This window comes from Pseudonaja textilis, chromosome 2, assembly GCF_049901715.1.
Source record: "Pseudonaja textilis isolate UNSWEBS1 chromosome 2, rPseTex1.2, whole genome shotgun sequence".
NCBI classification, from domain to species: domain Eukaryota; kingdom Metazoa; phylum Chordata; class Lepidosauria; order Squamata; family Elapidae; genus Pseudonaja; species Pseudonaja textilis.
In genome coordinates, this window is record NC_141991.1 from 34,025,479 (window position 1) to 34,169,657 (window position 144,179).

Below are 144,179 nucleotides of genomic sequence, written 5' to 3' on the forward strand. Positions count from 1 at the left end.
AAAAGCCTGAGGCTAATCAGGAGAAGGAGGAGGGCATATCGGAGCAGCCTCTGACAGAGAATCAAGTAGACGAATGCTGGCTTGATGCTAGACAACGTCTGCCTATATTTTGTCAGAGTTGTGGACTTTCCATCCTCATTGGAAAGGTGAGACATTATATATATATATATATATATATATATATATATGTTTTCTGAGGTTCTCGGGTATTTGTATGTGGATCTTTGGTTGTTCGGGTTTTCTCCGCGTAAGATTCAAGTATCTAGGCAACGTTTCGATGAAGTCTCATTCATCATCTTCAGGCTTCTGTCTCCGGCTCTGTGCTTCTCAGAGTAATGGAGATTGCAGCTGCTTCCTCCTTTTAACTGCCAGTGGGGTGGGACTTGATTGGGTGGGGGCTTGGCTGTGTTCTGATTGGGTGGGGGTGTGTTCTCATTGGTAGGGGGTTTGGCTGTGTTCTGATTGGTTGGGGGTTAGCCGTGTTCTGATTGGTTGGAGGCGTGTTCTGTTCAGGTGGGGGCTTGGTTGTGCTCAGGTTAGTCTTAGTTGCTGGGGATTTGAGCTGGAGAGTTGTGATCTTGCTGTTTGGCTTCTAGTTCGTGGTCCTGCTGCATCTTCATAGTGGGTGTCGGTTTGCTTCATGTATGGCTCAGAGGGGTTTGAAGTGGGTAGTGATGCAGCTGCAGTGCAGCTTCTGGTCCATGGTCGTTTCTCATTTTCTGAATGGGTGGGAGTCTGTTTTCTACATGGAAGTGTGGTGGTGGCATCTTGTGTGGCTCTCATGGGTGTGGGTCCGTGTCCTTCTTCATGTTAGGTACTGTCTGTTCATGAGGGCGGGTTTCCAAATGGCTGGAAGGCGGGAGGTGTCATCTCATTTGTTCATGCTGTGTGGGCGTTTTTCTATCTCTATGGCTTCTCTGATTATTCTGCTGTTGAAGTGTTCGGTTTTGGCGATAGTTCTGGTATTTTTAAAATCAATTTCATGTCCTGTGGCTTTGAGGTGTTGGACCAGGGAAGAGGTCGTTTTTTCTTTTTTGATTGAGTTCTTATGTTCTTCAATGCGTGCACTTATTCTTCTGTTAGTTTGTCCAATGTATGTGGTAGGGCAGGCAGTGCAGGGGATTTCGTATACTCCTTGGTTTTCTAATTCGATTTTGTCTTTGGGGTTTCTTAGGATGGTGGATATTTTTCTGTTTGTGCAGAATGCTGTTTTGATGTTGTGTTTTTGGAGGATCTTGCTAATTTTGTCTGTAGTGCCTTTTATATATGGGAGGAGGGCTTTGCCGTTTTCTTGTTCTCTGTCTTGGATTTTGGTTGGGGTTTCTTTTTGGATTAGGTGGGTAATCTTCTTTCTTTGGAATCCATTGGCTGTAAGTACGTTGGTGAGAGTGTGTAGTTCGGTTTTTTGGTGTTGTTCATCAGCTAAGCATTTTGTTCTGGAGATGAGTGTCTTGGCTACGGAATTGATCTGTGCTGGGTGGTGGTGTGAGAGTGCATGTAGATAGCGGTTAGTATGTGTTTTCTTCTGGTAGATGGTGTGTCCTAGGGAGCCATTGGATCTTTTGTATACCAAGACATCTAGGAAGGGAAGTTGATTGTTGGCTTCTGTTTCCATGGTGAATTGTATTTTGGGGTGTAGGCTGTTGAGGTATGTGAGGAAGTTGTTCAGTTTTTCTTTCCCGTGTGGCCAGATTATGAAGGTGTCATCTACGTATCTGAGCCAGAGTTTGGGTTTGTGGTCGTATTTTTCTAGAGCTTGTGTTTCAAAGTGTTCCATGTAGAGGTTTGCGATGACAGGTGAGAGGGTGATCCCATGGGTGCTCCTTCTATTTGTTTGTATTTTTGTCCATTGTAGGTGAAGTAAGTATTGGATAGGCAGTGGTTGGTTAGATCTAGGATGTGCTTGGGGGTTGTATTTGTTTTGGATGGCTGTCAAGGCTTCTTTTATTGGCACTTGGGTGAAGAGGGATATGACATCAAGCTTACTAGTAGGTCGCTAGGTTGTAAGTTTTGTTTCTTTATGATCTCGATGAACTGGAATGAGTTTCTTACGTGTGAGTTGATGGATTCTGCATAGGGTTGTAGTTGTTTGGCAAGAAATTTGGCCAGGTTTTGTAGAGGTGAGCCTATGGAGCTGACTATTGGTCTGAGGGGTTCCTTCTTTGTGTATTTTGGGGAGACCATAAAGCTTGGGGCATCTGGATGATTTTTCTCTGGGTATGATTCCTTGCTGGATTTCTTCACTGATGGGGGAGGCTTTATTTTGGATTTGGTAGTTTTTTCTAGGTAGGTGGTGGGGTCTGTCTTTAGGGGTTTGTATGTGGGGTCTTGGAGTAGGTTGGTTAACTTGGTTTGGTAGTCAGATGTGTTCATTACCACTGTCGCGTTGCCCTTGTCTGCTGGTAGGATTATTATGCTATAATAATATATATATGTATATATGTATATATGTATATATGTATATGTATATGTATATGTATATGTATATGTATATGTATATGTATATATGTATAGAGTGATGCTCTGTGAGAAGCACAGAACCGAAGACAGAAGCCTGAAGATGATGAATGAGACTTCATCGAAACGTTGCCTAGATACTTCGAATCTTACGCGGGAGAAAACCCTAACAACCAAAGATCCACACACACACACACACACACACACACACACACACACACACTTTAAGGGAATGTACCAAGCAGAATTCGGTTGATAATAGTTATGTGTTATAAAATAGAGGTTAGAAAATAAATGTTATAACTGTAAAGGCATAATTTAAACTTTAAACAAGATTTTAATGGATAATAATTAAAAGATACAAAGGTGTTACACTCCAGTCTAGTAATTACAGGGATTTTTTTTTATGAGAAAAGAAAATATGAAATTGTAAACAGGACAAAAGTATTAAAATATTGATTAGAAAAAAAAACATGTTGTAAAAATTCATCATTCAGTTTTAATTAGCACAAATCCATTACTAAAAATAGTAACATATGTTGCAGGATCCAATTTGGGTCAGTCATTGGAGCTAGAGGTTCAATTTAAAAACCGGTGACTGACCCAGACTGAATCCTGCAACGTTATCGTGGTACGTGTATGTTTGCCTTAATTTGTGAATATGTATTTTAATTTTAAATAATTTTGTATTCAGATTTACCACTTTCTTTGAAAAATAAAGCAAAAGAGATTTCCCCCCATTTATAAACAAATCTTCAAAACCTCATCATTCAGTCCTGGTTTAGAAATAAAACCTATCAGAAACCACAACAATTGTATTTTAACCTTGGTTGAATAAATTGATTTTACATTCCTTCCATTTATTTTTACAAAGCTTAATCTTTAATCTAGTCAAAAAATGTCCCACAAGCTGGTTTCTTAATATTTTCTCTTTGCTTCCTCTAAGGACAACTTCAGTTGTTAACACATCCTTTTTGTAAATCCAAGATAAGAAAACTTTCTAAGACACTCTTGTGATTTATTATTTGTATGTCCCCTTTAGTTATGAATGCATCAGCCTGTGTTAGCTGTAAATCCATTGTACCATCTTTTTCAATGTCACTTTGGTAGTCTAGCATTTTCAAATCCATTTTCAAATCCACGACACCTTTTTTCTTGTCACTCTTGCAGTCTGGCATTTTTTCAAAATCCATTTTCAAATCCACATGTGCTTCAATCTCTATTTTATCCAGTAAATCTGTTCCTCTTCTATAGTCTCTTTAAACACATTATTTCAGAGATTCTTGAAAATAATTTCTGAGTACATTGTTCCCAAACAGCCTTAATTTCCACTGTAGCCAAATAATATTGCCCCATTATGTTAACAGGTGTCTCCTCCTTTAATTGTAATCTTTTGTTGTCTTTGGTTCTCTCTAGTCAACCTTCAAAGTACCTTCTTATTCTGTTTATTTTTCAATCAATAAAACTTTTCCAAGGCAAAATTTCTTATAATTTCAAAATATTCATATATGCTTTTATAAAATTTTAAACCACCCAGAGAAATTATTCCTTCAATTTCACCTGACCTCTTAGCTTACCAAAATCTACGTTCTATTCTTCTTTTCTAATTTCCAAAGATAGAACTCTCTTTTTATCATTAAAGCTTACATGAAACTTCTTTCATCCAGGGTAGAATATCATCAAGACAGATGATATTTGCTTTTCAGGAGGTTCTCAACATCCAAAGAATCAATAACAAGCAATTCCTAAGTGAACTGGGATGAAATTCCTCAGGATCCCAACTGTCAAACCAGTTGGAAGATTTATGATCTCTTCATGAGTAGCCTCTGTATTGAGCAAACCTGTAGGTAATCCTAATCGTCTCTTTGATCTGGAGAGGAGATCCAAAAGGTCCATCCATTCAATAGTTCTTTTTTCCACCACAGTTGTCAGCTCTGGGAAAGAGGCATCTTCAATTTGCCATTGCTTCTCCCGAAGACCCATTTCATATTTTTTTATTATCAGTATTATGAGTTTGCTGCTCTTTTTAACCAAAGATTCTCTTGTTGCCCCATAAGGAACCACCACATAGCAATAGCAAGTAGACTTATATACTGCTTCACAGTGCTTTACAGCTCTAAATGGATTCCAGAGTCAGCATATTGCCTCCAACAATCTGAATCTTCATTTTACCAACCTCGGAAGGATGGAAGGCTGACTTAACCTTGAACCGGTGAGACTCAGACCGCCAGCAGTTCAGCAGTTTGAGTCTCACCCGTCGGCAGAATTAGCCAGTAATACTGCATTCTAACCACTGCACCACATACTATTCATTCAGGATTAAAACTTATAACGTTCATATGAATCTCATTCGTTTCTTTACCAGTGGTTGCTCAAGGGAAATTTATATTCAGTGGTCTCTGATAAAATATATTTTGTATCATTTATTAAATGGCAATTTAGATAATTTAGACAACTTGTTTTCCTCCCTCATGCTTATGCTTGTGTCACCTTGATTGTTTCATGCATACTTTTTCACACTATCCTTAGTGAATAACAAATATTTTAGAGTTTTTATGTTTACATTCCTGCTTTTTCATTCTTTCCAATTACACTTGAGTTACTTACATTTCAGCATCATCTTTTTTCCTACACTATTTAATTTCAAGTTAGCTTTGTTCACTAATTTATCTAAAAACATAGCTAGTCAATTTGACTTTGTCAGCTTTATTCATATTTTATCATTCATCTGACAGACATCATTATAAACTTTTAAATTGGGCATTTATTTCTTTACTAGATTTGTGTGCTACCCATCTCATCTAAATTATTTGCAAGCTATAAAATTTATATCTGAGAAAACTAGCAATAGGGCTAAACAGCCTCCCATTATATCAAGTTTCTAGGCATTAAAAAAGTATTCATCATATTTGAAGGTATTGAACTGTAAGCATCCCAAAAAGAAAAGAAAATGCACAACTCTCCTTAATGCGAACATTGAAAATCTGGTGGCTTTTGCTTCAGCTCACACCATATCCAGATTTCTTGCTTCATAAAATAATACCCATTTATAAATATAGTTGACACTAATTTTAATGTAAACTATGGGTTGTGAAAGAGCAATCAAGCATTGCATGGTGTAAAAATATTAATTTGGAAAATATTGTTCTTGGGAAGGGAAGGGAGGCTACATAGGAGAGAATATCTGTAACTCAGGTTAAACAGATTAACAGATAACAGATAATCAGAGTTGTAAGGTACCTTGTAGGTCATCTAATCCAACCCCCTGCCCAAGCAGGAGACCCTAACCATTTCTAACAGATGGTAGTCCATTCTCTTCTTGAAAGTCTCAAATGATGACGCTCCCACAACTTCCGAGGGCAAACTGTTCCATGGGTTGATTGTTCTCACTGTCAGAAAGTTTCTCAGTTTTAGGTTAAATCTCTCCTTGTTCAGTTTCCATCCATTATTCCTTGTCTAGCCTTTGGGTGCTTTAGAAAATAGCTTGACCCCTTCCTCTCTGTAGCAGTCCCTCAAATATTGGAAGACAGCTATAATGTCCCCCCTGGTCCTTTTCTTCACTAGACTAGCCAGGCCCAGTTCCTGCAAACGTTCATGTTTTAGTCTCCAGTCCCCTAATCATCCTGGTTGCTCTTCTCTGCACTTTTTCTAGAGTCTCAACATCTTTTTTTTAGTGTGGTGACCAAAACTGGATGCAATACTCTTGGTGTGGTCTTACTAAGGCGTTATAGAGTGGTATTAGTACTTCCCTTGATCCCTCTATTAATGCAACTTAGGATTGCATTAGCTTTTGGGGCTGCTCTTTGAGCGTAGTTATTTGCTGGCAGAATTGTGTTACATGACCAGATAACACTTTCAGTGCTATCGGTAGAAATGAATGGATTTGTTCGCAGTTTATATATTATGGTGGCTTGCCCTAGTCAGTGTAGGTTGCCAGTGTTGGTGGGGGTATTGTTTTTTCCTTGGTGGTTCCTTCATTAGGCTGTTGTTTACTATTAGTCTGGTGTAAAATGTGGTGCTAACTCTGCTTACCTGGATGTTGAATGCTTGCAAGTTTTTTTTTTTTAGTTTTTTTATTGTATCTTTTGAATCTATGTATCTCATGATGGTTGATATGCCTGAGTGCCAAGCTTCCAGGAATTCCCTAGCATTTTTGGATTTAGCTTGCTCACACTTTCTTAGTTGAAACTATGATTAAACCTATTCATCTTATGAAGGTGCACTGTGGTAACCCAAGAAACAAACCGCCTATACAATGTCAACAAAACAAATACTCACACAACTTTATATATAAAGAAGCCTGACCAGTCAACACAGTCAATGTAAGTTATAAAAAACAACATTAGGGGCCTTGAGGATGGTGCTCACCGTTGGAAGTGGCTGACTGGCTAAGAGGATCTCATCCCCATACTGTCCATTTCTAGTTTTTATATAGCTTTTAAAATTTTAATTGGTTTTTTATTCTTTTTAGCCACCCAGTCACCTTATCAAAGAGATGAATGGCAGTATCAAAGAGATGAGTAGCATTATCAATTTGATAAATAAACAGTTCCATCTACCAAAATATTTCAGAAACAACCAATAGATAATTACAACCACATAGCAACATGGTAGTGCATAAACCATATATAGCATTGCCTCAATAGATAAACCAGCTGAAAACCTCTAGAACATCTTAAGTAAATCAAAAGACCAAGAAGAAAAAAAACAGGAGTCATCTACAATAGGGGACACCAACCTTTTGGACTTCAGGGACCACCAAACTCATAATTTTAAATCCCGGGGACCACTAATAGGAATTTTCACTGACGGTGGCTTGCTGACAATGGTGGGAGAGAGAAAATAGGTCTGATCTAACCCCCCACCCCAAAACACACAGAGGCAGAGGTGGGATTCAAATTTCTTAACAACCAGTTCTGTGACTGGCTGGGCATGGCTTGTATGTAAATATTACAAATATTTATATAAATATTGATTATTTTTTTTATAAAAAAGAGCAACTTTTACCCCAAATCAGATAAAGCAGGCAGGCAGATTGAGTTGCTCACAGAATCAAGATTCATTCAGATCTGCCATCGGCTAGTTGAGTCTGCACTGCTTCAGTCCTAAGGAAGGTTTGGCTCTGCTTAAAAGGAGAGCCAGAGATCTAAAGATTAGCTAGAAAGCAAGAAATCCAATCATTTCCAGCTTTCTAGTTAATCTAAATCTCCTGGCACAGCTGAACAGCTGATGGTCGGAAAAAGGAAAAATAGCAACTTGCAGGAAAGTTTGCCAGGTAAGGAGTAGACAGGGAGGGCGGGCCATGTGAGCGGCACAGCCTTGTGTTCCAGCACAGCCTGGATTAATTGCTTTGGGGGGTGCTCTGGGGGATAACATTTCTCTATGGACCATCAAAGTTTTCTTGCGGATCACCAGTAGGGCCGTAGCCCACTGGTTGGCGACCATTGATCTACAACATGCAGTATAAGGGGCTGTTACAGCCACTATATAGGACAGACAGACTGTACCCAGGAACACCAACTAGCAGTGAGAAAACTCAATGGAAACACCTTAATTTTGCAACACATGAATAGACTTAACCATAATTTCAACTAGGAAACCATAAGCATCCTATACTAAGAGAAATAAAAAAAAAACTAGGGAATTCCTGAAAGCTTGGAACTGAAACAAATCAGCCATCAAATAGGCAAATAGGGATAAACCACCTTTACCCATCATTCAAGAGTCACACACACATGCACAAAAGAGAAACTAAAAAAACCCTCCAAAACACCAGATTGCTGCCTCTACAGTCATCAACACCAAAATAAACAGGGATTAACACCAGATAAGCAGTAAACAATGTTCTCATCGAGGAAAACCAACTCAACCAAGCAGTAAACAATAACCTAATCAAAGAACCAATATGGAAGCAACATCCCCACCAACAACGTCAGGGCAGGGTTCTATATATAATCAGAAACAAATCCCACTATTTTTTGATACTCAATATGTCAGGTAACAAAATTTCTGCAAGCAAACAACCAAGCTCAGGATTACATAAAATTTCCAAATTACTTTAATATCTGAAAACCATCACGCACATTGGAACAGTTCAACAGAAACCAACCTTAGATTCCCAATGATGCTTCTACATGATAAACTGATTGTGTTTAATGATGTATACTTTATATAATTCGGCCCCTGTAAAAAGAGTAATTCCCTGAGAGTTGAATGAAAAGTCTGAATTGGCATCTTTGACAGGATATATGATAGAAACAGTGGTCAAATCAATCTAAACCACAGGCGTCAAACTTGCAGTATCACATTGCCATCATGTGACATATCATGACATTTTTCCCCTTCACAGGCAGGGGGCATGGCCTGTACGTGAGGCATCTGGTCCATGGGCCGCCAGTTTGACATCCCTGATCTAGACTGTCTATAGCTTTGTTCTTATAGTCTCTATGCTATTTGAATTAACTAGATACAACATAGCCAAAAAAACAGTGTTTCAGAGAACAAATATTTACATTTATCAGTGTTCCTCAAGTATATTTGAACATGTAAGTGCCTCATGACCTTTTCATTCTAGGTACAGAGTTTCACAAATCTTTTATACAGTAATGATTTTTTTTTAATACAACTTGAGAAGGGTATCCACTTCAATAGAAACTTATGGCTATTAATAATCTGGTAAAACATAAGATCCAACAACAAACATGTTCTGTTAATATATATTCCCAATATATTAATATTAGCAAAGGATATTCTTTTGCTGGAAAGAATGAAAAGATACACATTTCCAAGCTTGGCAGATCATGGATATGATCAAGTGCAAGAAACAAAAGTGTTAATATAAATGGCTTATCTGGATCATCAGTAACCTAAAACATGCATGTTCATATATAAATGTCATGTTAAACATGTAAAATAAAATCAAAAGTTAACCTAGAAAGATACTAGCATAGCAAACTGATTTGGTCCTTCCCTCAACACCAAAGAATAGAAAATCAGATTTAATTAAATGTTACTATTTTATTTGTGAAAAAAACTACAAGCAGAATTCATAAATAGACATTTCTATTTAAAGCAAGAAAATGATAAAGTGGCTTCTAATAACAGTCGTGCACATGCCGGTAACAGGAATATATTAACATCTTTTATTTGCTAGACAAAGAGCAGTGTCCAATATAAATTTCCAGAAAACATTTAAGACCTGTGAATTTTTCTGACCAGTTCACAAAATCACCATTGACACTTTTAGCATGAAGATTAAAAACAAACCTAACAGGACTGTCAGCTCTAAAGACTTTACAGAGCAGAAAACTTCCAAAGCGTTATACAAGCTGTCTTTCTGGGCAAATGAAAAATATAGCTCGTATAATACATTAACATAAAAATTCACAAGATAAAATTATGTTTTGACATACTTAAACAAGCATTCTCTATTTGTCTCCAAACAAACAAAGCTAAAGAAATAATGTAACCATCTTTACACAGTAAATTAAGGTTACAAGTCATACACAAGAACAGAACTGCTTGCGCATTAAAAACTGTTCAGCTCCATTGTCGTATTGTAAATGTTGGCTCTCAAATCATTTTTTTCAGTTACATACAAGCAAAGGTTATATAGTCAGCAAGTAATAACTTCAATAATTTATGGTAACAGTTTTTAAAAAGTAGACTGGAAATGGTACTGGTCAGGCAGGTGTATTTCTATGAATATAGCCACTGTCCAGCTTTAAAATAGAAACTGATTTTGAATAAGCAAAATGCTTTCAATTAAAACTGCCCATCTTAAACATTTTTGCTTTTCATTGTTCTTTTTGCATGACATATTTAAAATATTCAAACAGAGGAAGTCAAGCAACCTGTTGTGTGTAAGGGTGTGCATGTGTGTGTATAAGTGTAAAAAATTAATTTTGAAAATGTAACACTGTGCTTTTTCCTTACCTGCTTTCTGTGCCACTGGCTACTAAGCGTTTGTGGCCCTTTTTATACACTAATATTTTAAAGCATGCTCTCCAACTACTGAATAGTTAAATGAAATGCAGGAAGTTAAGCTAATCCAATTTTTAAATCTCATGCTTTTTTTAAAAAAAGGGTGTTTGCTTGGTTACAACACAACGGTAAAAAATGCGGCCCAAGAAAGTTTGAATGCTTAGCTGACAATTTCAGCCAAATGCAGTTTCAATCACTCCACTTGTGCCGAAGATAGATTTGCATACTTTACTTTAACAAGATAATATAGCACAGAGGCACACATAGGGGGAAAAAAAGGAAAAGAAAACCCAAAGAGGATTTACTGAATTGGTAAGCCAATGAGCAGCTCATTACGGTTAAAGCTTTTATTCCCTAACCTAAGGAACAGGTTTCATAAGGAAGAACTCATCAAGCCCTGCTGCTTACCCATTGGAATGACAGCCCACAAGAAGCCACCTTAGAAATGAATGGAGCAGCAATGATTGGAGGGTGATATCTGCTGTAACTGGTTTTCTTAACACGCACAATGCTCCCACCCTCCAACCAAGGCCGTATTCTAGCAAGTCACAGAAGGAAACACACCATTTGTATATACTGGTGAACTTCCAGCAGACATGTTCAGAGATTGGGTCTTTGCTGGGAAGGAGCTAAATGCATACAGGCCTAATTCATTTAGATGTAATTTTCTTTTTAAAAAATCTGTGCAAATCATACACATCTGGGATTCAGTTGAAAACTTCTCTAAAAATTATTTTTTTCTCAAAAAATAAATTATGGCTGACCAATTTACCCTCCCTGAGATCCTTTAAAGGAATAGTCAAACTTGTAAAAGGAATGTTTACCAATGTTAAAATGTGGATTGATGTGGACTATTAAAAACTACGATAATATTGAATTATCAGAGCTTAAGAAACATCTGTTTTTCCTTTGGTTTTTTTTATTTTTCAATAAATACTTTAAAAATAAATTTTTAAAAAAAGAATAGATATAAGAACAACTGAATGAGAAACCCATTAAAATGGATGCAGCTGCAAAGGCACTGCTCTGCTACTCTATCTCTTTGAGCAGAATTACTTTATTCAGTTAAGCATAGGTTTAAAATTTTCAGACTGATATAAAAGAAGTTTGTATTTGTGGATTTAAACTGATAAAACACAACCATTACATGCCTCTCTAGAACAGAAATAATTTATATTATTCAAACAAGAAATGAGTATGGTAATTGTCTAGCACCAAGTTCTGCTGAGTGGCCCTTTGGGAATACCTACATGTAAATCATTCTGATAAAAACTAAAGAATGGCTACTGAAATTACAGCAAAGCACTCTGGGTCGCCTAAAAAGCACACAATAAGAATTTGAAGATTTTTTTAAAGTGTTCCATCTTCTTTCTAGTGTTTTAAGCAGAAAAACATACCGCTAGATAAAACTGCAATAGAGTTTGGATCTGTAAGTAAACATTCTCAGAATAGCTTTCAAAGCAAGAATTGAAGTTATTTGCCATTCTGGTGCTCCCTTATTAGTATAAAATGTCTTCACAACTTTTGCTCTCATACCAAGTTATGGTAGAGAGATATGTCTAAGCACTGATAATCCTAAGGAAATGGAATTAAATGAATTAAATTACTAACAAAAAAGCAGTCGTATATAGAAGATTTGCACTGAAAACAAGTCATGTGACAATAGATCTTGGTTCATGTTATTATTAGGGGAGCACTTATTATTATTAAGGCTTTGGACTGCCTTCTATTAGAAAAGCTGTCTGACATTTCCCCACTGATATTGAACTTTTTTCCCCCATCACCAATATAAATCTGGACAAGAAGAGAATGAGATTTGTTATTCAAAATAGGCAGTGTTAATGTGCAGCCATCAGGTACATTAATACTAAGCATTTTGAAATTGGTGTTGTTCATTGTTTTTAAAAATTGTACACTGTGGTAGGAAAGGGCTAGAAATTTATTGTTTTCTGATATTCTAACTGGAAATGCAATGACTTGGAGCACCTTTTGGATTTCAAAAAGAACAGAAAATAAGAAAATAGATATCTATTTTTGTCCAGTACTCTTCAGCCAAAGCACAAGAGAAAAACCAGGTCCTGTTTCTGTTAGAACCTCTGGGAACACTTTGTTGCTCTGGTTCCGGCTGGGTTTCAGCACTTGCCAAAAGGCACTCACTGTCCCAGATCTTAAATTGCTTAGCTTCACAGTGTTTCAAGCACCAGCGTTTCCATGTATTGGTTTCAAATAACCCTATATATACTTTATTTATATATATATTTATATATTTATATATATATATAATTTATATCAAAACTGATAGTACACAGTATAACTGGAAGAGGGAGATTTGAACTCAAAAAAATATGCTGAAAAAACAAGAGAATGAAGTTTGTGAATACAATAAATAAAAAACCCTCCTATAAGCCCGCCCTTCCCCTTACATCACATTCCCCCACCCCCCCAAAAAAACTGGTGGTAAGATTCATGGAAAAACTGTGCACAGCAGATTTATAAAAAAGTAGAGTCAGAAGCACATCCAATTATAAATGATTGTTAGGAAAATCATATAAAACAATGGAATACATAAACATCAGAAAGTAATTCTCAGGGTGCGAAATTCCTTGGTAGCCAGATGCCCACAGTCAGACCAAAGCGTCCAGGTGTCATCAATTAAAGGAAGGATATCCAAAAAGCATGTTGAAGCACAAGGAGAAAAGGAAGAAAAAGTGGCACTGGCAGCTTTCTTAGGTTGTCCTGGTGGACAGGTGGAATATTTGAATTTCATACCCTGATTTCGTAAGTTTCCCACAATTCCATGTGCAATTCTTAGAAAGATTCATCGTTGACTGCTGACATGTCGCCCTTTGGCGTAGAAGAGCGGGATGAGCCTTTGTCTGTGCTCTCGGAGCCCGAGCTACTCTGATTTTGCTGTTCAGATCCAGCACTGGAGGTCACTGTGGATGAAGATGTGGAGGAAGAGCGAGTCTTTTCTTTAAAGTCTGTGATAATTACTGTGACATTCCCTACTGTGACTGCCAGCTGCTGAGCGGTACTTCTGTCCACATTTTTCAGTCTGGGTCTACAACAACAACAGTAAAAGAGCAGTAATAGCAGCACTAACAATGATAACAACAGCAATAACACAGAATATAAATAATAGATGAGCCTTCTGCTAAGACACTTTTATTCAGCTTATACATAAGAATTCTAAAAACTGCAAATGTTCTATATTAAAAAAAGAAAAGAAAGAAGCACTGTTTACCCCTCCCAATCCCTGAAGCATCTGATGTTTTGCTGTCTTTAAATGCTTAGCCTAAAAAATCTGTAGTAGCAGCATTTTCATTTCCCAGTGAGTAAATGTAGTATGGGAATCAATTTTTGAGCTCTGGAGTCCTAGGAAATTATTCTCTGTTGCATTCAGCCAGAAGTATAGTAATATGCGAAAGATACAAAGGTATCAAAGTTTTTGAGAGTCCCTTTTGGAATACAAAAAATCTGCGCTTGGAATCTTTCATCCTCTTACATTCCTGAAAAGCTGCAGTTTTGTAGGACAAAAAAAGCATCTGCACGTTACACTGTAAAGGGTCAGGATCTAAACTCTTGTCAATGTATGAATGCCAGTAAAATCTGGCGTCTTTCCCAACTGCTGGAATGAATAGGAGAAAACCCCCACATAATCTTATAAAAATGGGTTATAAAGTCTTTCCACTGCTGAACACAACTACAGAATATAAATATTGCCCAACAGAACAGCACAATTTTTAAAAAGGGCCTTAGAATTGAGTAAGTCTTACTATAATCTTAGATTTGTGCCATGATGTTAAGTAATTAAACCAATTAATAAAGCATTGGCTAGCATTCACATATGGTAAAATGTTCAGTTCACAACTTTAATAGAAATATTGTTCATTATTTGAGAAACTAAACAAGATCTCCATTATCATGTCAGAAAGGAGAAAAAAAAAACAAGGAAGGTTTTGAGCAAACATGAAAGGCTCTTTTTTTTAACCGCCAAAATAAGAGACAGCAAAGGTTTATTTCAGAAACAAAGCTTTAAAAATTAAAATGCTCAAAGTAACTATTATTTATTCAGATAGTTGCAAAAGTTTTTGCAGCATTTTTACAGCATTGCCAGAATGCGATACAACTCATTGTCCACTTGAGCTAGCGCAGGGCCAAGCTCAATATTTTTTTTGCCAGAAAGCAAGGAATGTGGACACTACTTCTCATTATTCACATTAATGAAGTAACATGTCAACTCATAAAACATTTTGTATACACATTTTATAGTTGTCAACAGAAAGAAGGGGGAGGGGAGTTTCAAAGAGCAGGAAGCAGTGTGGAATCGAAAGTATGTTTTATTCATATTTTCCTCAGAGACAGATTAGATGACTGAAGCTTCTGCTGTGCAAAAATCTAATTGGAGAGCATGACTGATGACTCTTGGCTATGGACATGTTTCATTGGATGATACACCCAGAGGGGTTGGGGAACAATCAGGATCAAGGGTGACAGTGAATTATATATCTCAGAATTGGCTACACCCGGGCTAATGCTGGAATGTTAACTTCTAAGAAATCCTTTTTAGTTTTGGTAGTGTGGCTCGAGGCTCATGATTTAATTGGAGTAACTGCCGGAATCCTGACAGATAGCCAACTCTCATAATTAATCACCGGGGTGCCTGTGTCTGGCCTCTTCCATTGCTCCATGACATCTGGGGTGCATGGAGAGAAACTCAGGTAGCCATGGCAGAGGCTATCAGGAGAAAACTTGGCTTCTAGCCAGAAGCAAACAGCAACTGATAGCATAATTACAGAAGGAGGACAGCTCCTCAAGCCTGCTTCTTTGGAAGGGAGAAAACCAGGTAAGTACCTGATGGAATCCCTGGGGAGATCCATAGAGCAGCTGAGGGAGGGATCTGAACAGGCCACCATTCGAGATGATGTCCTGTCCTGCCACCCCAAACAGAGGGGAATTTTTACAGGGCCTTTTGAAGTGGGGAGAAGCAGGCAAGACCACAGCCCTCCCTCTCTACATATCAGAAGAAAAAAGAGCCCAGCGGAAGCCAGTGCCTCCTCCACGCAGCAGGCAGTCCCTTCCTCCTGTGTGAACTAGAACTGGGAAGGAAGGTCAGCCACCTCAAGTGTAGGATTACAGAGGGTGACAGGGAGAGGAAGGAGCAGAGCCTAATGGAACTGCCCCAGTTCAGGGGAAATTTGATGGAAACCCAGACCAGCTAGCTTTATTTCTTGACTCAGCTGAGATTGACCTGGAATGCTATGGACACCTCTACCCCTCCTTAGAGCCATGGTGAATGCCATTTCTGAGGGGCTAGAGGGAGAAGCAAGAGGATAGCTAGCAACCCTCCACAAGAGAAAGGCCTCCCCAACTACATGACATAGATGACTTCCTACAACTGCTAGAGGTCAGATTTGAGGAGGCAGAGGAGGACACATACATAGAAGATGAGCTCATCAACCTAAAGCAGGGAGAGCGGCCCATCAAGGAACACATTTGTGAATTCAGGAGAATCAGTAGGAAGATACCCCTTTTGCCTGAGTGGATCCTGGTTCATTTTTTAAAAATCAGCCTGGACAAGCAAATTAGCAAAGTAGCTGCCTATCAGAACATCCCGAACCAACTCTCTGAGTGGTTCCCAATGGCCATAAAAGTTGATGGGGCATTATGTGCTAACGATACGAGAAAGCCATTGGGAGCCAAAGAGAGAGGGCACCCAGATCAGAGACCACCCAGCCGACGGGACACCGCAGCACCATGACCAGCCCCCAAACCAGCCCTCTCACAAAGTCCATTTAAATGTTACCGATGTGGGGGAGTAGGGCATATGACAAGGATGTGCACAACCCCAGACCTGAAACCAAGTCTTGAATCAACCCCCAGAGCACGACCAGAACAAGGCCCCAGACATGCTACCAAGGCATCCCAGATGGCCCTTCAGGTGGCAGAGGTCCCTCCCCACTCAGCCGAAGTGGGGGCAACCCCAGGCAACAGTGATCAATTGCCAGATTCTTATGATAGCGACGATGAGGGCAAAAATAACCCGATAGTGAGTGGACTGATTCCCCCTTTCATCTTCCCAATACAGCTCACAGCCCCAAAAACAGGAATTCAGGGTATTTTCCAAACCCTAAGAGATTCAGGCTGCACTAGGTGCCTGATCAACCTAACTACAGTCCTGAAACTGGGGATCGGAGCGAAAAAGCTGACCCACCCAATCCAGTTCAAACAAGTAGATGGCTCCCTGTTGTGGGGAGCCTATGCCACTCACTTAACCAAAGCAATGAGACGAGAGCTAGCAGATCACTGGGAAACCATTCGATTCGTAGTGGCTCCCAAAATGACAGATGCAGTTGTGCTCGGGCTTTCCTGGCTAGACAAGTAGGGCCCAACCAACTGGTGGCAAGGGGGTAGCCACAGACTGAAGATAGCGAAGGGACCCCAACCCCCTCCTCACCATCAAATAGAAGCACTACCCACACAGAAAACCCTTCCAAAGGGTTCACTAGAACAAACATCAGAACCCCAGAGGTCGGACAGATCCCAAGAGAATATCAAGACCTCGCTGAAGTATTCAGCAAATTAATTTATATAATTATATAATAAATTGTCAAGTGTATTTTGATATACACTTTATATGCTGCTGTCATCAAATATGCATGGTAACATTTAAAATTGTGATTCAAAAAAATTTCTGCAGGTCTATTGACTATTAGACCAATACAGCCAAAATGAAAGAACCAACAAAGGTAAATCTAGGGAGTACACAGAACCATGAGGCATTTATTTCATGGAAAACTTAACCCAACCCATAGCAAAACATTCACCAATGAAATCTGAGAATTATCTATGCAGCTGAAAGAGCAAAGATAATCAAAGAAATCAAAATCCTACAGTGCCTCTCGATAGTAAACAAATGGTTTCATTGTTAAAAATCAGCCTTCAATCTAGATTGAAAGTGGTTTATATTCCACCAATCAATCTGTCATATAACCTGGATCTCACCAGAAAGAAAAGTGCTTGAAAACAAAGTGAGATTCAAAGACCACTGTGAATTAATGCAGTTCCATCCTTATAGCCAAAGCAGAGACCCAAACATAAATTCATAATAGTCAACTGCAATATTAATGCATAAGGGGATATTATAATTTAGAAATGTTTTTATATAAGGCATAGACAGTATAGAAAGGGCTTCCTGTAAGGGAGGCATTCACCACTTAAGCAGAGGCTTATTAATATGATATTTAATGATTCTACAACTTTCTGGACCCACTTAATAAATCCCCTTTCATTAAGTGTCTATTCCATACTAAAAACATCAAGAGCACCTCCAAGGCACTATGATAAACTGTCCAGGAGGATGAAGCAATAACCTAGTAGCATACTTGAGGGGAAAAAAGATAATTCTGAACTGGGAAAATACTCATAAGTAGAAATAAAACTTACTCAACAGGAATGGGCCAAACAAAAGAAGAGTAGGAGTGACATTACGTATGAAAGAAACGCACACATGTACTGAGAGCCAGGAATTGGAGATAAGGTTCCTGACAAAAGCACTTGGGTAAGAACTGAAGGAAGGGGAAACAAAAAGTATTACTGTGACTACAGACTATCAAGGAAGAACATCAGGTTTATGCAAACCTGGGCAGGTTGCAGAATCTGAAAAGGAGACACACAATAATAATGGGAAATTTCAACTATCCAACAATCTGTTAGAAAAACAGCTGTGACGAGAAGAGGAAGACCTTGAAATTACTCTGTATAGTGCTGACTGTTTCATGTTCCAGAAAACTAAAGAGACAAGATTTTTCTAGTCCTGTTTGTAATCAATAGGGAAGAGCTGGTTGAAGAGATAAAAGCAGTTTGAGAAGAAGTCCCTTTGAGAAGAAGTCATGGCAACATCTTAAGGTTTAAGATACTATAGAAAGAGAAATTAAATTGGAAGAGAACTCTTGTGCACCGTAAATTTCAGACAAGCTAATTTCAGCAAGTTAGAGAAATATGATTTTTCAGGGAATACATGGACACTGAAAAGGAAATTAAATGTCTAGACAAGATTAATTACATCTGAGAGTCATCTCAGAACCCTCTTTTGTGATTTTTGAATAATCATGGAGGTAAGGCTAAGCGTCAGTGAACTGGAGAAGGGCAAATATTGTTACTATCTACACAAAAGGAAAAAATAAGAATTAGATTCTTCAATGCCAGTGATATTGGACAGTATATATAACATTTAGCTAGAACTGTTCATTTAACAATAATTTGAATGTATGACCATCTTGAAATAACTGCTTACAAACTTTACTTGCATCCTCTCCATGGTCATGTGATTACAATCCAGGGTCTTGGCAGTCAGCTTTTATTTAACTATGGTTGCAGTGCTCATGTGATTGCTATTTGTGATTTGGGGGAAAAAATTGGGGAAATTGGATATGCTTAACGATCACATGCTTTGCTTAATGGTCATCATAAAAATGGTCATAAAATCAGATTTAACCATGTAGTGATTCAACTTATGACTGAACTGATTTGCAACTGCAATTCCGATTTGAATACATAATACTCTTTCCTCCTATTCATCTCACAACAACAATCCAGTGTGGTAAGTTAAGTTGAGAGGAAGTGACTGGTTCAAAGTCATCCAGTTGGCTTTCATGCATAAGACAGGACTCCTGCTTTCTAGGCCAGGACCTTAACCACTACACTGAACTAGTTTTGGTTGGGTTGATCAAATTAATTTAAATAAAATTAAATCAAATTATTAAATTATGTGCAAAAAGTCACAGAATCAATGCATGAAGAATCATGGTGGCATAGTGGTTAGAATGCAGTATTGCAAGCTAATTCTGCCAGAGGTGGTATTCAGCAGGTTCTGACCAGTTCTGGAGAACCAGTAGTAGAAATTTTGAGTTTGGTGAACCAGCAAATGCCATCTCTGACTGGAGATTTTATAGCATCCTTCCCCCACCACGCCCACAGAATTAGGAGTAAAAATTTTTGAATCCCACCCCTGAATTCTGCCAATTGTCAGCAATTTGATTCTGACTGGCTCAAGGTTGAGTCAGCTTTCCATCTTTCTGAGGTCAGTAAAATGAGGACCTAGATTGTTGGGGGGCATATGCTGACTCTGTAAACCACTTAGAGAGGACTCTAAAGCACTGTGAAGAGGTATATAAATCTAAGTTTTATAAAGTGCTATTAATTGGAGACAACTAATTATTTGATTCAAAGGGTTAATCTGCCAAATCCCATCTTGCTCTACTGAACAATATCTAAGTGAATATTATTAGATGGTTCCTCCCAAATTATTCACTCAAACAAAACATTTCAAATTAACCAACCCCTTCGTATATAAACTGTGAATGAACAACATTTCATTTTAATCATTCTAGCAGTAACACTAGAGCAGACTACAAGTTGACAGGGCAATCTAAAACTATCCCCAGCCTATATATATATTTATGTTGTCATGATCTTTAACTGGGCAAAATGGTACATCATAGGGCAACCATTTTTGAACCAAAGCAGTTAAAATGGGCTAACTTATAAAATGCGTCCAAAACATGGGACCAATGACTACTGAAGAAATTACATTTGGAAAAGTTATGGCTGCTTTCAATGCTACCAGCTGATACTACATCTGTACTACACAGATCTTCATTTTCAACATTTTGTGACAATTTCCCAGCCACTCTTGCACTTTCTCATTCCCTTTCTTATACAGCAGTAGCCATTTACCTGCCCTGCTGGAATGGAATGGTATGGTATGGAATGGAAGGTCAGATTCCTACAAGGAAATACAAAGGGAAACTTGGAATGAAGTCAGAGATCTTTCCTGCTTCCACTACTTTTTTGCCTGCCTGTGGTCATTCTGTTTCTCTGTTTAGGTAAGGAAGTATCTCTGAAAGAATTACCCAACAAGGCCCAGGTTGTCTAGTAGCTTTTAACCAATTCTGCTTTTATTGTTCTAAACCTTTCTTGCCCTATATCTTTTATTTCAACTATGATGTCAGCATTCAAAGCAACAACCTCCAGGAAAAAAAAGAACTCTGAGAATATCATCTTCTCAAAGATCCATTTAATTAGAGATGTCATATTGGCACATCTGGGGAAAACCCAAGTCTGAGTGTTCTTGGTCTTCCCTCGCCCCGCAAAAAAATCCAAAATCCAACCCCGACACTCAATAGTCCATCACATGGTCCAATTATTACTTCGTTCCAACTGGAGACTATCCCCAGTCATCCCCCTCCATGTGCAGAGTAACATGTCCTTGACTTTCTGAGAAAGGAATGTTGTTGTGGCTAATCTTCCACCGCTCCTTCAAATACCCCTCCCAAATTTCCAGGCACTGAAGGTAGTAGCCCAGAAGCATAAAAAAAAAGGCTTCCAAGCTAACATACAATATCTTGCCAAAACATTTATGGCTTCTGTATTCTCAAATCTTCTATTATCCATCTTTGTTTTCAAAGCCATTACAACAGATAGTTTCAATCTAGTTGTAATGCTTCAGAAAAGCCAAATTGCTGTATCTTATTTGTTCTGATTTTGAGAAATTTAGACCTGATGGAAATGCAGAAGAAAGTTGGCTTTCATTTTATGGGTGAGATAGAATTTTAAGCCATGGCTTGAATAGCTCAGTATCAACCTCTCAACTGTCTAGGTAGTTTAGCAGCAGTCCTTAGCCCACAGGTAGAGCTAGAGGAGGGGTGCATTTACTGCAGGCTTGTTATAATAGCGTAAGTAGGTAGAATATTTAAAATTATGTCACAAAGGCAGAAAAATGACAGAGAAAGAATGCAAAGAAAGACCATTCAATTGCTTTAAACTGAGTAAAGCTTTGCATACTTGATGAGTTGCAGAAATGAATTAAACGATTATAAACAAAAGGAACATCCATTGCTGTATAATCCTAAAATATTTTTATTCTGTGACTGTACAATTGCCAGCATAGGGGTTTCCCATGAAAGGCAAATTGCAATGGCAGTTCCTCCTGAAGAAATTAGCTACTGGAAATTTTAGTTCAACTGAAAGAAGCCTTTAAATTAAGTTAGATGTTACCATTTTTGGTTGGTGTACTATATACTTGTTTCATAATGTATATAGTATTTAAATGACATTAATAGCTATTTCATATATAATTTTTGTAACATGTAGTTTATCGCTTATCTTCCAAATTAAATTATGATGCAATTGCCTTTATTTTCTTGGTCTATTTCCCATATAAGAACAATAAGAAAATGATTGCACTATTTTTTTTTGTAGTAAGCAAAAGTAATGTTTATATATACTCATATACAATTGAGCCCAAAATTTCTATTGTTAAGTGAGACATTTGTTAAGTGAGTTTTGCTTCACTTTCTTTGCCACAGTTGTTAAAGTGAATATTGCAATTGTTAAGTTAGTAACATGGTTGTTCAGTGAATCTGGCTTCCCCATTGACTTTGCTTGTCAGAAATTCACAAAAGGTGACCACATGACCCGGGACACTGCAACCATCAAAAATATGGGTCAGTTGCCAAGTATCTGAATTTTGATCATGTGGCCATGGGGATGCTGCAATGGTCATAGTTGTGAAAAACAACTGCAAGTCACTTTTTTCCAGTGTTGTAGCTTTGAATGGTCACTAAGTGAACCGTTGTAAGTTGAGGACTACCTGTGAATGGATGTCAGTATAATTACCTGAGAATGCCCTATCTACGCTGCAAGAGAGTCCAGGATGGGTATGACTCCTCCCTGTGATGTCATCAAGCTGAGTCTGCCACTATATAAAAAGCCAACCCCTAGCTGGCTCCCCAGCTTTTAGGCAAAGATTGCGTGAAAGACATAATGTACATCTGGAAGAAAAAAATGAAATCACTGTTTCTCTCCCACCCCCCGGGACCAGACGCCAAAGCGTGGGACTGGGCTCTCTTGCAGCGTAGATAGAAAGGGCGTTCTCAGGTAATTATACCAATGCCCATTCTTGCCATGCTGTGACAAGAGTCCAGGATGGAACATACCAAAGCTTGCATGTCCACGGGAAGAAGGAGGTCTGTAGTAAGGAGCGGGATTCTGACCTCTTCCCCACCGAAGAGAGAACCTTTCCCTTGTTCCTGGTTTCAACCAAGTATGGTTCCAGGGCATTGCCAAACAGCTTGTCACTGGTGCATGAAGTGGATGCCAGCTTCCACTTTCGGTGGGAATCAGATTGCCAATTACACAGCCAAAGGAGTGTCCTAGCTGCCATCGATGAGGTCATAGCCCTCGATGCAAATTTGGCCGAATTCAGCATGGTGTTAGCCGTGAATTCTGCTGCCGCAATGATTTTACTAAGGTTCTGATTTGACCTAAAATTGGTGGTAGGAAGCTGGTCTTGAAGTTGGCGCAGCTCTTACAGAGATGCCCTCATGAAAAAGGAGGCCGCTGTGGAAGCCTGGACCGCCCAAGCAGCCAACTGGTGGGTAAGCTTGAGTGTTTGCTCTGACCTTTTGTCCTCAGCCTTGAGGACATCCTCTGGCTCAGTGGGGGTGCCCGATGTTGAGAACGAGGTGACCACTGGGGCATCCACAGCTGGAACCAGGATAGCATTGTCCAAGGAAGGGTCCACGTTGTAAAAACGCCTGTTGTGTGATGAAGGCTGAGGCCCTGCCCCTGGAGAGGCACACTACTCCTTGATCAAATCCAGAAAAACAGAGGGAATGGGAGGACCTCTGTGTGGACCATTGGCTTTGAGAAAAGTGAATTCCCGTGGCTGGAAGAAGCCACCTGTGGTTCTGGAGCCACCTCCTCAGGACTTAATTGGGCCGTGACTAGGGCCTTTTGCCGAAACGGTTTGAATAGAGCAGAAACGCAGCTGATGGGTTTGGATCAGATCTAATCCCCTCATCAGATAAGTTGGGTTCCCTGATCTCTCCCTCCTCCTCCTCTGACATGGAGGAACAACTGTGTTCAGAGGGGTTAGTGTAATCCCTTTCCTCATACTCACCCCAATTTGATTGAGAAGATGGGTAAATGTACTGGTGCTGCCTGGGAAATCCCCTCTGAGCTGGGGGAACCCCTTGGGAGAAGCCGGGGCCAGATATTGACCGCCCGCTAAAGGACGGAGGAAATATTGAAACCCCTCAGCTAGGCCCTGCCAGATGGCTACCAAGACCATGTCTCTGATATCCCCAGGTCTGCCCTTGTGGGGGTGTAAGAAACCTCAGGCCTAGGCCCAGGGCCCCCTAGAGCAACCTGACTTGATGGGTAAGAGGGACCTGGGCCCCGGGAAGCCTGTCTGTGGATCAGACCTGCTTAAATCTTAAATCTTGGAGTAAAACAACTCTTCCGGTTTGGGCTTTTTCAGCGACGGACCAAAATCGTGATCGTCCGCAGTTTTGATCTGTGCTCACTGGAGCGCCCCGAGCTGCCCGGATTCGGGGCTGAAGCCACCCCGTAGAGGTGGTGAAGAAGGGGGAGCCGTCAGTGGGGTTGAGGAGAGCGGCATCTGTCCTCCTCGGCTGGCCATTTCTCCCTTTCCGAAAGGCGGTTGCAGCGGTGGTCAGAAATGGCCACCTCAAAGAAGAACCTGACCGGACAAGTTTGTGCAGGAGGAAGTTTAAAGGAGAAAGTTTGACTTGGTTGAATGGAGAACATCTATTTAAGGTATCTGGAACCTGGATTTTAAAGACTAATACTATTCCTAAAAAAGATTTTAAGCTGCGAAAAAGAAAGGGAAAGGAAATGGAATTGGCTTTTTATCCTCTAACATTGACAGTTTTAACTGACTTGGAACATTAAGAAGAAGAGATTCGAATAAGAAATTGATATTAATCCACTTTGACATAAGTAGGCTATTTCTAGCTGAAAATAAAGTGTCAAAGGGATAAAGATTCTTGGATAATTTAAAAATTTTCTTTTAAAAAAAGAAAGAAAGCAGCGGAGGGAAAAAGGAAAAAAGAGGGTGGAATCTGGAAAATGGAGGAGACCACCTGGAACTTAAAAAAAAAATTGATAGTGGAATTTTAACAAGGCTTGCAAAAGGTACAATTGTATCTGAAATTGTAGCTGAAACTTTGTTATAAGATAACAAAGCCCCTGGAAAGAGAAAGTGAGAAAAGAAGCAAGAAACAGTTTTGGATTATTGGAAGATTCCTGGAACTTTGGATGGAGGATCCTAATGAAATAAAATAGAATCAATTGGGGGTTGTTTAAAATTTTTAAAAATGGCATCACTCCTTGAAGAGTTAAAAATGAGACTTAAAGAACAAAAAGAAGAAGCACAAGATGGAAGAGGATCTTTTGGCTTCATATTTCAATTTTTAGAAATGGAGATCTTGAACTATGAAAAACAAGAAACGCTGGTAGAACAAAAAGGGTGACAACAAAGAAGTCATCTTTAATGACTAAGCAATTTTAAGTGGGGTAAAAAAGGGAAAGGGGGGAAAGGGAGTTAAAAACTTAAGCACTGAAGCAACAACAACAACAAAAAAATAGTAATTTGAAAAGCAATCATAATATCAGGAAGAAGCAGAAGGGAGGATCACAGAAGGGAGAATCAGATAGAAAAGGGAATTAAAAGGGGAACGAAAAAAGAAAGGGAAGAGGGAAAGGAAAAGAAGCTATAAAAGACAGAAACAAGATATAGAGGTACAGGAAAAAACGTACAAGAATTAAAGATATAAACCTATTTAAAAGACACAGAGACAATGGTTAAAATTTAACTTGAGAGGATTCTGCAAAGGTGCATGGGATAGCATTGTTATATTAGAAGTAGAAAAGGGTTAGAAAATTGTTTGGTTTTTTATTTAAAGACAGTAATAAGTAAAATATGAAATATAGATGATTCAAGTGAAAGACAACTGATATTACTAGGTACTGTTTGTTAGAAATAGAAATGTAAAAGATTGTTATTTATATTAATGGCAGAGCTGTACTTGAATAATTATTCCATTTACTATTGTTATACATATATACACAGATATATATATATTCACTCTGAGAAGCACAGAGCCGAAGACAGAAGCCTGAAGATGATGAATGAGACTTCATCGAAACGTTGCCTAGATACTTCCAATCTTACGAGGGAGAAAACCCGAATAACCAAAGATCCAGATATATATACATATATACTTTTTTCTTTTAAGAATTTAGTGTGTATTTTAAGGGAATGTACCAAGCAAAATTCGATTGAAAATAGGTATGTGTTATAAAATAGAGGTTAGAAAATAAATGTTATAACTGTAAAGATGTAACCTGAATTTTTAAATAAGATTTGAAAAAAGATACAAAGGTGTTACACTCCAGTCTAGTAATTACAGGGGAAAATTTGTTTTATGAGAAAAGATAATATGAAATTGTAAACAGGACAGGCGAAAGTATAAAAACATTGATTAGAAAGATTTTAAAAATTAGAAAAAGATATGTAATTGAATTAAGAAATGAGATAATTTAAAATAAGGCTATAGGAAGTAAAGAAAGGGAGAAGCTATTGAAAAAATTGCAAAAATAGTTATAAGATATGGATTAGAATGTGTACGATAAATATGTATTGAGTTTATATCTGTATAGAGAAGTGATAACCCGGGGCCATGCTGTTCTCAAAAAAAGATATTTTATTTGTATTTGTATGTTTTGTGACAACTTAAATAAAACTTATTTTTTTAAAAAAAAACTTGGAGTAAAACTTCCTCCTCCCACCCCTCTGGGAACTAAGTTAACAGACAGGTAGCTGATCTTGATTCAGTCTCTCCTGCCCTGATTGAAACCTCTGGACAAACCTGCACTTCCCCTGCCTGAGAAGCCTGTTGGATCTGGTTTCTCATCTGCTCCAGTGTTTTTGCAAACTGCTTTTCCAAAGCAGCATGCCTTCTCTTCTTAGCCCTGAGCTCAGATTTGGAAGTCTTTTTAGGAGCCAGGGCCTTGACCTTGATCTTTGCAGCAGCTTCTTTTGAGCTGAATGGCCTCTCTGTCTTCTTCTTTTTCTCCCTGGGGCTTGAGGGCCTTGGGCTTCTTTCAGAACAGAGAGGCCTTCTATCCTTGAAACAGACAGACACAAGGGGTGCTGCAGGGGTGGGATTCTACCAGTTTGCACCTATTTGCTAGAACTGGTTGTTAACACTCTAAGCAGTTCGGAGAACTGATTGTTAGAAGAAATTACTGCCCTAATCCTGTAAGGAAGGCAGGAAGGAAACATTCTGGTGTTGCTTACACAAACTGCCTCTCCGTTAACCCTTATTTTACATTCTTGGCAGGACTAGACTTCCTGACTCAGGAACTTCTCTGGAGTTTTTTTTTCCCCTCCTTTGCTGGTACTTTGCTTGTGTGGAGTGACCATTCAAAGTTACAATGGCACTGAAAAAAGTGACATGACCATTTTTCACACTTACCACTGTTGCAGCATCCCCACAGTCATGAGATGCCAGGCAAGGAGATGTGTGCCTTGATGTGAATGATACTGAGTTGGCCATGCCCAGCCAATAACATGACTACCAAGCCATGTCCACCAGTCACATGACCACCAAGCCACGCCCACCAACTAAGCCACACCCACAGAACCAGTTGTTAAAAAGTTTAAATCCCACCCCTGGGGTGCTGGAAGCTTCCCCTGAAAGGGTGCTGCCTGTTGCATGGGCCATGTGAGCTGTGATAGCTGTGAGGGTCGAAAATGGCTGGTCCTCCAATTCCAATTGCTTCCCAAAATGGCCACCTGCCACGTGCACTGGCCTTGGGTCAGCCTGGTCTACTCACTCACTCTTTAGGCTCTGAAAAGCCCTGAGCAAACAGCAATCAAGTGGAAACAGTTGTGAAGTGGCACACAGAGCTCCAGATACTGCCTGGGAGACTCAGCAGAACTCTCCCTGCAATTGCAGTTTCTTAAAGGGGCAGCGCTGCAAGAGAGTGGATCCCTGCTCTTCTCGAAGCACAGTTCCACCGGATCCCCGGGAGCTGTGCAGAAGTCTTCTTGCTTGTTTCTAGGCTTTTTAGAATAAATGGCTTTCTCACTAGCTTTTAACTCTTACAGTGCTTCCAGATGTAACTAGCTGTTAGACACCAAAGCTGAGTCAAAAAGCTGGGGAGCCAGCTAGGTTAGCTTTTTATATAGTGGCAGACTCAGCTTGATGATACCACAGGGAGGAATCATACCCATCCTAGACTCTTGTCACTATATGGATGAGAATAATGGATTTTGTTTCCTTATCAATGGATTTTGTTTCCTTATCAAAGATGTAATACTAGAATAAGAATCTTTAGCCACTTCAGCCTACAGTGAAGTAGCTCCTGCTCTAAGTTACTAAAGAACAGAATTAAACAAATAAATGAACTTTATTTGCATACCTTGTTTATATAAAGGCATTCAATCCAATTTAAAATATAGGGATTACCCTTTCACATTATGCTAAGAAACCAATAATATCCAATAGGATATGTATCAAAGAACTCATCAACATCTATAGGGTGGCTTTTGTAATAAAAGCAAAGTCATTAATCTGGCTAGCAATCTCTAAATCCCAGGAAATACAAATTAGGTATTAACTTAGACTTTGATGTGGATCAACAATCTAGACTTGGACAGGTCATCCAATTAATGCTCTAAAAGGTAATCTGGTATATTGCAACTGAAAGTTCAGGTCATCCCTTATGCAATAGCTACAAAATGCTCACTTACGATTTAGCACAAATTAATATTTCACATTTTAATTTATTACATATTCTAAGTGTGAATGAATGAAGCAGAATGAAACAGAAACATTGATAAGGTCTGAAGTATTATCGCAAATATTATCACAAGCCTCAAAGTGGTAAAATAAATGACGGGCTATAGGGAAAAAATACTAAAGAAAAGTTCCTGTACTTCCATAACCTTATAATTAGACAATTCTTTATATTAAAAAGTTACCTTGAGATGTGATTTGAGTCACTGGTCTTTGTTATATTTCCAGATTGTATACTGTTTGCTTCACTAGGAGGATCTTTCACAATATCTGACTTTGGCCTGACAAAAGGAATTCCAGAAGAAAAAGTTAACAACGCATTATAAATATACTGGTATTCTGGAAATATTCTTGAATCTGGGATAATTAGTAACCTAAAGGTAAACTTCCATATAAATATATATATACAGATATATCATTATATAATGAATGCAGGTTTTATGCATTATTTATCTAGGAAAACAATGAGAATTGCTCAATAAAGTCATATGGAGAAGAAAATATAATAAATTCATGCTAATATTTTTAACAATAATTATATTTCTTCCTATTGTAGGAAAATTTAAAATGGCATGTAACTATAAAATGAGGGCAGCATCCAGGAAAAAACTAACTTGAATTAAGTGGTAGAGATGACATAGGGAATGAGAGAATGACTATAGGATCACAATTTAGAAACCATTGCAAATTAGGATTAAGAATTCTTCAAAAAATATCAGGCTGGAATTTCAAAGCTGGGAAAACTGGTATGCATATATATAAAAGTTACAGATACAAATTAATTTGTCTGCATAATTTTAATGGATGATCCAGAAACATACTTAGTCTTCTTGTTGGTATTCTTCTTTATAACACTTTGACTAACTTCTTTTTCTTTGTCTGTTTTTTTCTCTTCTTGCTTTTCCACCTTTTCTTTCTTCTCCTTTTTAGGAGGTGGTGGGGTAGCATATTGCTGAGCAACTTGTTGTGCTACAAGCTGAGAATTTATCCTAGGTTTCCTATAAGATGGGAGGAAATAGAAAAGGAATACTCATTGTCAGTGACTTTATTAAAACAAATGGGCAACTGGTGAAAAAGTATCAATAAAAATGTTTTTATTAAAGTAAGTAATGCTTAATCTTAATTAGCAAAAGTCTAATGTCTAAAAATTTAAACATTACATTCACCAAAATATTGAACATCCCTTATATTAAAATAGAATTCTAGCCCATGCTTGTTTTGAAGAACACTCATACATTTCTCAAAAATATATGAATGTAATAATTTCATTTAAAATATGCAGATATGAAGATGTACTCTGTGGGCCACTGAAAGTCAAGATTCATACTCTGTACATCATGAAATTTTCAAAGCTATTTTATTATTTCATTACATGGACATTGCTGTTTTGTTGAACAACTAAGAATAGAATTAATAATGTCTCATTTAACTACAAATCTGAATAAATCCTTCTTCCTTACATTTAAAAGCTGAGAGTCTGCCAATCAGAGCAAAGTTAAAAACAAACAATACATTCAGAGTATCATAATTAGAAGTCATGCCTCTACCAGCCACCAACTGGTACTGATTCTGAACACTACTTTCTGTAATTTTTTATAATTATTATAACATATTGACACTTAAAGCTGAGAGCAACTAGAAAACTACAATTTGGAAAGGCTTCTCAGAAAGGCGTAACATTGGCCAGTCATCATCACTAAGAAGTAACTGCTATGTGGCAGCTAGTAACCTATAATCCAAGAGCAGGAAAACAAGGTTCATAAAGTCTGTGATTCAGGTCACGGTTTCTTTCTTAGCTACATTCTGGTCACCAGTTTTTTAAGGATATAACAGAATTTGAAAAGTGCAGAAATGTTCTATTAAAAGCCCTGAAGACTCAAAAATCTTCCTTTCAGGAAAATACTGTTTAGAACTTTTTTGTTTGGAAAAAAGATTTGACAGCAGATATTATTGAAGTGTATACAATCATACATGACTTCTGGAAGACTTGTAGAGAACTTACCAACTCATGTAACAGCTTGTTCTCCTGGTAGGCAGTTTGTACAGACAGGAGACTCTTCCTGATATCCCAGAAGTTCCTTCCTTTAGTTTTAACCCAATCTATTGCTCTCTGGAGCAATAGGGAATAAGTTAATTTCCTCTCCTATGTGATAGGTCTTTGGGTATTTTAAGATTACTATTGTATCAACTTTCTCTTCTGTGGGTTAAAAATACCTAGATCTTTTAATCATTCCTCACAGGGCTAGGTTTCAAACCTTCCACTATCTTATTAGTTTTCAGCTCCACTAGATATACCAGGCCATGAAATCAACCCCACAGGATGTCTACAGCAACTTTTATTTGAGACTGGCTATAACAGAGTCTTGTAAGTTTAATTTTGCTATACCTTCTGTGTCTTCATTTTATAGTTCAGTGCATTAGAGAAATATCTGTCTGAGCTGCTTCCAAACATTATCTGGAAATTCTGGACTAAAAAAATATATTGTAGCCCCATTGCTTTACCAACTATCAGCTTATCTCTGCAATGTCATCCTTCTTAATGCCTACATTAGTACTCCTCTGAATTTGCTGTTATTGTCCTTTTTGAATGTGGTGACCAGAACTGAGCACAGTACTTCTAACAGAATCTAACCAGGACAGGGTAGAATGGAACAATTACTTTCTGTGATCTGGACCGTATGCTCCTGTTGCTATTATCTTGTTGCATCCCAAGGTATTTGCCCTTTAACAACTGTGTTAGACTACTGACTTGCTTAATTTGTGGTCTACAAGGGCACCATGTACTTTCATAAAGGCTAAAGTTCCCCTGTCCAGTTATGCCTGACTCAAGGGGGCAGTACTCGTCTCTTGTTTCTTAGCCAGGGGAAACAGCATTGCCCGAAGACATTTCTGTGGTCACATGGCCAGAATGACTATATACCGAGGCGCATAGAATTCATATTTACTGTCAAACTAGAATACATCTGAAAGATCACATTGCTAACAGAAATCCCAATTCCTGTTCAAAACAATTCCTTACACAGACAGGTTTTTAATAAAATGAAGCAAAGATTTGTTAATCAACAATAGGTAGTCTTCAACTTACGACCAGTCACTTAGTGACTGTTTAAAGTTCTGACAGAGCTACATAGGGGAGTATTTACAACCTAGATTCAAAAGTCCAATGATCGTTGTTCATGACATGATCACACTTGGAGCACTCAGCAACCGAGCCACCATTTATGGCCATTTGTAGCACCCCACAGCCATGTGATCATGTTTTATGGTGGTTTTCCTGAAAATTTGCATTTACTTTCCATTTTCAACAAAACTACATCCATAGGAAACCACTGGTTCACTTAATGACTGCCACAAAAAAGTCATAAAACTGGGTTAGTTATATGACCAATTCACTTTATGATCATGATGGAGAGACTCCATTACAGTGGGAACTCAAAGGCTACTTGTAACTGTACTGACAGATGGGCAATAGAGGTATTTGCAGTTATTAATTGGGGGATAAAAAAATCACTATCCAAAAAAGCTTATTTTCTTCACAAACTAGATGAATATATGCCTCTTCACTTTTTACTTGTTATATAAACTATACTGCCAACAGTCCTTCCAAGGATAAGTTAAAAGTTTTAGGAGTAAAAAGTTTGAAATAGCATAATTGATACAGATTTTGAAATAAAAATAAGCTAAATGGAAGAGATTCTTTCAAGCGAAAGTACTGTTCCTAGGGGATTGAAACCAATGCGGGGGACAGATACAATCTACTTCACGAGCCTGATATAAATCACTGTAATATAATCTTTGCTTTTACTTTCAAACGACTTCACATTGATAGCAAGTGTCCACAGCAACTTCATTGTTGTCAGGTTAACTGCAACAAATAAGTAATTATAATAAAGGACTGTGTATGTGAGAGAAGCAATTCAAAAACTCAGGATTAATTGATGGGTTATCCATTAATTTCCCATGTACAGTCCACCTGATTAAAAATAAATTTAAATGAATAGAGTTATTGCTTTAAATTGAATTTTATTTCATAGGACGAAATGGCACTTTTCACTTTTTAAGATTCTTACTTTTTAAAATCCTTACTTTGCCTTAAATTGATAAGGGTATTGTTGAGAAAACACCTAACACTTGTTCTCTTCTCCTGATTCTTCATCCTCCAAATACTTTCTTCAATCTATTGCCTATTCCACATGTTTCATTTAATTTCCTTCAATTAAATGGGCTCTCTATCCCACTGCTTTAGAACAATCAGGATCTTTGTCTTGATTTAAATCACTTTGGTAGGACAAAGTCAGAACTTTGTTTTCCTTCACAAAAGCTGAACTGCAAAGTGTTTCACATGCTGAGCAAGTAAACATTTCGTGCTTTTATACTACTCATCAATCATTACCAAAGACTTCATACTTTCAAGTAAATAAAATATAGATGTCTTCAACAGAACTTCACAATTTGTGCAATTATAGACTAAGAATTAGATATATAACATTTTGCAGTACTATTATATTTATATCCAAAATATCAGTCACAATTTTAACTGAACAAATACAATTAAGAATGCTATCTGAATTAAAAGAAAGAAAATGTACATGGCACAATATCATTAAGCATGAGAGTACAAGAATTTTTAAAACACTTACTGCTTCAATATACAAAAGAAAACGTAAAAGAAATTTTGAAACAGAAAAAAAAGAAAACGTCTTTGTATTTCTGTGTTTTTAAAAATATAGAACACTTTTTAAATATGTAATTAAACTGTGGGAACCTTGGTTGTTTCAGAATTTCATTGCCCAACTAGGTAACGTCATCAGTGCTAGAAGGAAGTGTGGTTTGCTCAGACAAACAATCAAACAGCAAACAACCTAATCAAAGAACTCCCAAGAACACCCCGAACAACAGCGACAGGGAAGACACTTATATATAAACAAATAACAAATTTCACTCTCTTCTAATGTTACCTAAGGTCTTGCAGCAAATAACCAAGCTCAGAGAACTTCCAGCTCTGATGTTCTATCTTCTATTGATACATCATTAAACCTTCATTGGTTTAATACTGATCAGTGTTTCCATTAATTAATATAGGTGGGATACAAAGTTAATACCAACCATTAGAACAATTTGAACACATTTTGACAATCCATGTGCACTTGTCTTTCTAACAGTTAAAAGAAACAGTGCTGTCCCTCATCTAAAGTCATTGGTACCAAACTGGATCGTGCAATTAAGCAATAAGCCTATCCCTTTTAACATGTCACAAACATTGCACACATATGAAACGGGTGGTTTGCTTGGTCATGCATGTGGACCATGCATGCACTAAAGCTTGTGATTTTCACTGTAGGTGCTCTCATACAGTGACAAGTGTGTGAGATGGTATTTAGAACTCTATATCTTACCCATTTTAAATTTCCAAACAAAGCAAAATTGGCTACAAACTCTTTTTAAATACTCCCTTGCATGCCCAATAAATGTAAGGAAAAAAACTTCAGTTGATTAAGTTTCATCTTCATAAAAACCATACAATGCAGGCATCTGTAGAATGTTATATGAATACCTAGAGGAATATGCATGCATGTCATACATAAAGGGGATGGGGACTTGTATCATGATACTGCTGTTGTTACTTAATTTGGGATATTGTAATTCTTTAATTCAGGGGTTTTGCAAATAACTAATATCCATCTTAACAAATATAAGCTACTTAAGAGTAAAATCACCTGTAGGTGCCATGGGCAGCTTGTAAGTTTAGTAAATAAATAATATTCTTTGCTTTATTAAAATTACACTATAGTTGGAATAATCCAAATCTCATTTTAAAACTAAAATAATTTAGAAGTTTGGGACCTGGGCCAAACTGTAAAACCGAGGTATATTTAAATGAATACACTGCCATGTTGCAATTATAGACCATCCAAATTCCTCTGGTAATAACTAAATGCTTGGCAATTAGACTGATCTAAATACGCCAATCTGCCTTTGATTCAATCAATCAAAAAGTTTTACTGCAATTTTCAAATATGAATTATCCCAAGGTGTAACTCATATGAATAATGACTGAAATTATACTTTCATCCTAATAGCTCTAAATATCACGTGCAGCCTTTCATGAAGTAAATTCAAGAGTACTACTAGTAAAAATGAAACCAAGTCCCTGTCATTAAGTCTTAAGTAGTAATTCTGCTCCTACTGATTTATGACTTGGTTTCTTGTGTCCCATAGAGAAACTGAAGTCAAAATACATGTTAGTGATAAAACTGAAAGTTAGAAAATTACCAACCCCACCCCATCATAAACACAATTTGGAAGAAAGAAGAAAACTTAAGAGTGCTGTTTTTCACATTTTAAAAAAATAGCAGTGTGTTAAAAAATAACTTACAGGTATTAGTATATGAATCCTTTTAAGTCAATACATCAATCTGAAAATGATACTCATTTTAATATTTACTTTTCCCAATAAACCTGATAGGATTTTTAAATATCAATTTATGTTAATTTTTATCTGATATATTTCCACCCCAAAATAAAGAAAGTTTCCTTGGTGTCATTTTCCCAACTTATTTAAACTTTTACTATTACTAATATAGTTGTGTCGGGAGCATCTAAGAGCTTCCGGGTTGAAAAGACTGGACGATGACATCACCACTATCCAGAGGTTCGCTCCTTTCATGTCACCATTAAGTTGCCTATTTAAGTAGTACCCATTTATCTATTCGTGGTTGCCCACTTTCAAACTGTTGGGTCGGCAGGAACTGGAGAGTGTGATGGGAGTTCACCCCATCCTGATGCAGCAACCAGGTCTCAAACATGAGCCACTGCAGTATCCTAACCTCATAAGCCACCACACTCCTTTTATTTGAAACTACACCCCATTTTATAGTTATAAGTTGCATATGATGCTTACTCTAATTAACTGAATAACATTATAAATAAATTGTTGTACAATATCATTAATTTTGTATGAAATACATATTATGCATAGTTATATTCATATTTAGACAAAACTTGTTTCAAAAATGACTACTGTACCATATCAAATGCTTTTTTCATATCTGAAATCACTAATACAGGTCTTAATTTTTCTGAATGTACATCCAAAATATCAATTGGTACACTAACATCAGACACCAAGCAATTCATTATATTGTGCAGGATAAATAATCAAAACTAACATTCTCTATTATCTACATACAAGAGTTACTGTTAGTATTTCTACCTCAACATTTTATCAAGAAAATCAGATGGTAGATATCTATGGAGATTCTCAGTCATCTGGGTCATGGTTGCCCCAAAGATGCTTTTTTCAAGAGGCAACTAGACTTTCTGATTTTTCGTTCAAGACATTTTGATTCTCATTCTTCTTCAGCTGAAGAACCTTCTTGGATGAGAAAGAGTGTTGCCTTACCTGAACGCTTCTTCTCAGAACAGCGATGGAGAACCCACACATGGGTTGACACATGCCTTTCTGCCCAGAGACTGAGTCCTTAATCTTTTACCACGCCCCTCTGTCAACTGTCACTTTCCCAGTTCACGACGAAGGCACAGTCATCTGAAGGTCTCTTTGGTGGCATTGGCTCTTCATGCTCTTCCTGTGCTGGACGAGGGACCTGGACGGTCTCCGGGGGGGAGTGGATTCTCCATCGTTGTGCTGAGAAGCAGCATTCAGGTAAGACAACGCTCTTTCTCCAGCACTTCGATTGGAGAATCCACACATGGGACATACCAAAGCCTGGCTGTCCCTATGGGCGGGAATAGTTGTGGTCATGAGTCCCCCTAACTACATGCACTCACTGAAGCACCTTCCTGCTAAAGGCAGCCTTAGCCAAGACAAAAGTGTCCAACTTATAGTGGCGCACAAAGGGAGATGTTGAGGACCATGTTGCCACCCTGCAGATCTCTTCAATCGAAGCATGCATCGCCCAAGCGGCTGTAGTTGCAGCGCTTCAAGTAGAATAGGCAGTTAAACATCTGGGGACTGGAACAGACTTTATCTCGTAGGCCTTTGCTATACATGCTCTTATCCAGTGGCCTATGGTAGATGAAGTGACTTTTAATCCTAGAGAAGACGGTTGGAACAAGACAGACAGTGATTCGGATCTACGGTGAGGCAAAGTCTGTTTGATATATTTATGTAGTACCCTCCTTGTGTCCAGAGTGTGCCATTTCTGTTCCAGCGGGTGAGGAGGTCTTGGACAGAAGTTTGGCAGCACTATATCCTGGCCCCAGTGAAACCAGGAGTTGATCTTGGGGACAAAGGAGGGATCTAGACATAGAACCACCCTGTCTGCGTGGAAGGTGCAAAGTTCCTCTCTGATAAAGAGAGCAGCCAGTTCTGAAATTTGCCTGGCCAAGGTGATGGCCACTAAAAAGGTGACATTGAATGACAGATATCTCAGACTCGTGGACCTGAGAGGTTCAAAAGGTGGTAAGTTAAGGACTTATAAAACTTTATACAAGTCCTAAGTTGGATACCTGTGTACAACAGGTGGTTTTAAGTTAACCACCCCCCTTAGAAAGGAGCACACTACTGAATGGTCTGCTATGGATTCCAGGTCCCCATAAGTCAGCACTGAAGGCAAGGCAGCCACCTGTCTCCAGTGTTTGAGGCTAACCCCTTGTCTAGACCTTCTTGCAAAAAGTCCAGGATTTGAGGGATGGAGACAGACATAGGGTCCAGACCCAACCTAGAACACCAACTGCAGAATGCCTTCCAAATAGTTATAAATTCTGTTGGTGGAAGGTCTCCTGTATCGTTTGTATCACCTTTCTTGAAAAGTTGCCCCTTGTTAGGATCCACCTCTCAAGTGCCAGGCGGTCAGTTGGAGCCACTGAGGCTCTGGGTAGACCAAGACCCCCTGGCTGAGAGAGACCCTGTCCCGAGGGATTCTCCAAGGCTGGGACACAGAGAGGCTGACGAGGTCTGCATACCATGGCCATCTGGGTCAATGGGGAGCGATGAGTAATATCTCTGCCTGTTTCACTAGAAGTTTCCTGATCACTCCCGCTATGATGGGAAGAGGAGGTAATATATACAATAGGCCCTTGGGCCATGGGCACTGACTCCCTCTGCTCCCGGTGTCGGAAACCTCATGAGGTATTTGGGCAGTTGCAAGTTCATCGGGGTGGCGAATAAGTTCAGGGCCGGGTGGCCGAACCTCTTGCACATTTCCTGGAAGATGTTTGGGTGCAACTGCCACTCGGAGTGCTCCACCATGGTCCAGCTGAGAAAGTCTGCCTCAGTGTTTGTCACCCCCGAGATGTGTTCTGTCTTGATGGAACTCAGGTGAGCCTCTGCCCAGAGAAATAGTTGGTCCGCCCCGCATATGAGAGACCTTGAATTGATGCCTCAATTGGTGGTTGATGTGCGCTTTTGCGGCCACGTTGTCTGTCAAGATCAGTACGTGTTGTCCCTCTACAGTGGTCTGGAAGTGTCGGAGGGCGAGGTGGATCGCTCGGAGCTCCAGCCAGTTTATGTTGTTCTTGAGACCACTGTCCTTGAGCCAACTGTTGCCGGAGATGGGCACCCCATCCGAACAGGCTAGCATATGAAGTTAAGGTCAGGCAGCTGGGCTCCTTGAACCAGTGTTCCCTTGGCTATTTCTGGGGACACCCATCACCTGAGCAACCTGAGTGTCTCTAATGGTACCCTGACCTTGCAGGTGGAATTGCTGCCCCCTACTCTCTGGAATGGTAGCAGAAACCATTGCAGAGTTCTTAAGTGTGATCGGGCCCAAGGTACTATGGCTATGCAAGGAGCTATCTTTCCCAGGAGCTGAGAGAGTATGGCCAATGGAACGATACGTTCTGTCCTGATTTGGGCGACTAAGGGCTTGATTCTGTCCTGTCGCTCCTGGGAAAGATAGACCTTGCACAGCCTGGTGTCTATCACTTCTCCTAGATGGAACAGCCGAGTAGTTGGTACAAGATGACTTTTCTGAAAATTGATGGAAAATCCGTGTTCCTGAAGAACACGGATTGTCATTTCCAGATCCTTCTGAGCTAAATAGGACGAGGAAGATTGGATAAGGATGTCATCCAGGTAGCACTGGAAGCGCACTGGGATTGTCCTTAGGTGCGCAGCCAGTGCTGCTAGGACCTTTGTGAAGGACCTGGGGGCAGAGGCTAGGCTGAGAATTCTGTACTGGAAATGATGGCCCGAGTAACAGAACCTGAGATACCATCAGTGCTGGGGGAGGATGGAGATGTGATGGAGATATGCCTCCATCAAGTCGATGGAAGTCAGGAGGTTGCCAATCCTGATGCCATCCAAGATTGACTGCAGAGAATTCATTTTGAACCTCTTGTACATCAAATGGACGTTCAATCTTTTGAAATTCAGAATTGCTCTCCACCCCACCCCACTGAGGACTTCAGAACTAGGAATAGGATCAAGTAGAATCTGTGCCCCCATTGTTCTTCTGGAACTGGCTTGATGGCCTGGATGTCCAGGTGTTGAATTGCCATGTCCATGAGATCCCTCTTGGTGGAGTTCTTGGAGGTGGGCAACGGATGAAATGCCTCGGAGGAATGGAGAGAAATTCCAGAGTTAAGTTGAATCTTAAGGTATTCAGAACTCACAAATCTGTTTTGATTTTCTCCGACTGGGGGGGCAAATAGAGTTAAATCCCTGTCAATGGGAGAAAGGCTCTGACAGTCACTTGAAGTGGCGAAAGGGATGCCCCCCTGCTCCACAAAAGGACCGCTTGGCCTGAGGTTGTTGTTGCCTGTACCTATTCTTAAAGGTTGATCTGTCTGGTTGTCGGTCAGATCTAGGAGGGTAAGGATGTTAGAATTGAAGGTGGTCGGTAGCATTTTCCAGTAGATGAAAGGAAAACCGACATCCATAGGGCGAAGCCCACCTATCCACCCATCTAGTGACAGAGGACAGGACCTTGCATTTGTCCTTGTTCTCTGTGAGGAATGGGTTCAAGGCCTCTTTAAAGAGCAGAAGCCAATCTCCATTTAGTTTTGGCATCCGCCTGCCATTGGTGAAGCCATAGAGAGGTGATGTTGGAGGCGAGAGCATGCAGTGAGGAATTGGCCAAAAACTCGGCCACTGCCACCACCTTGTTGATATCCTGGTGAATCCAGGTCTCCTCTGGAGGAACTCTTGCCTGCAACTGTTTTAGCCAAAGTAAGGAGGTCCTGACAAAGAATGAGGTGACAGTGGCCACCTTAACTGTCCAGGCATGAGCTAGGTGTGTTCGATGAAAATTTAATTCTGTCTTTCTATCCTCAGCCTTCAAGGCTTCAGCGATGTCTCCAGGGATCGCTGAAGGTGAAACTAGAAAGGCTAGAGGGTCATCTACAGAAGGCAACTCTAAGGCTTCAGATAAGATGGGAGCCATGTTAAAGAATCTCCTGTCATTTCCTCCCAGTTTTTGGAAGGTGCCAGGTTGGTTCCACTGCCTCTGAACCACCTCAAGAAAAACTTCGGGGCAGGGGATGTTCTCCTACGTGCCAATAAGTTCTGAGAACCCAGCATTATCTGACACCTGAGGACCTGATGGTTCCACAGGTGCAGCTGGAATAGTCCGAATTTGGGCCATGGTCCTGGTCTTATGGAGGAGGGACTTAAATAATGCTGGGCTGGAGTCCAGTGAAAGGTGGGGTCAGGAGAAAGATCAAGGTCATTGTCCAAAAACCCTTGCTCCCACTGGTCGTCATCCTCTAATACTGATGCCCTGCTTCTATAGGAATGGGCTGGGGATGTAGACCTATGTGCCTGCCCCGCCTCCATAGGAAACATACTGATGGGACAGTTGCGGAGGAGGCTCGGAGATTACAGCGGCAGAGAGACCCCCAACTTGAAGAGTGGTGGCTACCCCCTGAGAAACAGCCTGTGAAATAAGGAATTTAAGCTCCTCAGATAGACCAGATTCCTGTCTACTGGGCGTCTATTGTCCAGTGGGCGTAAAAGTTGCCTCAGGAGTAAAGACCCTATCCCTACCAGAGGTTCAGCTATCTCTGTTGCTATGCAGGCAAAGGGACATTGTCCTGCCTCGTCCTGATTTTCTGTTGGAAAAACAGATAATTGTTCCCTATCGCTCTCTGGTGACCAGTTCATAGGAACTGCAATACTAGCTTGCAGAATTGGCTGGGGGGAGCGGGAATAACTGTCCTTGTCAAAAAAAGAGATGCAATACTTTCCCAATGAGCTTTCTTCTGCAATCTGGATATCTGCTTCTCCAGAGCCTGCTGTCTTCTGTTGGCTTCCTTCTCTTCAGCCCTTGATGGTTTTCTAGAGTATATAGTCTTAGCCTTGATTTTATCAGCTGCATCCTGGCTGGCTGATCTAGCTCTTCTGGAGCTTGTCTTTTTGCTGGAAGCAGATGAGGAGGCTTCTTGTCCTTCCGTGCGGTCAGCCAACAGAAACTGTTCAGCCATTTTGACAGCTTTCTTAGCCCAATTGAGAAGCTGCCCTGCCTGCAGCGAAATGTTGCTGCTCTGTTCTTCTGTGGATGACAGTTGCTCTCTTTTTAATATGGGGCTAAGTTGGGCTGGACTTTGTGGCGGCAAGACCAGCATGATGGGGTAGCCAGCACATACCTCCTGTGGCCATGTGTTTTTTTTTTTTTTTTTGAGGCTGCCTAAATCGGGGGAAGCTATTTGGTGAGGACTTTGACAGCTGAGGTCCCTAGGGACCTAAAAGGCTTCCAATTAGCCCACAGAGCTCAATCAGGATAATAAGAAGCCGCTAAAGCCGCGAGGTTGGGGAGTTAAAAAGCCCCCAAAACAACTGTTGAGCTGCTGCAGCGCTTAAAAACAGAGGCACCTGAGCTCGCGGCACCTCAGGCGAGCAGCGGCTTCCCTCGTCTGGGAGATTACTCCCTGCTGCTGCTGCAAGGCTGTAGTCGAAGTTAGGCTACAGTGAACGGCTGTTGTCGATATGAGGACAGAGAAAAAGCATCCGCAGCTCTTTGACAGTGCTGTGAGATCAAACCTGCCAACACAAACTGTTAATATGGAGACTCCAGCATTTCTGATCAAAGATTTGCGAGCCAATCTTTTGCCACGTCCTATGGGGCAAGACTGAGTCGTGAACTGGAAAGTGACAGCTGACAGAGGGGTGTGGTAAAAGATTAAGGACTCAGTCTCTGGGTAGCAGGGTCACTGGTTCTCTTTGGGTGGAGATAGCATTCAGGATTGGGTGATCAGTCTCCGCTTGCTGATTGGACTGAGTCTGTCAAATATTTGAGGACACTCCCTCTGTTGCTAGGGACCTCCCAGAAATTGGTGAAGGAATACTGACAGACTGACATGTTCTCCTATAACAATAACTTACATTCGGAACGGACCAGAAAAGGGTAGGACTGAATGCTATCTCCACCACAATGGAGAAAGGCATGTGTCAACCCATGTGTGGATTCTTCAATCGACGTGCTGGAGAAGCAAAACATCTTCAAAGAATAAACAGAAAGTCCAGTTGCTTCTTGAAAAAAGCATCTTTGTGACAGATGATAGATAGCATAGTCAGCAGACTTCAAATGTACATGAATATAATCTTAACTGAAGGAGCCTAGGATAACTATGAAAGGTCTATCATTATATGCCTCTGATAATATTAACAAAGAAATCAATATGACTTAGACCATTCAACAGATAAATCATTTGTTAGGAACTTTTTCTAAATTCTATTAATGGTATCTGTAATTTGAGGGGCGATAAACATTAATTAAGTTAAAAAGGCAACTTGATAACATGTAATCTTAGAATTATATTATACAGAAACTAATTAATTTCTTTGTCAGTAAAGCTAATTAAGTATTATTTTGAGTTAGAATCATAATTTTATATAGGACATTCTTAATAGAAGAAGCAATATTACACTGTTGCAACCTTTTCAATTGAGAAGCTGGTAAACACCAAGTATTTACAAATATTTTGGCTTTTTATATAGGTAATTCAATGAATATTCTGTTTCAAGTGCATAAAAGGAATTAAGATTCTATTTAGCCCTCCTAAAAGTTCTGCTTAATTCCTGTATAGATCTTACAGGCATGCTTATAAGTTCCTTAACATTTTTGTTCCCAAATGATTTTTTTTCTGAAATCATTTCTTTTCACGATGTTAGTATACTTTCTGGAACTGCACTGTTTCAAGCCTTGAAAATTCAAGCTAAAAGATAAGAGTTATAAGAGCTACAACATTGTGTATTCATGATCTTACAGGTTCTGGAGTTTTGTTAAAAAAACACTTTAGTCATTTATGCCAAAGAATTCCTTCCCATTTACAAATTAGAATATGGTACCTAAAGTTTCTTCAACAGTGTGACCGTGTATTCTAAGAGGCTCTGAAGGACCAAGAGTGGCCAGGAAGAAAATATAAAGCAGGAAGGAGGGGGTGGGTTCAGGGATAGTAGCATCTTGTCTTATTTATCATTTCTGTAAATGAACTCCCATGGCTACGGGTTAAGTGGTGAATAGCTGTTTCCAAGCCTCCTGGCTTCTCTCCATGAATTCACAGCTGCTTTAATACAGCCAATCTTGCATGTGCACAGCAGGCTCTGACAGCAGCCTGCCAAGCTTCTTCCCTCTGCTCCCTCAGCATTCATCACAGTCATCACAACACAGGCAACCCTGCCCAAACTACCACCAACACAAACACTGCCAGTTCCCTGCAATAGTACAGAAAGTGACTGTTTAAGATCTAGGGTAATATAAGCATAAGAAACAAGGGGGAGGGGGAAGCAGAATATTGCCATCTAGACCAGCGATGGGGTTCAATTTTTTTTACTACCGGTTCTGTGGGCATGGCTGGTGGACAGGGTGTGGCTTAGTGGACGGGGCTTGGTGGGCATGGCAAGAGAAGGATACTGTAAAATCTCCATTCCCTCCCCACTCCTGGGGGAAGGTTACTGCAAAATCCCATTCCCTCCCCACCCCACTAACCTGCTTTCCAGCTCGGTTCTCCTGTGCAGGGCAACCAAAGAAGACCCAGCTGATCAGCTGGGACTCAGGAGGCAAAGAATAGATGGGAGCAGGGCCAGTCAGAGGTGGTATTTGCTGGTTCTCCGAACTGCTCAAAATTTCCGCTACCGGTTCTCCAGAAGTGGTCAGAACCTGCCGAATACCATCTCTTTCAGGAGCAAGTTATGATTTCAGTTGACATTTTACAACTAATGAAAAAAAAAAAAAAAGCCTGGGCACATAATCTATTCATGTGAGAAGTGTAATGTCACAGCAATTAGTGATGTAAACTCGACTTAGTCTTATCCATAAACTCTGGCATTACACTGCTCATGTGAACAGACAGCTGGTGGCAGATGTTCAAGCACTTATTCTGTCTGGGTTGCTGAGATGTTCTGGGGCTAATCCTCTATAGCCAGTGATGATCAGAGCCTTGTAGTCCAGAAAACCTCAAATTTAATCATGCTGTATGTTGGAATTTGAGGTCTAACTGTTTTTGCAAAATGAGGAAATCAATGTTGTGCTTGCTTTACTTTTATGTGTGCTGATTTAGATCTAGTTTTACAGGGTCCCAAGTCCAGGTACACAGACACAGGCTATGCAAAAGGCCAACAGGGTCAGGACAGTGGTGGGATTCAGTTTTTTTTTTTACTACCGCTTCTGTGGGCGTAGCTTGGTGGGCATCGCAGGGGAAGGATACTGCAAAATCTCCATTCCCTCCCCACCCCACTAACCTGCTTTCCAGCTTGGTTCTCCTGTGCAGGGCAACAAAGGAAGACCCAGCCAATCAGCTGGGACTCGAGAGGCAAAGAATAGATGGGGGCAGGGCCAGTGAGAGGTGGTATTTCCTGGTTCTCCGAACTGCTCAAAATTTCTGCTACCGGTACTCCAGAAGTGGTCAGAACCTGCTGAATACCATCTCTGATCTAGACCAGGACATAGCAAGATGGTATCTTTTAAAGAAAGCACTTCTTTTATTTAACATTTTGTTCCTCAAATTCATTATTCTGAAGAACAGTACTTTGAATGTCTTTCTTACAGAAATGCTTAATGATGGAAGAGGTGTCAGGGGCTTCAAGACAGTCTTGACAATTAGCATTTGCCTAGACTAGTTCCTGCAGTTTTCTTGGCAAGATTTTCAGTGGTTTGTCACTGCTTTCTTCCTAGAGTGACTGGCCCAAAGTTACCCAGCTTGATTTGGATCTAAGGCAGGAGTTTTCCACTTTTAGAGCTTGTGCCTTAAATCACTATACCAGACTGACTCTTAATGAAATAATACAAACATAAGAGAACTCTGCACAAGTAACTTTTGAAGGTCTAAATTAAGAAGGTAATACGGGATTATGGTTCAATTGGAACATCCTCTTAAATTGAAATGCCAAAACTGTTCATAAACTGTTCATAAACTGCCATAAACTGTTTTATTTTATTGTTGCCAAAGGTCAGATGAGCAGGGGAGAGAATGCAGTACCTCAATATGGACAGTCTCAGCCTTTATTTGCCGGTTTAAGAAAAAACCATAACCAGGACAAAATTTCTTCATGAATCCATATCCTAAACTACCTTCCTTTTATAATTTATCCCTTTTAAAAACATGTACCTGGGACAAACCTGATCATGTCATCTAAACCACTAAATAATCAGATTCATTCTTCATTTTTGAAAGAAAGGTTTATGGTTCAAAATGACTGCTTTAAGCTTAATGTTATATTCGGAGCCAGTCTTATCACATATTCTTTAAGAGTACACTGGTTGCCAGCCACCCAACATTTCCATGTATATATTTGAACTTTTCCCACCAGGCTCACATTACCATTTCTATTCTTGCACATCTGGCATTCCTGCCCATTTTCTGGGTGTGGCTTAGCTCAACTGTTCTGTACTAAAGCTGCTTGGTGCTATGAAACTAAAACTGAAACATCTTTGCTTGTGTTTTGCATTTGGAATAGATTTCTTTTGGGGGGGGGGAGGGGAGAGTACAACTCCTTTGCATCAGAGCATGTTAATAATAATATAGGGAATTCTAATGCTCTGATGGTCATTTCAAAAAATTCTTTGTTAGTAAGCCAAGAGGAACATACACGCCAAATTTCAAGTTTGTAGGCTTTACGGTTCTGGAGATTTTGTGACTGCAGATTTTGTGATGAGTGAGTGGTATTTCGCTTATATATATATATATGAGTTTTGACACACATAAAATAGGTTCTGAGATGTGGGTCCCAGTGAGCCATTCATCTTCTATATGGTTCAAGATAATGATCTCTTTCTGTGTTCTATCACTGGCACTTAAATGATACATTAGCTATATCCTCAATCTCTGATTCACCAGAAATATATGTCTGTTCATGTACTATTTTTTAACGCTACCTAATTGCTAAAATATCGTGAGTAAACACCACTCCCCAAGATCTTGGGAATTTTTAGTAATGAACTAGTTGTTAAAAATTTAAAATTACATTTATAGTAATTCATCCATTTCAGGGTATCAGCCTTGCTGAGAGTTGCATTATCTTTTTGAGCTTCTATCTCAAGGATTCTTTGAGAAATAATTTTCTTAGCCTGTTGATCAGGTACTGCTAAAAAAAGATGCAGAACTCTCACAACTCCTCCAATGTAATTTGTAATCTCTCTAAGCATTTACACAAGCTTTATTTTTATGCAGTACTTAACAGCTTGTGATGCTTTTCTATCTTCAACAGAGGACAAGTGCAGAAATTAGTACGGAGACTGCATTGATTGTGCCCAATGATCTATTGCATTGTAGAGCTGGGGTAAATTGTTTTTAAGACAAAAAAACAATTGTCTTAAGTTTTTCTTGATTTCTCAGCAGTTTTTGATTCAATCTGGTGATCTTCCTAGAGAGCTATAGGGAACAGGGTTTGGGAAATATGCTGCTTCTTTCTCTGCAGGTGGTTCCATTCAGTGTCCATGGAGGCAAATATATAAGATAGGCAAACAACAACAAAATCTCTTTCATACCACAATTCTCAAACAATTCCTTTATTTAGTAATAAGCTTGCTACCCAGAGAAAGAAGACTATTTCTTCTCCAAAGGGGGTTCATAGAATTATAGGGTAGAATCTTCTAGTCCATTATGGCTGGCTCAGGAATTTTGGGAGTTGAAGTCCATAAATCATAAAGAGGCAATAATTCCCCACCCCTGTTCTAGTCCAACCACCTTATTAAAGCAGGAGTCCTCATACCATATCAAATGGTTCACCAATTGTTTCCTGAAAACCTCCAATGATGGAATACCCACAACTCGAGGAGGCAACTTGTTCCATTGCTTTAAGGTTCAGAAAAGAGAACACTTACCCACCTCCACATCATTCAATAACATTTGTTGTACTCCTAGTTTCCACAGCCACAAAATAATGAACAGAATTAGAAAGGAAAGACCAAGAATGACTCCTCTGATATCATTAGGAGAGAATTATCTACTTGCCGATGCCACAATGTGCCCACCTTCATTTTCCTAAATGGCATCCAGTCTAAATTTTATAAGCTTATTCAAGCTCAAACAACCCCTGGTGTTAGATGTTGCTATCCCACAACATCTAACAATGCAAAGTCTTCTATTAAAAATCAATGTGTGTATAGCTAGAGTGCTTCAAAAGAACTAAACTCTTTTGTCTATCCCTTTAAATAGGTTGTGTGCTAGGAATCTTACACATCAGAAAGCTGTAATAAATCTGCTATATGAGATCCTGAACTATCATCCCAAACATATAGATTTGTATACATACTACTTTTTGCTTAGTTATATAAGGTTTAAAACTATCTCTTTTCCCCATAGGCCACATAAACTTTAGGATGGCAAAAACTCAGATAAAAATATGGGGGTTTTCCTCCTAGAATTTTTAGAGAACCCCGAACCAACCTTTGATTTAGCCTCACTCTCTTCAATTGATCAAGGCTAGTGCCTTCTGCCAAAAGCAGAGGATAATCACTAGAGAAACCAGTGCTCCAAAGCAGAGAGAATGTAATCTCCCCAATAACTAATTAAGAGATCTTCAGATTAAAAAAAAACTTTGCCATTTATATCTCTTATTCCCCAGTCACACGGGTCAATAACTTAAAAGAGAGATAGTCCTCGATTTACAACAATTGATTTAGTGATGTTCGAAGTTACAACAGCACTGAAAAAAGTAGCTTATGATCATTTTTCGCACTTTCAACCATTGCAGCATCTCATGGTCACATGATCAAGATTCAGATGCTTGGCAAATGACTCATATTTATGACTGTTGCAGTGTCCCGGGGTCCTGTGATCTCTTTTTGTAAGCTTCTGATTAAAAAGAGTCAATGGGGAAGCCAGATCCACCTAACAACCATGTTATTAATTTAACAATGGCAATCATTCACTTAACAACTGTGACAAGGAAGGTTGCAAAATGGATCAAACCTCACATAACACCTGTCTTGCTTAGCAATAGAAATGTTTGGGCTCTGTATAATTTAGCAACTTACATGTTCAATATAGTACTAAGAGGGGGAAATTTTCCCTGTAGGCTGAGACATACAATAGGGTCCAAGCATTAGTGGTATATTCCTCAAAGGCAAAAACTTGTCTCATCACCAACAGACTCTGACATAGAAAACTAATTTGTTAAATAATAATGAAGTATTACCCTACCTACAGTATTTAGAGGAAGCTGCTAACTCACTCCAGACTACCCCAAAGGAACTGGGCAGCTGCTCTCCCAGGAGAGCAGGGCTCCCTCTCTCTTGCAGCGTTGGGAGCAGCGTTGCCAGAGTGCTGTTCAGGCAAGTTGGGTAGCGTCTGTAGACCTCCCCCATGCCTGTGGTTTGAGCGGTCGTAAAAAGCGATCGGAAAACCGATACCAGCGTCAGCCAGCTGATCGTGTGGCCAGAGGCTGCCTTTTCCTTTGCTGACTTCACTCGGGGCTCTTTATAGCCTAAGGAGCGATTCTTCGATCTCGGAGCCTGTTTCCCATAATCAGTGGCCATCTTGGATTGAAGCCTTCCACCACGAGGTGAGCAGCCATTTTGTAAGCCCAAGGGCCAATTTATACCCTAAGGGGCTTAATACAAAAAAATCACAGTTTCTTTTCATCGTAAGAGCCTTTATTCTTCAAATGGAGCAAGATAGGGGTCAGGCAGAGCTTTCCCCCACAGTGGAACGGTCTCTTAAGCCCAATAAGAGAAAAAGACGTAGGCAACACACCCAATCAGTCCAGAGGGAAGTGGCTGCTAAAATCAGAGCTAAGGCTCTAGCCCCTAAGAAGGCAACTCAGGCTGAGTTGAGGGCAGAGAAGCGCAGACATGCAGCCCTAGAGAGGCAGTTCAACAGAACTATTCAAGAGAAGAGAGTGCAACTACAGCATGTTTCAGGTGATACCCATGGGCCCCAGCCAAGCCCTCCCAGGGAAGGAGAAGTTATCTGTGAGCCTTTCCATCCTCCATCCTGGTCTCCTGAGGCTTTTGCAGTACAATATGATCCTCAGGATCTAAGCAGATCTGGGCCTTATTTCCAACAGGCTTCTGGGCCCTATGCTCCTCCCCCTCCCTCCAGGCCTCGAACCTCTTCTCAATCTAGGCCTGAAGCTATCTTCACTCCCACAGCAGCGGGCCTTCGGCCTTCTGCCTCTACCTTTGAGCATAGACCAGGGGATATCCAAGATGTTGTCTCACTGGCCATTAGGCAGGGATTGGCTGAAGGCTTCAAGCAAATCCTTCGACCTCTGGAAAGGGTTCAGGCCCTTCTCCCTTCTCAATCTATAAGTTCCTTGCCTCATCATCCTGATTTACACAGGCCTCAGGGTCCATTCTTCTCTACAAGAATGGGACGAGGTTGATGAGGAGGAAAGGGCTTCACCATCTGAACAGTTACTCCTCTCGTTCAGAACATGAAGAGGGCGAGACCTTTGACCGAAATCTTTCAGAGGAAGAGGATTCTCGCCCAGAGCAGACATCCTCTGCATTGGTCTTCAATCCTTCTCTCTTCAGGCCATTCTCAGCAAGGCCTTGGTCACTGCCAAGCGGTCGCCAGAGGAAGTGGCTTCCGTCACTCTAAGTAATCCCTTGTTCTCCCCACCCATCGGAGGTTGCCTAGCCTTCTTTGCCTCCAAATGAGAAGAGTCAACAGCAGATTCCTGTGTGCTCAGCACCATTAGGTCAGGATTACAATTGGACTTCCTAATGCCACCCCCCCACACAATTTTTTTTATCTGTCCTGTCTCTCAGGACATTTCAAGGCAAGACCTCATGAATCAGGCCATTCAACACCTTCTTGAGCTCCCGGCCCACCCCAGGAGAAGCACCCAGCTGCCGTCCCCACCTGGCACCAGGCAGAGAGTGAAGAACCTCACCTGGGGCGCCCCGTGCAGCTGACAGGTGGGCCCTCCTGCCCAGCGGCGGAGCTCTGGCCAAGGCAGCGGGCACCTCCCCGTTGGGCCCTCCACTCATTCCCCCCAGGGCCGCGCTGGAGCTGGGCGGGCTGGGCAGAGCTGGGGAAGTAAGCCACAGGTGCACACCCGCTTGCCAAGTGAAAGAGCGCCCACCTGTCCGCGGGCAGGAAAACAAGGTGACGGCCCATGTCCTCTGAGCCAAGCTCTGAGCGAGCACCTCTGCCTGACACCTGTGCCATTGCAGTGTTTGGAGCATTGCCGCTGCGTTTGGAGCTGCCAGTGCATTTGGAGATGCACAGGGATGGGGATGGGCTGGGCAAGGGGAGGAAAGGATGGGTGGCTGCAGGCTTCCTCCGCCGGACTTGCTGGCCAGGGGAACTGCGCTACTGTCGCTTTGCCTCCCTGTCCGCGGACGGGTGGGCGCTATCACTGTTTCAGGCGGCCTCTCCCGGTGGCCCCTTTGGGGTCAGGCTGGAGGGACTCAGGAAGCCAAGCTCAGGTCGGCCCAGCTCTTTCACTTGGTAGGCAGGCATGCACCCACGGCTCGCTTTCCCGGCTCTGCCTAAGCAGAATGAATGGAGGGCCTGGCAGGGAGGCGCCCTCTGCATTGGCCAGAGCTCTGCCGCTCAGCAGGAGGGCCCGCCTGTCAGCTGCATGGGGTGACCCAGGTGAGGCTCTTCACGCTCTGCCCGGCTCCAGGCAGGGACGGTGGCTGGGCACTTCTCCCAGAGTGGGCTGGTCCTGCGCTGCAGCCCCGGGAAAGTCACCTCCCCACGTGGGGTTGGGCTGCCCTCTCGGGTGGGGGAGGCTTTGTCATAGTAGGACGTCATTTTTAAAAGTATGGGCTTTGCCTTCGAACGATGCCCGGGAAGGCAGCAACAGGATCGCCTAAAGCTGAGTGTCTCCGGTTGCAGGGAGGAGCCCTGACCAGCCCCGCATGGCTGCACCAAATGCTGTGTCGATGCTCCAAACCCCGCGGCAGCATAGGCAGAAGGGAAAGCAATGGCAGCGGAAGTTCTTCCTATACAAAGTGCCCCACTAACTCTGAGGCCGAAACCCAAGCCTACGACGACCACCCGCCCGCCTGAGGATGCAAGGGGGGGAATTAAGTCACCCAAAAAAAGACAACCTAGCCATTTTTTCGGGGCTCAAAAAAAAAAAAAAAAAAAAAGACCCGGCCTTATTATATGAGAAACACAGTAGAACCTTGGTTTATTTGTCAAATTTATATGGCCGCCCATCTCTCAAGTGACTCTGGGTGATGTACAAGAAAACTAAAAACAATTAACATATAAAAAGCAATTCCCTCTTATAAAAAAATCTTGATTCCCACCAGAGCTGCGGTGGTTAGAATGCAGTACTGCAGGCTACTTCTGCTAATTGCTGGCTGACTGCAATTTGGCAGTTCAAATCTCACCAGCTCAGCCTTCCAGTCAGTAAAATGAGGTCCCAGATTGTTGGGGGCAGTACACTGAGAGAGGGCTGTAAAAGCACTGTGAAGTGGTATATAAGTGCTATTGCTATTTTGAGGGACTTCTGGAAAATCAACAGATACGGAACCAGCTTCTCTTTGGGGTAAGGATGCAGGAGAATGTTCCATAATATGGATGCCATGGCAGAAAAGGCCTGCTACCCAGAGCCCACCAAATGTAGTTCCCTGCATGACAGGTCCTGTGATATGCCTTTTTTGCTGGATCTGGTGGGATGGCAGATATAATCTGGAAGAAGTAGTCCAACAAATAACTTAGCCCTGTATCATGTAGGGCTTTAAAGGTTGAATACTCTGGCTGAACAGCAGGTTAACTTCATGAAAACACTGTTATGCTGTTGCTGTTTCCCAATAGGAATAAATTAAAATGAAAAATGGCATCATACTGTAGTTCTGGGAAAAGAGATTCAAAACAATGTGAGAGAGCTAGTACACTCTCCTAATACAAAAATGATGTTTAGGATACCAAAAGTGGAAAAGGCAATTATAGAAATGTAAGAATTAGGCAAAAATGTTGATCATTTTATGTTTCATAGTTTTAGATCCTAGAATTATTGAATGAAACTAAATAGCAGCATATTCAAGAAAGTATGAAAGGAAAGAATTATTCACATTACACAAACTTCAATTGTTATCACAAGATGTAATGAGGTTTACTACATACACATGGGCACTTTTAAAAAGAAGTGAGACAAATTCATTAAAGATAAGGCTAGTAATGGCTACTAGTATAATCACAATTATTACCTTCAATAACTGAGATGGTTATCTTTTTATATCAATTGGTGGTAAAGTATTAATATCATGTCTCATTGGCATCTAATTGAGAATTGTGGACAAGATGATTCAGCATGGCTTATTAGAAGTAAGTCTTTTTCATTTCTTTCTGCTTTACAAGGATGAAGTAATAATTTATTTTAAAGTTGTTAATGTACAACAAAAAGTATTGTCAAAATAATACATACTACAAATTATTTACATATTTTTCTTTGTTGCTCCCAATGAGAGTTAAAATGCCTCAGTAATAATACAAGAAAGCTAATATACTAGATTAGCATTTCCAGGCTTTTACCTTTTCTGCTAGTAATATGTTCTGAGTAAGTATCCCATTCAAGGCAAATGTATGTATTGATGGACTCCTAACACAGGGTTACTGTCTCCCAAAGTATTGCCTATTCTAGTGAACCTCTGGAAGAGAAAGTACTAACACAGAAATCAGTTTCTGAAGAGTGTTACATTGCACTTTAGTCAAGTTATATAAGCAACCAAAATAACCACAGAGAATATACATGCCTTTGATAGCTATGTGCAGAAGTCACAGGCAGTCAGTTAAGAATAAAATCTTTCCCCTTGGGCATTTACATTTTTTTCCTAGAAATACAACAGAACTTAATTTATACAGCAATATTTTTACATTTAACAATAAACCTTATATAATTAGTCCCTGCCTGTTTGGGAATAATTGACAAAAAAGCAGTTGTTCTCTTGGCATTTCTAAAAAGAAACACTTTCTATACATGTTCCAATTGATAATTAATCTGCAATCCTACATATATTTACTTCAGTTATACCTTACTCAAGGGAACTGATAGAGTTCTTTTTAAGACAATTTCACTCTAATTGTACAATATGTGTTCTTTTATCCAATTAAACCTTGAAAAATATGAGATGCCCATTGCCAAAGAATCAATCTAGATGTTCATTCCCGATATTGGAATGAGATCAAACAAGGAAGAAGCATAGCTCCAGAAAGAAGACAACCAAAAACACATTTGAATTGTGTATAATCATACAAGCAGCAGCAACAATAGTAAGAAATCACAAAATAAATGACAGAAACATGGCATTTGTAATGCTGAAGCAGCCACCCAGATCTTTACTCTCCATACAAAATTGCAAGATACTTCGGACATTTCTAAGAAGGAGCATTGGTAGACTTACCAGTGAACACCCTTTCTAAACACGCTGCAAGAGAGTCCAGCACTGGGATATGACTCCACCCTCTGGAGTACCCTTCGTCCAAATACTGCTTCTGCAGAGGCAAAGGAATCCATCCGCTAGTGCCGTATAAATGGAGAAGACGAAGTCCAGGTAGCCGCCTTATAAATCTCGATAGGTGCCTGGGTAATCCAGGCCGCCGAAGTCGCTGCGCTCTAAGTAGTGTGTGCTTTCAGTTTCTTGGGAATTGGCAGGCCCAAGGGCTCATAGGAGGTAGAAATACATGCCTTGATCTATTTGCTCAACATGGGAGAAGAAGCCTTAGACCCCAAGGAGACAGGTTGGAAGGACACAAACATTGCTTCCGTTTTGCGAAAGGGAGCAGTGTGTTTTATATAAATATGGACCCTTTGCACATCCAATGTGTGCCACTTATGTTCCAACACATGTTGAGGCCTGGGACAAAAGTCAGGAAGTACAATGTCTTGTGCCCTATAGAACCAAAAATTAATCTTTGGCACAAAGGAAGGGTCCAAATACAACACTATCTGGTTATCATGGAAAATACAGAGATCGTGCCTCACAGAGAGGGCCACCATCTCAGAAACCCTCCTGGCCGACGTGATCGCCACCAGGAAGGCCACCTTGAGGGTCAAGGGACGAAGGCCCACCATCCGTAAGGGTTCAAATGATGGACCCATCAGGGCCTGAAGCACTTTAGGGAGATCCCAAATGGAATACCTATGTACAACAGGATGATGCATATTAGCGGCTGCCTTCAAAAATCTATGGACTGAGAGGTGATGGGAGATGAATACTTATCCCATGACAGGACCAATGCTAAGGTCATCACCTGTCGGCGAAGAGTGTTTGGTGCAAGCCCCTTGTCCAACCCGTCCTGGAGAAACTGTAACATCTCTGGGACCGATGCTGAAGAAACTTTCTGGGACTTCTCAGAGCACTACCCACAAAATTTTTCCAGGTGGCATTGTAAAGTTGGTTGGTTGTTGGTTTACAAGATTCCTGGATGGTCTCAATGACCCTGTCAGAAAGATTGGATTCTCTCAATGATTGCCACTCAACCGTCATGCAGCCAGTTGGAACCACTGGGGTTCCGGATGTAGAAGGGCCACTTGGCTGAGTGAAATCCTGTTGACCGGGATTCTCCATGGTCTCTGAGTCGACAGATTCACCAGGTCGGCAAACCAGGGCCTCCTGGGCCAATGCAGCATCAGAAATACTAGCTCCGCTTCTCCTCCAACATCTGGCTGCATGGCGGAATTATCAGAAGGGGGGGAGACATAGAGGAGACTTGGAGGCCACTTGCTCTGAAGTGCATTGGTCCCCTCTGCTCCCTGTGTCGGAAACCTGGAGAAGAACCTTCCTACCTGTGTGTTCTGGGGAGTGGCGAATTGGTCCACCACTGGGGGTCCGAATATGAGGGACAACTCTTGGAACAGGGATGGATGGAGGCTCCACTCCAAGTGGTCGGCTTGAGTTCAGCTCAGCCAGTCGGCCTGGGAGTTGTTGACCCCAGAGATGTGGTCTGCCCTGAGGGACAGAAGGTTCTTCTCTGCCCACCTCCCCAGACCTTCGGCTTCCTATATCAGGGCCTGGATGTGGTCCCCCCTGCCTGCTGACATGGGTGTTGGTGGCCATATTGTCTGTCATAACCAACACATGGGACCCTGATACTCTGTCTTGGAAGCATCTCAAGGACAAGAATTGGGAGGTGCCCTGGTGTATTCTGTTGTATTTGTTGCATTCCTGCTTTTTAAGCTACAGTACAGACTGCTCTAGCTAACCCAGAGAAATCCAGAGACACCAGCTCTAATGTCGAAGAACTGAGTCAGAAAACTGGGGCTCTCAGCAGAGGTTGGCTTTTTATAGTGGCAGACTCAGCTCGATGACATCAGAGGGTGGAGTCATATCCCAGTGCTGGAATCTTGAAGCAGCATGGTGGTGAAGAGTCAAATCCCTATTCTAAAGACATAGCAATGAAAATTAAAATCTCACTACATCAAAACATATTTCCAAGTAAGGCCTGAGGACAATACTTCCATCAGTATTGGGTTCCCTATTTACACAACATTCAAGAAACATTAATCTGTTTACATAAATGCTACATGTTAAATTAAGCACTGTGACATATCATATATATGCCCTTCAAAATAAGCAATAGATTCTTTTAATAAAATCATCAAGCATGATAGCCTCAGAACACAATTATGTTAAAAATTGCTTTGGGCACACCAAATCTTGTATTTACCTATTAAGGAAAGTGACTTTTAAGATATGGAACATGATCACGTCTAGCCTGAAGCTTTCTTGCTGTGCCATTTATTCATTTAAAATTATACATGACATCTACCTTTTAACACCCTGAATGACTTACAAATATTTATACAAGTAACAAGCTATTAAAGCCCAATTAAGAGATTCCAAACAATTTTAAAAAATGTCTAAATAGCTTGACTAAGAATAACAGTTTAACTTTCCTTAAACTATTATTTGAGGTATGCAGCTTCAATTCCAATGGTAAACTGCTCTAGATCTAGAAAAAACAGAATTGACAGAAAAAACAGAATTGGTTTTCTTCCCAACAAAATGCTAAGTTTATAAATAAAATAGACAAAGTTCTTATATAGTAAAGTAGTGGCCCCCAATCTTTTGGCTACCAGGGACTGGTTCCATGGAGAGAGGTTTTTCTATGGACCGCAGGAGGCATGATCTCATGTGCTGCCTGCATCCCGCGGATAGGGCTCTGCTTGTTTGCACAGCCCAACTGCACGGACCAGGAGTTAGAAACCCCCGTAGTAAATATAGTTAATATTAGTAGTTAATAGCAGAAAAGTTCTAGTCTATCTTCAACACTACGTGACTCTGTGGACAATGTTTCTTTCTCAACTCAAACTATCTCATCAGTTTATGCGAGAGAAAAAATAGGAGAAGAGAGAACTATAGGTGCTACTTTGAACTCCTGAATAAAAGAAAGGACATAAATCAATAACTCTCCTCTCAGAAACCAAGGAAGGTCTAGAAAATCAAGGAAGAAAGAATTTTGATCTCTCTGTGGACATTAAAACTAAACTCATGACCATCGAAGGAATGGAAACATCAAAATAAAAATTGACAGGGAAGAGATAGAATGGGGGTGAGGAAATGACTTTTCTAGGATTGCAGATCACTCAAACCAGTGAATGCAGCTCAGAAATAAAATGCACTGGGTCAAACAGTAATGATAAACATGAACTAAATATGAAAAAGCAAGGACATCAGCCTGGCAACCAAATGTAGGTTAGTCCAGTCTTAGTGCTCCCTATAGCTACCTATGGTTGTGAACGTTGGATCTTAAAAAAGCAAGACAGGAAAAAAAACCCAATTCATTTGATCTGTGGTGCTGGAGAAGATTCCTGCGTATTCCTTGGATGTGAAAGTGACTAACAAGCAAGTTCTGGAGTGCATAGCATCAGACATGTCACTAGAAGGGAAAATCATGAAACTAAGTCTCACTTACTTTGGCCATATCATGCAGGGGAATTCACTGGAGAAAACAATTGTGTTTAGAAGAGTTAGTGATAAAAGGAAACCAGGCCACCAAAGAATACAATGGCTGGACATCATCAAAACTGACACTAGCCAGAGCACAGAACAACTGAAAGAAGTAGTGCAAGATCAGAAGACGCAGAAAAACCTGAAACCATAGAATCACCAAGTCGGACATGACTGAATGGGCAACAACATTGTCAAATTAATAACCAAAAAAGCTTGTATATATGCTGTATATTCACACTGAATAAAACTCAGAAAGTGGCCAGTAACCAATGCAATTGTTACAACAAAGGCTATTCAGTTAGTTTCTATTACCAATTTGTTTTCCAGAGCTACCACATGAATAATAATTGCAGTAGTCTATCCTTAGGATTGCAAGTAGAAAGTTTACAAATGTTAACTCTCTGCCTCCAGAAAATGAGGACCATCTGACTTTTCAAAGCTAATAAAAGGCCCTTCCTGTTATTAATGTGATGCTACCCGATGTCAATGCTCAAACCAGCACCAACAAGCTGAGAATCTATTACTCAGAGAAAAGCATAGCTCAGACCTAATAATGTATGTGTCCTAAATATTTTAAGTATTTAAATCCCTTGGAATATCCAATAAGTCATTTTTTTCCCCAAATCAGCTTATTGTCCTACTTTCTGGCTTTCTCTATTCCTCAATCCCAGTTTAATCCTTCATTCACTGAGAACTTTTGGGAGGTGGCAAAAGTGATGCCTGGATCTCTGCTAGAGAAAGACTTGAAACAAGCATGCACTAGCACATATATAAACTTAAATTTCAGCCTACATCATGGCAGTAGGAAAAGTGAAATGCTCTTATATTTTTCCCCTTATTGCACCAAAAGGCTGTCGGTTAACTTGTTTAGAATGGGGCAGAGTTATTGGTAGATTTCCTCCCTGGCAGCTCCAACCATTTTGCACAGAGCTTTGATAAAAAAGTAACTGAGATTCATCAGTGTCCGACTCTTCATGGTAGATTTCTTGATAGAAATTGGGACAATGTTTTGTCACGTCTTATGCAGTTCCTTTTGACCAGCAGACTCATGAAGCAATAGGGTACTTGCTACTATGTCTTCCAGCACTTGCGAACAATATCTATGCTCCTCTCACTTGTGGGAAACTGTGTGATGCAGTCAGCAGGACTGAGAAAATAATCAATGTGTTATTGTGGGTGGGGGTAATGCTCTGAAAGAGGTTGTATTATGTCTGCTCCTTAAAAGACATTCCTGGACCCTGCTGTGTTAGACAAATATTACCCTGTGAACAACTTTCCCCTTTTAAGGAATACAAATAGTCCTTGACTTATAATCACAGTTGAGACCCAGTCATTAGGCAAGACATCATGTGATTGCAATCTTGAAACTCCCAGTTGTGGTTGGTAAATGATCTCACAGGTTGTTAAGCAGATGAAATCCCAGGTAAAAAGTATGGGGTGCCTTAGTGGGGTAGGGAAAACCCTGGGAGGCCTGGCACAGGCCACACAATAGCACTTTTCTCCTCAGGAACTGAAAATTCTTCCTGACAAAATCCAAGGGGGAATCCCTCTGATCTCTGAAGGCTGGCTGAAAGTGCTCCCTGCCAAAGGATTACAGTTCTGTGCAATTAGGCATGAAGGATCTCAGTTCCATGCAAACAGGAACAGAACTAAAATCCTTTGGCACGGAACTATATCAATCAACCCACAGGGAGGATTCCCCTCAGCTGGTAGGAGCACCCTGCAACCTTGAGGGGCACTTGGCAATTAGTCGAAAGTATGAACAAACACCACAATCACATGACTGTTAGGGATGTGTGTGCATCCCTTTCATTCAAACCATTGTTAAATGAATGATTGTAAGTCAAGGATACTTGTACTGATGATGGAAGACAACTAAAAAGTATCCTAGAGGTTATCCGAATACTTTTTAATCAGGGTTCAGGTTTGTGCATTAAAGAGATGCAGCATCATGATAATAGATTGTGTCTGTCAAAACTTGGGAGATATATGTCCCTTTTGTTCTTTTCAGAACCCTTGGTAGCCTTTGTTATTATCAAACATGGAACTCTTCATGACACTTACAGAGGTAGGGGATTGGGGCACCGTGCTTCAGAGGTTTCACTCCTTCAAGTTAGTGGTTCCAGAAAATAATTATAGGACAGAAAAGATAGTTCAATGGCCTCCAATATGTTTCTCTATAGTTCAATTCTCTTTGCTCTATGTTAAAACATCTCCATATAGCCTCTGGGAGAGGACATCTGTAGATTCAGAGTACAGCATCATCAAAATACTCTTATGATCCCAGGATACTAGAGATACAGTCAAAACCTTTGTTCCAGGTGTGGAGACTATTAGGGTCTAGTTGCGAAGAAACAGGCTGAAACTGAACCCAAGCAAGATCAAGTTTTTATTTGTACACTGAGGTCTCACTGGTTCTTGAAGAGATAGCTAGCAAACAAATTAACAAATATTTTCCTGGACTTATGGCTATTGCCTGATAGGCAAGTGAAGGCCATGGCTGGAGAGTCTTTGCCTTTCCCCATCTTTATTGGTTTATTTGTATTTAAAGAATGTTCAACTCCACACAACTCTGGATGCTTTATATAAGAAAAGTATTTGCACTAATGAACTGTTTTCTAATATTCAAAGGAATGCTTTCTGAACAACTTTCTAGGGAGACTTTGTTGATTCATATCAGAATTTTCTTTTTACTCTAAAAAACTTACTTTGAAATATCACATATTATATATGAATGTATTTGCTAAGTAAGTTTGAGATAATATAGCAAGCACACAATCATATAATCAAGTTTCTATATTACAATTTCCCAGCCACATCAATTTTTTTTCTCAGCTATTCTGGTAAACATTAAATTTATAATTTTGTTTTTTATTCAGAAAAATTCAGGCCAATTGTTTTCTAAAATATGCCTTCTTTTAAAATTGGAATGGCTTTTATTTGTTGTATATTGCAAAACTGTTATCTAGTATAGGTGAGTGGAACCTGCATACCTAACCTATGACATTCTACCATAAATAAAAAAATCCTAGTTTGGAAGAAATATATACTTTTCCTATATTTTTCAAGAGACCCAATGACATATAGAACCACTATATAAGCTCATGAAGTAGATTATTGAGGTTCATCAATTGTAAGTGGGGAAAAAAAGACCTATAACAACTAAGCTTAAATAAAAACAAATAGTTTTCCAATCAAATGACGTAGTCTAAGACTACTGCTTTCAAGTCACATGGCTGGTTTCTTCTTCCTATTAAAAAAATCACTTGAAATTCTATTTAGATTTTCCAAAGATATAGTAACATATTGATAAACAATAGTTATATATCAAAAACATGGGGGGAAAGGGGGAGCTGAGAAGAGGAAGATTGAAAAGGGTATGGTTGAATGGAATCACACACACACACACACACACAGAGGGAGGAGGGAGGGGTATGAACAGATATGGTGGAAGCAAGGATGCAAAGATATTGGGAGATGTAAACTCAATGTAACTTTATTCTCTTTTCTGTTATTTTCTGCCTTTAATTTGCTTTTTCTCATTAGTTCTCACTCCTCTTCTCAATTGTATATTATACTGCTTATTCCAAAAAGCAATGGTGTAATAGTTATTTACCTATGCAATTCAGAGTAAATATAAGCATAGAAGAGAACAACTTCTAGGAACATTTTGAAATACTTGTATCATTATCTGAAGGAGACATTTTCAAAACCAACACTTTATACTATTAAGAGCATTGGGTAGGTTGTGCAGCACTTTTAGATGTTATAAAAATCTGAAAAAAAAATAGTATGTTTTCTTCCTCTTCAAAAATGTTCCCATAACAAATCATGATAAATAGTTAGGAAAAATATTTCTTATATAAAAGGCACTTTATGATTAAGACAAAGGGATAGCATCCAGGAGATGGAAGATTTTTGTTTTATTTAGGTTGTGGAAACATGCTCTCATGTGAAAGAAACATGAAGAAAATATGCTTATACTTTAGCTTGTTTTTTAAAAAATAAAAAAATTAAATCTACAAAGAATGCAACATAAATACCGTTTTTCCAACAATATGGCCTCCCCCAATAGGAAGTCCCAGCATGTTTTATAGGCATGAAATGAAATTAAGCCCCTCCCCCCAAATTAAGGCCTATATTAAAACATGCAAAATGGGGGGGAATGGTGGGGGGGCTTGCAGTTAGGAAGTACTTTTGTTGCACACCCGGATATGGTGCTGCCTGCGTTGACCCTGATATGAAGTGCCCCACCAATGCCAAGGTCAACATCCAAGCCATCACTGCCCGCCCACCCGAAGATGCAAGGGGGGGGGAATTAAGTCACCCCCGAAAAGACAGCCTAGCCATTTTTTCGGGGCTCAAAAAAAAATAAGACCCGGCCTTATTATATGAGAAACACGGTAGTCTTAATTTGTAGAAGAGCAGTTGGAGCTGGGGGAGGAATTAAGCACATCATCAGCTTAGAATTGTTGTGTTACTATAAATGGTCCAAGTTCAACCTCTTGAATTCCATTGACTCTTACTTAGAGCCAATTTAGTATTGAACTTTATTTGACTAGATGCTTGTGCATAGGCTTAAGCAATAAATCTTTCGAACTGCAACTTGATTTGTATAATCCTTTGTGCCTGATGAATTCTTGACTAAAGTTTACTTCTTAAAAATGCAAAATTTTAATTCACAGGCTTTTCCATTATGCTAATTTTAATTCCACTGAAAATTTATTTTCATGATTGCTATACTAAATATAGATTAGTTATCTATAACTAAATCTAAAAGTAATAAGTCCACTTAAAAAAAGAGCATGAAGGTTTCTTTGGGGTCAAGGACTACTAGTTTTTCTATGACAAATTGAAGACCACAATAAAAAAACAATAATATCAATATGGAAAAGCTTATATTTATATACTTATTTCTCCCATCTTTCTCAAACTTTTATTTTTTTAACCTATAAATAACACTACTTAATTTATCCCTCACCTGTAAAATATACCTGCCTTAAAATAAATTGTTCTCCTCTATAATAAATTGTAGATAATTATACAACAATCCTGTGACACATACTGAGTTGATGTTTCATTTTGAACAATGTCATCAGCTGCTGCTTTCTGAGTTATCAGTGGAGATTAGCTGAATGGCTTCAGGTGGATAGTTTCTTAACTCCTGAAGCTAAAGCATCTGCTGGGAAGCATTCTGCCTTCAAGATTCAGAGAACAAGAAGGAGGTATGTGATGAACAAATAGCCATTCAGTGTCTCCTTTTTTTCCTAGCCTGATCTCAATTAACGAATTTGTCCTCTAAGGTTCTGGAGAAGTGTCGCCATTGTTTCTTATACTACATAATGATGAAACTATCTAAATCAGCAGGATTATTAATTTTATCTTGTACTTTGAAACCAGCATATGGGACTTGTCAAAATACTATGCAATAGCCAATTAAAAATATACACTTTACACACATATCTCCAGGTATGCTACAATCAGTGCTAATAACGATTTTAATTCGCTGTGTTATACTGCTTATGCTCAAGGTTACATTTTCAAAGCATAATACAAGTATAAAAATACTGCATTAAAACAATTTATTCAAAACAAACTGCTATTAAATTTAGTATGTGTATAAACAAATACGTAAGTACAAAGAAAAAACATTTCCTAGTTGTAGCAGCATGATAGAAAAATATTATTTGCAAACAATAACTAAATCCAGCCAACTTAAATATTGTTAATTCAATGTTAGTTTGCAAGGAGAAATGTCTAGCAGTACAATATGGTTCAGCAGATGGAAGGGGAATCCAGAAACTATGATAGGAAGTGATAGGGGAAATGTATAACAAGTTTGTTTCCCCCCCCTCCCTATTTTTCCCAGCTTGGTCACTTATTGTTAGTCAACTCTCCACATTCCCCAAGTACTCTTATCTCTCTAGACATAGTTGAAATTAGTTAAGAACACTGAAACATACAAACTGTTAAAAGAGATAAACAAAACACAAGTTTTCATAATAAAAATGTTACTATTATCTACTCAAGTGCCAAACAATATTAACAGAAGTTATATCTAAAAGTCAAAACTAAGTAAGAGCTGTTCCTTGCACATACCACATTCTTTGCTATCTCACAAACACATGAACTAGATCATTCAGTATTACATAATATTTTTAAAATATAGAGCTTTAAAAATTGTTGGAAGTTTGAAAATCCAATATAGTTCTTAACTTATATTATACACATGCTAACTTCTAAAACTTCAGAAATTTCAAGTATTTTTACAATACTGTATTTTCAAGCTTCAAAAAACAAGGTGAAAGTCTAAAATAGTAAACCATAATGTCTCCAATGCTTTTCAACTCTTGTGTTTCCATTACCTTTTTCAATTTTTAACTTGCTCTAATTTTCTTTACATTCTTGATTGTGAAACCTAATACACTACTTATACTACAATGTAATGGAGTAACTTCTACTGCAATATTACTTAAAACAGTTATGAAACAAGGATGCTTTCCTTTTTCCACTTGCTAACAGATAATCCTCAATCACAACCATTCATTTAATGACAATTTGAGGTTATGGTGGCTCTGAAGAGGGATTTGGAATAGATCCCTGAAGCCTCCACGATCATGGGGTGAAAATTTGGGGTGGGGTACTTCAACTCTTCCCACTTGCCTATCTTTTCCCACATATATGATCCATTGGCTGCCCTGTGCTTGCTGATCTTGGAAGCCTGCATGTTCTGCATTCATGGGCTCTGTGGCCCTTGCAGGCCTTGCTGCTCTCAGCTGTCCTTTACCATTTTCTTCCTGGCACAGCTGACAAGACATGCCTGGCCTCCCTCTTTGTGAAGCAACTGCTGGTTTCCCGGGTCTTCTTCCTAAGACTGTGCCCAGCCCTTTTCTATATTGCAAGTGCCTTATTTAAATTCCATGTACCTTTCTCATCAGGTTTTGGAAAGCAGGTGCACAAAAGAAGGCCCTAGCTGCCAGCGTGAAAGAAGGGCCTGGCTAGAAGAATCTTTCTTTGGCACTGGCGCAGGTAAGGGTTTTTCTTTCATGCACCTTCCCTAAAAAGGGCAGGTACACAAAAGAAGGACCCATGTTGCTAGCATGAAAGAAGAAACCTGGCTAGAAGGGACATGAAAAAGGGACCTCTTCATATGAGGCTTTCTTAAGGTTGAACATGATTGTTTTTTGCAAGACCTGGAGAAGATGGCCCTTGTGAAGAGCCAGGGAAGGCATGCCTCATCAAGTTGCAGAAGCAAGAAGATATCAAAGGTCAGTTGGGGCAGTGAAGCCCAAGGCAGCAGAGACCTTGGTGTTCAGGGTGGCAAGGGCAACTGCAGTTAGTACTGGGCTAGGGCTTCCCAGGGCATTTGCTATTGGGGCATCCCAGAGTGTTGCAAATTTGCACCATACTGTGGAGGCTTCCCAGGTTGCAGCAGTTTTGTACTGTACTGTTGAAGCTTCCCAGGATACTGCTTTACACTCGACTGTTGGGGCAGCTAGGGCTTTGTGCCATACGGCTGGGATGGGCTAGGGTAGCTGAGGCTTCCAGGAGTGTGTGCGGCTTTGCTGCGCTTCAAGGCAGAATAGAGGATGGCCAAAGACAGAGATTGGGAGTTGATAGGTGGATGGGTGAACTGAAGAGGAGGAAGCCCCTTACTTATCAAGGCTTAGAACTAGGAGGGAACAAAGCTCAAAATGGCTTATACTGGGGTGGGTCCTCAAGTAATAACTGACAGAATTTGCTTAATAACAACAACAGGGAGTCTGGGATTGCCATCACTAAGCAATGCAGTCATGTGACATTGTGCTTTATGACTGCATCACTTAGTATAGATTACAAATTCCATTCACAATTATTCTCATAAAGACAAACACTAACATTTTGATATATCACTGCTGTTGTACTGTATATTTTAAAAATACAATGAAAATGTAAAATTTATCTTTGATTTTAGATTAATAACATGTTTACATATTTGAATGGAAGTATTTAAATGTTTTATATTTAAAGTGCATAAGATGATCAAAAACTTGTAGAGATGTAACTTATGATTATATTCCCTTCCCATATCAATAGAAATCCTTATTTTAATCCTTATTTTATCTTATTAGAACATTGCAGAATTTCCTAAGTTAAAAAAAACAAGCAACGCTTTCACTTTTACTCATAAATACCAACACATCAACATATCAAAAGTAACAGAAAACTAACTCTCATAACTCAGTTCAAAATCTATAAACATACAAAACTACATAAAACTATAGTAAACCAATACGTAACTGATCTGATTTACAATATGTGGCCTGCATTAATTCCTTATTGTTAAAGGAGTGTAAAACACAACAAAACATTACAGTGTAAGAAAGACTGCTCTAATTCATATATCCTGCTACTACCCGATACAAACAGTAACTCTAACTTCAATTCAGATTTAGGTACAAGCCATTTGTCCACCCCTTATTCACAAAATATCCTTGTACACCCCTCTTCCTCTAAATGCTATGCAATGCTACACAAGGCATCTTCTCAAAATAGCTCAATTAATGGACAATATCACTATCCAATCTTCAGGGATTTCTAAAATTCCAGCATAATCAACAAGTGGTGGTGGGGGGAGGGGCGTGTGTGGAGGCACAGGTGCAAGAAGGGAATTCTATGCATACTATTTGAGGTGTCTGTAAGAAAGACCGGTCACTAATCAAATACATAAAGTCATGTTAACTTGCCTGTATAATCTTGGGGGTGGGGGAAGGGGGGGAGGATAGAAAAGTCTGTCTGCATCAATCCAATTTCACAATTCTAAATTTCCTCTCTCTCAGTAATATCACTCAATTTGTTAAAGATTGCTATTAATACAAAGAGGCTGAATTAGATTTTAAATTATCTTAACAGGCAACTTTTCTGTATGAAAACATGCAAACCAACTGTTGCATTAGATGTAAATATTCTGAGTAATAATCAACAAGTGTGGCATTTTTGTACTTCAAGTGTCTATTAAAAAAAATTAAAAATTCCCCTAGAAAACAACTTGCGTCATATACAGTAACTCATCATTCCGAGCCACAACCAAAAACTCATATCTAAAGTTCAGATGTATACTGTTATTTAAACTGTTTGACATATTCAGTTTCACTCTATGATAGTTAAAATTATATAAAACATCATGAGTATCAATATAAATAATTATGTTATCTTAAAACTAATAAAGACACATAGAGGTCTTGGAATTTAGTTATACAGATGTGGTGATCAGCTTCTGCATTCTACAGGGAAACGTTTCATCATCTGTAATATGGGAGGGCTTGAAGTTTGTTTTACTTCATAAATGTAATTGCTCATGGGAATGAAATCTCCATAATAAAGTCTGCCCAGCCCTATAGAAAGGGCTTACAATTATTGCTCTCAAACACTATATATCTAATACACAGACAACTCATAATTGATTACCAACATAAAATAAACACAAAACAGTACATTCCAAAAAAACTATGGAGAAAGTTTAGACAGTAGTCCTATATGCTAAGCACACTGAAATAGGTCTTGGCATGAGGGGGTAAGTATTTCATATGAATTCTCTAACCTGAACAAATGATTCATTTAACTAATCCAAAGGGTGTTCGATATTGCCCCTAATAAACACTATCTTATTATAGATTGTATTTATCTGAATTATATTCATCTAGGTTACCTGAGGAACGGATTCTCCACAATTACATCTGCCTGTGCCAGTAGATTTGGCAGAGATGGTATGCTTTGTGTCCCATCTGCTAGGGACTTACATTTGATGGTCCCAGGAGGTGGGCTCTCTCTGTTGTAGGGTCTGCCTCTGAAATCTTCTCCCCACCATCCCCAAAGTAAGGTTAGCTTCATCCTGCTAATGTTCCCTAGTCCCTCAAGACCTGCCTTTGTCATCAGGATGGAGGTCCAGGGGGACTGGCGGTATTTTTAGATGGCTCTTTTATTCATTTATAATCTTTCCTATATCTGATGGTTTGCATTTTTAAGAATGATTTTTTAAGAATCATATTTTAATAATGATTATATGTTTTATTTTATTGTTGTATGTCATCCAAAATCCTCTGTTGTGAGATGAACAGCTATACATGGTAGATTTATTTTAAAAAAATATTCATTCCCTAGTCAATTGTTCTGTGTATCAAAAAACACACTCCTAATTACTGGGGAATTAGTTGACATGAGACAAACTCAACTAGACCAAACTTATGAAAACTCCTGTTCTTCTCAGTGAGCTCTTCCACAGCCCTGAAAGGAATGTGTGAAAGAGGCAGAAGAGGTGAGGGTGGCTAAGAATTTATCACGAAGAACCAAGTAATATCATATCACAACTGAAACAATATACCAAAGCAGGGTGGGAGTAGAGAATAAGAAAATAATTGTATTTGGAAGTAATAGCTTTCCAGCCTCCTTTATAGCAGCTAAAGCTAAAAGATAGACCCATACAACTTGTGACATGTGGTACAAAGGTGATTTTCTTGATTGGAAGAGAGATCTTGATCATGCTCAGTGCAAATACAAAAACAGACTATATCTATCCAAAAGCTGGTTGTCTGTCCCCAATAAATGCAGAGTAAAATCTAAAAAATATTTTAATAAAGGAACAAATGAGTATCAACAGGTTTGAAAACGAGCTACAGGTGGATTCAGACAGTATTGTCTCTTTACTATACTTACTCTCACAAGGTTAAATCAGTTCTGTTTAGAAAAGTATAAGACTTGCAAAGATAAAGTCGTTATCTACAGGAATGTATTCAGAAGACATCAAAAAAAGACCACGTGTCACAAAGTTTTCACACATGTAGAAGGATTTTGTTTGATTAAATATCCAAATATTGTGAACACATTCTGAACTGTTCCAAGTCACTTAACTCCACAAATAATCTACTGCCTAAAAGTTTAAACTTCACACAAACAACTATTTCTATAGAAATAATTAACATAAGTCTGCAACAACATATGCAAATACTTTCATCATAAAAAACCCTGTGAGTATACAGAATAGGTAACTTCTAAACTTAATTACCTGAAAGAAATATCAGTAACAGCTTTAGACTTTTCAAAGAATTTCCAACAATCTGGATAACAATCAGAATATGAGAAAGGATACCCCAAGTTCTCATAAATCTATTGTAATTTCTTCAGCACTGCTGAAAATATATACTTTTATCTTTTATCTAGTATTTATACTTTATACTATTCTGGACAACACAGGCTTTCTACTAAGCTCTGGTATTTCACATAGAACATCCAGTATACTTAAAATATACACAAATCTGAATGTTTTTGATTTATCACTTATAGCTTTTATGTACACTGAGAGCTTATGCACCAAAGACAAATTCCTTGTGTGTCCAATCACATTTGGCCAATAAAACATTCTATTCTATTCTATATTTATACTCTTCTTACTGTACCATACAATATCACATCCAAATATATTGATAAATTGAAGTTGTTAATGCTTCTTTCTCTTAGCATCTCTTATTTTATTCAGCAGCATTCCTGAAACCAAAATGTCACAGAAAAACCCAAGCTTCCAATTATATCTAAATGTCCCAAGAAATACTCAATAACTTTTGATGTATAAACAGGTCATATTATTAACAATATCAAATATTATACCTTTACAAATATTCAATTTTATTGAAAGGTCACAACACAAAATACCAAGTTTAAACACCTTTCTCTTCCAGTTATTTCATGCTGCTATCACTATGGTAAATCAACAAGTCAACTTTATTACAATTAAGAATGGAGATATTTCAATATGACTAATATACCTTGTAGAAGTGCCTTTCCTGACATCACATATGCTGCATTTGAAGGCTTCAGCACTGTTTCTAAAGGTGCAGACGCTACAATCCCAAAAACCTTCATCAGCTACAGGTTTAGCTTGCCTTTTGGGTCTTGAGAAGTATATATATATGAAGAGGGGTAAGGAAGGAAAGAAGAAATAAAACGTGTTAGAAACAAGATAATAAAACAAGGCTATTTCATGTTACATTCTGCTTGTCTGTTTCTTTTTTTTCCTCTGGCTAAAAAAGTAATCCCATTTTTATGGGAAAGAGGTAAAAGGGAGAGGGAGCAGGAAGAGGTGCAAAATATTGATAAACCTGAACCACACTGTGCCTCACTCTCACCAGATACATATTCTGCTTTCCCCCATTACTATATCCCTGAGTAAGAGAGGAAAGGATAACATTTCCTCTCAATCTTCAATCCCAAGACAATCGATTTTCACTCAACACAGAGTACCAGTGAATCTAGAAGGGAAGGGAAAAGGATGGTGAAAGGCATCTGAGAGGGCTTGAAACCCTCCCTCTTTTTTTGGTGGGGAGGGGGAGCTTAATTGTACTTTAAAGGATTGTAGGCGTGTCCCTCCATGCGCCCCCTCTGTCTGTCTGTCTGTCTGTCTCTTTTACCTTGTTAAATCTCCCTTTGTCTGGAAGAAGTCAGTGTGAGGAGATGTATGTGTGTGAAAAGAGAGTGAGGAGCCGCCATAGCTGCTCTAACACCAGATTAGCCCTGGCACCGACACACACACACACACACACACACACAGAGGAACACAAACATTTGCTCTCCGCTTTGCTTTTACACACTCCCTCCATCTTAAGAGCTACCCTGGCCACAGAATACAGCCTCCCCCCACGTCTTACCACACAAGGAACTTCAGCTTCCCCTCTTCTCCACCCAACACCATTGAGAAAAAAGGAGTTTTCCGTACCTGGCTGGGAGGGAGGCAGGCAGGCAGGCAAACAAACAAGGCTCTCTTCCTTACTCACTTCCTCCATCTTAAAAGCCCCCTCCTCTACCACTACTACTACTACCACCACCACCACCACCACTACTATCACTCTGTGGCCTAGTCCCCACACGCAGCGCCTCCCCAGAGCATAAAGCGGAGGTGGGTGCTCTAGCTGGCACCCGCGCATACTCCTTTCTATTCCCTTTCCACACTCCCTCCATCTTAGGAGAAGCCCTCTCTCTCTCTCTCTGTTTTAAGCCCGCTTCGCCAAAGCGCCCCGACTTCTTTCCCTCCTCCTCCTCCTCCTCCTCCTCCTCACCTGGTCGGGCTCTTCTTGTCGCCCATGGTCATGGATCGGTGGAGACGGGGCCCACTCTCCTTGCCTCGCGCACCCGGGGCGGAAGGCAACGGGGCTGACTCCTCCGACCAGCAGGCTCCGGCGGCTCCTTAGCAGCCGCCGCCGCCACCGCTCCTGCCGCTGCCAGGCTCCCGCTCCAGACTAGGGAGCGCAGCCCCGCTCTTCTTCCCCTCCCTCTCTCCAAGCCAGGCAAGCACGGCTACAGCGGGCGGAGCTCGCGGCCCTCCCCGGCCAATCCGGGCAGCTCGGCCTTGGGCTACCGCTGGCGCGAGGGAAGGGGAACGTGCAACACCCCCCCTTCCACCTCACACACGAGCACCCCCTTCAAGCCCGTCAGGCGCGGCGGCGGCACGGCTCCCTCAGCGACGAACGGAGGTCGCCCCGATTTCGTGCGAGAACCGAGAGGAGCGTGTCGTCGTCGTCGTCGTCGTTTGGGCGGCGCCTGGCCACCCACAAGGCCAGCATGTGACCCCGCCTCGGTTTAGCCGTCTGCCGCTGGGAGCTAAGAGGGTGGCCAGTGTGTGGGTCGGATCCGTCCCCCGGCCAAAGTGGGGCGGGGAGTGGGATGGGGGGGGGGAGTCGTGCGCTTCGCCCTCCCCTGTGTTGGTGTCTCTGCGCCTCAAAAGGGGATGGGAGGGGGGGGAACAAGTGTGTGGGGAGTCGGTCGGAAGAGGACGCGGAGGAGCACTCCGCGTCTCTGAAGTTGCTCGCCCCCTCGCGCGAAGGTGCTTTCAAACTGTCGCCCTCCTGTCACGCCCGCGTCGGCTACCCCGGATTTATCTCGTTCAAGCGTGTCACCTGGCTCGCGCCCTGGCTGTTGCCCTCTTTGACGCCCGCGTGTGCCAAGCGGGGGGAGGGGGGAGGGGGGGCGACGGGTTAGCTTTACCGTTAGCGAAGGAGACCACCTTTTTTTTATTATTATTTTCCTCTTTAGGAACATAAATTGGAGAGAAGACATGCCCACCACGCCTTGATCCTCCGGACTGTGTAATTACGCTTGGAAACTACATCCCCAAAAAGTAGGGGGGCGGGTGCGTGCCAATGCTCATACATTTAGTTTAGCCACCGGTGCCACTGCCTCTAGTCTGGAGTCTTCTTTTCAGTCATGTTTTCTGGGAATTGAGAAATGTGTCAACATTTGCTCTTCTTCCTGTGTCAGTACCTGCGAAGCTGCGTTATTCAAGGTTACTCTGCAAGCAGTCCTTGATAGACTGGGTGCACACCCAGTCATGGAATTGCATCATGCATGTAAATAGATTTCAAATTAACAAACTTGGAAAGCTTTTAACCAATTCAGGTAGTTAAAATGCAGCAATTTTTTAAATTTCTGCTGTCTCAGGATTGTCAGTAATCTGTTAAGCCATAACAGGAGAGCCATGTCTGTCTATGGTGGAAAAAAAACCTGTTATCTTTTCTGCCTTACCCATATTATTAAAATGCATAATCAACACCTTTCTGATTTATGGCAGATGCATTTATCATAAGAGATAGATAGATAGATAGATAGATAGACAGACAGACAGACAGACAGACAGACAGACATATGTTTACTTGTGAATATTTTCATCTGTTGCAGAAACTAAATTAGATGTACTATTAGAAACATGAAGTCAGAAAACCTTGTCATGAACATGAAGACACTTTGAATCCGCAAATCACAGAGAAGAATATACCATCAAAGTAGTACCTCAAAGAACTTCTTGGTTTCCCTCAGAAATTAAATCACTTGCATATATTTCTTTAATGCCAACTAAGCTATACATTTACTTATTTATTGTTTAGTGTCTATCAAATCGAAGGATGTGACACTTAATCTGTGAATATTTTTTCTTCTCAATGTAAGATTTTGTAACATGTACCTTGGAGTGTAACTTCCAGAAAATCCCTAAAATTTACCTGAAAATTAAATATTTCAATATCATATAACAGGAGAATTATTAAAGCTAATTTAATACTTTTCTTGTTTTGTTATCTGAAATGTATAATTCTGTGGTAATTTAACTTTATCTTTATTCTTACTTTTCCTTTATGAAATAAAAGAGTATAAAACAGTATTTTTTTTGCTGCTAGAGATTTCTTCATTCTTTTATGTGTGACATGGTTCTGATTTTAGAAGCAGAAATCAGTCATTGTTTTGCCTATATTTCCTTCTTCAAAAAGCCTAGCATGATTACCAGCGAAGGAAAAACGTAGTCTCCAGAAGTATGCAATCCTGTGATGCTCCTCCGAGTTCAACAGTGTCTTTGGGCTGTTTTCATTCTCAAATATCAATCTGAGCTTTATTAATCCTCTCTAGAAGAAAAGTATTCTGGAGATAAAATATGTAGTATATATTCTCTCTGAATATTCACTGTCACAAATCCAAAGATCAAGCATGACACACATTCAAAAAAAATCCAAGGGGGGAGGAAAAATTAATTAAAACTTGCTATGTGGACATTTACAAAATCTAGTTATACCAGCAAGTTTACCAATAGTTGACAAATGCTAATGTGTTTCAGAGGTTTAGGAGATTTGCCAATATCACAACCACTGCTAAACACTCCTGTGCCAGTATAATTATGCTACCTCATGATGGTAAATAGAGGTGGCCTTTATATACCCACTTGTGGCCTATATTATAAAAAGTAGACAACTAGAAGAGCTTTTTAATTTTAGTGCTTAATCCAGACTTCCATCTGCCTTTTCTATGGTTAAAAGCACAACTGAATAAACTTCAAGTAGAATTTAGATGCAGGTCTGTGCAACCAATGTGTAATTCTCCATCACGTATTTGTGTAAACCAAATGCTTACTACTTACAAAAAATATTTTCATAAACTTACATGCCTAATGAAGCATGCAAAAATAAAATAGAGCTACACATATACAAAGATCTATGTGTATCTCAGTTCTATACATAACTAAAGTAGAGCTTAATCTCAAAACAAGTGTTTATAGGTTGGAACCTAAGGATTTTGTAAAGATTCTTAATTAGCATGAAGTGATGTCTCAATGACTTTTTAAAAAAAATACTTTCATGACCCACTGAAACCTCTTGTAATAATATGATCCATCAAAAGGAAGACATAAGAGCCTTAAGACTTGAGTCCCGATGTAGACATTTTAAGCTAGAGACGGTTGGTGTTGGTGCAGCACCCCCTTCCCACTTAAACATATGTTTTAGCCTATATTTAATACTCTAATTTTAATTGTTCTCATATTTATAATTGGTTTCTATTGCTATTTTAATTACTTGTAAGCCATTCAGGATCACTCTGAACAGTGAGATGGGTAGCATATAAATTTAATAATAATGAGAATAACAGCAACAACCGGATCACCACTTGAACACCATTGGCATTGACAAATTTGCCATTAGTCAATTGCAAAAGGCAGCTTTACTGAGAACAGCTTCCATCCTGCAAGAATATGTGTAACACCATCAAGCATCCACATCTACCTACCCCAAATCCTTGGTAAGGAATGGAATGGAATAGAATGGAATGGAATAGAATAGAATAGAATAGAATAGAATAGAATAGAATAGAATAGAATACTTTATTGGCCAAGTGTGATTGGACACACAAGGAATTTGTCTTGGTGTAAATACTCTCAGTATACATAAAGGAAAGATACATTTGTTAAGATCCGTTAAGATTCGTTAAGGACTCGATAGATAGGCAGAAATGCCAAATCCAGTCTGAGCATCTGAAGGAAAATGTGATAACGACATGGGCATGGCTTAAGATGGGAACCATCAAGAAAGAAACAGAGGGTTTAATACTTGCTGCTCAAGAACAAGCACTACAAACTAAAGATACAAAAATCCACTGAACAATTCAAACTGCTGACTTTGCAATGACAAAGTTGTTTCACACTTACTATGTGAGTGCTGCAAAATCATGCAAACTGATTACAAAGCTAGATGGGACCGAGTTGCTAAATTAATCCACTGGTCATTGAAAAAATATGACTTACCTATATCCGAAAAGTCATGGGAACATAAAGTGGAAAAAGTTGTCGAAAATGAGACGGTGAAGATCTTATGGGACTTTCAAATACAGATGGATCATCATTTGGAACACAACATGCCAGATATCACAGTTGTTGAAAACCAAAGCATACAATTTATTGCTATCGCTATTCCAGGAGACGTCAGAGTCAAAGAAAAAGAACTGGAAAAAAATCACAAAATATTGTGACTTGGCCATCGAAACCACACGATTAAGGATGAAACATGTAACAGTGATGCCCATTGTCATTGGGGCGCTTGGTACCATGTCCAAGAATTTTACAAAATACATTAAGAAGTTGCAGCTTCCTGCAACAATGCCAGCAGAATTGTAAAAAAAACTGCACCGCTTGGAAGATTGTATATTTCAAGAAGCTACTTGGTTAACAGATAACAGGTAATAACAGATAATCAGAATTGGAAGGGACCTTGTAGGTCATCTAGTCCAACCTCCCGCCCAAGCAGGAGACCCTACACTATTTCTGACAAATGGCAGTCCAATCTCTTATCGAAAGTCTCAAGTGATGCCGCTCCCACAACTTCCGAGGACAAGGTTGGTACCTAGGATGCTGGCAGCAACCCATCAGTACCAGTCAATGATATTTGTAATACATTTTTAAATGTTCAGTTGACTGAGTTTCATGTTTAATGAATAAACGAGATAATAAACCTGTTGGTTTCTGTGAAAATATGATTCAAGTCTTAATTAAATAAATATGGACAACAGCTAACAACTTTTATTTTGAGAGCAAGTTCTGAATGCTGCTTGTCTTGATTCAGCTTTTCTGTGTGATTACCTTTTCCATAACAGGTAGATAGGCAGCAAAGAAGAGCCGGACATGTAGCCAAAAAGTGAAATTAAAGAGCACCAATGTTTGATGCCTTGCTTATAGATGCATCTGTCCAAGGGAAAAAGAAACACTCTACAATCATATTGAGTCTATATATAGAAGACACATGTAGGTAGATAAAAGTCTTGCAAGCTGCATAACCAACTACACTATATACTACATGCAAACCAGTGGTGGGATTCAAATTTTTTTACTACCGGTTCTGTAGGCATGGCTTGGTATGTGTGGTGTGGCTTGATGGGCGTGGCTTGGTGAGCGTGGCAGGGGATGGATACTGCAAAATCTCCATTCCCTCCCCACCCCACTAACCTGCTTTCCAGCTCCGTTCTCCTGTGCAGGGCAACAAAAGAAGACCCAGCCAATCAGCTGGGACTCAGGAAGCAGAGAATAGATGGGGGTGGGGCCAGTCAGAGATGGTATTTGCTAGTTCTCTGAACTACTCAAAATTTCCGCTACCGGTTCTTCAGAACTGGTCAGAACCTGCTGAATACCACCTCTGATGCAAATCATGTTGAATATAACAGAGAAAGGCAATTTGAGAAGAAGAGATTGAAGAGCAGGTGAATGGAAGACAAGAGCAGAACTAAAGCAAAGGCTGCTTTATTTTTTATTAAAGAAACCTGTTTGTGCTAGCTGTGAGGCGGCTTCGTTTGTTTTTATAGTTTTAAAATATTTTTAACAATAATAATACTAATTACTTGAGATCTTTATTATCTAATTGTTTTGAACTTTATTGTATAATGTCCAGAGTTACTTGTTTTGTTATATGGGTGGCAATGTGAATTTGACAAATAAATAAAAACTCAAACTTTTTTTAAATGAAGGAATAGAGAGAAAAGGGAAGTAGCATAGATAAGCTGAACTTTGATAAAGCTATCACATTTGTACTTTCCATGAAAGATAAAATGAAAGGCTATATAAGAACCAGTAACTAGTTATCAGGAAGAGAAAAAACAGGAACTCATAGCAATTTCAGCAATTGTAGGAAATAAATAGTGAAGATCCACGTGCTCTAAAATCAGATCTGCGTTCAGAAGAGGAATGCTTTCATGTGCTTTTGGCAAATAGCAAGTTCCCCAGTTGTCCAGCTGCTGAATCTTTCAGAGCTGTTTGGGTAGTCAAACAGCCACTATAGGAAACTGACCTTGGACTTTAACTTTAGAGATTTTATTTTGCTCTTCTTTGCAGATGGCATCTTGTAAAATTGTAAATAAAAAGATTACACAAAGAAACTAGAACTCTGGATAATACTGATAAGATTATTTGTTTTCTCCATGATACAAACCCTCTGAAGAAGAAATACTATAATAATGAGAAATTGTGTCCAGGAATAGATTTGGACAATCATTCAAATAAGAAAAATGCCAATTCATACCCTCCTTTATGTTAAACATCATTCCGTACAAATGCAGAATAACTGTCAGATGCACTAGAATGCCTGGGCTGACAACAAGAACAATAATTTATTATTTGAAAAGTTGTGGATTTTTTCATTATAATATTGAGCATCCATAGCAAAAGATTAATTATGTAGTTCTTTAGTTTTCTTTGTTTCTTATCAAATATTATAACATTGGACATTGAAAGCCTGCCAGCCCTTCTAACGAGAGCGTAATTTCACATGATTTATAATGTATGTGACACAAGGTAATTATTCTGTTCATGAAATGCACTCTTAATATGTAATGTTTAGACCCAGTTTTGAGTGTTGTGTTTTTAATCTAAGAACTTGATTGTGCAACTTTAAGTTTGTCAAGAGATTTCCGTTTTGATTCCAGAAATCAGAAAACAATTCTTAGATTAATATAAAGTAGGAATGACTGTGATCTCATGTGGCTATTATCAAAGGTCACACTTCTGCATCAATGACTTTCATAGGATAGTATAAAGTGCTGCCATTCCTGTTGATTTATGCTGACATTTTAAATCCATCTCTCAATTCTGCCAAAGTTCACACAAGTGCTTTTCCTTACCTGCCGAGGGGTAATCTTGTCTGCAACAGGAGAGAAGAATGATTAGGCTCACCATAGTTGTTTGGGTTTTGTTTAGCGCATCTGTATTCCCATCCAATTATGTTTTATTCAATAAACTATTGTATAGAATACATTGTGTGAGCTAACATAATGTGTATCGTAACTCATTTTTCATATAGTGCTATAGTGGAGTGACAGTGGGACTATGATATCTGAGGTGCAAAATTGCAGGTGTCCGTTAGATTTTTTGGGTTGGTTCCCCCGCCCCTCTTGTTGTCTAATGCTTGTGTGAATTTTTACAATCCATCTATGGGAGCTTTAAGTGAAGGGTCTATGGGCTAGCTAGTAGTTGTAAGTATTCTATATCTGTAAAACCCTTGTTTTCTTTCAATGAGAGATGGGCACTGGGATTCAGAGGGCAGGGCATTTCATTGTCTTCAATCAACATTAAGTATAGATTCTTAAATCAGCAAAGGATTTTTGAAGCAGATTTTCTCTATTGGATCTGCAATTCAAACACTCTGCCCAAACCCCTGGAGAAGTTGGCAAGGTAAAATTAGCAAATATGTGTGGATAGAAACATCCAAGTTCTTTTATCTTTTTTCAGTGGTGCTTTGCTTAGCTGGGTAGCTTTATCATTATTTCCCTTCTCTGTCCCTCTCCCTCTTTGTTTTGCTTGCTGGATTGTCAGTTAATGATTGCTTACTTTGGTATGCAGATCTAAGTCTAATGGCTGATTATCTATTTTCCAAGTTCTTATTTCTTGCCTTTATTTAAAAAAAATAAAGCACTGGGTTTGTATTAGCAGCTCTTGCTTGGGCTTGGTAACCCTTACTTAAAAAATAAAACTGGAACAATTTATCATGTTTAGTCCTGTTGATTTCCTATTCTGTGCCCTCATCCAGATTCCATAGGAAGGACACATCTGCATTTAGGAACAGATGGTAGCAGTTTAACTATCAGCCCAGAAGGGAAAATTTTACCTGGAGGGAACAGCAAAACCTATACCTTGGGAACTTTAAGTGTTTTATTTATTTCTTTTACTATATGCCAGTTATGCCACTGAGAATCACATTTGTGTGATTAGACAGCTATATACATTTGATAAACAAATGATTGATTGAAATAAAGCATGTTTAAGTGTGTATTGATGATAACTGGTGACCTTACAAGATTGGGGTGGGTTTTTTTGTACGAGTATAATCTAATGCTATAGTCACATATAAAACAGTGTTCAAGTGCATACATTACCAGTCTCTGCCTTACAAGATGACCTCCACATCTTTTGATGACAAAAGGAATGGGAATTGGCAAAAAATTTCTCTCCACAGCTTTACATTCTGAATTCTGAATGGACGTGGTTTCCATTTTCCTTCATTTATTAAGTGTAGCTGATGTATTTTCTTTTGTTTTTGCTAAGCAGATGTGTCATGTCTACCTTATGCAAATACAAATACAAATTCAGCTGGCAGGGGGCTTTCCCTTGCTTTCAAAGTATGTCACCCTTAAAGCAACCTCTAACCTGATCATTTCTGTTGTGTCTGAATTCTCACCAGCATAGAGCTGATGAGATCTGAGGTTTATTTACCAGCACTGCCAGCACAAAGTTTTTTAAACTGTTGTGAAATGTTACATATCTATGACAGCATTTTTATATAAACTTAATGCTAACGATAAATGTTAATTCATTACTTCACTAACCAAAGTATTTAATGTACTTAGTCCAACCTTGAAGTTTGCCTTTAATTGGTTTGGGTTCTTAGAAATGCCATCTATCTGTTGAAAACTGATTTGGAGAGTGAATATTCTCAAAAATAAATGAAATTTGAGGACATAACAAGGAACAAGCTTTTCTTTATTACTGATGAAGAGCAAGGGTCTTCAAACTTGGCAAGTTTAAGACTTGTGGACTTCAGCTCCCAGAATTCCTGAGCTAACATGACTGGAGGAGGAATTCTGGGAGTTGAAGTCCACAAGTCTTAAAGCTGTCAATTTTGAAGACCCCTGCTGAAGAGCCACCATATAGTAGTTCAATGATCAGCTAGCAGACTTGATTCAAAGAAATCTAAGTTCAGATCCATACAAAAACTATGGAACTTCTTGCTCCCATAGACTGGTCACTGAGAAGACACTTGAATAAAAATGCACCACAAACCAGCCAACCAAAATTTTGCAAGGGCATAAGTGCACCATCGTGCCTCCTGTCCCTGTCCTATTTTCCCCATTTAATCATACCTATTTTCTGTATTCTTACTCACGTTTATACTTATACCTATTATTTTGTAAGTGATTGACAAATCAAATAAATAAAATAAATAAATATCAGAACTGTGCAAGCAATGATCTTCCCTGTGACACTCTATGGAAGGAAACGTTGGACTTTGAAGGAGCAGAAGAGGAAGAGTATTGATGCTTTTGGTGTAGAAGAAGACTCCTGAGTATACAAGAGAGAGCCAAGAAAACAAACAAATGGATCATCAAATAAACCAATTCAGAGTCACAGCACAAATGACCAGGCTCAAAGTATCCTACTGTGGCAACATTACGCAAAGACTTAGCACTCTACTGAAAGCTCTGAGACTGGGAAAGAAGATGACCACAAGCAAGCAGCTATAATAGCAATGGATGCAATATTGGATCCGAAAGGCCTGATAAGTGACAAATTGCCATGAGGGGAGGGAAAAGCTATGTACCAGTATATGTTTGCTACAAGTAGGTACCAACTTGATGACATAATCAATCAATCAATTATCCTCTGAAAATGTTGGTGTATGGTTCAGTGAGTTGTTTAAATGGAGGAAATGGCACTGAAGAAACCTTAATTTTTAACCATGGATTTGTATTAACACACTTGTCTCTCAATGTTGTCTATCATACAGAGCTTTTGTAAGGATAAATGGAGAGACAGACTATTTTGTGTTAACTGAGCTCCTTGAAGGAAAGATAATGAACTTGATTGCTTTAAAAACCACCATAGAAAACACTCTGAAGATGCCTCTAGGGTTCTCTTTCCTTATTTTAAATACTTCTTTATCTGAAATTCGGAGGACGAAACAGCTTTCAGGCTATGCAACACATTACTTCTGGAACAGGATTATGCCCCTCCCCTTTTCTTTAATTTAAACAGGTGGTAAGTAGCATCTGGCTGACCTTCTCTGAGCTTAGCAGCTAGATCTAACCAGGGACTAGCTAATACTTGAATTGCAATCAATCGAGAAAGCTCACACATTAACCTATGGCTACCATACCTAGGCTGCAAAATCCAGGCAGCCACTAGTTAGCAGCAAATAGTAAGTTTCTTTTTGCTGCCATCTAGTGACTTCCTGGATTTTTGCAAGCTAAATGTTGTCCTGTGGGCTAGATTGGGTACAAATTTTTTTTAAAAAAAAACATCCTAAAAGAAGGCAGTAGCAAACCCTCATCATTCTGTTGCCAAGAAACTGGCATGGCTTTGTCCATATAGTCTCTAGGACAGTGGTCATGGTCCGCGAGAAAATTTTGGTGGTCCACAGAGAAATGTCACCCCCAGAGCATACCCTCCAAAGCAATTAATACAGGCTGCGCAGAAACACAAGGCTGTGCCGCCCACATGGCCCGGCCTCCCCGCCCACTCACTCCTTACCTGGCAAACTTGCCTGCTAAGTTGCTATTTTTCCTTTTTCTGACTATCAGATGTTCTGCTGTGCCAGGAGATTTAGATTAGTTAGAAAATAGGAAATCGTTGGATTTCTTGCTTTCTAGCTAATCTTTAGATCTTTGGCTCTGTTTTTAAGCAGAGCCGAAACTTCCTTAGGACTGAGGAATCCACACTGGATGAAGTTCTGAAGGGTTTGAACACTGCTCATCATAACCACTGACTAGAAGTGCTCACAGACGCAGTAGGAGAACCACCACAAAATGATATCCCCAACTGCATTCATTTCAGAGGAACCATGGTTGTTGGTACTGAAGACTGCTGAAAGATTTAACAGGATACACTCCCTCATCCACCCTAGGAAGAACCAATACCATCCTCATACATCCCCAGGAACAGCCAACACTCCAGAAGATAGGCTTATGACACAAAAGACACACTGTGCCCTATCTAATGAAATCATTAGGAAGGAAGTAATTATTTCTAAGAAAAATGAAATTCAATAATGAGAAAAGTAAGGTTCTATAGTTAGGCAAAAGCCAAATAGTTAAGAAAAGCCAAATGCACAGGTATAGAATAGGAGGCACCTAACTCAATAGTAGTAACTGTGAGAAGGATCTTGGACTCCTAGTAGACAGTCACTTAAATATGAGCCAGAAGTGTGCTGCAGCTGCCAAAAAAAAACAACACAATCCTAGGCTCATTAATAGAAGAATAAAATCATGATCATGTGAAGTGTTAATATCACTTTAATAATGCCTTGAAATATTGCATCCAGTTTTGGGCACCACAATAGAAAAAAGATGTTGAGATTCTAGACAAATATGATTAAGGGATTAGAGGCTAAAAAACAGCAGTTGCAGGAATTGTGTATGTCTAGTTTAATGAAAAGAAGGACTAGAGATGACATGATAGCCGTCTTCCAACTTTTAAGGGGTTGCCACAAAAAAGATGGGGTCAACCTATTCTCCAAAGCACCTGAAGGCAGGACAAGAAGCAACGGATGGAAGCTAATCAAGGAGAGAATCAACTTAGAAATAAGGAGAAATTCACTGACCATTATTGCAGAAATAGTAAAAAATATAGGGGTTCTTGGTGCTCTCTGAGCTTGCTTGTTTTCTTGCAAATGTTTCATTACCCTAACTAGGTAACATCATCAGTGCTAGTCATCATAGTACTAGGATTGATTATGTTACCTAGTTAGGGTAATGAAACATTTGCAAGAAAACAAGCAAGTTCAGAGAGCACCAAGGACTTCTCATTTCAACCGTGACCTACAAATATTCTAATTTATTAGTAAGAGATACAAGCTATTATTTATGGAATTGCAGAACACTTCATGACTTCCTTATTGCTTGTGTATTCCTCTTTTATACAGTCTAGTAGCCTACTAATATGTACTCAGATATCTATTTACACATCACTCAATCATCTATTTAGGGGGCCATTTTGTTGAATGTAAAACATTTTCTAACTGCAGAGATTTTTTTTTCTTGGCAGCCTTTTTTTTAAAATCCCAGGCTTTGTTCCTATCTTCAAAAATGGAAACTATTATAAATAATAACAGCTGAGTTATAAAATATTTTTAAAATGTCAATATCTCAGTCTCTATGACACTCCAATAAATTTTTAACATAACTTGAAACCATTTTTTTCATCAACTACATTGTCTTTTTAATGTGTTATTGCTCTGGTTTGGTATATCTAAATCATTAGAAGTGTGTTTGTGAGTGTGTCAACATTCATCCATATTCATTAATTTAGTTTTACCAACAGAGTAATATTATATCCTTTAAATACAAAACTTTATTAATGCTTCACCAACATCATTTACAGTATTATTTATCCTAAAAACAATTATGGATATACATTACAGTCTGTATTTAAGTGAAATAAAAGGTTGCTACTAAAAGTGGGTGACACTCAATATTAATATTTGCTAGACTCCCCCAATCAGAGATAATGGTATTATAACTAGCAGCCTCTCAGGGAACATACTGACTGTTGCTACTCAGAAAGCACTAGGATGGGGAAAGCTCACTAAGCATCTTCTCCATTGTTAAACCAGTTCTACATACAGCCCAAATATCCATTTGTTAATTTTATGCAGTTGTTAAATACCATGGGAACAATAACCCATTCACACATAGAAGGCCAGATAATGTTACAAGTTCATGGAGAAAGGATCTTTCAGGGGTTATTAGGCAGAAGAATTTTGTGTTCACATATAGGATGCCAAACTATCTGGGTTGTCAAACTTTGGACAATTACTAGATAGCAGCAAGAATTATTCTCTATGTCTTTGTTTTTCTCTACAGTTGTCCTGATTTTAGTAACTTGGATCCTGTAGCCTTAAAACAGGATGAAAACCATTCCTGCCATTTCAACTTTTGCATGCGCAGAAGCTATTATTTTTCAGTACAGATTATTGGGCTAGATGGGTGTTCTTCAGCTACTATTCTTCAGTACAGATTATTGGGCTAGATGGGTGTTGGCTTAATTCAGGGAGCTAATTGCTGTCTTTTAATATTATAAATAAGTAGATAATAATTAAATGTGGTTCAACCAGTATTTCCATTGTAACGATTCATCGCATTAAATTATGGAATGCACAAGCCAGAGCTAGATCCACTATTTAGACTGAATGAGTGTGCAGATGGTAAAGGCACTCAAATGCAAATCTGTGATCTCTTTCCTATTGAGTTTGCAATATTGCAGCCTGGATGTCGCCAGTGTTTGAATGAGCACCTTGAGACTGCTCTAGGGAGCATAGGTCAAAGTTTAGTGATGTATGTAGTTGTCTCACTAATGGGCCTTATTGATTATAATCCATAGAAACAACAAAGAGCTCTGACTCCTCCCCCATTCATTGTGATGCTAGCAACCAAGAAAAACTACAGTGGCCTTTGAGCCCTGAGCAATTTGTAGGATAGTCAGGCTCTCAGTGTGAATCGACACCAAGACAGTTTATAGATTGCTGCAACAGGATAATGGAAAATGATAAATGGATCTGAGGAGGACCTCTGAAGCAATGATAACTAGAAGCAGAAATGCAAAAGGAAAATAAATGCTGATTAAAATATGATTTTAAATGCAAAGGAACCCAGTATAAGGGGAATCCAGAGCAAAAGTCCACTTAGTCAGCTGAACCAAGTGACACACAGAAACATGCGAGTAATGCTTGTACTGAAAAAGGAAACAAGTCAAGGGTTTTCTGTTCGAACTGCTATAAGCATTGACTTTATTGGCAATATAAAATATTCCATGCATCAAGTGAAAATTGGAATAGGATTGGCTCTTCAGCTTCAGCATTTTTGTGTGGGACATAACTCATCCAGATAGCAATTAGACAGTCTTTCCTGGAGAACGAAGAGATGCTAATATTTTGGGATAGAGATGTAGGTAGTCAAAGACCTTTTTTAATCCTGTAGCTTTTGCTAAACCATAAATTGTTTTGAACATAGTTGGTTAAATAAGTCAGGGGTCCCCAACCGCCGGTCCCCGGACCGGTACCGGTCCGTGGATCATTTTGGACCGGGCCGCCTACTTTGCTTGGGTGCCATCTTGTTTCGAAGTCTGCCCTCAGCAGCGCCAGTCAGCGGCCTGAGGGAGAAAGGAACGCGGGGTGGGGGGAAAGCTCGCCTCAGCGGCTCCGCCACGAAGCGCCTCTTTCCGCCTGGGGAAAGGGAGCAAGAGCGAAAGCAAGAGAGAGGCATGTGAGTTGAAAGCTGGAGTGGGGTGGAATGAAGGGGCTCAGATCCCAATCCAGACCCCTCGCGGGAGCCCGCAAAAGCAGCCCTGCGCTTGTCCGGGGTGCTGGAGAAGCGCCGGGGCCATGGCTCGGCGGCAGCGGCAGCGGCGGTGGCGGGGCTGTCAGCCGGGGGAGGATGAGGGTGCGTGACGAAAGGCGCCGGGCAGAGGTGAAGGCAGTCGCCGCCCGAAACAACTGGGAGAGGAGAAGAGAAGAGAGTGAAAGAGACAAGAATCCTAAAACACACAGGGCAGAATGTTGCTTTAGCCACATCTACTAAAAGTTTGACTGGTTTAATATGGATTTATTCCCAGGTAATTGAAAGTCTTATTTCAGCTGGAAGAATTCTAGACAATGCTCTGCTTGCCAAGGGGTTGCAGCAAAATGGGGCGGGAGAGATCCGGAAAGAAGTGGGCTCTCCTGGTATTTGGAATGAATCCCCGGAATTCCTTATATGCCTGGATTTCTGAACCTCAACAACTTTAAAATGTGTGGACTTGGACTCTCTGAATTCCCCACACACCTTACAATTGTTGAGATTGTGGAAAGCTGAAGACCATATGGGAGATCAAACCCATCCTAAATGTAAAATCTGAATTGCGGATTATTACCTTATAAAACGCTTTTGGAGAAAACATATATTTTTGCCAAACATATATTTTTGTTTGATCATGATCAACTGAATCATGATGACTTTATTGGAGTCTAGTCTTGCATTTATACACATTTTTAGTACTCCTCCAACATTGGTTAATTTTGGTGAGTTGATAGTGTAATAGTAAATAAAATAAAAAATAAAAATAAATAAATAAATAAATAAATAATTTAAAAATAAATAAATAAATAAATAAAAAACCCTAACCAGTCCTTGAAAAAGTGTTCCTGTGTGAAACTGGTCCCTGGTACAAAAAAGGTTGGGGACCACTGAAATAAGTCATAGTTGGCTGGAATCACAAAACAAGTTTGTCAAGTAAGCCCTATCAAATTATAACACAAGATGTTAAATTAATAAGTCTTCTTATCTTGTTCTATAGGTCACTATGTATATGTAAGCTGATTTGTTGCTCATGTGGTATTTACCCTGTAAAACAAAGATCTGTAGGAAGTTAGCACCCACCCCTCTCCTAGAAAATTGAAATATCCTAGGAAATATTAAAAGGGGAGAATATTTCCCCTAAAAGGAGTAGAAACCCAGAAACAGAAACTCACCTCAGAAGGAGAAGCTCACCCCCACCTTTATTAATGGTTGGGCCTTTAAGGCCTGGGCCAGAATATTTTACATAACAAAGATCTCCAGGTAAAGCTATAGCAATTGACCAAAGCCCTTTTCATTACATCATCAGCTCAACCAAGCCTGGAACTCAGAACAGCCTATAGAGTTGCCCCTGCATGGCCCCATGGGAGTTTGACAACCAATCAGAACAGGGGTCGCCAACCTTTTGGACCTCAGGGACCACCAAACTCATAATTTTAAATCCTGCAGACCAGAGACTCTGGGAAAATCCCCCAAAAAGTCTACAGGAAAATTCCCCATCCCATTTTCCTACTGATTGATCATTCTTTATTTGGGACCACAGGATACCATCTCCAGCTCCATTCTCAGAAGAGAAGAGAGAGGGGGAGAGATTTTTGGCTTCATGCAAGGAAAGCAGCAGCAGCAGCACAGTCTTTCTTTCCCCCAAATTCTGCCAGAAATGAGTCTTTGTGAGTCTTGTCGCACTGGTGCAGCCTCTTGTAGCAGGATGCCTTGCAGGGTCCCAAAGACTCATTTCTGGTGGAGTTTGGGGAAGAGAGAGAAAAACTTTTGCTGCTTTCCTTGAGTGCAGCCAAAAGCAAAAGCAGAAAGAATCAGCCTGGTGGCCAGGCCATGCCTGTGGGGAGCGTGGGGCAAGTTCCCACCCTCCGCCCTTTCCCCCCTCCCCTCACTACCTCAAGTTGTTCACAATGCAAGTGACGCCAGCCTTGTGTTCCCATGCAGCCTGGATTAATTGCTTTGGAGGTGACATTTCTCTGAGGATCACCAAAATTTTCTCGCGGACCACCAGTGGTCCCCGGCCCATTGGTTGGCGACCACTGAATCAGAATACAAGCTCAAATTCAAATCTCAACAGAGGGTATAAAACCAGGCACTCTCAACATCTCAGCCCTTCCTTCTTTTTCCATTCACCTTGAAGCATGTGGTCATCCTTTTCACTTTGGAGCTCCAAGCCATGTGGTCCTGTCCACCATTACACCATCTTTCCAAATAGCCTCCATGTTTCCAGTGTCTTTTTTCCCCACTTGGAACTGAACCCAGAAGGATAATTCTTCCAACGGATCTTAATAAAGCCTGATTTTAATATTAAAGTGAATGCACACAGGAAAAATGATTGTTTATTTCCTTTTTTCCTCCTTCACTGTGTGCCTTGTTTTAATGATAAATAAATTGCTCTCTTCTTATAGGTCTGGCATTTTTTCCATCCTTTAGCTTTTCCGCATGACATATAACTGGAAAATGGGGAAGAGATAGTATTTTGAATGAACATAAAAAGAAGGTCAATGGTCCCAGCCACCAACCTTTAATAAATTAGATTTAATTTAGATAGCTGAGGTATGTTCAGAGTTAATGTCACCATCTCGGACTGTTGAAACAACATCCTAGAGAAGACAAAATAGAGACTCTCTAGGTGTTCAGTGGCTTTCTATGTTTCCATCTCTTCATAGTTTCTCAGGGAGATGTAAAGGGGTAGGACTTCCCAGCAGTACAAAAGGTGGCACTGATCACAAATGTGCCATCATGGTTTTCTATTTTTCTGCTCCAGTGGAAAAGAACAATAGTCAATGAGAAGGAAAAGACTTAGATTCTTCATTTCCTTTAACAAGGCTGTAAAAACTGCTAGCATAGCTACTGGATGACTGAGTAGTTCCAGATCATGTTCTACCAGTGCATAGAATTAAAATAAATAACAAGTGGATGCCATAAACAAACTTGCAGTCTGAATATGTCCTTTTATAAGTGAGCTAGTTTTTAGAACCGAGACATGCTCTGGAGAAAAGTCCTAGTGTGAAGAAGTGTGGAGGCAGTATGATGGAAAACCAATGAGTATCACCATATGTTAAAATTAGAATTCCCACTATCACTCCTGCTTTTAATAATCAATAGTCAATTATACAAATAAATAAACAAATACTTGATTTTAGCTTGTGGCTATTAGCAAAATTTCTTGGAAGAATATAGCTATCTGGTTTTTCAGTTTTGTCTTTTCTCAACTTTTCTGACAGCCAAATTTGTTCCATCTGCATTTTATCCTTTCTGTGATAACTGCAGCTGCAGTGGACTCCAGGTAAAACAAACAATATGAGCTCAGTATATAATAAATATCAGAAATAGGTTTGCATTGGAAAGCCATATGATTCTAAAGTTCTTTTAAAAGCAAAAAAAAAAAAATCACATTCCAAAGCATTTAAGGATTAACAATAAATGTAAGACAAAAGTTTTCAACTTTTGGAGACCAGTGAGTGTATCTGGAATTTTGAAATCATACTATACTATAGGCTTTTAATAGAAGAATATATTTGTTCAACTGTGGAGTTAGTATGCTTGCAGTGATGTTACCTAGTTGGGTAACAAAAGGTCTGCAAGCAAACTGCCAAAATTAAGAAAATACCAAGGATCCCACCATATAGATTTTTGCATAACTTTCATAAAATGGCTGCCATACTAGGTATGGCCAATCATATTTTTATTATTACCTTTATTGTCAGAGTGCAACATGTGTACAATGAGATTGGCTAAATTTCTTACCAAGAAGACATATTGATATATTTTCTACCCACTCCTCTGCTTCACATTCACTTTTCTGAACTATAATCGCCCACCATTTTATGTTCAAGGAATGATCAAGTGGCATTCTTCAAAGCAGAAATGATGCTTAAAGCTAGATATTTGCTTCATAGGAAACTAGCTTTCCATTTATTTGTTTAAATTATATTTAAATTTATTTAAATGATTAGAAAGACATAAGATATATATGGTGGGAAATTGGATGGGACCTAACTCTAAAGCACATTAATATATGAAATGTATTTCCTTTAATTTTTAAGGATTAGGGTATTTTTTTTTGGAGGGCTGTTATTTAGTCTTTTTGTTTTTCAAATTTCTTTTGTATTATTTGGAAGATAAAATATTTGGAATTCCACCTTCAGTTTACATTCTTTGTTGTCGGCATACCATACTTCTTGAAGTAAACTTAACTTGTCACAGACAAACCACAACTGTTCCTGATGCTGTGTGCTTCAGTTAAAATTCAGTTAAAAAGCTTCTACTCAATATTTATAAAATAAAAATTTAAAATTAGCAGATGGAGTTCATATATGTGCAATCTTCTGCATCATCATCTCAGCCCAATGCAATATCTCATTTTACATTCTTTTGTAAATAAATCTCTGAAAATTCTATTAGGGTGAAAGCTGTATGGTACTTTTATAAATCTGTATCCCTATAGAGCTACTTGGTGTAGTGATCAAGTCATCTGGCTAGAAATGTGGGAGACTGTGAATTCCAGTCCTGTCTTGGGTCTAAAGCCTGCTGGGTCACCTTGGGCTTGATTTTTTTTAGCCCTGAGAAGGAAGTAAGGGCAAACCATTCTGGAAATCTTGCCAAGAAAATTGCAGGGAGTTTTGTTCAAGTAGTCAAAAGCTAACTTGAAGAAAAAAGGGGAAAAAAGAGTAAACCCCTGCTCTTTGGTTAAATATCCTGATCTAGATTTCTGTATTGCAGTAAAAGCCATGGTTTATAAAATAACTCCAAATTGAGTGGATCCTCTCCCTTCTTTGGAAAAGCTTTATAGCTCCCACTGCCTTAAGAAAGTTCAAAACATTCTCAAAGATCCATCTCATCCTGGGAACCCTTTTTTTGAACTATTACCATCTGGCAGATGGTACAGAATAATAAAAACAAGGACAACTAGGCTGAAAAACAGCTTCTATCCCAGGGCAGTAGCTCTTTTGAATTCTACTGTATAGTGCAGTGTTGGTCCGGTGTCGGGGGTTTCGGTTCAATGTGTGGCGTGTGAAGGATGTATGTTTGTGTTTATTTTCATGGTCATGATGTGCACTGAAGATGGTGTTTGATTTCGTTGTAAGAGGTGCAAAGACAATAAAGTAAACTAAATTTGCATAAACTCTTTACCTACAATCACACCGTGACAATATTCACATTAAGACAAAACCAAATAAACAATTTTATGGCTTAATGCAGGGGTGTTAAACTCAAGGCCTGGGGGGCATATCCAGCCTGCAGGGTGTTTAGATCTGGTCCATGGGGCCACCCTAGAAATAGTGAAGGACTGGCCTGCAGTGCTTCTGCCAGTGAAAATGGAGCTTATGAGGGCATGGCCCACCCCAACTCTGTTTTCGTTGGCAGAGCACTCAAGTGACCACAGGTGTCCCCCAACAAATATGACATCATGCCCACCCTGGCCATGCCCACCCCTGCCCCACGAGGTCAAACACAATCCTGATGCGGCCCTCAATGAAATTGAGTTTAACATTCCTAGCATAACACATACTGTTTGGAACCCAAAATTATGCAGGAGTTGTTTATGATAATTTAGGAAATTATCATCTTTCATTTTCAATGTGATTTCTTGCTATTCCTGACAGGATTATTAATCACTTATTTCTATAGCTGGTTCAAGAAACTATAGCATAGAAAAACCAGGACATTATTTCTAGGTCCAATTCCAGCTTTTTCTAATGTAATTTTAATTTCTACAAATGATAAGCCTGTAGACTCTTGCCAGCTTTCAGCTAGACAGCAGTATTCATGACAGATAATAAACTTCTTAATATAAGATATAGATGAAACTGGATTTTTGTTTGGTATAAAACAATATTACCAAGCAAATCAGAAGAAGGCAAAAAAAGAAATCACTTTTATATTGCACATGTTATCTTCCATTTTCAAAGAATGACCTAGTAATCAAGATAGCAGTGAGGTTATATATACTAAAAGGAAAGCTACATACTTAAAATTTACAGAACGTGCTGTGCTTGGAAAACAAGGAACAGTGTAGCATGCTAGAGTAAGCAAAACAAAACTTTCTGGCACAGTTAAGTCACAGGGCTACTTTAGACATTCCTGTGAGAAAAACTAGGTTGTCATAATCATGCATGTAAAAGAGATACTTCATCAAACAGAAATTGTGCGGAGCATGTAACCTCAACAAACCTTTCTCAGAAAAGTGTTTTAAAATATAAAGGACTACAATTTCACAGTAACCTGCCTGAACTGGTGATTTTTAGAATTGCATTGGGTTTGCAATTCCCATAATTTTCCAATGTTTGGATTTTGTGTAGTAAATTGGGCTGGGACATGAAGTAGAAGGGAGACTGAGTTGTGAGGAGTGGGGCGTTCCAGTGGTGGGATACAATTTTTTTTACTACCGGTTCTGTGGGCGTAGTTTGGTGGGTGTGGCAGGGGAAGGATACTGTAAAATCTCCAGTGGTATTTGCCGGTTCTCCGAACTACTCAAAATTTCCACTACTGGTTCTCTAGAACTGGTCAGAACCTGCTGAATACCACCTTTGGAGGTTTTCATCTATTTCTTGGGGATAGTGGTAAGCAACCTGGCAATACCTTGAATGGCCAGTTTTTCAAATTTCTCACCCCAGTTCTCAATGCTGCAGAAAAGAAATTGCCTGAATTCAAGCCTTATTTCCCCAATAAGGGGGAGATTAAGTGTCTATACAAGTGGTGGCTAACCTTTTGGGGCTCCTGTGCCAAAAATTGTGCACATGCTTACACGCTCACACTCGTGTGCCAGCACCCAGAAAGCAATGAGTGCCCCCACACAACCCCTATGCATGCGCGCATAATACCCACCCACTGCCACCACTCCCTTACCTGCAATACACCTCACAGCTGGTTTTGGGGCAGTTTGAGGCCTTTTTCGGCCTTCCAAAGGCTTGAGGAAGGTTTCTGCAGGCTTTGCACAAGAAGAGTTCTCCACTCCTCTACTCATTGCAGAATACCTTATGCCACCAGACTCAAAATTCTAGACCTAGAAAACCTACAACTATGCCGCCTTCGGTCCGATCTAAGTATGGTATATAAAATCATACATTGCAATGTCCTACCTGTCAATGAATACTTCAGCTTCGACTACAACAATTCAAGAGCACACAATAGATACAAACTCAAGGTAAACGGCACCAAACTTGCTTGCAGGAAATACAAACTCAGCAACAGATTGGTCAATGTCTGGAATACTCTACCTGACTCTGTGGTTTCTTCCCCAAACCCCCAAAACTTCAACCTTAGACTGTCTACTATTGACCTCACCCCTTTCCTAAGAGGTCTGTAGTGGGCATGCATAAGCATACCAACATGCCTACCATCCCTATCCTATTGTTTCTTTTTATTTTTCTTATATGTATCCATTTCATGTATTTATAACTATGTTTATACTTATACCTATTATCTTGTAAGCGATTGACAAATCAAATCAAATCAATAAATAAATCCAAACTGTTTTGAGGTTTTTTTTTTAATACCCATCAAACATAATAAAATGTTCACATTTCCAGGAAAGATACAAAGCACTTTTAGGCAATTTAGACAATTTCTCTGATGACAAATCACAGCAATGCAACATGTTATAAAAATTATCTTTGAAGTTAGAACATAAAGTAAATTTAAGTTCTTTCAGTCATATATTTTCCCATTGTTCTGTTTGTATATTGTAATGAAAACTTTAGCCCATTTTATTGTACAATTTTTCAGTTCTTATTTCAACAGAAGTTTTTATGTTTTAGTACCAACATATTTATCTTTTGTATATGATTCTGTTTCAAATTCAGTCTGACATTGTTCCATACCAAAAATATTTTTATCCACTTCAAATATTTCTGATAATTGTACATAAGAAAACCATTGATGGCGATATCTTTCTATGTCAAATCTTCTCTTGATTTTATTTTACAATCTCCCTGAAAAAAATCTAATACACCATGGTATGTTAGCAATTGATCATTTCTCGTTTACAAAATGCTTATTGTGCTGAAATCCACAAATAATGTTTTAAGTCAAAACCTAAGTTTATATTTATTCCATACATTAAGAATGGCCCACTTGACATGATGATTTTTAAAATCGACTTTAAACATCGTTTTGGCCAACCATAACTATGCCACCCAAATCTCAGTTCATGTCCTTTAACTCCAATAACCTTCTATTTCTCAACAATGCCCATTCTTTCATTAAACAGCAGGCAGCAAAATATAATTTCAAATCTGGTAGACCCAATCCTCCTCTTTCATTTTCATCTTACAGTACCTTATATTTAACTCATACTTTTTTCCTCTGCCATACAAATTTAAATGTATCCTTCTGCCATTGTTTAAATGATACATCAGTTGTTAAAACAGGCATTGTCTGAAATAAAAATAACATTCTAGGTAAAACATTCATATTAATCACAGAAATTCTGTCCAACAGTGACAATTGTAATTTGTCCCATCTTGACATATCTTTTTTTTATTTCATTCCATGTTTTAACATAGTTGTTTTGAAATAACCTATAATTTGTATTTGTCATAGTTATACCCAAGTATTTTACTTTCTTTTCAATCTTAAGTTCTATTTGTTCATAAATGCTATGTAAGTAAGACTCCTGTTTTACAGAATTATTAGAATCTCAGATAAAGCATGGTATATGTAATGGATTCTTAAATTCCTATAGAGGAAGAGCACTTAGTAAAAGCTAGCAATATGCTAAGGTTGTCCAATCTATTTTAAAGATTGGCTTTATTGCTTCAGAAATGACAAATTTCCTCTAGGTTAATGAGATATAATCTGTTCAGGGATGGTCTCAGTTCAAAACTGAGATTCCCATAATGTAGAAAGGAAAAAATATAAACCTTCAGAGAATACCAACCTCTATGTAATCTTCTGCCCCACCCTTCAGCTCATTGTGGCCATTTAAAGAGATTCCCTTACATTAGTCAGAGGTCTATCTTGCAATAGCTCAGAGCCAAGCCATCTATCTAGTCTGCAGGTCTTTGGAACCTGAACTGACCTCTACTGAACTTGGTGTCATTTCATACTCTTAAAAACAAATGTTTTTGAACCTAATTTTAATTGTGACCATTTTCATTTTATTTTTAATACTTTGTTTTTTTAATTCTAGCTGCAAGTTGTTATTATAAAAAATTGCCAGAATTTACCATGGCTGTTGCATTTTCAAATTGTTAGATTTGAAAAACATCTTTTAGACCAGAACTAGATGCAATAATCTAAGTATGGTTTCCCCAGATTGAAAAAAAATTGTGGGATAGACAATATTATCACCAGGTGGACTCACAACTGTCTGATCAACCACACTCAACGGTAGTCTGCAATAGAATCACATCTAAATGAAGGGAAGCATGCAGTGGGGTACCTCCAGGTTCTGTCTTAGACCCAGTACCCTTCAACATCCTCATAATGATTTATATGAGGGCATAGAAGGGGATTTCATTAAATTTCCAGGCAACACTATGCTGGTATGTGTGTATGTGTGTGTGTGTGTGTGTGTGTGCGTTTGTGTAATAGCTAACACTGTAAAAGATAGAATCAAGATTCTAAAGATCTTGACAGACTTGAACATTGGACCCAGGGGTAGGATTCAAATTTTTTAACAACCAGTTCTCTGGGTATGGATTAGTTGGTGGGCATGGCTTGGTGGTCATGTGACTGGGTGGACGTGGCTTGGTGGTCATGTTATTGGCTGGGCATGGCCAACTCAATATCAGGTTGAGGCACGCATCTCTTCGCCAGGTCTCTCATGACTGTGGGGATGCTGCAACAGACGTAAGTGTGAAAAATGGTCATAAGTCACTTTTTTTCAGTGCATTGTAACTTTGAATGGTCACTCCACACAAGCAAAATACCAGCAAAGGAGGGGAAAAAAACTCCAGAGAAGTTCCATAGACAGGAAGTCTAGTCCTGCCAAGAATGTAATAAGGGTTAATGGAGAGGCAGTTTCTATAAGCAACACCAGAATGTTTCCTTCCTGCCTTTCTTACAGGATTAGGCCAGTAATTTCTTCGAACAACCGGTTTTCCAAACTGCTTAGAATGTTATCAACCGGTTCTAGCCAATAGGTGCAAACTGGTAGAATCCCACCAGATTGGACCCCATCAAATAAAATACAATTTGGTGGTAAGAAAAGCAAGGCCTTACCCTTTGACAAGAAAAATTAAATACACAGGTATAAAATAGTATTATCTGGTTCAATAGCTATCACAGAAAAGACAGCCAAAGTACCTGAGGGTAAGACAAGAAATAACAGATGGAAGGTTTACAAAAAGAGATCCAACCTAGAATTAAGGAGAAATTTCCTGACAAAACAATTATCAATGGAACGGCTTGCCTCCACAAATTGTTGGCGCTCCATTATTTGGAGTCTTTCAAGAAGAGATTGCACAACCATTTGTTTGGAATGGTATCAGGTCTCTTTTTCAAGCAGGGGGTTGGACTAGAAAACCCCCAAGGCCCCTTCCAAATCCAATATTCTATGATTCTATACCAAGGGGAATTGATGTTAAATGTTTCACATATTGATTGATACTTATTTATCACATTTATATAGGTGCCCATTTCATGTAGCGTCTTATATGTAACTCCATCAATAATTACAAATCATATAACAATAAATATTGAAAATGCTGTAATAAAGAGAGATTTCACCATATGTGATGGTTGTGTAAAAAAAAAAAAATACTCCAAAGTACTAGAAAAAATATCATATCCTAAAACTAAAATGACAACTTTTAGCAGTGGTTTGTTCTCCAAACTTTCTGTTTAGTTTATTATCAAACTAAATAACATTTTCAGTGGCACTTTGGGTGAAGAGTCTTATTCCATTCCGTAAAACTACAACTATTCTTATTAGGTATTATTTCAGAAAACGTAAGTGAAAAAAAAATAATATTTACTACAATACAATATATTCACAACAGAACGCTAACCAAATTTAAGCAAGAATGGCTCCCATATATACTATAGATTACACAGCAGGACATTTAAAACATTTGGAATATGGTTTTCAGAGAGAAAATTATGAGACCTATAAAAATAATAGATGAAAGAACTTAAATGGTTGCTAGCAATATTTTTTAATGTTTAATGTAAAGTATAAATACTTTGGTTAAGGTCAGTGGCAGGGGAAATAAATGGAAGAGAAAGGGAGAATGTGTTAACAGAAAATATTTTTATGTTGCTTTAATTTATTTTATTTATGCTTAGTTACTTTTCTGTTGTTTAACTGTTATTATCCAGTGTATCCAATTATCTCTGTTTTTCGTTGTATTTCATTATTCTAACAATTAAAAAAAAACTTTTTTTAAATAAACACAGCCATCATCTGACAGCATTTTGAGCAAAATGAAGGGGTTGTTATATGGAAATTGCTTTAGCCTTCATTTGGAGCTGATCGTTGAGGGTTGATTCAGAAGTATAAAGATCAGGTTATTGGTCTTTTCTTTAAAATTAATGAATTGTTAAAGCAGTCATCTAACTCACATAGGTCACAAAACATAGTCATAACAACTGCTCCAACTGAAAAACAGGTCTATAATTGTCTATAATTGTCAGTGCTCTTGATTAGTATTTAGGGTTCCAAGTAGCCTCCAACTCCCTAGGGTTCCAAATTACCTCCCTAAGAGGTAATATCATCCCATTCATTTGTATTGTTCCCTTCTCCGTTCCCATCCCCAAAACCAGCCTATTGTGTATCCCGAAAATAGACATCATTGGTTTGTTTTGGGGACTCCACTCTTTCCCCTTTTTCTGTACTTGTGTACAATCCCAAAAAGTTAATACACTGTCTTCTGAATTACAGCATTTATGTATCGGAGGAATTAATTATAATAAAGTATATCCATAATAATGAGCAAAACTTTCTTTGTTCTCTGCCATGCTACATACCACCAAGAAAACTAAGGTGTTCTTTTTTCCAAAATGGCCAGCCACCTAGCAATTCAAGAACTTAAAGTCCATACAAAGGAATGATACCCATGTGGATTAGTAGGATAGACAAATGTAGGCACTATTTTTCATAGATTTTAGTACTCGGACACATCCAGTTGGTTTCCAAGTACTGGTCATTAGTAAGAGATGTTAGCAGAGATTTAGGAAATAGAAAGATATTGGCAAGAAGAGTGTAGGAGTATTAAGGGAGAAAGACATACCATAACTAGCTCAGATTAAAACAAGGGAAGAATTTTCCAGATTGTAAATGGACACATCATACTAAAAGCAATACTTGTTTCCGAGTCAAGAAATAAAAACTTCAGTGACATCACAAGGAATTGTGAAGGTATTTTATAAGAGCTAGAACACATTAACAACAAATTTTTGTGTTAATATATTAGAAAACTTTAGGAAAAATGGGGGCACAGAAACCTGCTGAATTAAAAACTCATATTCCTATGATACCAAAAGCTGATAGCTTTACCGCGAAAGGTTTTATTCTTTTCTATTTGCTTTTAAGATTCAGATATGCTAAAGTACAAATGCTCTTCCAGGTGTTTTTCAGTTACAGATCCAAAAAGTAATGAGGAGGAAGGGGATTGTATTGCTCTCTGGTTTCTCTTGTCAAGGCCCAAAAGGGAAGGAACCCTCCCTGTTCTGATGCAGTGCTCAGTCTAATTGCTAATAGCAATTCTGCTTAATTAGATAATTAGATTAACTACCCAATTAACAGAAATTGTTGTTTGACAAAGACAGGTGGAAGCTCAGAGGTAATGAGAAAGATACCCTGTTTCTCCTCTAGCCTTTAACTGCCCAAAAGTCCCGGTGCCTTTTCTAACTATTTGTCTAGCCCTAAGGGATAGAATTACTATTATAAAGAGATAAATATTTTTTAAAAAATAAAGTTAAATAAAACACGTTTGTCTCAAAAGAGAAATTCCTTAACAATATGAATTCTGGCAGCAGGGGCAGGGGGGGGGCAGGACAGGTACCTCCTGCAGCACTCTGCTGGCCAACGCAGGGGGTAGGTGTGCAGCCCCCCTGCACCTCGATTTCACCCTCCATGGACTCCTGCAGCACTCTGTCTGCCATTTTTGGCTCCCTTTTCAGCCCCCTTTCAGCCCTTTTTCGTGCCCTTTTTTGGCTGCAGGAAGCCCTGGAGGATGAAAACAAGGCATGAGGGAGTGCACACAGCCTGTTTTAGCCACCAGAGGCACTGCGGGCTGATCCTTTGATATTTCTAGGCTGGCCCAATGGGCCGGATTTAAGCACCCCCGTGGGCCATATCTGACCTCTGGGCCTTGAGTTCAACACCCCTGATTAAACAGTACCATGTGGCAGAATCCAGGAAGTACCCATGTTTATCACTGCCCTGTGGGCTAGCATCCCCCATGCCCTGGGAGACTTCCAGCCTGGTGACTTTAAAAACCACTGAAGACCTGGAACCTCTGTGGAAGATTGGGAATATGTGTTAATGTGTGTGAGGTTAGGTTTTGACTCAACAGCTTTAGGAGTTTTGTTGTGGAGTCTTTGTGTTATTTTTCTTCTGGAATTTTAATTATTTGTATTTTTGTTGTTCTTACTGTTGTCAACTGCTGCCCAGAGTTGTGAGAAGATGGCTTAGCATTAAAATGACATCCATCCATCCATCCATCCATCCATCCATCCACCCACCTGGCTACAGATTATGCTACAATTCTTCCAATGGGATTCCTGGCAGCTTCGGGTGATGAAGCTTTTCTTGCTTGAAAGCTGCAAGGAAAGGAAAGCTGCAGGTGCCAACAGTTCTGCATGCAGTGACACTGTTGCAAAAGCACAGAAGACGTTCCAGCAAATGAAACAAAAGAAAACAAGACAAAAAAATTGTTAAGCCAATTAGTCCACAGTATAATTGCTGTAGCAATCCCACAATGATTCAGAAAACCTCCAGCTCTAATCATTGGCCAAAGAATATTTTCATGGTTTGCTGAAAAAAAGAAAAAGCATGAGTACTCAAATCAAAAGTAACTATAGTTGGAATGATTCTTTGCACAAGGAGCATATACTGTAAGAATATAATTTTTCGCTGTTTAGTATCCATGAAATCTTTGGGATTTGCACTTCGAAGGAATTTGGAGGGTAGCTGAGGGAGCATCCTGGAGGTATGATTTTGGAAAGCAATCATCACAATGTGAAAAATTCAAATCTGTGTTTGCACATGCTTATCCGTGGTTAATTAAACCAAGATTCATGGAATTAATCCAGCATGGGGGTTCTCACAACAGTCAACTAACCACATAGCCTTGGTTTGGACAACACACTAACTGAAAATGGAGTTGGCTAGTTTGTAGTTCATTGTACTGCACACAGTTGTTGCCAAATCCAACTGGCTCAGGAGGAGACATATAATAGCCATAATTATAGAAATGCTCTCCTTGCCATGGCTGCCATCCGAGTATCCAGTGACAACTAAAGCAGTCTCAGCTGTGGGCCTGATGTTTCAGAGAAGTGCAATTTATTCAGAGCAAGCTGAGAATATATTTTAAGAGAATTTGTTTTCTGTATCTTCATTTTAGCTAAGTCATTGGTTCACCAGTTACTGGATATACACAGAATCTTTAAAATGTATGAGACTTTTATCTTGGGGTCTTTGATACAGAGTTTTTATTTTTAAATCATTTTTTGAATAAGTATGTTTCTCTCTCTTTCTCTTCCCCACTCTCATTTTAACACAAATCAAGTCCAATCAAATCTTTACTTGAACGGGGTGGGGTGTGCCATTAATTTAGAAAGCATAAAGGATACGTTGAGTCTATAAAATTAAAATCTAGAAAATACAAATGCATATAAGTTAAAAACTAAAACTTTGCATAAAACAATCTAAAAGAATCTAAAAGAAAAGGTAGGAGCATTAGATGCAGTGGTGGTATGCTACCAGTTCGGCCTGGTTTGGGCTTAGATCAGTGCTTAGATCTGGCCCACAGGGCCACCCTGGAAACAGTGAAGGACCGGCCCACAGTGCCTCTGCCAGCAAAAACAGAGTTCAGGAGGATTGCGTGTGGCCCTCTCAAACTCCTTTTTCGCTGGCAGAGGGTTGCAGGAGGTCATTGCAGCTGAAAACAGAGCTTGGGAGCCTATTTTTGCTGGCAGAGCGTTCAGGCTGCCACAGGTGTCCCCAACACAAGTTACCTCAAGCTGGTTACGCCCATCCTGGCCATGCCCACCCTGGCCCTGGAGGTCAAACACAACCCTTGATGTGGCCCTCAATGAAATCAAGTTTGACAACCCTGCTTTAATCACTATATCAAACTGGTTCTCTATTACATGGTATGGGACAGCATAAAAGGTTAGTATTAAGAATGATTTCAAGTTAAAATGTACTCTAATATGATAAACTAGGTGCTCAGTAAATCTAATTTTTAAAGTCAAACCTCAGACACAGTTCATCATCAGACAAATTTTGGATAGCCATGCAAAAATCTGCCAATACCGTATATTGCAGTATGGTTTATATCTGAAAGCAGCAGGTTTGTATGTAAAGTTGTCCTGTAGGCCCTGAGTTTTTATGTAGTAATGGTGTGATGAAGCTAGTACAAATATCTCTGTGGTACAGGTTTTAACACTTATCAAGCAGAAGTAGACAGCCATCAGTCTGGGATGTTTTAATTTGAATGCCTGAGTTGAATACAGAGTTGGCTTCATAGCCTAAATAACAGATAATCAGAGTTGGAAGGGACCTTATAGGTCATCTAGTCCAATGTCCCACCCAAGCGGGAGACCCTACACCATTTCTGACAAATGGCAGTCCAATCTCTTCTTGAAAGTCTCAAGTGATGGTGCTTTCCATCTCCGATTAAATTAATGGTCCTTTCCATCTCTGAATAAAAGAAAAAAAACAGTATCAAAGAAATCCTGAATTAGTTTAGCAAGGTGCAGCTTTCCCATAATCATCACTAACATTTTCCCATTGAGATTTGCAAAACAATTACTTCATTGTCTATGTGAACCACACGTTAAGTAAACGAGAAGTGACTAAAATTGTGAGTTCAGCACCAGTTTTCCTTCCTAATCTAACATTTACGTAATAGTTTACATCTAATTCTTAGACATTCTGGGACAGATAACTGAGAGAATGCCATCTTTTTTCCTAATTCTTAGGGCAGACATCTTTATCACTGTATATATGTTCCTGACATGGATTTACATAGGTTATTTAATATTGCAGATATCTGAAATATATATTCAATTTTTCCATCGCTGTATGGAAGCCTGCTTTCCAAGAAATAGACTAGAAACTTACCTTAGCCTCCTTCATTTTATGGCCATTTTATCTTTATTTAATTGCCTGGACAATTCCCTGCAGTTTTCTTGGCAAGATTTCAGAAGTGGTTTGTTTTTGTCTGCTTCTTGCTAGGGCTGAAAGTATCTGGTCCAAGGTCACCTTGCTGGCTTTGTGCTCAAGGTCAGACTAGAATTCAAAGACTCCCAGTTTCTAGCCTGATTCTAACCAGACCTATAGTAAGGAATGTGTATTTTTCTATTGATATCTTAGTGAATAAGGTGTCATGCTCTATTGAAAACCAATGCCATTTTCCCCATAATGCTTTTCTCATTCCGTCCTCACTCTTCCCCCCATGTACAAATAAATCATTTTCTATATTTAGCTGTTTAGATGCATGTAGTCCTGTACTTTACTACTGATTAGTCAATCTTTCAAGATGGTTCCCCTATAAGGTACATTTCGATGTTCTGATGGTCACATGACTACATTTGGGGTGCTCAGCAACCACCCCCACGGATGGCCATTTGTGGTGTCCTGCGGTCATACAATTTTTGATACTTTTGCCCCAAACTGCAGTTTAGTTTTGGTGTTCAGCAAAAATCCCCCATAACAAACTATGAAGTTGCTTAATGATTATGGCCTTGGCTTAACAAATGCTGATTCACTTAATAACAATGATCCACTTAGTGATTGCTGCAAAAGAAAAAAGAAAAGAAAAAGAAAGAGAGATAATAAAATCAGGTTGGACACGATTACCTGCCTTATGGCCAGGGGCGGGCTTCAAACATTTTAGCAAAGGGTTGTCTGTCCAGTTGCTGGATAGCTGTGGCCATGGTGGACGTGGTCTAGTTGGCCTTCTGCACCATGGTGGGGGGGTGTTTTTGCCCTTTCTGGGCTCCGGAGGCTTTCCTCAAGCCTCTGGGAGGGCAAAAACCGCCTCCCTGGGCTCCGGAGTCTCTCTGGAAGGTGGAAATGGGCCCATTTCCAGCCTTCTTGAACTTCCGGGAGGCCCATTTTTCACCCTCCCCAAGCCTCAGCGCATGCCCTGCACTTACCTGCATCCAAAACGGGCCGCGTGGGAACTGCTGGGAGGGGAGGGGTGGGCGGGGCCAGCCAGGAGTGGGATTTGGGGGTTCTCTGAACTGCACAGAAACTTAGCTAGGGGCTCTCCCGAACTCCTGAGAACCCCCAGCAGCCCACCCTGCTTATGATCATCACAACTTACAATCATAATGGGCGAGCTCCATTTTGGTTGTAAGGTGGGACCTACCCCTACACTGATTTAAGAGAGAACTTCTCACATTTGTGCTTCAGGAAAATTCATGTGGGTCAGTTAAGTTTTAGCATTTGGGCATTTCATTTCCATTTCTATTTTGCTTAGAACTGAGCCAAAGGAGAGGGCTAGTTTACTCTATGGTTGGGATGTGGACTAGTGGTTGCACGTCATGAGTCCTTCCTTAGGCATGGAAGTCAGTTTGGTGATTTTGGGCCAGTTCTTCTCTCTCAGCCCAACCCACCTCACAAGATTGTTGTTGTGGAGCAAATAGGAGCATTATGCCCAGCATTTGGAGCTGTACAAAATATAAATAAAATAAAGTTCTGGTTAAGAACCTAACTTAGACGGAGGAAAATGGTATCTGGAAGTTTAACCAACAATTATGACAAGAGAACCCTTGGAATTTGGGCTCTGTCAAGTGCCCTTCTATTCCAGAAGGAAAAAAAGAGCTTGAATGCTGGACATATAAACAGAAAGGCGTGTTACAAATTCACAAGTCAGTCAACCCATCGGCAGATTAGTGGAGGATCTTGGTAACTGGTCACTTATAAGTAGTGTGTGGTCTTGGGGCACATCACTCTTTCACATGCATGCAATAGGTGTTAATGGCCACCACGCTGTAGGCAGCTAAAAATCCACAGGTTTCAGTGGCTCTAATCATGCCAAGTTCTGCTTTGGACTGCAGCCAGTTTGTGGCAAATGATGATACAAACACCAGCATGCTAATTCTGCCTGTTGACAGAAACTGGGCACAGCTGACAAGCACTGCGAAATGCAGAGTGTGGGAAGGAGAGCGGTTCCAGCTGGTGCAGGACCAAGCGGGGATCTTCAGAGGGTGCCTTCCCTCGGCTTCTGGAGCTCTAGTTTCATTCGAGGCCTTCCCCAACTGCAGTTCTGAATTGATTCCAGCTGGAAGGCAAAGAAGGAAGAAAGAGTTTCTATCAAACTGATCTAAACACACATTGCACCCATTTGGGAGAGGGTGGGCCACCTCAGAGTCATGCTGTTTGACGCCCCTAGCCCTGAGAGTGCCACGGGATAGGATGAGGCACACACACACACCCCTCCACCTTCCTCAGCAGAAAAAGAAAGATAAAAAGCCTTTTGCCATATGGAGTTTGTGGCTCCTTCTCCATTCTAAGAGAATCTTTCCGGGAATGGCTTTTTATCATTTTGATTAAAACGGCTCTCTCGGAAGAACAAATCAGGTGATTTGTTGTCATATAAAAGCTTAGGAAAGATTGACCGGGAGCAGCCTGTTAAAAGATGGTAAATTCCATACCTACAGATTGGGCTGGCTTCTTACCTAGTCTGTCATGTGGTAAAAGCACAGAGTGTTCCGCAGTTCATTGACTAAGATTTAATGCAGATTTTGTGGGCAAAATTTCCACCAAAAGCTCCCGGTGTCCAAAAATCTATCCTGTATTCAAACATACTTTCACAAGATTCACACGCATCCCTTATAATTGCCTGGGCACAGGGACTGGGGGGTTGCTCGTCATGACTGTGTCTCCTTTGCACATCTCTTAGTCTCATTATAGACTATGTCGATAATGTATGTGGTCTCATTATAGCTAAATGCGACAAGCTAAATGAGAGCCAAGCTTGGCTAGCCTGCCTGCCTTTTCTCACTAAGTCCATCCCTTTCAAACAGAGTTGGAGATGTATAATAACAGTGAAAGGAACCAAAAAAGAGGGTTAGGCAAGTAACAAAGAAGAGCTCAAATTAGAGAGCAAGCGGAACCCTTTGAAAGGATCTCTGCACATTATATGTGCTCCTTAACTGATTCAAACTAAACTTCTGCAGCACAGGGACAGGGATGGAAATAGAGTGAAGCAGGAAAGAGAGGTGGGGGGAAGCTCAGAGGGGGGGGGCTGAGGGAATTCACCAGGTTGCAAAATTCCAAATAACCATTCTCAAGGAGAAATAGTTTTTACTATCTTTTTGTTGCACTAAGTCCAGACACAAACAGCCAAGCACAGGGCCCCAAAAGGAACTGTAGCAGAAAAACAATGTGGAAGGAATCAAGTGCCCCTGCAGCTGTTGCTGTTATCAACTTTCCTGCTGCCATTTCAATACCAGATGTTGACTTTGTAGCAGCCGCAGCAGCAACATGTCAAAAAAAAAAAAAAAAAAAGCACACCTCAACACAGTTCTAGGCTACATTAGCAGAGGGATAGAATTAAGATCATGTGAAGTGTTAATACCACTTAATAATGCCTTGGTAAGGCCACACTTGGAATACCGCATTCAGTTTTGGTCTCCACAATGTAAAAAACATGTTGAGACTCTAGAAAGAGTGCAAAGAAGAGCAACAAAGATGATTAGGGGACTGGAGGCTAAAACATATGAAGAATAGTTAAAGGAACTGGGTATGTCTAGTTTAATGAAAAGAAGGACTAGGGGAGACATGATAGCAGTGCTCCAATATCTCAGGGGCTGTCACAAAGAAGAGGGAGTCAAGCTATTCTCCAAAGCACCTGAGGGAAGGACAAGAAGCAATGGGTGGAAATTAATCAAGGAGAGGAGCAACTTAGAACTAAGGAGAAATTTCCTGACAATTAAAGCAATTAATCAGTGGAATAACTTGCCTCCAGAAGTTGTGAATACTCCAACACTGGAAGTTTTTTAAAAAGATGTTCAATAACCATTCGTCTGAAGTGGTATAGTGTTTCCTGCCTAGGCAGGAGGTTGGGCGAGAAGACCTCCAAGGTTCTATTCTATTCTATTCTATTCTATTCTATTCTATTCTATTCTATTCTATTCTATTCTATTCTATTCTATGGAGCCTTCAGAGCCTTGGAGAGATTGGCTTCTTTTTCTCACTTGGCTGCTCCTTCCTTCTTTGTGAAGAACCAACTGTGCTGCAAAAATGTGGATGACTCTCATAGCTGCCTTCTAGTGGTCATCCAGAATTCTGCAGCTCTGGTAAAGTTGGTTTCAAAGGGAGAGACTTTCAGGTGCCTGAATGTCTGTGGACTCTTCCGAAGGAAGGAAGAGAGTTGAACAGGAACAAGGACACTTGGGTGACTGAGAAGCAAGAGGGCAACCTAACAGATAACAGGTAATCAGAGTTGGAAGGAACCTTGTAGGTCATCTAGTCCACACAGCCCACCCAAGCAGGAGACCCTACACCATTTCTGACAAATGGCAATCCAATCTCTTCTTGAAGGTCTCAAGTGATGGCGCTCCCACAACTTCACAACGGTGACAAGAATAAATGTAACTCTCTCTTCCATTTCTCCTTCTCTTGCTTGTTGCAGCCTGTGGATGGGTGCCCATTTTGTCAGCATTTGGGGTGCCCCATCTGGCAGGTTTGTCTTGGAGCCTGAAGAAATCCTCATGCATCCCTACCTGAGGCAGACTTCCTCACTGGAGGCCTCTAGAGAGGTCCAGCCAGCATGGTCCTCTTATTATAATGTAAGTCATAGTTAATTGGAAATAACAAGACAATTTTATGACCAAGATAGAAGGTGAGACAGGAACAAACTGAAGATGTTACCTAGCTTGGTAACGAAATGTTCGGAAACCAACCCGCAAGCTTGCAGAACAAACCTTCACCTCAAACAAAACAGCATTTACTTCTTCCTATTAAATGGCAATTATTAATAATGCAGCTGCATTTTAATAGATCAGATACTGATCTTGAAGCAGATGCGTTTGACCCAATAGGCAGCATTGGTAATCAATCTGATTACCATTGAAACCTTCCACAAGGACACAGCGGAGAATTATACTTGTTCCCTACTGGCCTTGAAATCTAATTTGTTTTGTGTGCTGGAGATTCTTTTTCTTCATCGGTCGTATTTGCTTAATAACCTTGTTGCGTCTCTCCAGAGCAAAAAAAATTGACAGGGTCACATAAGGTATTGGAGGTGCTCAGCTGGCAAGGAGACACACTTAGATGGATCGTCTCTCACCCCCCTCTCACCCTCATATGGAACAGATTCCCTCTAATTTGCTTGCCCAAGGAGCTACAGGAGTCAGCTGCCCCTTCTAAAGTGCTTCACCCTGCGTCATGTAATGGACTTGGCAGCAACGAATGTATAATACCCTGGGTGTGTGGTTGACTGACAGTGTGTAGCTGTGCTGTAATGGCACACCAAGGATAATCATGGCTGACACCTAAGGAAAGATTACACCTACAGCCTATCCATTCATTAGCTCATTTTGCTAGGAGGTGCTCTCATTAAATGAAATCACAGCTGCTCTCTGTAAACTATATTTTAGATATCCTGGCTAGAAAATTGATGAAGCCAAATCCTATCACCTCTACTCACAACGGGAGCTTTGTAAGCCTGATTCTCCTATTGGTCTGTGTGAGGTTGTTGAGAATAAATTTGGTGTGGTTTTTTTTTTTTTTCCTGGTCTCCTTGCTCAGATTTTCCTTCTCTTTATTATTTCACCTCTCCTCCTTCTTAGACTGCTATTATCACAACACAGTATTGTTATAGCTTATAAATCTTTTTTAAATTCCTCTTGCCGCAGCATAATATTCGGCAAGTAGGGGCTATAAAATATTTTGCCCAATAAAAATGTCACAGAGCGAGCTGATAATGCCACTTTGTGATTTCTTTAACTGAAAAGGGAATAATGAAATGCAGCAACCTATCTGAATATTTATTCATTTTAAAATAAATAAATAAACAAATAGCTTTCTTTTACTACCCTAACGGAATGTATGGACACGGATTTTTCATTGAATGAACTTCTAGGTCTCCCTTCATCCAATGATTTTTTTTATTGAAAAATCCAGCATTTACAAACCTTCTTCAATCTGCTGGGATCTAAAAAGCTAATGCAATCCTAAATTGTATTAACAGAGGGATACAGTCAAGATCAAGTGAGGTACCAATGCCACTCTATAAAGCCTTAGTAAGACCACACCTAGAGTACTGCATCCAGTTTTGGTCACCACATTATAAAAAAGATGTTGAGACTCTAGAAAAAGTATACAGAAGAGCAATTAGGGGACTGGAGGCTAAAACATACAATGAACAGTTGCAGGAACTGGGCTTGGGTTTGTGTGTGTGTGTTTGTGTTTGTATTTCTTAATGTTTTAAATCTTGTCAGGGGTTGTCTTCATTTCCGCCGGAGGGTAAACTCCACAGGGTGCAGAAGGCAAACTTTGTGGGGTGGTTTGATTGGATTATCGGTTTCATCCTAATTTTTTTTAGCTTAATCGTTTCTTATATTTGTTTTGTGGCAATCTCCTGTCTGTCTCCTTTGCAATATATTTTGTGTCTTTTGTCTGCTTGTTTTGCTGATTTGGCATGACCTGTTGTTTGTAAGGGATTTCTTTTTCTTGTTTCCCTAGCTTTCTTAATTATTTGGCTTTTGTCTAGGGGGCTTCTTTCAAAACCTTTTATTAAATCTCTTTTCCTATGCAAGTTTGTTTTATGGCTGGCCTGATGTTCCCTTTGGGCTTTTCCTGCTTGGGTGACACCACTGTCCTCATGAAGTTCCCTTTCCACAAGCAAATCAGATATGATTATACTTGTGCTTCTGTATGCCTTTCTACCACCATCCTTTTAATGGTCTTTTAAATTAAAATATGTATCAACATTTTAAATTAAAAATTAAAGTATTTATTTATTTAGTGTTTTTTTTTTAAATTTGACAGAAAGTTTATTTAAGAATCATACATTTAAAACATTAAAAAAAAAACAAATGAGCATCTAAACATATATATACATATATACATTTTGCAGCGAAAGTTGAGCAATGGTTATACATTTTTTAACATTTCTTTAACATTTTTTACCAATGATGTGATCTGCCTTGTTACAATACCTTCTTCGTTCTTTCAATGTTTTAGTTTCACAAAATACTCTATGATTAAACGCACATCTTCAATAACTTTATAACTTATCCAGTTGTCATATATTGCCTTTTCTTTAACCATTCATACCAGGAATTCCATGTTTTATAGTAATCACTATCTTGGTTATTTTTTAGTAGTTTAGTTAGGCTATCCATCTCTGCACATTTGTGAATTTTTTGGATGACCTATCTCCTCTGAAGGGATGGTAGACAATTTCCAATTTTGTGCATAGCTTATTCTAGCTGCCGTTATATGTAAAATTAAATATTGGTATTTTTTTTCCCATTTTTGAATCTATCATACCCAGCAAGAAAGTTTTAGGTTCAATTTTTACTTCTTGCTTAGTTATATTTAAAATCCAATTTTTGATATTTTTCCAGAACTTTTGCGCAAATGGACAAGGTCCACCACATATGGAAATATGTTCCCTGGACACAGTGTTTTGAATTAGTGCCATCACTTTGATCATTACTTGACCAAGAATATTCTTCAATGCCTAAGTACTGTAGAGCTAGAAAAAATGTATCTCCAGCCCATGGAAATCTTATTTTTAGATTTCTATAGGACTTATTTTTAGATTTCTAAAACAGTCCTAGGCTGCATTAACAAAAGGACATAATCAAGATCATGTGAAGTGTTAATAACACTTTATAATGCCTTGGTAAGGCCATACTTGGAATAAGTTTTGGTTGCCACGATGTAAAAAAATACACTGCTCAAAAAAATAAAGGGAACACAAAAATAAGACATCCTAGATCTGAATGAATGAAATATTCTTATTAATTATTTTGTTCATTACATAGTTGAATGTGCTGACAACAAAATCATACAAAAATTATCAATGGAAATCAAATTTAGCAACCCATGGAGGTCTGGATTTGGAGTTACATTCAAAATTAAAGTGGAAAAAACACTACAGGCTGATCCAACTTTGATGTAATATCCTTAAAACAAGTCAAAATGAGGCTCAGTAGTGTGTATGGCCTCCACATGCCTGTATGACCTCCCTACAATGCCTGGGCATGCTCCTGATGAGGTGGCGGATGGTCTCCTGAGGGATCTCCTCCCACACCTGGACTAAAGGCATCCCCCAACTCCTGGACAGTCTATGGTGCAATGTGGCATTGGTGGATGGAGCGAGACATAATGTCCCAGATGTGCTCAATTGGATTCAAGTCTGGGGAACGGGTGGGCCAGTCCATAGCATCAATGCCTTCATCTTGCAGAAACTGCTGACATACTCCAGCCACATGAGGTCTAGCATTGTTGTGCATTAGGAGGAACCCAGGGCCAACTGCATCAGCATATGGTCTCACAAGGGGTCTGAGGATCTCATCTCGGTACCTAATGGCAGTCAGGCTACCTCTGGCGGGCACATGGAGGGCTGTGTGGCCCACTAAAGAAATGCCACCCCACACCATTACTGACCCACTGCCAAACTGGTCGTGCTGGAGGATGTTGCAGGCAGCAGAAAGTTCTTCACGGCGTCTTCAGACCCTCTCACATCTGTCACATGTGCTCAGTGTGAACCTGCTTTCATCTGTGAAGAGCATAGGGCACCAGTGGCGAATTTGCCAATCTTGGTGTTCTCTGACAAATGCCAAATGTCCTGCATGGTGTTGGGCTGTAAGCACAACCCCCACCTGTGGACGGCGGGCACTCATACCACCCTCATGGAGTCTGTTTCTGACCGTTTGAGCAGCCACATGCACATTTGTGGCCTGCTGGAGATCATTTTGCAGGGCTCTGGCAGGGCTCCTCCTGTCCCTCCTTGCACAAAGGTGGAGGTAGCAGTCCTGATGCTGGGTTGTTGCCCTCCTACGGCCTCCTCCATGTCTCCGGTGTACTGACCTGTCTCCTGGTCATGCCTCCATGCTCTGGACAGTATGCTGACAGACACAGCAAACCTTCTTGCCACAGCTTGCATTGATGTGCCAGCCTGGATGAGCTGCACTACCTGAGCCACTTGTGTGGGTTGTAGACTCTGTCTCATGCTACCGCTAGAGTGACAGTACCGCCAGCACTCAAAAGTGACCAAACCATCAGCCAGAAAGCATAGGAACTGAGAAGTGGTCTGTGGTCAGCACCTGCAGAACCACTCCTTTCTTGGGGATGTCTTGCTAACTGCCTATGCTTTCTACCTGTTGTCTATTCCATTTGCACAACAGCATGTGAAATTGATTGTCAATTAGTGTTGCTACCTAAGTGGACAGTTTGATTTCAAAGAAGTGGGATTGACTTGGAGTTACATTGTGTTGTTTATTTTTTTGAGCAGTGTATGTTGAGACTCTAGAAAGAGTGCAGAGAAGAGCAACAAAGATGACTAAGGGACTGGAGGCTACAACATATAAAGAACAGTTGCTGGAATTATCTAGTTTAATGAAAAGAAAGACTAGAGGTGACATGATAAGAGTGTTTCAATATCTAAGTGGCTGTCACAAAGAAAAAGGAGGTTCAACCTATTCTCCAAAGCACCTAAGGCAGGACAAGAAGCAGTGGATAGAATAGAATAGGATAGAATTCTTTATTGGCCAGGTGTGATTGGACACACAAGGAATTTGTCTTGGTGTAAATACTATGTAAATGCTAGAAACTAATCAAGGAGAGAAGCAACCTAGAACTAAGGGGAAATTTCCTGACAGTTAGAAGAATTAATCAGCAAGACCACTTGTCTCCAGGAGTTGTGGGCACTCCGACACTGAAGGTTTTTAAGAAGAGTTTGGACAGCTATTTGTCTAAAATGGTATAGGGTTTCCTGCCTGAACCGGGGATTGGACTAGAAGACCTCCAAGGTCCCTTCCACTCTGTTATTCTATTATTTTGGGGGAGGCCTGTTTGCATGAGTTCTCACTCATATTTACTACAACACATATGGACTTCTAGTTGCAAAACTCCTGTTTTCTATTTGCAATTTTCTGAATTTTAGTATTCAGGTTGCTACTTGTGTTATATTACTTTATATAATTATAATATGCCATTCAGAGTTGTGAAGTAGCATATAAAACCCAGTTAAGAAACTCCATACATACTCACAGATAAATCCTCCCCCTTCAATTTTTAAACTAAAATACCATGAAAAAAAAGGCCACCCAAGGATAAATCAACTCTCATGTTTTAATTAAATTACGTTCTAATTAGTCACCTTGGATGTTTTAATTTTCCCAATTGGCTTATCTGCTTATTTTTCATAGTATTTCAGTTCAGAATTGATTGGCTTATCGGTGGATGGATTTATCTGGGATTATATACAGGTGCTTTAAAAGGGGATTACCTTTTTACACCCACAGATAAATCTATCTGCAGATAAGCCAGACCCAATTTCTGTCAGTGTGTTTTTTGGAATCTAAACTTCTCAACTTATCCACAAATACTGTATAGAGCAGGGGTCCCCAACCCTGGACCTGTGGACCGGCACCGGGCCACAACAGAAATTGGGCCACCCAAACAAGCAAAGCCCCATCCACTGGGTGTAGACAGCACTCAAAATCATGCCCCCTCCAAACCACGGGAAAAACCTCTCTCCACAGAACCAGTCCCCAGTGCCTCAAATGTTGGGGGTCACTGGTATAGAGTATAAGGGAAATGTCACTTGGACATTTCAGTAAAGCAGTTTTCATCCATTAATCTATTCTTGGATTCCAGCTGACTGGCAGTCATTGTGGGAAGGTGAAGCTGAAAAGATGAGCTGGCTATAGCATGGCCAGTGACTATCAGAGAATGCAGAAAGTCTGCAGTGAATCACCAGAAGACTCCAGTTTGAGAATTAGAATCACAGAATTGTAAGGATGGAAGAGACCTTGCAGCTTTTCTAACCCAACCTCCTGCCAGAGGCAGAAGTCCTTATACCATTCTGGACACATGGTTATCCAATCTGGCCTTGAAAACCTCCACTGATGGAGCACCCACAACTTCTGGAGATAAGCCATTCCACTGATTAATTGTTTTCAGTGTCAGGAAATTCCTCCTTAGTTCTAGGTTGGATCTCTTTCTGATTTGCTTCCACCCATTGCTTCTTGTTCTACATTCTAATAAAAATGAAATAGATTCCAGCTGCCTGTGGTTTCCCACCCTTGGCCTAAAAAAAATCAACTCTGGGATTAGTTTGGCCAAGTTAATTAAGTTTTTCAGTAATTCTACTGCTACAACTTCCAACACAGTGAATGCTACATTATCCTGATTTCACAGAGTGGAAAGGCATTCATTCCGATTAGCATTCTTATTTTCTCTTTTTCAGGGCATAAGTTTCTAAGGGTTCAATTCCTCCAAAGAAAAATCCATCAACTTTGATGCACAAAAATGGGCAGATAAGAAACAGTAGCAATCTGACGATCTTATAGGATCTTGAACTTACATTCAGTACTGTGAATTTAAGCCAAATTCAAATTTGTTTGCTCACCATATCTACTGTATTTTTAATTTTTATTTTATAAAAGGTTACTGCGCACCTTTTACAAAAGTTTCTTAAACTTGTTTGCTAAATTACTTTCCTCCAGTCCTCGGTGAAAACTAGGAGGGTTAAAAGTGGTTTTGAACTACTTTCATTCTTTTTCATACATTTCCGATGCCTCAAGTACTATAACCTTGTTTTTTAAAACCAAAATCCAGAAGCTAGAAATTTTGAGCAGGGCACTCAAGGAAGGAAAAGTCATTCATCAATCCCCCCACCCCTCAAATAACTAACAACCCTGTTATGATGGGTTCAACTGCCACATTACAGCTAATGGGTAATGTGAAATAAAACATAATTACTTGAGTGTAACAAATTTTTCTACAAAGCCTTGTGTCCATAGAAACCCCACCAAAGCCAGCAGACTTATTTCAGAGAGTGAGAGGGGGAGAGGGAGGGAGGGAGGGAGGGAGAGGAATACCACAGTTTCTTGCTAAAGTATTAAATGCTAGGTATGTGTAGTATAATTTAATCCAAAAGTCATTGCTACCTTCTTTTAATAGTCTACAGCAGCACTTCTTTAGGGGACCCTGAGATCACGAAGCCCATCCTGAATATTGATCTCTAATCTCTAATCTGCATAGATCTCTAATCTCCATAGAATTCTTACCTGATCAAGGGATAATTTTAGAGAATCATAAGAACAATTAAACTCAGTCATCAGGATTAATGGGATTCATGTTGGAACCATAATGGTTTGGCGGTTGACCAACTTTCCATAATTAGCTATCCCATCCAAGCTTTAAGAGAGTAGTAATCTCCTCAAGCTGTCTCTCAGAGGCCATTTCCCCTTTGAGAACAGGGTTATTGGGAAACTCTACCTCTTGGTTCCTTGACTTTTTAACCTCCCCATATGACCATATTTAGCCACTGCAGGCTTTTCAGGCCAAAGAGATATAAAAGGCAAAAAAGGGTATACTCACAGCATTCTTTGCTGTGACAGGAAACAATCCCTTCCCCATCTGTGGAGCTTCGGTGTTTGAGTCTTGCTGATAAGCAGGATAGCCACTCTCAAGGCCAGCCTCCACCGAGGAAGATAAACCCTGGCAGAAGAATGAGGATGGAAAAGAAAAAAGAGCAGACAAGGATGAACAGCATGAACTTCTCTCTTGTTTTTTTCCCCTTTGTTGTGTTCCAGAGCTGTATACTTCTGAGGCCAAGTGTAAGGTCAAAAAGCTTGTCGAAAAGAATGATTTCAATTATAAAATGGGTTTTCTTAATGTAGAAAAGTGAAATGCAAGCTGTATATAGATAGACTCAGATCTAAAAGCAGCTTATTTTTTGCCAGGCTTCCCTGGACATTATGAGATAGTTGATATGTTGGCTTCAGATCCAGCATGATTATTAATCCATTTCAGGAGGTGACACAAGGTGTTCCCTTTAGGTTCCTTTGATGTCCACCTTATTTTGAAATGCTATTTCTGGTGTTTCTCCTCCCTCAAATCAAGTAGAGTCCCCTAGACAGAAGTAATTCTTCATTGTATACTTCCATGCACAAAAATTATTGCAGCAATATTTTGGCAGAGGTAATGACTTAGAAAATAACCACAGCCCCAACCTCTGAGCTTTCCCAACACATTATTCACAAAACACCACATTGATCTGGGTTCGTCCCAATAAGGGCAGAATCTCTCTTCAAGGAAAGCTTAAGGCAGAGGTGATATTCAGCAGGTTTTGACCAATTCTGGAGAACGGTAGCAGGAATTTTGAGTCATTCAAAGAACCGGCAAATACACCTCTCACTGGCCCCACTCCAATCTATTCTCTGCTTCCCAAGTCCCAGCTGATGAGCTGGGTTTTCTTTTGTTGCCCTGCACAGGAGAACAGAGCTGGAAAGCAGGTTAATGGGGTGGGGAGGGAATGGGATTTTGCAATAACCTTCCTTCAGGTGTGAGGTGGGAATGGAGATTTTGCAGTATTCTTCCCCTGGAGTGGGGTGGGAATGGAGATTTTATAATATCCTTCCCCTGCCACGCCCACCAAGCCATGCCCACCAAGCCACACCATGCCCACCAAGCCACGCCCACCGAACCGGTAGTAAAAAAATTTGAATCCTACCACTGGCTTAAGGTAAAAATATTGGTGGAGTTTGGCTGGAAAGTGGCATAGCTATATAAATGTTCTAAATAAATAAATATGAGTTTATAGTTTTACTATCATTTTTATACTATTTTAACTGTTGATTGGAAGCCAGCCAGAGTTGGTTATACGATGGAGGGGGTGAGGTGGCTGTATGAATGCTTGAGGCAATAAATAAATAAATGTGTCTTGTTCAATTTGAATAGGTTTTATTAAATTTCTAAATAATTGTTAGGATATCTTTGTATTCCAAGTTATAATTTTCTAAATTGACTTTGATACAATATTTCAGTCCTCTGGCTTCAAGGTGAAAACTAACTCACAATAAAAGTTTTTGCTTTGCTGTTATAGGAGTCCTGGAGAACCAAGAAGCAATTTAAAGACCGTGGAGTTTGAAAACAAAATATTTAGAGAAAAAGGCCTCATGGTTTCTTTGATTTTTTTTTGCTTGGTAAATTGTTATATTTTGTGGTTTAAAGTAATGTTGAAAGCGAAAGCTTGCAAGCTATTTTAATCCCATATGGCCCACCTTAGGGTGAAGTTAAAATTACATTTTATATTGCTCACATTTCACAAGGTTTTTTTTTAAAAAAAATTATATTCAAACAATAAAAATACCTGCCTAATTTTATAAGCTCTACCAAAGAAATAAAGTGTAGGGAACACTTTCCCCGCTAGTGGATCCCTTTGGTTACTTAAGGAAAGAAGCTTTCGAATGCAAATGGGAACTGGATCATTAACTGGAAATTAAAATCAGCCAGTAATTTCCAAGCACTCCGATTAGACAGTTAACCTCTGCTGAATTGTATAATGCTTATTTTATAGCTTACAAGGGGAGCATTTGAGTGAAATATAAAATTAATTTTTTTTCTTTCTTTTTTTTTTTAGAGAGAAGTCAATCCTGAATTCCAGTTTGTAACTTGTAAGTGCCCATTGCTTAAATCAGGGGTCTCCAACCTTAGCAACTTGAAGACTTGTGGACTTCAACTCCCAGAATTCTTTGCTGCCTGAGGAATTCTGGGAGTTGAAGTCCACAAGTCTTCAAGTTGCCAAGGTTGGAGACCCCTGGTTTAAATGAAATACCAAGGAGTCTGAAAAGAAAATCCTTCTTGGGTCAGTTGAGATGAGAACATCTTGCCAACATTAATGCCCTCCAGCTTCTTCTCTTCCTGGTCCTTTCCCCTTTTTGGTTCACACCAATAGAAGAAGAATTATTTGCCAGAGCCAGCTTTTATTTGTTTTCTTTCTTTGTCATCCCTTTTATTGCATGACTAATGTCTGCTTCTTGGCTTGAAGAGAAAAAGAGGGGGGACAAAGCGGGAGTTGCTAAGCAGCTAACTTTATTTATTTAATTTTAGACTTGGAAGTCGTCTTTGTTTCCAGCAGTGCCAACGTGACCCAGGTGGTAATACACCTGCCACTCAGTCTGGTGTCAAAAAGCAGATAGAAAGAATGTCAGAAGCAATAAGATTCAGTGTGACAACTAGAGAAGGGCAGAAGGCGACTAGAATTCTCTTGTCTGAAAACACCAGCAAACAAAAATATGCCGTACGAATTTAAAAATTCTAGATGAGGAAAGAGTCAGCCACAAGAAATCCTGGACCAACCTTAAAACAGAACATGCAGAAAGTATCCAAGAACGTACATTGCACTCTCAGATACTAATCACAGTAAATTCTCAGCAGCCTTCTTTGTCTTCCTAAGTCATCCACAAATGGAATTTCTCTGCATGAGGCGATGCAAACTTATTTTCTCTTCCATTCCATCTTGGAGACTAACACTTTGATCTGAACTTTTGATTGTATCCAAAGAATCTAAGAACTCAGGAACATCATTTAATCTGTTCTATTCTAAAAAAAGAAGATTGGGATCCAAAAGATCTTGGGAAAAGTAGCAAGTCAAAATCCAGAATCAAAATGAAGTGAATTGCTTTTTTTGAAATGGTGATGCCTTCAAAAGGTCTTGATTCTTTGTTATTTCTACTTCATTTCCTTTCTCATGTTTCTTGCCCATTTTTTTTGGTTTTATATTAGCTATATAAAGGATGTAGAATAAAAACATGCAGAGTCTATTTACCATGGTGTTCAAGAACTGAGGTGTTTTCATCAAATTATTGGGTATACGTGAAGCCCATGAAACTCACCCAGAGCAGCTGACTTTGGGAGATATTGCACTATGAATTTTCATTCATACTAACCCATTGTTTTTATCCAATTTTCAGCTTATCAGCAATTCTATTTCCTGCCCCAAATTCCGGCAGATGTCTGTCCTTGAGAAGGGCATAACAGTTTTGTAAAGATACCTCTACATGGAATCTGTGTAGCAGTTCAGGAACTGTTTCCTATGAAATCATTGATGCTTTGCAGTTGAGTTGCAGCTTTTTTAAACTTTCTTTTTTTGAAACTGACCAAACAGTCTTTCCTTTTGCATTTTGCAGGTTTGCAGCTTTGGGTGAATGTATAAGCAGGTATCATCACCATATTGATGATACCATATCCCAAACTGTTGATTCCTGAGTCATTCTAAGACTTCTGCCACAAGGAACTTATTCCAAAGCCCCAGAGGGCAGAACAAGAAACCATGGACAGAAACTAATCAAGGAGAGAAGCCAGCTGGAATTAAGGAGAAACTTCCTGACAGTGGGAACAATCAATCAATGGAACAGTTTTCCCTCAGAAGTCGTGGGAGCTTCATCACTGGAGGTCTTTAAGAAGAGACTGGACAACCACCTGTCTGAAATGCTATAGGGTCTCCTGCTTGAGCAGAGGGTTGGACTAGAAGACCTCCAAGGTCCCTTCCAGATTTATTCTGATTATTTGTTTCCTTAAAAAAGTTATATGACTGCCCAGCTCACTCACAGTGACTGCAGGTGGCCCTCCAGAAATAAAACCCCAATAAATGACCTATTCCCATCCCCTGCCAACAACAATCAAACCAACCACTTGAGAGTTTTATATCACCCTGGTAGCTCCATGACTTCAGGGCTTTTCAAAAGAGAGTCAAAGTGGGAGCTAATCTTATTTCTCAGGGATGACATTCCATAGGAAGGAAGCTACTATGGGGAAGGCCCTTTTTCTTCCCACCAGATATACCTCCTTTAAAAAAAAGGCACCACTATCCTGCCTCCCTGCTCTGGTGGGGTCAGGTAGGTATAACTTGGAAAAGACAGTTCTTCAAATAAGGGCCTTCATAAAGTTTTTAAATAAAAGAAGGACGCTTCATAATTGTGCATCCAAGGGCTTTTTCATATCTTGGGGATTGATTTATGAAGGATTGGAACCATTGTGAAATGATGTCCTCAATTTCCAACCCTTGCAGACAGCTTGTAGTCAATTGTATTAAAAGCTGTAGAGAGTTTCAGTGATTTAATACAGTGATCTCATTATCTGAGCCCCACCATAGACCATCAATGCAGTTCCAATTTCTTTTCCCATGCCTGTGTTTGGTTTAAAGAGTCCAGATAATCCACTTCTTCCAAAGGTTTTTGCACTTGCCATCTTCTCAACAACCTTCCCTTAAAAGGAGATGTTGGAAAATGCATGACCCAAATAGAGTGGCTCAACCTCAGCCCCTTAATGGAGTGGGCACTCAAATGCCTTCTTCAAAGTTATTAGCAACTTCCTCCTGCAATAAAGTGTTCAGAATAGCCCAGATTTTATATTTCTGTCCCATCCTGGATCACATATACTAGCTGACTGGGGCAAAGTGTCAAAGATAGACAAAGATAGAGCTGAGCAATTATGTTGACTTCCTCAGAATCAATAAGTTCAAATTCTTCCCAGGTAATATCATAAGACATATTCAGTCTCTGTCTAGTTAGCTTACAATTCTAACCCAGCGTGAATGATTTTGTCCACAAAATGATCCATATCACAATAGCTTTTCCAACTTGCCCTTATCTAAAAGGACACTTTAGAAAGATCTGTGGAGATCTGTCCACAGATATGCTAAGAGGATGAACTAATTCCGCTTTCCCATCTAACCACCATGGTATAAGGCTAAATTTTGATTCACACTTGTGTCCTGTCAGACTAACTCCTAGTCTTTGAATAGTATAGCCCCAGGCAAGTCTTCTGGTGCTTTGACTCTCGGAACTCCTCAGAGGACCAAAGAACTGCTGTTGAAGACAGGCTTGTTATCCAGTTATCTGGTTATAGAATAAGTATTGATCTTAGGAGCAGGTTGTCTTTTAGACTGCTTGTTCAATTACTTTTCAGAATGAAACCTGTTTGTATTTATTATCTTAAAGGATTATTGGTTTGTTGTTATATTGGTTTGTTGTTGTTATTTTATTGATTTCTTGTTAATATAATCAAAAGAAATCAATAAGTCCATTTCTTTATATAGCTGTATTGATACATTAGGATCCAAGTGAAGAAAAGAAGACTTATCCCAATTTATCTTACAACCAGAATGCTTTCCAAAATATTTCACAAAAATCTCTATAAAATTAGCCAAAGAGGTAGAGTGTGGATTGAAAACCTCCAAACTATCATCATCATACAGAAATAATTCATGGTCACATTCTGCCAATATAATAACCATAATATCCAAGGATTGCCTTACCATGGTTGACCAAAGTTTCAAGGATTAAATTATATAGCAAGGGCAAAGCAGTACCACGTTGAAATTAAACTGAAAAGAAGGACTAGGGTTGACATGATAGTAGGGTTCTAATATCTTAGGGGTTGCAACAAAGAAAAGAGAGTCAAGCTATTCTCCAAAGCACCTGAGGGCAGGACAAGAAGAAATGGATGGAAATTAATCAAGAAGAGAAGCAACCTAGAACTAAGGAAAAATTTCCTGACAGTTGAAACAACCAGTGGAACAACTTGCCTCCAGAAGTTGTGAGTGCTCCAACACTGGATGTTTTTAAGAAGAGATTGGATAACCATTTGTCTGAAATGTTATTGGGTTTCACACCTGAGCAAGGAGTTGGACTAGAAGACCTCCAAAGTTCCTTCCAGCTCTGTTATTTTGTTCTGTTCCTTCCATTTCATTCTAAAAAGAGTATGACATCATTTGATTTATTATAACTCTGACACAGGGTTGCTATATATCCAGTAGATCGGGATAATAAATCTTGATCTACTGGACAAACACCACGGAAATTCATATTTACTCATTGCTTACTTTAAAAATGTAATCAGAACCAAAAAGACTATTTCTTAATTTAAAGATACTAATGAGTTTATTTGATCTTTGGTTATATTCATTATAGCAATTAATAACTGTAAAATGCCTGATGATTTTTGATAAACTGGACTGAAAAAGATGAAGTATATCTGTTAAGATCTTCTGCAAGAATCTACCCATTATGGTAGTTAAGATCCACGTGGACTAATGAAATAGGTCCATAACTAGGTCAAAATTTAGGAACTTTTATCTCCTTTTAAAACCAATCTTATAAAATAATGAAAGCAAGTTATTATCCTTGAAAAGATTCATTACACACTTCCAGAAATATAAGAGTGAGTCAACAGACATGCTAAAGCTTAAGTTTTGTTCATATCAGATCAAATTGAACCAAACTAGTAACCTCCTTTTCTCCTCCATCAGTGTTTGGAGCCTAAATTTACACAACCATGTTATTAAAGGGTTGTCTGAGAAAAATGGAGGGTGAGGGAAAGAAACAATAGAGTCTGATGAAACTAGACTTTTGTGGTTTGTATGGTTTTTTTTTGCCAGAATCTTGATAAAAGGAAGTGTTTGACAAAAAAAATAAAATGAATACTTAGCATCACTTTTCAAGTCCTAGCTTATTTCTGACTGATTTTCGTTGGTCACTGACTGCATTATATCCAAAGCCTGTCTTTGTTAAGCTATGAAAGCAATGCTGTTTCTTACTTGTTTTTCCTATCCTAAGTAGTATGCAGCTGTGATGTTTTGACTGAAAATGTTCAATTCCAGTCCATTTTGGTTACTGCTGCCTAAGATTTCAGTGTATACTTGATTCATTTCATTTTTCACTATGCTGAACTTCTACATGTTCATACTTATTTTTTACATTGTTGCACACAGTATTCTTTCTTCTGCAGTGTCAGCAGTTAAATATCCTGAAGGGTTTAATCTAGCCATGTCATAAACTCCAGCTCTTCCAGCTCTTCCTCGGTAGCATGTTGAGTGCTATCCAGCCTAAGGGACCTATCAACCAGCTTTATATAATCCAGCACTCTAATCCTCTCTTTTGTAAACTTGACATGGCTGCTTTGAGGGTGGGTTGTCTATCCTGCTATGTACATGCACAGGGATGTGGCTACTTTAATACTTAAAAGGTTAATGTTTCATTTCTGCTAATCTTGTTCCAAGATTTTGTACAGCCCTAGTAAACAAGCTAGCAATATAAATTTCTTTACCATTTTAAGAATGTGATGTAAAGCATTTTTTTCTAGTAGAAATCTTTGCCACACCTTTCCTCCCTGAAACTAGTTTTTAAGTCACTTCTGTAATTTTTGGAAATTTCATATGATTATCTATTACTATGTTTTTGAAATGACTTCAGTCAGTTAAAAGATGTCCTTTAGAATCTACATTTTTTTAAAAAACAAATTTTATTTTTCTCAAAATTTATTTCTCTATTTAAAGGAGTAATGCAATCAAATCTACCAAAATGGATAAAACACCTACGTTCCAGAACCTTTGACAGCATTATCACAGAGTTAATATTTTTTCCCAAGGAAAGTATAAAATTAAGTTATTTTCTTCATGGCATCTATTCACAGATGTAGGCAAAGAAACATTGCACTGTTCTAAATCTCTTTTATTTTAAAAAATAATATTGCATTCTTACATGTGCCATGCTTGCTACTTTTTAAAGTACGAAATATGTGAGTTTTATAAGAATTAGCCACTTTCCATGAGGGAAATGTACATAGTCCTAATATATGCCTAAAGAAGCTAAGTCCTTTTACATAAGTTTAGTTTTATGTAACTATCCCAAATATTTTGTCACATGTCTCTTCTAAATCAGTATACTTTAAAGGCTAGTGATAAAGGCAATTGTCCTGAGTGAGAACTGCAAGTGTAGAATGTGGAGATTTTAGAGTCTTGTGAGGACTATTTCAAATTCCAACAAACATCAGTATGGCAAATCTGACCTATTCCTACCATTGAATTCTGTGGTATCACACAGAAAGATAACGCTCCCTGTGGGCTCCAAGATGGTCATGAGACTAAGCAGATCCAAAGAATACAGCCAGTTTCAAGCATCCATCACATTTTAAAAAGATGATATGAAGCAGAACTGAAATCTGAAGCCCCAAATCTTGTGATATGAACGTTGATCCTGGACAGACAACTTGTAGTCCAGAAGTCATCTATGGCTCCCAACAGCTTTTCATGGAGATCCCCAGACTTCATCTGAAATAATGTTCTATAAATAATTCACTTTTATGATTTTATGAGAGAGTAAAGCAGGAGAGAGTAAAGGGAAAATTAGGATTGAAGTTCAATAAATGTGACTTCTTCTGTATCCATCCATTTTCTACTTTGCTGAAAGCCACAGTCCAGGAATCAAAAAATATTATGTATCTATAATTTAGGACCTTGATGTAGTTTGAAAAATCAAAGGGGTACTTAGCAGCATTTCTCTTCCAAAATCCCTTAAAAACTAAGCTCATGTTCCTACATTAGGAACATTATTGTGTGGATTGAATCCTCCAATACATTATTGTTTTGGTCGCCACAATATAAAGAAGATATTGAGGTTTTAGAAAGAGTGGCAGAGCAGAGCAACAAGGGGGGAGTGGAGGTTAAAACATATGAAGAATGGTTACGGGAATTGAGTATGTCTACTTTAATGAAAAGAAAACTAGAGATGACATGATAGCTGTTCTATATTAACATTCTCCAAATCCTGAGTTCTGATTGGTCCACGCGGACTGCAACCCAATTGGTTAACTAAACGACTGTGATTGGCGCGCTAAGAATCTACCGCGATTGGCTGAGCCGATCATGGGAAATTCAAAGTGCTGCCATTGGCCGCCGAGCCGCCAGCCGGCTGAATAAAGCCAAGCGGTTTGCAGGTCCTGGACTGAACTGTATATTCAATAAAGAGGTGAATGTGCACTTTGAGTCTCGTGTCTCTATGTGACCCGATCTACCCGGGACCGACCTCCCGGACTTAACAATAGCAGTGTTCCAATATTCCAAAAGCTGCCACAGAGAACAGGAGGTCAACCTATTCTCCAAAGCATCTGAAGGCGGGACAAGAAGCAAAGGATGGAAGTTAATCAAGGAGAGAAGCAACCTAGAACTAAGGAGGAATTTTCTGACAGAACAAGTGGAAACAACCTGACTCCAGAAATTGTGGTTGCTCCAACACTGGAGGTTTTTAAGAAGAGATTGGACAGCCATTTGTCTGAAATGTTATAGGATTTCCTGCCTGAGCAAGGGGTTGGACTAGAAGACCTCTAAGTTCCCTTCCAACTCTGTTATTCTATTATTACCTTTTTACTATCAAAGAAGTTAATGAATTCCTGTTTCCCATTGAAAAGCAGTTGTTAGAACAACTTGTGATCATTTAGGTTCTCACATTAAGTATATTGTCAATAGGATGAAAAACATCCCAATCTCTCAGGGGGCGGCCTCTCAGCCCCAAATTTTCTCATGCTTGCCATCCAAGTTTGGCAGTGCCAATAAAACATTTTAGAATAAATTTCCCCAGTCCCATAATCTCATGATAGCCTAGCCTATGATGGGATTACATCTAGAAAACATCAAGTTGGAAAAGGGCTGGGATTGGATACATGATTCATAATATCTAAACAGCTAGAACCAAATGTTACTAGGCATCTTTTTTTTAAAAAAATGCAAACAGTATTTGCCTGTGAATGGATTTACCTGCTAAATTTAACTTGGTAGGCAAAGTTGCAGTTGGTGTGAGACACTGCTAAACAGCCGACAGCTGCCTCTTCAAGGCTGTGGCAAGTTTCTCTGGGAACATGCCACACAGGCAGCTTTATGTGATTTCTTTCACCATTTGGTGTTCAGTCAACAAGCAAATTTTGCCATGGTAACGACTCTAGCAGAAGAGACATCTGCAGCCATGTTCCACTCGGCTAGCATGTGTCTTCTTGGACTCTGCTGAGTAATTCCTTTGGCAGCAGGCGAAACAGAGCTGTATTTCCTCGCTTGGCTGCCCTCTTGTCCTTCCATTACCTTTTTAAGAGGGCAATCTATCCCCACTGACTTGCAGGGGAGACAACCTCTGAGAAAATACACACACAGAGAGTGTATTCTGCCAATCTTTTTCCATAGACCGTGCACCAGGAGCTTAACTTCAATTCTGTGGGCATAGGTGTGACTCATTGAAAATGATCACACTCTTAGTGGAGAGAAGGTGGAGGAAGACACTGAAGCTGGTGGGTTTCATGCTGGAGCAAGGTTAACACTAATGAGAGTGAAAACAATCCTCAACTTCCCTCCATCTGAAAGATCTCTCTATTCAACTACAGTATGTAAAATATAAGTGTTTTCTTGCTAAATCTCCTATGCAAATATGAATTTGCAAGTGAGAACACAGGCACAATTGTTGATAGCTCATCTTGAGGGTCGAAGGGTGCAAATTTGAGGAGTTTGGCAGAGTATATCATGTTTTGTCGCAATCTGCTAAAAGCTATTTGAGCATTCTGCCAGGTACAGGTGGAGAATAAATACTTAAGTGGAAGGCCTGGTGACAATTTCAGCAGCAGTTCCATTTTTATTGTTTCCAGCAACAACAGTATGTTGGAAAGAAATTAGGCAAAGAGGTTTAGGATTCTGTTTGAGCACTAGCAGGATAACAATCGAAAAACAGAACTAAGTGGGACCCAATTCGATTGTGTGGGAAATGCCAAAAAAAAACCCCTAAAGCTCATAAATGGGTCATGCATAGCTTAGAGGGCTATGCAGGGGGTTGGACTAGAAGATCTCCAAGGTCCCTTACAACTATTCTATTCTATTCTGTTCTGTTCTGTTCCGTTCCTTTCCATTCCATTCCATTCCATATACAGCTCTGTCTCCTTGGAGCCACCCAACATCTTAACCAGTGCACCAATACACCAAATCAGGTCTTGTTTTGGGGAATCCTTTTCTCTTTAGTTCTGAGTCAAATCTACCTTCAACCGTGATAGGTCGCTGAGTGATTTGCGAGCAGTTTGTCATCCAAATTCAGCCCATGTGATTGTTGTGGGAGGGAAAAAAATAAGAATAGTGCTATACATATTACCCTGAGTTCCTGTATGAAAGACAGAATATTACATAGGGGAGATGAGTGAAATAAAAATTTGATAAAATAAATATATGCCAGCTGTCATTGGGCAACAGCTCAGAATGTTTGCTATATTTATTCTTTTATAGATTACATAATCGAAAAACTGCAGCTTGAACAAAGAATTCCTGCTTGGTCAAAGGAATCTTCTTGTGCAGAGATAAGTAATCTTGAGCAATATTTTTATGATTTTCTGTGAAGCTTCTCATGTTTGCTTTGATTTAATCTGATGACATAATTTTGGAACCAGGATTTGAAGGACTGTCTGTCCCCTGGATCCAGCCCACCAGGATGGGAAGGCAGGGCATGTTATGGGTCCCATTGATCAGGGATGTATATTTGGGTAGGATCGTGAAAAAGGACATTCTTGGTGATGGACCCTTCTGTATGGAACATCTTTCACCCAACCAGACAGTAGTTCTCTACCACTCTGTTGCTTTTCCAAAAGACCTTAAAGGCATAGTTTTGTCAACAGGTCTTGGGACAATGAATAGATGGTTTCATTGTGTTGCTGCTGTCATGGAGGAATGAGAGACTCAGCCTTCCATCCTTCTGAGGTCAGTAAAATGAGGATCCACATGGTTGGGGGCAATATGCTGACTCTGTAAACCGCTTAGAGAGGGCTGCAAAGCATGTGATACAATATATAAGTCTAAGTGCTATTGCTATTGCTATTATGTTATGATTTCTAATGTTAGCTTCCTGAGACACATATGTATGAATCAGACAGCCTTATAAATTTGTTTAATAAATCATAAAATACTGCACTGCTTTTCAGTTGTGCATTTCCCCTCCCTTTTTAATGGTTAATAATTTATTAATTCACATCAATCAATCAATCAATAAAAATAATAGCACACACACATACACACACATACACAAATGTTACATCTCTGTAGTCTCAACACATCTATTCTCTATTGAACCCTGCCCAGATTTCCAACAACAGTAACAATAACAAACAAAACGTTTAACTCTGTGCAGCTTAGCGATACCAGGCACGTTCCTCAAACACCTGAGAGATTATTTTCATTTATTACAGTGGAGCTCTTAGCTGCAGAAATGGGACTTGCCCCTGCTTTATTTTCTGTCAACAGGTGATAAAGAGATGCTTGAGCTGGAGTCCCATTGCAAACATTACTTGCAGAAAATTACCTTTACGGGACTATATGCACATCCTCAAATGAAAATGGGGTGGGTTGGATTGCATCCATCTATAATTTTTAGGACCCCCATGGTTTATCCATTTAATTAATATCCTGGCACAGATAAGCGTTTGCAATTGGGCAGGCAAAGGCAACGAGCGTAGTCTTTTTTACATTTTACTGCTAAAACATGACCTCAGTACTTGAGAATGCTCTTATGAATTTGTATATGACAGTATAAATGCCTCTCCTGCTGATAATATTGCTTCATTTGGGATTAGCACAGAATCCTCGGGGTGCTTTGCACCCAATTGTGCATTTCAGCATGGCCATAGTTCACAAAAAGTACACACTTGAAGCACATGCTTTTCATGCTCTCACACACAAGCATAATTTGACTGCTGGTACTGTAATCTTGTTCTGTGACCAGGAAGATTTACCTCCCGTCAGGCTTAGTCATAATGGATTCTCTGTGGTGAAAAACATTTTCAGCATGTCTAAATTTTGCTTGTTGTTGGTAAACCATAATTTATGTCTTGATCCACAGAATCAAAATGAGTACCAGACCTCACCACGAACAAATCCTATCTCCAAATGAAGTTCAGCTGATAGCACTATTTGAAATGCTGGAAAACAATATTTACTCAAGAGCCATTGTACATATAGTTGAGCAAAGATTATGTCAATATTAAGTTGTAGGCCAGGGGTCCCCAAACTTGGCAACTCCAGCTGGCTGGAGAATTCTGGGAGTTGAAGTTCACAAGTCTTACAGTTGCCAGGTTTGGAGAGCTCTGTTGTAGGCAGCTGAACAAAGTGTAATGGTTTCTGTTTAATATATCTTCATTCGGCATTCATTTATTTATAATTTAATTCAAATTTCAGGTAGTCCTTGACTTACAACAGTCATTTAGTGGCCATTCAAAGTTACAACTGCACTTAAAAAAATGACTTATGTCCGTTTTTCGCACTTATGACAGTGCTGCATCCCCAGGGTCACATGATCAAAATCCAGACGCTTGGCCTCTGACTCATATTTATGATGGTTGCAGTGCATGTGATCGCTTTTGGCAAACTTCTGACAAAGCAAAGCCAATGGGGAAGCCACTTTCTGCTTAAAAACCATGTTACTAACTTAACAACTGCATTGCTTCACTTAGCAACCATGGCAAGAAAGGTTGTAAAATGAGGCAAAACTCACTTAACAAAAGACTCCCTTAGCAACATAAATTTTGGGCTCAATTAGTTGAGGATTATCTCTATATTTAGCAATTATAAAATTGCAAAATCTGGGTGTCTGACAACATTACCAATAATCAAAGAAATAAAAATTGAATAAAGTTCCCAAAAGGAGAGGAAATAACCCAAAGAAAATATTAAAAAGTATCAATATCACTGGGGTCCTTTCATGCCATATATATTAACATAGTCTAAAGCCACAATAACATTCTAGGCCATTCTGGTCAATGGAAAAGGCAAGTTGTGGGGGTTCCTGGTGCTCTGTGAGCTTGGTTTTCTTGCAGGTATTTCATTACCAAACTAGGTAATGACATCAGTCTTCAGGGCAACGGGATCTTGGGATGGGAGTGGGAAATGCTGTTTAATAGGCAGCTATAATGATAGTGCAAGCTATACTGACTCAGTCCTACCAGATTTCACTGTTTAATAGAAACGTCTTGGCATGCTTGCCCTTTTGGTACTTGTTGATTGACAAAAGCAATCAAAGATAGATGTGCCTTGAAGAGTTCTCTAGCTGACAATCAGCATCCTGAATTGTACTTGCAAGTCTATCAGGAACTAGAGCAGCTTTTTCAATAGCGATGTTACATGGGCATGCAACAGGAATGATGTTACATGGGCATGTACACTAATACCTACACTGCTACATTCTGGATAAGATTTACTTTCCAGGTGGTATTCAGTGGCAGTCTTAACTTCATAAAAGTGCATTGCAATAATAAGAGAACCCCAAATCACATGGGTGATTGTGAACATGGCCTCCCAATCCAATAACTACAACTGGCACACACGATATACAGTACTTGAGCAAAGGAGTGCCTAGACTTCATTGCCATTACCTTCTCAAGGTTCACAAAGAACATCTGATCAGTTCTGATTGGGGAACTGTAGTCCCTCCAGCAGTAAAAAATGAAAATCTTCAAGAACTGATTGGCCAAACTTAACCTCCACAAAATTTTGCTGGGCTTGAACCTGAGCCTGTTCCTCACCATCCAGATCTTCCCAGTTTCTGGCTACTGAGACAGAACCTTGATGGCATCCCTTGGCTGAGCAGGAGTTAAGACATACCCCAGGGCTATCTCCCAAGTAACCATGCCAGACTACGTTTCAGTCATTCAGCAGGATGTTATCTGACCCTTCTGTTCCTAAAAAAGACCAAGTCACTCTAATCTTATTTTAATGAATGGGAGCCACACAAAAAGAGAATTTTGTCAATGTCTTTTCCTTTCAATAATCCACATCCAAATGAAGGCTCATAAAGGCTTTACCCATTATGCTTAAACCAACTTGCAGTTCAATGTAACTTTGAATTGGCTTTTGCTTTCACTTAAGAGCAGACACTCATTAAGTTATTTATGTCTGCCTTGCCAATCATCTTGGAGATGAAGAGCAAGTCCACACTCATTTGGGGAAGGCAGCTAATAGAAATAGGGACTGAAAAAGTTTGGAAACATGTGGCATATTCTCCTTCCCCCTGTCCCTCACTCCCAACTGTTCAAAGAAATCAAGCAGAAGAAACTACTTTTGCTTCATTAGCACTTCATGCAATATATTGTTTATTATTATTCATTTTTATAACCCAGCTATCATCATCCTCTGGAGGTTTACATTAAAAACTTAAAACAATCCTTCCTTCCTTTCTTCTCCAATGTTAGAGGCGCAGCTCCATTTTCCATACTGGTTCAGTTGTGTTATTGCACTAAGCCATATACATGGTTTAGTAATTAAGGAACAATTGCTAAGTCAAAATTAAGCAATATTAAGCAATATTATGGCTTGGCATAATGTGTGAATCCAGACCTTGAGTCTAGCAAGACGACTTGTATTATTGATATGTTTGACAGCTTACAAACAACTAACTTTACTGTTAGATAGAGATATTACTTTTCATTTTTGTATCTGTATTGCAAGATATCTGATTCACCTGATTCATACATAATGCTAAATTTTAATATAGATTGTTTCTTAGCTATTGAATCTATCCCAAGAATGATCTCGGAGCTAAATTTTGGCAGCATTATAATCTGAAACCAATGTTTCTTGTTTTTTTTGTGAATTTTGGTTGAATTTAACAATGACATGCTGTCAGGTCTAAATGACAAAGCATGGCTTATTGCTTTGTTTTTATGTATCAGCCTTTTTATCTGGATAAACAGACAAAAACAGATCAGAAACCAGATGAACAACCCATAAAACATGTAAGACTGATTCAGTTTTGCTTGTTGAATAAGCTAGGGTTAAAACAAGTCTTGAAGTTACAAGGAAAATATAGTCACCTACTAACTCATAAGGTTCTTGCTTGTATATCAGCTTGGATATCAGTGCTTTGTGATAAAACTATGTGATCGGGCTATGCAGGAGCCCAGGTTTTCCTTCTTTCCTCCTTTCCCTTCCTCCTTTCCTTTCTTCCTTTTCCTTCCTTTCCTTTCTTCCTTTTCCTTCCTTTCCTTCCCTTCTTTCCTCCTTTCCCCTTCCCTTCCCCTCCTCCTTTCCTTTTTTTTCCTTTCCTTCTTTCCTCCTTTCCTTTCCCTTCCCTTCCTCTTTCCTTTCCTTCTTTCCTCCTTAGCATCAGCGTATGTTAATTACTGTATTAAGAAATACTAATGATCTGATGGTCATTTTGAAAAATCCTTTCTTAGCAAGCACCTAGAAGCCAAGGGGAACATACGTGCCAAATTTCAAGTTTGTAAGCTTTACAGGTTCTGGAGATTTCATGATGCTTCATGAGTGGTATTTCACTTATATATATATATATTGCATAGTTCCCAGATAGATAGTAGGTGGCTTTCTTCCAGCATGGAACATGGGACTTTCAGATCAACAGAGCCAAGCCAAGCAGAGCAAGCTGGCCTGCCCAAATCCTGCCAAAGAAAACTGGTGGTTTTGGAAACTGAACTAAGCCATTTTAAACCATCGTTTCTTGTAGAAAGCTGTAACTTCAATAAACTCTGACAACCAAGTTTGAAATTAGCAAAAACTTTTGCTTTTAAAATAGAGTTGCAGCACTTTAGATCTTTCTTTGTTGTTCATCACTGAGATGTGTTTTTCCCCCTTAATGAAAAGCCTAAAAAGCTTCGAAACTCTATAAACAGTAACCCACAAAATTTACACTGATTAATCCTGGCATTAGGATTGTCACCCTTTCCTCTTTGGGCAACTGACTGCAGAGCTACTAGTTTTGTGTATATTCCAAAAGAAATATTAAGTAATCCAGCCAAAAGCAGGATTCAATTCCTTGGTGCCTGAAGGAACAAAAGAGAGCAGCCAGAGCCATTTCACTGCCTCACCCTCAGCTGGCACATTCTGTTTGTGAAATGAGTAGACAATGTATCTCCTAGTTGTCCTCTTGCCCTCTGAACTGTGGCCTTTCCCCTTGACCTGTGCTCTCATCAGTGCAAGGAGAAAACAAAGAACCTCATTCTGGCTCCTCCCTATCTCGGGAGGGACTGCTTGGGGAGTTCTACGGGGCAGGATTCAGCCCCAAATACAGGCCAGCTGGCCAAGTGTTCACCCAAACAAAACTATGACTGCCAGTGTTTTGTCAACCGCCAATCTTACAAAAGGTGGAAACACACAACAAAGCTGTCTCAGCATCTTGAGTTGCATTTTTAAAAATCCATGTGTGTGTGTGTGTGTGTGTGTGTGTGTGTGTGTGTGTGTGTGTGTGTATTCAGCCAGCAAGGTGCCAGGGCTGATTTGCCTTAGGGAGTATCACTGTTAATATTCTACAGAACAGGAAGCAGCCTGGCAAATGATCACTACAGTAGCAGGGTGCACGTTTCCAGCGTGTCGTCTTACTTTATTACTCAATCGAGCTCTGAAGGATCAGCTTTCTTGCTATCCTCAATAATTTTTCAGTACCTAAGTCACAATGCAAATTATTATTTTCCTTCCAACAATTTGGTTTCTCACCCATCTCTTTCCTTAGAGCATTCACAGACCCCAGAAATGTTTTCCTACAAATTCCAGCAGTTCCTTCCTGTTGTTTTTCAGCAGTTAAATAACAAACAGCCAATTCCTGTTCAAGCACCTGTTGAGGCTTGAAAAAAAAAAATCAAGAAATCTCCTGCCTTGATATTAATGTCAATCTCTTGGTATTTGTGCGTTTTTATTTTAGCTACTTTGGGAACACATTTGAACAGAAAGACAGGATGTAAATAAATTGAAGGAATAAATAAATATCTCATGGCCACAGCCTTTTTCCAAAATCTGGAAATGCCTAAAGAACTCTCAAAGGTGCTTTTTCAGGAGGCAACTGGACTTTCTTGTTTTTCCTGCTGAAGACCTTTTGCTTCTCATCCAAGAAGCTTCTTCAGCTCTGACAGGATAGTGGGGAAAGGAAGGATTTATCTTCCTTGCAGTCAGCTGGTCATTTGCATCCTTTTGGGTCGTTGAAGCACTTGGGGGTTTATCTGTGTCCTCAGGGTCACCTGAGTGGTGCTCCTGGTTCCTGTAGTCTGCAATTTTTCCTCTGGAAATCCATTCCTACTCCCACACCATTCAAAGGGTATTCATCCCAAATTGTATAGCTAAATCCCTGTAGAGTTTCTCAGTCTATACCAGAGGTGGTATTCAACCGGTTCTTACTGACTTGGGCGAACCGGTAGAGGTTATTTGGCGTGGGTCGCTGAACCGGTGGTGACCTTTGGCTGGCCATGCCCCCAACCCGGTCACCCGGTCGCTCATTGGCGATCGCTCTGCTAGCTTTCCATTCCCCATATCCTCTTTCTCCCCAGGGGAAAAGAGAAAAGGCACGGACAAGTATCGCTTTCCCCTTGTGAGTTAAAGTGCTGGAGTGAGAAGGAATGTGGTCTGACAGAGGGGGTGGGGGAATCCACTCCAGCCTTGGAGAAATTTAAAGGAGCTGCTTCCAAAATGCTTGTCTGTTAAGTGCTCTCTCTCTCTCTCTGTCTGTCTGTGTGTGTGTATGAGAGAGAGGAGGGGAAGGGAGAGAAAGAAGGAAAGAAAAAAATAGGAAGAGAGAGAGATAAAACTCTGTGCTATTATTTTTAATTGTTCCATTATTTATCATGTGTTAATATTTTACACTGTCCCTACACCTAGAGTGATTTTTCTGCCTTTCTCTTGCCCAGGGCTACCACATATTTTTCAGGGTTTACATGCATTCAATGTCAATAGTCCAGAGCATAAAATACATGTGTTTAACAAGAGTTGAAAGGGATCTTGGAGGTCTTCTAGTCCAACCCCCCAGCTCAGGCAAGAAAACTGAGGATGCCAAACTCTGAGTAGAAGTCCTGGGAAAGGTGTCAGAATAATACTTAGAAGGGAGCTTGGGGTGAACCCTGTACCATTTCAGAGAAATGGCTGTCCAGTGTTTTCTTTAAAACTTCCAGTGATTGAGCACCCAGAACTTCTGGAGACAGGCAGTTCCACTGAGTTATTTGTTCTCACTGTCAGGAAGTTTCTTCTTAGTTTTAGGTTGCTTCTCTCCGTTCAGTTTCCATCCATTGCTTCTTGTTTGCATTCTGCTTCTTTGGAAAATACATTGTCCCCCTTTCTTTGTGGCAGCCCCTTAAAAGCCTGTTGCCTATCACACTCTTAGGCAAAACATATGAGCCATTTCCTCTTTTCAATGATCCATGAAAGTACATCTATAGTATGCAGATAATAAAGTCAAAAAAGATGAACAACATTTTTACAGAACTATAGATAAGTTGAGGCTGGGTGACAAGGAATGGCTGGGAGGGGAGGGGCCAGGTGAGGCACCCCCTGATGTGAGTGACATTGAGTTGGCCATGCCCACCCAGTCACATGACCACCAAGCACACCCACCCAGTCACATGACCACTAAACCACACCCATCCAGTCACGTGACTTCCAAGCCACGCCCACTAAATAAGCCATGCCCACAGAACCATTAGTAAAAACAATTTGAATTCCACCCCTGGTCTATACAATTTGGGATGAACACCCTTTGAATGTTGTGGTGTAATGGTGTAAAGAAACTCCTTCAGTGATACCACCTTGATACCACCTTATCACTGGCCCACTGCCTCATCCCTGTTTCACACGCTTATGCTTTTCAATAAAATGCACTCCCAGACTCCTTTTGATTTTTCACAAATGAGGAAAGAATGAGGGGTCCTTAGTGCTGTCTGAGCTTGCTTGTTTTCTTGCAGACATTACCTTACCCAAACTAGGTAACACCATCAACTACCACAAATATTCTCATTTATTGAGGAAAGAATTTCAGACAACTTTTCAGCAAAATCTGCATTCTTCTACCAGTGGGCCCACCTATTTCTTTCCTTTTGCTGTTCCTGAATGTCCTGCGCTTTTCTTTCAGAAAATACCAAGACATCTTGTCCAGTTAGGCCATTTCCCTGTGACCAAGGGCGGTTGTCGCAAGATTCAACCAACTTTGAGCCTTTCAGCTTTCCTACCAGGGTGGACTCGCATCCCCAACACTGCAAAAAGAGGAACATCTCATTCACCACTTTAAGATTCTCTGGTATTATATCTTCAAAGAGATAGAATAAAAGTCTGATGATCTCTCCCCGGAGCAGATCGTTATGAACCAGAGTCAAAGTACTAATTACCTGTGCAAGAGCACTGGTTTTGTGTTTTCAAAATGGTCAAGCAAAATAGGGCTCTGAGGATACGTGGTATACGGAGTATATTATATCTTTATCTCCTTGGCAGATAAAGGTGCAATTGATTTCCAACCTCTGATGGGTTTGGATCAGCAGAAGAAAACAATTCAAGAGGAAGGCAAGAGCGCAATTAACAGATCATTTTGGGGATCCAGAAAGTAATTTCAAAGGGTGCTGTTACCGCTGTTACCACAAGAGAGAATGCTTTCACACTTTCACATCAGAATAGTCTCAAGGCAGTGAATGACACATCTGTCTTGATGAATAAGACATTCCCTGAGACTCAGACAGCTTCAGAATTGTCAAGTACTTGAACTAGGGCAACAGCAATTGTTAACTCTGTACTTGCACCACATTGTGTGGGCACTGTTCTAAAAACAGTTGAAAGGAAATTGCTGACTTTACTATGGTGCTGCTACAGATGGAAGCAATCATGTGTCAGGGAAACTGTTTCCAATAATCATTCTCAGCACTTCAACTCAAAGAATAGGGCTTCGCCATCAAAATTAATTGAGGTTAAAAATACATCTATTTGAGATTTCCAATATAATTGCTTAATAAAGGAAACCTGAAAAGAAAGGAATTTCTAAATAGAAATGCCTGGGCCAGGCCCTTCTATTCACAACAGATTTGACCCTCCTTCCCTCCAGCAGTCTTTCAGGGGGCATTTCTTGCCTCCTGAAGGGATGGGGTATCCCTTGGGACTCTTGTTTTCAGGTGCAACCAGTTTTACAAACCAGTACCTCCTGCCATATTGAAGAGCAGGTCACCCCAAACTTACATTAGCGAAATAGCTTGCATCAGGATTAGTAATTGCAAGGCAATGTTCAGTAGATTCCAGCATGATAAAGGAGAAAAGAAACATATTTGCAAACTTCGGACTTGTTGCATAAGACCATAGCTTAGCACACATTTGAAACACTTACTGTACGTTGAGCGTGCATCAGAAGGAATGGATGTTGGCACTGAGAATATTATTTTAAAAAGTTACCAAGACTTTCATATTTAACTGTCCAAGGAATTCTATATAGGTTTATGTTGAGTGTAAAATGGGGCTGTCTCCAAGTAAAACGTAGTGGCTGCAGCTATTTAGCTGAACATGTTTCTGCTGTTGAAGTCTATCTTTTGGTCAAAACCCAAGCCACACCACTGTGGTCAAAATGTAACTTCAAACATGATTAGTGAGACATACTTCTAGCACACAAATTCATTTGGGTGTATTCCAATACGCTGGTGTGCATTTCATGCATCACATGAAATGGAATCCATTTGTTGAAATTCCAGAGAACAACATCTCTATTGCGAAAATGCTGAAAAGCTTGAACTCACTTCACACTATCCTTCTTAAACCTACGGCAAACAGCTTCTTGTTTCTGAAAAGTTATGACCAGTACACTATGGAGTTGGGGTGGGGGGAGGGAGGGAGAGAGAGAGAGAGAGAGATTTGATGGAGTGTGACAAATTCTTTGCTGAAGTAAACTGTCTGTAGGACACATGCTCAGAATATATGGAGAAGATACCTGAAAGAATAGGTCTCAGAATATATGGAGAAGATACCTCTTGCTTTATATGAATTGTCCTGAATAACTTAAAACAGAAGGCAGCTGAACTGTCTGTCAAGTTATGATAATCTGCCCTTGTTCAATCAACGCAATGGAATTTTGAAGAAGGGTTCAATTATTCTCTAACGCATCAAAAAAGAATGAAATATTTTGAGAATTCCAGAAATATTGAGTGTCACGTAGAACTGCCAATCTTCTGTATTGTTTCCTCTCATAATACAGACTTCTCACCATGCAAAGGCAGAGAATAAAAGAAAGGAGCAACTTGACTGCTGGGTCATTGAAAAGGGATTCTACTTGTGCAGTACAGTTTCAGAAAATGTTAAAAGTGATGAGATAATTGGATGCAGTGGAGTGAAGCCCCATCAAATGATCATTTCTAGTCTTCCAACCAATTTCCCAAAGAGCAGGTTCCTGGAGTAGTGAAGCATGAAGAATTCCAAGAAGGAATCGTAGAGAAGCGTGCCTTATAGATCATGAGTACATGAGCTTTGGGTTCTAATTATACATATCTTCTCTGTGTTTAAAAGCAGCCTTGGAAGAGGCAATGGGAGAGTCCTTAAGCAGGAGAGCCTCATACTGACCTATGACTTTTCAAGGGGAATTTGATGGCTCTCCTGGATTATTACAATATTCTAGCATTTGTTTGTCATTGTTTCATTTGAATACCTGGGTCAACTTGGTTGCAGGTTGAGATGCTGGACACTCCAAGGGTTTCAGACAAACAAGTTCCCCAGTGGCAGAAACTCTCATTGGTGCTTTGCTCTACAGCTGTACTGGCTGTAACCTTTAAGCCATTTTCTCATTCAGACCTGCTTTAGCCGAAAGATACCTACATATAGTAAACAATTGATGTTTATGTGGTTGGAGTAAATGAATCAGGGGAGATTCCAATTTTAACCTTGGTTGGGTCACACTTCTCCGTTCATCCTTTTATATGGAGGTCTTCTTGGATATCCAGTTCTTGAACAGTAAACAGGTGGCAGCTTTAGCTAAGAAGTTTTTGCACAGCTGTATTTAGTGTAACACTTGGGCACTTTGCTGGATTGGGAGATACTTCCGACAGTCACTCATGCCCTGGCTACTGGTCAACATTGGTAATACTTGACTTACAATAGTTCATTCAGAGATTGTTCAAAGTTACAACAGCACTGAAAAGAATGACTTATGATTGTTTTTCACACTTAAGACTATAGCAGCATCCCCATGGTCTTATGATTAAAATTCAGATCCATGGCAAATGACTCGTATTTATGGCAGATGCAGTGTCCTGGAGTCATGTGACCGATTACCTTTTGCAACCTTCTGACAAAGCTAAGTCAATGGGAAAGCCAGATTTATTTAAGAACCTTGTTAATAACTGCAGTAATTCACTTAACAACTGTTTTCCTTAGTAACACAAATTTTGGGCTTAGTTGTGGTCATGAGTCAAGGACTATCTGTACTGCAATGTGCTCTACGTGGAAATTCCCTTGAAGATTATTCAGAAGCTTTAAGAATGCACCCGTGTGAATTGTGATACATAAACCTCAGTATGTCCATATGACTCCTCTGCTCCATGAACTGATTGGCTACAGTTTCTGTGTACAATCCAAAGTGTCTATCTTAAGTCTATCTATGGAGATTCTCAATCATCCAGGTCACGGATGTCCCAGAGGTGCTTTTCCAAAGGCAACTGCACTTTTGTGGGGTATTTTTTCCTTGAAAATATTTTGCTTCTCATCCAAGAAGCTTCTCCTTGTTATGTCCTATAAAGCCCTACAGGGCATATGGTCTGGTTATTTGAAGTATTGACAATTTCCCATGATGTTTATCCTATGGTTGATATAAGTCAAGAGGGTTGGCATATTTCAGGATGCTTCAAATAAACAGTGTCATCTTTCATGTCCCAGAAGGCACACTTTCTCTGCCTTCTGGAATAAAGTTCCCTCTGTGATCTCTACAGTTCCCTCCCTGATGGCATTCCTAAAACCTTGGCTGGCTGGCTGGCTGGCTGGCTGGCTGGCCGGCTGGCTGGCTGGATCCATCCATCCATCCATTTCTCTTTTTCATTTGTATCATGTTGCATACTCTTTGGTATATTGTGAATTGCTCAGGTCATTTGGGAGTCAAACATCAACTACATTGAATACATAAAATGAAATTAAGTCAAAATAAATTGAATGATCCACACCAGCTACTGAAGACAGTCCAGAGTCAGTCAGTAGTTCTCCAACTAAAAGCTCTGCCTAGATTTCACCCTTTTATTTCCCCTGTTCAAGAGACCTCGAGACCATTTGTAAGGCACACAAGAAGATCCCCATGCTGAGCTCTCAGAATCCCAGCAAAACCAGGACCAGGAAGCCACAACCTCAAACAGCTGCAGAGAACCTCCCTCCTCCTGATCAAGGTATCTTCTCAAGTCAAAGGAAGAATTGCTCAGGAGAAAACGGAACCTTTGGTGTCCTATCTGAGGAACCGATCATCCCTCTTCTTTCTGCCCCCTTTCTGGTTCAGAAAAAGGGGCAAGAGGCACAATGAATTCAGATGGAGATGCACTTCTGGCTCTAAATTTGTTCCTGAGAGGGCTGTGGGTTTTTCCTCCATTCCCAACAGTTGAAGACAGTTGGGGTGAAGCATTGTTGTCAGAGGATACAGCTGTCTTGTTCTTTCTGACTGTCATGCCACACAATCCTATTGCGATAGCTCTTCCAATCCAAGACATCTGCAATCAGTTTCCGCCTTCCCCCAAGCTACTCCAAGTGCAGGCAGGGGGCCTTTTCCCTCTGCTGTCTTTCCACAAATCCTTGAGGAAAACGTTGTTATTGTAAAATTTGCTGCTGTGGTGGCAATTGCTCTCTTGCCTCTGTATAGCATACAAGACAAATTATTTTGTTAAAAAAATAAGGGAGTGAATGGTTTTCTTGGCTTTGTTTTGCTGCCTTCACACCAAATGTCACCCAGCCAACAAGGATCCATCCACAGCTTTTCATGTTGGGATCAGGATGGAGAGGAGGTAATCTCCCAAGATAACTAAAAAAGCATTGTGCAAATATTTGGTATGGGTGTATTCAACAGGAGCCTGGCCAACAGCTACTAGCACAGGAGGGGATTGTGTGTTAAAGCAAGAGAGAAAAAGAGAGGGGGAGGAGGAAGGGGGGAGGGACGGGGGACAGATAGGGAATAGAATAGAATAGAATAGAATAGAATAGAATAGAATAGAATAGAATAGAATAGAATAGAACAGAATAGAATAGAATTCTTTATTGGCCAAGTGTGATTGGACACACCAGGAATTTGTCTTGGGGCAAAAGTTTCCAGTGTACATAAAAGAAAAGATACATTTGTCAAGGGTCAAGCACCATAAGGTACAACACTTAATAATAGTCATAGGGTACAATACACTTAATAATAGTCATAGGGTACAATAAGCAATCAAATCATACTAGGAAACAATCAATATAAATCGTAAGGATACAAGTGACAAAGTTACAGTCATACAGTCACAAGTGGGAAGGGATGGGTGATAAGAAGTGATGAGAAGATTAACAGTAATGGTAGTGAAGACTTTGTAAATAGTTGGACAGTGTTGGGGGAATTATTTGTTTAGCAGAGTGATGATGTTCCGGGAAAAACTGTCCTTGTGAGAGCGGGGTGGAGAGGGAAAGGAGAGAGGGAGGGAGGGAGAGTGTGTGTCAGATGTGGTATTCAGCAGGTTCTGACCAGTTCTGGAGAACCGGTAGCGGAAATTTTCAGTAGTTCAGAGAACCGATGAATACCACCTCTGACTGGCCCCACACACCCATCTATTCTCTGCCTCCAGAGTCCCAGCTGATCGGCTGGTTCTTCTTTTTTGCTCTGCGCAGGAGAACGGAGCTGGAAAGCAGGTTAGTGGGGTGGGGAGGGAATGAGATTTTGCAGTAACCTTCCCCCAGGAGTGGGGAGCGAATGAGGATTTTACAGTATCCTTCCCCTGCCACATCTACCAAGCCATGCCCACCAAGCCACACCCAAAGAACCGGTAGTAAAACATTTTGAATCTCACCACTGGAGTGTGTGTGTGTGTGAGAAAGAGAGAAAGGGGGGAGGGAGGGAGGGAGGGAGGGAGAGAGAGAGAGAGAAAGCGAGAAAGCAAGAGAGAGAGAGAGAGAGAGAGAGAGAGAGAGAGATGACTCTCCTCTTTAAAGGGCTGCTACCTCAACCCTGGTTATTTGTTAGGCTCCTTTTGAACAGGAGCCCGTTCCATGGTCAAAAGAAGTAAAAGCTGTCCAGGATTTGGGAGGGAGCGGCGGACAATGAAGCAAGGGTGATAATTTATTCTGTCTTGCCCAGTATGCTGCTTCCCTCAGTGTCTGAGCTTTTATTGGGGGTCCTTTTAAAGATACGCTGAACATCCCCGGTGTTCAACAGCAGCTTCTCCAATAGCTGCCTGGTACAGCTCATCTATTAGCTGGGCTAATCTATTTTTCAAAGCCAAGTTGCCAAAGCAATTCTGTATAAAGGTCTGGTGTGTGCAGAAACAAAGTCCCATTTCGAAACAGTCTGATTCTCATAATGTTCTAACCTGAACAACCCAAAATGTACAGTGCAAGTCCCTTTTTGGTCCAGGGTTAAAACATACCCCTTTCTTCTGTAGTACTCAAGCTTCAAATTCCCAACTACTCTAGATTTGCAAGCTGCTCCCAAAGTACAGTCTAAAAATGAAGTAGAAATACTATTTCAACAGACCTACCAAGCTCCATCTGAGGTTCCTATAAACTTTTAAGCATACCTATTTGCCATTTTAGATTTACCATTTAGAATACAGCTATGTAGCATAAAGCTAACCCAGGTAGCACAATGGTGTGAGTGAATACCGAGGACGTTAGACAAGGTATATTAATTAAACATTAGGGACATTAATTTAATTAACATAATGGTTGTCAGCTGGGCTTTTCCCCCATTCTTCTTTAGAGGGCAAACTCCATCGGCCTTGTTCATTTCCACAAATTAGCAAGACTGTATAAAAATTGATGTATGATCCCTAATACTCACGTCAGCCAATATAACAAACACCACAGATAAATAAATTAATCAGCAAGACTGGCAGGACCATGTGCTAGAAAATACAAGGGGCTCATTTCCAGTCTAGTCTGCACCCAATAGGCTCGCCCCAATTTCTATATCCAACTCAGAGAAAACACAGGCAGCTCAAGTTCAGCTGGCAAAAAATAGAACTTGATGTTTATTCATTCAACATCAGCAAAAACAAAAAAAGGTGACAGATTAAAAAAAAAACATACTTAGACAGGAATTTACCATCACGAAAGACAGGCAAGAATTTGGATTATCTAAATATCCATCTGTCAACAAAATACAGACTTTCCAGAGCTTCTGGAAACAATATATGGACAATTAGCATGGCTGTTGCCATAGGCAGAAAGTATTATTTATTCCAGCTTCAATCATTAAGGACAGCAGAAAGAGCGGGAAAGTAGGATACCAGCTGATCCTTCCTCTACTCTGCACCATTTTAAAAGTTAAACTTTGTCTCTAAAGGACACAAAATATAAGCAGAATGCCAAGGACCACTAAATAATAAAATTAAATAAAACAACCCTTGAACTTTAAAAAAATGAAAACCAGAAAAAGACAAGAGAATAAATGAACTAAAAATAAAAAAAAATACAATTTTATCTTATATTTTACATTGGTAGGGAGTAACTGTTCACTAATAAATACTATATAATAGTGTAGTATAACCAGGAACAACATATTGTTGTAAAATCTCTATCAAAATAGAACATATTATTTTACTTATTAAACTTGTTTGTTGTCCATCTTGCCGTAAGATGACTCTGGGTGGCTTACAACAGTAAAAGCAATAAAACCCTGCAAAGAGATATATCTAACTACAATAAAAATGCAAATTACATTTATGACTAAAAGATAGAGAGGGAAGGGCTAGAATGAGGGGGTGGGTGGGATCTGCTATTGGTCCATCAACCACCTTCAGAACGATTCTCCCCCATTGGGGGCTCAAGACAGATGGCAGAGCCAATTTACAGGCCCTTATGGGAGGTCAGGAGGGTGAGAGCCTCAGGGGTCAAGATTTTCCAAAAAAGCCTGGACCTCACCCGCTGGAATTCCTTGACCAACAAGGTCTGCAGTATTTCTTCTCTGGTAGCATTTGTGGGGTGAGCCCATTGGGGTGAGATGTTTCCTCAAGTAGGCTGGACCTGTGCCATGTAGAGTTTTACAGGTGATAACTAACACCTTGAATTGCACCCAGAAGCAAACCAGTAGCCAGTCCAGCTCTTGGAACAGTGTGTAATATAGGCCCCTCTAGGGCCCCCCAAACTGCCCATGCCACCACACTCTGCACCAGATGTAGCTTCAAATGATCTTCAAGGAGAGCCCCTTGTAGAGCACATTGCAGTAGTCCAGACGTGAGAGCTTGAATGTCTAAGGACAGGGACTCCTGATCCAGAAAAGGCTGCAACTGGTGCACAATCCGAAGTTGTACACAGACATCCCTAGCCATGCCTACTGCCTGCTCTTCAAATAGAAATTGCTGATTATGCTGAACCAGGTCTACCTCATTCAGAATTAAGGACATTACAGTCCTTAATGGATCCTGAAGCTTCATTCACCCAAAGTCATTCCGTGTTGCCAGGATTCAGCCAGAAACTGTTGTTCCCCCATGCAGACCTCCACAGCTTCCATGATAAGAGGACAGTGACAGCATCACTTGGATCACCAGGAGTGGAGATATGAAATTGAGTATTGTCAGCATACTGAGGATACTTCAACCCATGCTGATGGATGACCTTACCCAGAAACTTCATATAAATGTTAAAAAGGAGTGGAGAGAACCCTGTTGCACAATACAAAAGAGTGGTTGTGGCCTGGATCTCTCACTCCCTATTAACAGCAATTGGGACTGACCTTACAGAGAGGAGCCCAAACCAGCACATTTTCTTCCTGACTGTTCTGGGAAGTATTGGTACAGGTCAAAAGAGGAGAAATGATAAGAAAGATCTAATATCTAAATCAGGGGTGTCAAACTCAAGGCCCGGGGGCTGGATCTGGCCCATGGGCTGCTTAAATCTGGCCCATAGGGCCATTCTGGAAACAGCAAGGGATTGGCCCGCAGTGCCTCTGCCAGTGAAAACGGAGCTCAGGAGAGCTGTGTGCGGCTCTCCCAAATTTTATTTTTGCTGGCAGAACGTTGCAAGAGGCCGTTGCAGCTGGAAATAGAGCTCAGGAACTCATTTTTGCTGGCAGAGTGCTTGGGCCAACCCGGCCCCCAGAGGTCAAACACAACCCAGATGTGGCCCTCAATGAAATCGAGTTTGACACCCCTGATCTAAATAATGCATCAAAATTCTATCCACTATTGTCTATAGTTAGTAGGTTGTGGGGCATACCTGTTTGAATTCCTTACCTATAGCCAAGTGCCTTTGATGAGACATACAAATAAATACAATTTTAACAAGCTTCTTCCTCATCGTAAGAATAACTTTTGTATAAATAAAACTCATAATTAATAATTAAAACTCATAATAAAGCTCATAATTCAACAATGTATTCAACTAGTCACTACATTCCCACCAATCCTGGTGTCAAAGCATCACAAGAAAACATAAAGCCAACTAAGTCTTGCCAAAGGAAATTGTATTAGTTACAATCTACATGTACCTCAGTTTCTGAATTACAAAGGCCTCCTCCTCCTCCTCCTCCTCTTCCTCCCCCCTCCTCTTATCCTGAATAACATCCTAGCCTGAAAAGCTTCCCTAAAATGGCACTATAATTATGAAAGTGATTGGCCATATTAAAATGAAGTGAGATAAATTATACATAAATAAGCTATTTTGTATTTGAAGAACATGCTCATTGGCTGCTGAGCCAAGGATGATATATGAAGACTGAATCCTTATTAAAATGTTTTATGATATTTATTTAAAACAAATATTTCTAAAAATGGAGCTCAAATAATTTCTGGTGGCTTAGTGTTGTAAAATCATCCGACTTCAGTTAACAGCCAGATATCCATTCAACAAGAACCATGGTAACTATCTTACAGACCATTAGAGAAGGGAAATCCCAAGCATGTCTGTAGGGACAAGGTTTTCCAGAGCAGAGGGCAAAATCAAGTAAAACTGTTCTGTATCTATGCAGAGATATAGAACATATCTCTAGATAAAAGTAAAATAAAGAGATCACATTTGTAGGGACACATCCAAAAATGAACAAAGCAGACACCCCCTGTGGCCCAGTAGATGGGAAAACAATATAGTCCCCGATTCTTGCTCTTCATCTTGTTCTTCATCTGTATGTAATCAGTCCCTAAGTCATGAGATCAGTCATGGCATCAGTAGAAAACCAGATCCTTTGATGATATCTATCGCTGTTTCCATGAAATAACTGACTAATGAGAGATGAAAGGAAGACTTCTCATATATGGCTTGGAGTCTGAATCATTCTAGTAGTAGAAGAAAATGAGCCACGTGGTATAGTGGCTGGAATCAATCTTCTAGATAAGGAAATAAAATAATACCTTAGGGGCAGAGGAACTTAACAAGGGATGTCATGCATTCTTGGGGCCATGGAGAGGCCAAATGGTAAAGCACAAATTCAGTAAATATCTATTTACTATCAAACAAAACAAAAAATTAAAATCTGGAGGGAAAATGAATCTTGCATGCACATTGATATGAGCCACATCCCTTTCTGCAAGAGGGAAAGTATGAAGAAGACGTTATCATCTTGTAAGAAGGATGCCTCAAATCACTGTTAAGATGACAAAGGTCCAGTATATGTTCAAACTCTTCCTCCATTGGGACAGTGTCATATCTAGAAAAGAAGCAGACATGCAGGCATGCATAAACACACATCCCACACCATTTTCTCAATTGTCTCTTTTTGCATAAGGAAATGATGTAATCCTGTGATATGTTGGATGCTACACAATATTTGAGGAGGCCTTAAGCATCAACGGTCCTAGTCGATAGCTGGCATCTCCAGGAGCATATAAAGGTATGATACCTTCATTCCAAACAAGGGCATTTAATAGATATGGAGGAATGGCTGCAGCTATGATAAGGGGGTTATTACAGGGACTAAAAGGGACAGCAATTCCAAATGTGCAAAATTTGTGACTCCAATTTAAAGGTACAGTAGCATCGGCAGCCCACTTCAAAGAGGTAAGACATCTTAGGGCTTTGGTTAATGTGCATTTTCCTGCATGTATATGTACGTGGATGTGTATATCTGTGTCTGTGAAAGAGTGAGGACATTGAAAACCTTGTATTTCAGTTATAACATTTGCCAATGCTATAATTGGTAATAACAGTAATTATAATCCTCTCAGCTTCCAATTAAAGGCAGTTTAAGCACCAGTCACACACTAGAGGGAAATATCACCAGGTTTATGAAATTCCCAAGGCTTGGAGAGGCACACAGTTCTGTGATGGAATAAATCTGGTGGGGGGTGGGGAATGGGCAATCCCCCAATACACTAAGCAAGACAAGCCAGGCTGGGTTGTAGAACAGAAAACCTGGTTGGGAAACTAATTGGAATTGTTACAGGGAGCAAGGAATTGATACTGAATAAACAGCTTATAGGAGCACTCTCTCCTGCAATGTTTTGTTGCAGTTAACAATAAGACTAATTTAAATCAATAGGCATACCATTGCCATATATCAGTAATGCGGAATGGGGGTGATTTTTATTCAACGGGGCTTAGTTTTGAGTAGACAGGGAGGAGATGTCATTATTAGGAATATATTTATTTGTTGTCTGTAGTCACAAAATATACATTGCTCTGAAATC

The 144,179-nt window shown here is 39.7% G+C and overlaps 1 protein-coding gene and 2 long non-coding RNA genes across 6 annotated transcripts in view; 2 read left to right on the forward strand and 1 right to left on the reverse strand.

Annotated features, from left to right (window-relative positions):
• Positions 1–9,454: 9,454 nt before the first annotated feature.
• Positions 9,455–69,595, reverse strand: RYBP (RING1 and YY1 binding protein). Its single transcript, XM_026722427.2, has 5 exons — positions 69,457–69,595; positions 68,170–68,295; positions 28,934–29,110; positions 28,298–28,393; positions 9,455–13,501 (listed from the first exon to the last, which is right to left on the reverse strand). The coding sequence occupies exons 1-5, from the start codon at positions 69,486–69,488 to the stop codon at positions 13,249–13,251; spliced, it is 684 nt and encodes a 227-aa protein (XP_026578212.1). The 5' UTR covers positions 69,489–69,595; the 3' UTR covers positions 9,455–13,248.
• A 219-nt stretch (positions 69,596–69,814) lies between these two features.
• Positions 69,815–71,549, forward strand: LOC113449626 (uncharacterized). Of its 3 annotated transcripts, none has more exons than XR_015741605.1 (3): positions 69,815–69,952; positions 70,430–70,526; positions 71,072–71,549. It is a non-coding gene; the product is annotated as an uncharacterized LOC113449626 (long non-coding RNA). The 3 variants fall into 3 exon arrangements; XR_015741606.1 differs by having other exon boundaries at positions 69,908–70,014; XR_015741604.1 differs by lacking the exon at positions 69,815–69,952 and having other exon boundaries at positions 70,030–70,526.
• A 71,720-nt stretch (positions 71,550–143,269) lies between these two features.
• The window catches only part of LOC148126823 (uncharacterized), a 5,857-nt gene continuing 4,947 nt past the window's right edge, over positions 143,270–144,179 (forward strand). For both annotated transcript variants that reach the window (XR_015741400.1, XR_015741399.1), the window contains exon 1: positions 143,270–143,383. This is a non-coding gene — a long non-coding RNA (uncharacterized LOC148126823). The remainder of the gene's footprint in view (positions 143,384–144,179) is intronic.

What these genes read in the sequence shown, in the direction of transcription:
- RYBP (XM_026722427.2), bottom strand. Translation starts at nt 69,488, where the DNA reads ATGACCATGGGCGACAAGAAGAGCCCGACCAG. An exon ending in AATACCAACAAGAAGACTAA is followed by an intron (nt 28,394 to 28,933) that starts GTATGTTTCTGG and finishes TCCTTTTGTCAG; the next exon opens with GCCAAAGTCAGATATTGTGA. An exon ending in GACTCAAATCACATCTCAAG is followed by an intron (nt 13,502 to 28,297) that starts GTAACTTTTTAA and finishes TTGTTGTTGTAG; the next exon opens with ACCCAGACTGAAAAATGTGG.